The sequence below is a fragment of the Dasypus novemcinctus genome, chromosome 25 (assembly GCF_030445035.2).
Source record: "Dasypus novemcinctus isolate mDasNov1 chromosome 25, mDasNov1.1.hap2, whole genome shotgun sequence".
Taxonomy (NCBI): Eukaryota; Metazoa; Chordata; class Mammalia; order Cingulata; family Dasypodidae; genus Dasypus; species Dasypus novemcinctus.
The window spans coordinates 10,152,656-10,295,140 of record NC_080697.1 but is presented as its reverse complement, the minus strand read 5'-3'; the positions used below and the strand labels follow the sequence as shown (position 1 = coordinate 10,295,140).

At 51.9% G+C, this 142,485-nt stretch overlaps 1 protein-coding gene across 1 annotated transcript; it reads left to right on the top strand.

Annotated features, from left to right (window-relative positions):
• The first annotated feature begins 61,387 nt into the window (after positions 1–61,387).
• LOC101425147 (ral guanine nucleotide dissociation stimulator-like) lies at positions 61,388–129,669 on the top strand. The gene is made up of 17 exons (XM_071211865.1): positions 61,388–61,456; positions 118,332–118,442; positions 119,049–119,242; positions 120,584–120,777; positions 121,092–121,891; positions 122,199–122,417; positions 122,701–122,801; positions 123,287–123,371; positions 124,472–124,555; positions 125,000–125,086; positions 125,489–125,521; positions 125,859–125,974; positions 126,129–126,227; positions 126,546–126,741; positions 126,935–127,150; positions 128,461–128,575; positions 129,072–129,669. The coding sequence occupies exons 1-17, from the start codon at positions 61,388–61,390 to the stop codon at positions 129,245–129,247; spliced, it is 2,895 nt and encodes a 964-aa protein (XP_071067966.1). The 3' UTR covers positions 129,248–129,669.
• The last annotated feature ends 12,816 nt before the right edge of the window (positions 129,670–142,485 follow it).

Here is a 142,485-nt window from a genome sequence, read left to right as displayed (position 1 = left end):
GTCATCAGCTGGTACTTGGTAGTGATCCCTCGGTGCCAGGGAGGATCATCCCCTAGGGACCACGACAGAGCCCCCCCCCCCCCCCCGGCCAGGAACCCAGTACCCCCCCAGCTGTTGTTTTTAATTGTTTCCACTATGAGTATATCCAAACATTTCCATGCACCCTGGACACATGCCCTGTATAACTCCCTGTCAACCATATGTCCCCTGTCAATAACATCCCATACCAGTATTCCTCCGCTGCCATTGTTGAACCACTCTGTGATCCAAAACTTCCTGAAAAGTGAAGCCCAATATAATGTCAGGTTCCTTTAATAGTAAAATGGAATATAGCGATGAGTTTAAAGGTTAGATATAGAATATATATTGATTTGGAAAAATTCTACATCCTATCTTTTTCTTTTCTTTTTTCCCTAATTATTGAGCTTCTCTTTACAAGAGCCCTAGATCACAGTAATTCATATATACAATATACAGTTCTCCCACATATCCATTATAAAACCTTTTCCCTTCCACAGCGATAATCTTTCAACTTATTCATATCATATTTACTGAAACTGATGTAGAGAAATTGAGACAATAGCTTTCAAACAAGGTGACATTTGTGTTTACATTGTGGTTTATACTTTAGGCTATACAGTTTTCTAAATTTTTTAGTTATCCTATGTTTTACATTATGGTTTACATTATTAGTCTGTCGTCCCCTGTATGTTTTTGGTGTAATATTACATGTTTTATATCCATCCTTGTGTACTCTTGTGAAACACTTCTTTTACCCTCACGTTTACTTTGGTTCCATCTATTCAATACCTATTTCCCCCTCCCCTTGGGGCCCACAGTGACAGTCAATCTTCTTTTCTTGAGGAGCCATGTTCAGAGATACTTGCAACAGTGTTGAGGGCTTGACTTGCTCAACTGCCCTAATGCCCTGGGAGCCACCCTTTCTCTTGAGAGATACAGTTCCCTCTATTTGATGGCATTAGTCCTCCCCAGGATGTGGGTCTACCTTCACTCTCATTATATGGGTCTCTACCCAGTGGTATAACCCACTCTGGCAAAATGAGCATTCACATATTCCCTAGGAGTCTGTCCTGCGTCAGATTATCCCCTTTGAGTATCTTAATCAGGTAACTTTCCTAATTATGTTTTGAAACGATTTTCTCAGCATTATACTCTCAACCAACACCTGACAATCTCCTATGTTTGTGTGTTGCCCACCCTCCCCCCAATTTCTTGGGCAATATTACCCATCCTCCCATCCCTAGCCCCCCTCAAACCCACAAAGCCCCACCCAAAGGTAACCCTATGCCCCCATTTTATCCCTTCCTTGTACACATACTTACCTCCAGCTTATCATAGATTTCACCCATGTAGGTGTCAGCTTACATCCTTCCTCTACCCCCCGATTTCCTGTAAGCCTATCTTCCAGTCTCTAGCTCTCTGAGGCAGCTTGCTTATTTCATATCATTGAGGTCATGTAGTATTTGTCCTTCAATGCCTGGGTTGCTTCACTCAACATAAGGTTCTCAAGATTCATCCATGTTATCACGTGTGTTTGTAGTGTATTTGTTCTTTTTTTTTTTTTTTTTAAAGATTTATTTTATTTAATTCCCCCCCCCTCCCCTGGTTGTTTGTTCTCGGTGTCTATTTTGCTGCGTCTTGTTTCTTGTTTCTTTGTCCACTTCTGTTGTCGTCAGTGGCACGGGAAGTGTGGGCGGCGCCATTCCTCGGCAGGCTGCACTTTCTTTTCACGCTGGGCGGCTTTTCCTCACGGGCGCACTCCTTGCGCGTGGGGCTCCCCCACGCGGGGGACACCCCTGCGTGGCAGGGCACTCCTTGCGCGCATCAGCGCTGCGCATGGGCCAGCTCCACACGGGTCAAGGAGGCCCGGGGTTTGAACCGCGGACCTCCCATATGGTAGACGGACGCCCTAACCACTGGGCCAAAGTCCGTTTCCCTGTGTTTGTTCTTAAAGCTGAGTAGTATTCCATTGCATGTATATACCACATTTTATTGATCCACTCATCTGTTGATGGGCATTTGGGTTGATTCCAACTTTTGGCGATAGTGAACAATGAATACTGCTGTGAACACTGACGTGCATATATTGGTTTGTGTCCCTGCCTTCAGTTCTGTTGGGTATATACCCAGCAGTGGAATTTTTGGATGTACTTTTTATTTTAAATTCCTGACCACAAACCTCAAATGATCATTCAGGACAACACGATTTCCCTGGTGAGGTTACTTTTTCTTTATAAAATGGTTATTTCATATCCCCTCTGTCCTCACACCTCCCATGGCCCCTCTCCACTTTGTGGGCCACCATGACCTTGCTGAACACTTCGATGAAAAAAACAAAAGCTCACCTGCCCACCTCGAAGTCACCAAACCAGCGTTTTCTGTCCCTCGCCCCTGCCACCTCGCTCCCCACTCCTTTCAAAGGACAATCCGGGAAGCAGATTTGGCTCAATTGATAGAGCATTCTCCTATCACATGGGTGGTCCAGGGTTCAAACCCAGGGCCTCCTGACCCATGTGGTGAGCTGGCCCACGCGCAGTGCTGGTGCGCAGGGGTGACCCCATGTAGGGGTGCCCCATGCTCAATCAGTGTGTCCTTCAACAAGAGCTGCCCTGCGTGAAAAAAATGCACGCAGGAGTGGCGCTGCACACACGGAGAGCCAATGCAGCAAGATGACGCAACAAAAAAGAGATGCAGTTTCCCAGTGCCACCGGATAATGCAAGCAGATGCAGATGAGCACACAGCGAATGGACACAGAGAGCAGACAATGCGGGGGGGGGGGGGGCGGCGGGTGGGGAAGGGGAGAGACATAAATAAAACATAATTCTTTACAAAACAAAAAAACAAAAAAAACTTCTTGCGGGGAAGCAGATGTGGCTCAAGATATTGGGCTCCATCTACCATATGGGGGTGGGTCCCGGGTTTGATTCCCAGGGCCTTCTGGCAAAGGTGAGCTGGCCTGGGCCGCGAGCTGATGCAACAAGATGATGCAACAAAAAAGAGGCATGGAAGAAAGACAATGAGAGATGCAGTAAACCAAGGAGCTGAGGTGGCTCAAGTGACTGAATGCCTCACTCCCAGGTTCAGTTCCTGGTGCCTCCTAGAGAAGACGAGCAAGACATCAAGCTGATGCAACAAGATGATGCAACAAGAGACACAAGGAAGAAAACATAATGAGAGACACAACAAAGCAGGGAGCGGAGGTGGCTCAAATGATTAGGTGCTTCCCTCTGACGTGCGAAGTCCTGGGTTTGGTTGCACAATGAGCAAACACAGCGAGCACAAACAAGAGGGATATGGATAAATAAATAAATCTTTCTTTAAAAAAACCTTCTTGATCATGCAAAGCTGCAAGCATACCCAAAAGTAAAAAGTACTTCCTTCTCGACAGCATTTTATTCCTGGGCCTTATGGTTCTTGGTCTCTCTGTCATGGTCTCCCTCTGACGGAGGTGCTCCTTCTCCGTTGTGCCTCCTCAATGTCCTTTTCCTGCTCCTCCTCCTCTGGTCACCCTCTAAACGTGGGTGTGACCTGGGCATGGTCTTTGGCGTTCTCTAGTTACATTTCCTGCCGGGGATTGCAACCAGTTCCACGGCTTTAGATGCCACACACATCCTGAGGACTCCCACGGCGCGACACGACTCTCTCCAAGGCTCCAGATGCCTCTGTCTCCACTGACACGGCCACCAGGCCTCTCAACCTAACAGTCCAAAGCCGTCCTTTCCGCCCCAAACCTCCCCCACCCAATCCTCTCTAAATCGGGGGATGGCACCGCACCACTCTGTTCCTCTGGCCAAAAACCTGAGGATCATGCTGGATTTCTTTATTTCCTTTATCCTCCACATCCCAAACATCATTAGACCCCGAATTTATTTTGAACCCGTTCCCTTTTTCCTGCTCCACCATAACTGCCTTAATCCAGCCCTTCTCTACCTCTGGTTTTGGTGCCTTCAGCAGCCTCCTAACTAGTCTCTCCAGAGGGGTCTAAGTAATATATGTATATATTTTTTAAAGATTTATTTTATATTTATTTCTCTCCCCTTCCCCCCTAGTTGTCTGCTCTCTGTGTCCATGCGCTGTGTGTTCTTCTGTGTTGGCTTGCATTATCCAGCGGCACTGGGAAGCTGTGTCTTTTTTTGTTGTGTCCTCTTGCTGCATCAGTTCTCCATGTGTGCGGCGCCACTCCTGGGCAGGCTGCACTTTTTTCATGCAGGGCAGCTCTCCTTTGCAGGGTGCACTCCTTGCATGTGGGGGATCCCTATGTGGGGACGCCCCGGCGTGGCACGGCACTCCTTGAGCGTATCAGCACTGCACATGGGCCAGCTCACCACACAGGTCAGGAGGCCCTGGGGCTTGAACCCTGGACCCTCCATATGGTAGACAGATGCTCTATCAATTGAGCCATATCCGCTTCCCCTAAGTAATATTTTAAAAATATAGATCACTCATTCTCTGGCTTAAAATCCTGTCCTGTCTTCAGACTGCACTTAGGATAAAGGCCGTGCCTTTTTTCCATGCCTACACAGCTTTCTATGACTTGCCTGCAGTGTCGACGAGCTCAGCTCACCTGCCAGCCTGAGCATTGCAGCCCAGGGTGTGCCTGGCTCCTCCCCCTCCACAGGACAGCTCCCTTCCTGCCCCAGGGCCCGGGCCCCCTGGCCCCCTGGATGCTCTTCCTCTGGGTTTTCATGGGGCTGGCTGGCTTTGGGCTGCACTGCCTCCCCTATTGCCCCCCTCAAACTACTCTGTGATATCATCCTCTTTATTTCTTTCTATCACTTTCCACCACTCAGATTTTCTCATGTATTGTCCTCCCACTAGAATGGAGATTCCAGCAGGGCCAGTGCCTCATCTGTGTCCCCAGGATCTAGGACAGTGCCTGAAACAGCAGCGATTCAATAAATGGTTGTTGAATAAGTAAGCAGTGGGATGAATGGATTTTAAGAAGATGAATGCAGCCGCGTAGGAAAAGATCCGAGGGATAAAACCAAACGGATGCATTTTTCCTCTTGGGAGCACCCTGGGGTTGAGAGGTGGGGCCCCAAGTTGCCTTTGCCTTGATCTATTATACTTGGAAACTATTTTCAGCTAGGAACCCCTATTGACATATTGCTTGTGAAAGTGAAAATAAACACCTGCGAGGTGTTTTGTAGTTTGGGAAGGGTTATGCCAAGAAGTGAGATTTACTATTTCTCTTTCTACCCGCCTTAGAGCAGAACCCACCCAGCCTACCAGAGCAGGTTAAAAAATCCAAAACAAAGCAAAACCAGCCTTTTAGCACCAAAATAGAGGTGAAAAATAAGACAGCTGGCTGCCTGGGTGTCCTGATCCCTGGGAGGCCTGGCCCCTGGCCCCTGGCCGCTGGCCGCTGGCCCTGGCCTCACGCTCCAGGCAGCCCGGCCCGTTTCTAGGAGTTCTGCGGGACTCGGAGCCTCCGAAGACCCAGGCTGTTTCCAGATGCATTAGCAGCCCGGCGACTGCAGAGTCCCCGGATGGGCACAAACGGCATGACTTTGCCAGCAAAGAGGAAGCTGCAGGGTGGTCCGTGGGAAATTCCTTTGTCAACCGAAGGCTGGTCCTAGAAGCCCCTGCAAGCCAAACCGGGAACTCCACAGTCTTTGCCCCCTGAGATGATTTTACACATCCCTCCAGATTTTCACAGCCCACATCTTCTGCCGTCACCAGATGCTTCAGGAAACACACGAGCAGTAAATCAAATCAGCCTCGTGGAGTGTCCCCTCACTTAATGGCACATGTGTGTTTTATCAAAAATGGCCACGAGGTGGTTGACTTTTAAATGAATCTCATTTCCCCTTTGACTTTTATTCTAACATCGGGAATGCGTTCTTCTGGAAGAAAATTATAGGCCATTTAGACATGATTTTTTAAAGATCATACTTGAGGATATAGAAAAGCTTAACCTATTGCATACAGAAAAAAGAGAGCCATTGGATAAAATTTTAATAAGATTTGCATGTGAACAATGCTATACTATCAAATGGAAGACTAATCGTGAGCTGTCGTATTTAAATAAGTCATACACATGCACCAAAAAGAACAGAAACAGTGCTTTTTGCACAGGAGAAGGAAGCCTGGTCCAGCACCTCTGCCTCCTCTTATCCCGCAATGAGCCCCAACAGGCCCTTAAATGCCAGGAATGCTGCTAAACCACCTACTGACATTTTCATGCTTTATTCATCTGTTGATTCCTGACCCATTTTTCCAGTTGCCCTGGGTGCTTTATTATGACAATAGCAGCTCAGAAAGACGTGACTGCTCTCAGGCTGGCTTGGCCATCTATTCACCCAACATGCATTTCCCGGACACCTACGATAGACTGTTCCCTAAGATCCTGGCGCGCAGAACAGGCCTGGCCTCCAGGAGCTTCTAGTCCTGTAGGGATGCCGGGCGTTAGACAAATAATCACGCAACTATGTATGGAAGAAAGCAAAAAGGAGGTCAGAGGAGCATTTGGCAGGTGGGTGGGACTGACCCAGTGTACAAAGTTGGAAAAGTTTGAACCAAGGAAGAAAGTTGTGCTCTGAGGTTTAAAAGATGCTGCGTGAGTTTATCGACGTGGTCGGTTCCTCGATGGCTCCTGATGGAGGGTTTTCTAAGTTCCAGGCTATGGTGGCATGGGATGAACGAACCAGCCCAACTCCCCGTCTTTGCGGGGACAAGGACAGGTCATAAGGGAGCCTGGGAAGGGGAAAGGATCAGGAGAGGGCGGATGAAGAGGTCAGCAGAGGGAGAGGGCAGCTGTGATGGACCCAGCATGGCACCCTCGAGGGCCAGCCGGAGGCTGTGCGGCCGGAGCCCCGAGAGGCAGGGAGAGGGCCGAGGGCGTGGATGCCGGACTGGGAGACAGGAGTCGAGCACCTGCGACCAGGACGCCGATACCGCAATCGCTGCAACGCTCCAGCGCTGGCCTTTCCACCCCCAAACCCAGCCCTTTGGTTTTTGTCCGTGGATGTCAGGTCGCTTGTCGGGCTGGATGAAGGGCTGGCTGATCGCCGTCAGGAATGATCAGCCGGATAGGGTTTTGCCTTCCCATGTGCATGGCTACCAGATGGCAGCAGCCTTAGCAAACCAGCTGCAACAAGATGCAATCAAAGGCCACCCAAATTCCACAGATTTTTGTGTGTTTTTTTTTTTTTCTTTGAGAAGATCTTTTACCTGATTTAACAATGTCACCAACTCTGCGACCATGAGGAAGTTATACAGTCGCTCTGGACCTCAGCCACTTTGGTGTAATATGGGGATAACACTATATCAGTTTTGGGGTGTTGTGATGATTCAACTGTGAAAATGACTAAGGAATGGCCACATCTCAGGACTCTGAGCTCAGGAGGCAGGCATCGCAATACTGCTTCCTTTCATTTACTCCTTATTCGATTTGGACTTTGTTAAGTGAATCTGTTAAGTGAGGGATGTCTGTTCTCAAATTACAGTAACCGCTGCTTTCCGGGGCAAGGCGTTATTAGCAAGACTTCCTTTTGCCATGGGAAGAAACAGCCAGGGAGACGTTGCAGAGGGTCCTCTGAGCTGCTGGGTGGAGACTCCATTCTCTAACAAAGAAGCAAGAATGATAAAATCCAGGCCTTTGTCTTCCCTCTTTCCCAGGGACCAAAATCATGTGTGAAAGCACACCACCGAGCAAGCCAGAACTTCAAACCCAGGGCTTCTGAGCGCTCGTCTCAAGACAAAATAATTGCACACAGACATTGCTTTTGATCACGCTGTAACACCAATTTATTACTCTGCTTCCTCGCAACCCCAAAGAAAGCCCTAATCACAGAGCACAGACCCAAGTTTAAGATGCTGAGTGTGTAGGAGTGTGTCTCCTTATGTATGTATTTATACGAGGGGGGTTAGGGAAAAGTGGTTTACAAATGTGTAGTTCCTCTTCCCAGAGCCCTCGATGTGGCTCCTGGCAGTTGCATCTGAATGGCTCGGTTGAACACTGGAGGCAGAAGACAAAATTCTTCATGTGGTTTGCTCGAGGCCAGACAGTTCTCCCATTCTGTTCTTTTATTATGATCACGATTACTTCAATACCTACCCCCGATGGCGTTTCTTTGGGTCCCAGTCTGTTTTTAATGAAAACCAGACTAAAACCAAAGTGCGGTTGTGTTTGAAATCTTCCGCTTTTTTCCTGAAATAATAGGTTAAAGAATTTTATTTGTCTTGTGAGTTTCTGAGGTTTCCTCAGAAATTCTCTGACCCAAGTCCTTGGAGACAGCTGTCTTTTGGGGAACAGGGAAGTGGTACTTAGACTATCGCTATCAAATGCAGATTCCTGGGCTCTACCCCAGTGTACTGAATCTGAAGCTCCACGATGGGACCCAGGAGCCTGTATATTTAGCAAAAATCACAAGTGATTCTTGTGAAAGCTGAAGTTTGAGAACAGGGTATGGATGGAAAAATCCCATCGACCAATATTTCTTTTGAGCTATAATACACATACCCAAAATTCTGCCATCTTAAAGTGTCTAATTCAGCGGTTTTCCGTATATTCACAAGTTTTTGCACCGTCTTTACCACCCCCAAAGGAAGCTCTGGTTCGAGGATTTTGGGAAGATGATGGAGTAGGAAGTCGAACTGGCAGGAACAACTGCTGAATTGGCAAGAACAGTCTGAATCAACTGTTTTGAAACTCTAGGGTCTAGTGGAGAACTCTGTAGCACCCAAGGAAGAGCTGGAGGAAGAGGCTGGTAAATTGTGGTAAATAGCGATAAACTTCCCCCTCTGTGCAGGGCAGCTGAGCGGGGACTGCAGGCCTGGCCCTGGAGCAGATTGCTGGGGCCAGCGTGGGATAAGAGACCTGGGCCTCCCAAATCTAGGGCGTGTCTGATTACTGCTCACTGCTTTCGATTGGCTGCTTCAGGTCACTGGGGGCCGGCTCCAAGGGCAGCGACCGTTCTAATCCCCCACGGGCAAAAGTGGCCCAGGAGCCTTGAAGAGTACACAAGGTGGCTTGGGGCTAAGTACCCCTCAAAAGTATGTTCTTAAAGTTAAGCCATTCCTGTGGGATGAACCCTGGTAAACAGGACCTTTTGATCAGGTCACTTCAGATAAGGTATGGCCCAATTCAACAGGAGGGCTCTTGGTCCTATCCTGGAGTCCTTTCTAAGCAGAATGAAATTCGGGCATAGAGAGAAAGTCACAGAGGAAGAAGCTGGAGGCCGAAAGTGTGTGGGACCCAGACAAGAAGGGAGAGGCTGCCATGGGACGGAGGCGCCCGGGACCAAGGATCACCAGCAGCCAGCCCCAGAACTCCATGTTTCTGGAAGAAAACATGGCCTTGGTGATGCCTTGCTGTGGACTTCTCCTAACCTCAAGACCATAAGCCAATAAGTTTTCATTGTTTAAGCCATTTGCCTTAGCAATGAGGAAAGCTCAAACAGTCCCCTTCCATGAAAACATGGAAAATGTTAAAGGACGGTAGAAACTGTGGGAGTACCAAATCTAGAAAACAGGGCTTCAAGGGTTGTAGAAGGTCCTGGTGCCCTTGCTGACCCTCACCCCGCCCCCCTCCCCAGCATAATGCAGACTCAGCCTGGACTCCCTCTGTGGGACCCTGGCCCTGTTCTGGCGGGAACAAAGTAACCCTGTGGGCACACTGGACTGCCGGTGTGTCGGTGCCAGTCGACTGGGAGGCTATCTGAAGGACTGACCTAGGCTAGCCCACCCAGAATCTGCTCCCCAGGAGGAAGCAGCTTAGGACAGTGGAAGCAAGTGTAAGGAACATTTACGTTAAAGCAGTCTGGGTCAAAGGTTTATCTGCTTTAAGTCAAACAATGGAGCCATACAGGAGGGGGAGAAGTTTTTCATACAAAGTAGAGGGGGCATTTGAATCCAGGTAAACCAGGGAATTCCTAAAGCCACCAGCAAGCACAAGCCCAGGACAAGAAACAGGCTTGGAAAAGGTAGGGAAGACCCTGCCCTTGGATTCAGGGAACTCTGAAGGAGAGTACCAGCCAGCGCAGAGCCCATTTGCAAAGACTGTAAAAGGTGCTTTTGCTTTGGTTTGTTTGGTTTTGTTAGCTACTGGCATTCAAGGACATCACTGTCAAAACAGGAGCTGGATACACATTAAAGAAACAGATGGCTCAGCAACTAAATCCCAGAGTTAACATTTAAACATATTAAAATGTGCAGTGTGCAAAAAAAGATTACAAGACAAACAAAGAAACAGGAAATGATGATCCATCCAAATGAATAAGATAAAAATCCAGAAAACATCAATGAAAGGATCAAACCGTGGAAATACTGGAAAATATATATATATTTTTAAATCCTCACTATGCTGAAGGTGGTTAAGAAGAACACAGAGAAAAACCTAAAGAATGCCAGGAAAACAATGAATGAACAACATGAGAATATCAATAAAGAGAACCAAACAGAAATATTGGAGTTAAAGACCACAAAAACTGAAGTGAAAAATTCCCTAGAGGGTTTCAAAAGCAGATTGGAGCTGGCAGAAGAAAGAATTCATGAACTCAAAGACAAGATCATTGAAAATAATCAGGCTGAGGAACTGAAAGAAAAAAGAATTTTTAAAAAGTGAAATTAGCCTGTGATACACGTGGGACACCATCAAGCACATGAATATACACATTAAGGGAGTCCAAAAAAGAGAAGAAATAAAGAAAGGGGCAGAAGGAATATTCAAGCAGACAGTGGCTGAAAACTTCCCAAACTTATTAAAGATGTGAATATGCACACTCAAGAATATCAAGTAATCCCAAACAGGATAAACTTGAACTACTTCCAGACATAGAGTAGTCAAACTGGCAAATGCCAAGGGCAAGAAGAGAGGTCTGAAAGCTGGAAGAGAAAAGCAACATGTTGTTTAGAAAGGAATACCAATGAGATTAAGTGCTGTTTTCTCATCAGAAGCAATGGAAGCAAGAAGATGGTGGCATTAAGTACTGTAAGAGCTAGAAGAAAACAATTACCAACCATTACTTTTATGTCTGGCAAGACTGTCTTTCAAAAATGGGGGAGAGATAAGACATTTCCAGATAAACAAAAGCTGGGGAAGTTTGTCACTCTGGAGCTGCCCTCCAAGAAATGTTAAAGGCAGTTCTTCAGATTGAAAGGAAAGGACACTAGAGACTGGATTGGAGTGGCATAAAGAAATAAAGCCCTCTAGTAAATGTAACCATATGGGTAAATATAAATGCCGGTACAATTTTATTGTCTTTTTTGGTATGTAATGCCACTTCTTACGTCTTAACATTTCAAAAATGAATAAAAAGTAATAATAAATCTATGATTTGGGAAATACAACATAAAAAGATATAATTTGTAACAAGTACAAAAAAAGGTGGTGCAAGAGAGGAATAGCAACATTGTATGTGAATGACAATGAAGTTAAGTTAGTAAAAATCAAACATGGTTGTTATATATTTAGGATATCCAATTTAAGACCACAGTAGGCACAAAGAAAAATATATGAAAACTATATATACAAGGAAGGAGATGTGGCTTAACTGATAGAGCATCCATCTACCTTATATGGGATGTCCAGGGTTTGGTACTTAGGGCCTCCTGGCCCATGTGATGAGCTGGCCCATGCACAGTGCTGCTGTGCACAAGGAGTACCATGCCACACAGGGGTGCTCCCTGCATACGGGTGCCCCACATGCAAGGAGTGCACCCCGCAGGAGAGCCACCCTGCATGAAAAATGCAGCCAGCAAGATGACAACAAACAGAGACACAGATTCCCGGTGCCACCTGACAAAAATGCAAGTGGACGCAGAAGAACACACAGCAAATGGACATAGAGAGCAGACAATGGGGGGGGGGGGGGAGGGAAGAGAAATAAATAAAAATAAATCTTTAAAAAAACTATTTACAGAAAGAAATCAGAAGGGACTCAAAATGGGACAATAGAAAAACTCAAATAAATATGACAGTAGGCATTAATGGAAGAACTAAGGAACAAAAACCATATAAGACTTACAAAGACCATATATCAATATGGCAGAAAAAGTCCTGCATTATCAGTAGTTACTTTAAGTGTAAATGGATCAAACTCTCCAGTCAAAAGGCAGAGATTGGCACAATGGATAAAAAAGCATGACCCAACTATATGCTGTTTACAAGAGACTCATCTTAAATTCAGACACAAGTAGTTTAAAAGTAAAAGGATGGAAAAATATGCAAATAGTAACCAAATAGTAACCAAAAGAAGACTCTACTAATATCGGATAAATAGACTTTAAGTCAAATATTATTGAGGGACAAAGAAGGTCACCATACTGATAGAGGTGTCAATTCAACAGGAATATAAAACAATTATAAATTTATATGCTTATATGCACCTAATGGCAAAGCCCCAAAATATCTGAAGTGAATACTGGCAGATTTGAAGGGAAAAATGGACAGTTATTTATATTTGTGTGTGTATTATATTGTATTATATTTTAAAAAATATATATATATATATTTAGGTACTGGGAGCCAGGGATTGAACCCAGGACCCCATATGTGGGAAGCCAGTGCTCAACCCCTGAGCCACATCAGCTCCCCTGAGTTGGTTTTTTCATTTGTTTGGCTTGTTGTGTTTTGTTTTTTAGGAGGCACTAGGAACCGAACCCAGGACCTCCCATGTGGGAAGCAGGCACCCAACTGCTTTAGCCACATCCACTCTTCCAGTTCTATATTAATAGTAGGTGATATCAATATACCACTTTCAATAATGGATAGACCATCTAGACAGAAGATCAACAAGGAAATAGAACATTTGAATCATACTCTTCTAAATCAAGTAGGCTTAACAGACAAATATAGAACACTTCACCCAACAACAACTGAATACACATTCGAATCAAGTCTACATGAATCATTCTCCAGGGGGTACCAGTTGGTAGGTCCCAAAACAATTTTCAATAAAGTAAAAACTATTAAAAGCATACAATGTATCTTTACTGGCTACAGTGGAATGAAGCTAGAAATCAATAACAGAGGGATAATTAGAAAATTCATAAGTATATGCAAATTGAAAACATACTTTTAAAAAACCAATGTGTCAAGAAGAAATCATAGGGAAGCGGATGTGGCTCAAGTGATAGAGCTTCTGCCTACCATATGGGAGGACCTGGGTTCAATCCCTGAGGCCTCCTGGTGAAAGAGAAGAGAAAGCATGCCTGCATGGCAAGCCAGTGCCTGAGTGAGTGCCCACATGGTTAGCCAGTGCCCCATTCAAGTGAGTCACATAGTAAGATGATGACACATCAAAAGAGAAACAAGGGGATAGTCAAGATGAAGCACAGCAGAAACCAGGAACTGAGGTGGCACAATTGACAGGGAACCTCTCTCCCCATCAGAGGTCTCCAGGATTGAATCCCCACGAATCCTAGAGGAAAGAAAATGAGAAGAGAAGACAACACAGACAGTAAGAACAGCAGGGCAGGAAGAGGGGAAGGGGGAAATGAATGAATGAATGAATGAATGAATAAATAAATCTTAAAAAAAGAAGAAGAAATCACAAGGGGAATTAGGAAATATCTTGAGGTGAATAAAAATTAAAACATAACTTACCAAAACTTATGAGGAAAAAAAGAAACAAAAAAATAAAAAATTCATGGAATGCAGCAAAGACAGCACTGAGAGGAAAATTTATAGCTCTAAATGCTTACATTAAAAAAATTAGAAAGACCTCAAATCAGAGACCTAACCACACAATTGAGAACTAGAAAAAGAAGAGCAAACTAAATGCAATGCCAGCAGAAGGAATATAACAAAGATTAGAGTGGAGGTAAATGATATAGAGAATTTTTAAAAAATCAGTAGAGATGATCAATGATACCAAAAACTGGTTCTTTGGAAAGATCAATAAAATTGATAAATCCTGACAAAGGATTTTCATTGAAAAAAGGAAGGCACAAATAACTAAAATCAGAAATGGAAGGAGGTGGGTATTATTAGTGACCCCACAGAAATAAAATGAATTATAAGAGGATGCTATGAATAATTGTGTACCAACGAATTAGGTAACTTAGATGAAATGTACAAAGTCCTAGAAACACACAAACTACCTACACTGACTCAATCTAAGCCCTCTCTTGATATAGATGTGGAGCGGACACAACCATTCCAAGGTCCACAGGATGGAGGAATAGAATATGGATTAGAGTGGACTTACGGATATTCTATTCATGAACTATTGAGATTAGTAATAGAAGGAAATGTGGCATTGGTGTGGAGAAAGTGGCCATGGTGGCTGCTGGGGGTAGGGAGTGGGAGGAAGAGATGAGATGTGGGGGCATTTTCGGGGGTTAGAGTTGTCCTGGGTGGTGCTGCAGGGATAGTTACCGGACATTGTATGTCCTCCCATGGCCCACTCAGTGGAATGTGGGAGAGTGTGGGCTATGATGTGGACCATTGACCATGAGGTGCAGTGGTGCTCAGAGATGTATTCACCAAATGCAAAGAATATCTCATGATGATGGAGGAGATTGTTGTTATAGGGGGAGAAGCGGGGTGAGGGGGGTGGGGGATATATGGGGACCTCATATTTTTTGAATGTAATATTAAAAAAATAAAGACAAAAAAAAAAGTAAAAAAAAAAAAAAGAAAGGATCTCAAGAGACCAATAATAAGTAAAGAGATTGAATCAGTCATCAAAAACCTCCCAACAAAGAAAAGCCCAGGACCAGATGGCTTCACCAATGAATTTTTCTTTTCTTTTTTCTGTTGTTTTTTTTTTTTTAACCAGAGAATTGTATCAAACATTCCAAGGAGAATTAACACCAATCCTGCTCAGATGCTTCCAAAAAACTGAAGAGAAGAGAATACTTACTAACTCTCTTATGAGGTCAACATCACCTTAATACCAAAGCCAGATGAAGATACCACAAAAAAAGAAAAAGGCAGACCAATATCCCTTATGAATATAGATAAAAAAATCTTCTACAAAATACTTGCAAATCTAACCCAAGAGCACATTAAAAGAATTATACATCATGATTGAGTAGGATTCATCCCAGGATGCAAGGATGGTTCAACATAACAACATGACATTATAAAATAAATGAATGTAATAAGCCATGTTAACAGAGCAAAAGGAAAAAAACCATATGGTCACCTCAATTGATCTAGCACCCTTATTGATAGAAACATTTAGGAAACTAGGAATAGAAGGAAACTTCCTCAACATTGTAAAGGGCATATGTGAAAAACCTATTGCTAATGCCATATTCAGTAGTGAAAGCTTTCCTTCTAGGATCAGGGACAAGACAAGGATGTCCACTGTTACTATTATTATTCACCATTATACTGGAAGTTCTAGAAAGAACAATTAGGCATGAAAAAGAAATTGAAAGCATCCAAATTGTAAAAAAATAACAAAATTTTCCCTATTTGCAGACAATATAATCCTATATATAGAAAATTTCTAAAAATCTACAGCAAAACTGGGATGCAGATGTGGCTCAAGAGATTGGGCTCCCATCTACCATATAGGAGGTTGAGGGTTCACTCCCCTGGGCTTCCTGATGAAGGTAAGCTGGTCCACGTGGTGTGCTGGCCTGTGCGGTGTGCTGGCTTGCACAGAAATGCTGGTCCATGCAGATAGGGGACACAGCAAGACGATACAACAAAAAGAGACAGAGGAGAGACAATAAAAGGTGCAGCAGACCAGGGAGCTGAGGTGGGTAGGAGATTGAGCAACTCTCTCCCACTCCAGAAGGTCCCAGGATCAGTTTCCAGTGCCACCCAAAGAGAAGACAAGCAGACACAGAAGAATGCACAGTGAGTGGACACAGAGAGCAGACAACAAGCACAAAACAACAAAGGAGGGGGGGAAGAATAAATAAATCTTTTTAAAAAAACCTACAGCAAAGCTATTAGAGCTAATAAATGAATTCAGTAAAGTGGTGGAGTACAAGATCAACACACAAAAAGTAATTAGTAGTGTTTCTATTAACAATGAACAATCTGAAGAGGAAATTAAGGAAAAAAGTTCCATTTACAATAGCAACTAAAAGAATCAGGTTATAGGAACCAAGGATGTAAAGGCCTTATACATGGAAAACAATAAAACATGGCTAAAATAAATCAAAGAAGACCTAAATAAATGGAAGGACATTCCATGCTCATAGATTGGAAAACTAAATATATTATCAAGATATCAATTCTGCCCAAAGAATTACAGTTTAAATGCAATCCCAATGAAAATTTCAATAGCCTTCTTTGCAGAAATGGAAAAGTCAATCACCAAATTTATATGGAAGTATAAGGAGCCCCAAATAGCCAAAACCACCTTAAAAAAGAACAAAGTTATAGGGCTCACACTTCATGATTTAAACTTTTTGCAAAGCAACAGTGGTCAAAACAGCATGGTACTTGCACAAATGACAAACTTATAGATCAATGGGATCAAACTGAGAATTCAGAAATAGACGCTCACATCTATGGCCAGTTGATTTTCCACAAGGATGCCCAGCCACTCAATTTGGAAAGAATAGTCTCTTAAATGATGCTGGGAAAACTGGATATCCATATGCAACAGAATGAAGGTGGACCCCTACCTCACACCATATACAAAAATGAACTTGGTTCAAAGACCTAACTATAAGAAACAGGACTACAAAACTCAAAGAAAACATAGGAAAGCATCTTCAGGAACTTGTGTTAGGCAGTGTCTTTTTTGACTTTATACCCAAAGCACGAACAACAAAAGGAAAAAAATAGATAACTGGGACCACATCAAAATTAAAAAATTTTGTGCATCAAAGGACTTCATCATGAAAGTAAACAATCTACAGAATAGGATTAAGTGAAAATTTAATATCAGATTCAAACAATCATCAGGATGTTGCACCCCAGGGAGGATCTCAATTTCCCTATAAGTGGCATGGACATAGGGCCCATTGGAGGGGGTTGAGGTTCAGGTTCAGAGAAAAGGGGAGCTGCAATGCTAGGGAAAGTGAGGCAGAAGCCCATTTGCATGGACAAAGATGACAGTGCAGCCAAATGGATGGGGGTGTGACTTGAAGCTACCAATGTCCCCAGTGTACACCTTTGACCATGAGACTCACTTCCGACCCCTCTGGGCTAAGCTAAGGCTGCAGAAGTCCTGCCTGATTTGGCACGCAGAGTGGGGTCTGGGAGCATCAGTGAGCCCCACTTTGGCTGACCAGGTGCAAGACCTACTACTTGCCTTGGCTGTCCTTGATGGTGTTTTCAAACTGGGCTGTGCTTTCTCATCATCTGGAGGTCTTATTCAACTATAGATCACTGGGTACCCCCTCAGAAATCCTGACTCAGGTGGTTTGCGGTGGAGCCTAAGAACCTGCATTTTGTATTTCTAACAACAGAAACGTTGAAGCAATGATGCTGGACCAGTGACCACACTTTGAGAACTGTTTAGTGGGATGCTCTTATCTCCATCATCACAAACCATTCTTTGAGAACAGGGTAACTGCCAGCTTCAGGGGAGCTTGCCAACTACCTCTCCAGGCTCGTAGGGGCCACAGCTCAATCTCTTTTTCCTGGCAAGGGTTATACCTGCTCCTTCCCTGCTAGTCTCAACTTTCTCTGAAATGACTGAAGTCCCCAAGGAAGAAGTGGCCACTCCCCACTTTGAGCAGTGGGAAGGGGCTGGGGTCGTCCTTTGCTTTGTTGTTCCTGGTGCCTCCATGTGCAGGGACGGCCACGGGCCACGGGGAGTCTGGACCCTGATTCCCAGGGCTCTGCGGAAGGTGCACGGGTAAGAGCTCAGTTACCAGCAGAGCAGAGATGATTCCCCCTAGGTCCCCAAAGCAGCCCCCTTAAGTGAAAGAGCCAAGTTCTAGATGCATCGCAGCCTATGAACTGGACCCATTTCTGCCCTGTGAGAGTCTCAGGTTCCCCAATGACCAAGAAGGTCATCTGGAGGCTGCCCCAGATGTCCCCTAAGACCCTCTTCCAGTTCTAAGTTCTTGACTCTGAGGAAGAAGACGGGTCAGAAGAAAGAGAAGGCTCTGATAGCAGGGCTTGCTGGGAAGGGGTGGAGCAGGAGGTGAGGTCCGCTGCCCTAAGCTGGGCCTGGAAATGCAGGGCGAGTCACAGGGCATGACGGGGGACACAATGGGGAGCCAGGAGAAGGCGATAACGGGAGTCATGTGGTCACACTGTCGGCAACAAGGCTGGTGCCAGCAGTGGGGCTGCGGCTGGGGCCACAGTGGCTGCCCGGTGGTGCCATTTGGCCTCAGGCCCAGGGGGAAGGGGACGGGGGGCTGCCCCGTGGCTCTGTGGAGGCTCTGGAGAACTGGAGGCACCCCAAAGACAGGAACCAGGACCCCCACCTTCTGTAGCTCACGGCACAGTGCAGGACACACGGGGGGTGCCCAGCAGCAGCCCCACCAGAGAGGAAATGAGCTGATCTAACCCCAACTTTGGAAGGGAGAGAAGAGGACTGCCCTGTGGCTACTGCTCAGGCCCTCCGTGGCTTCGCTGTGTCTGTGGCCATGCGGACCAGGGTGACTCGCCCTGTGGCTGTGGCAGCAGCAGGGGGACGGAGTCATCGGGCCCATGTCTCCATCCTCTTCTCAGAGCACAGAAGGCAGAGGAGCTTTCACAGGTTTCCCTTCTCAAGATTCCAAGGGAACAGGAGAGAAAACCCAAACCAGCCCACGCCGGGCAAGGGCACACCACGGTGACATGGGGAGCCCGCGCTGCAGCCCATGCCGAGTAAGGGCACACCGCGGTGACACGGGGAGCCCCTGCTGCAGCCCACGCCGGGCAAGGGCAAACCATGGTGACATGGGGAGCCCATGCTGCAGCCCACGCCGGGCAAGGGCACACCACGGTGACATGGGGAGCCCGCACTGCAGCCCATGCCGGGTAAGGGCACACCGCGGTGACACGGGGAGCCCCTGCTGCAGCCCACGCCGGGCAAGGGCAAACCACGGTGACATGGGGAGCCCGTGCTGCAGCCCTGACACTGGACGAGAGCAGAGAGGAGCAGACCTCTGGCGAGGGCTTCCTGAGGGCAGCCAGCGCTCCAGCTGGACCTCCAAGGAAGGGCGACTTGGGGTGAGTTAGGCAGAAGTGGGGTGTTGTGGCTATGCCCTGGGCCGAGGGAGATGAGCCCGGAGGGGCCCGCCGAGGTGTCCCCGAGAGCCGAGCAGGGCCCTCCAGATAGCACCGCTCAACTAGGGGGATTTGCTGAAGGGGCCGGTGCCCGGCGCAGGGGGTGACACGGTCGGCTTGGCTTTCAGACAGTCCCCTGCGCTGGCCGGAGGAGGGGCAGGTGTGCAGGAGGGAGCGAGCCCGTGGAGATGAGTCAGGAGGCTGCGGGCGGCAGCCAGGAAGAAACCAGAGCTGGCCTGCGTCGCCCTCTTCCCAAACCCAGGACGTCCTGGGTCTCTTCCCCCAGGGGTGGCCAGCCCAGGCGGCTTTCCTCCCAGCCGCAGTGTGGGTGCTGGGTAGACTTTCTCCTTGGGCCCTCTCTCGCGTGTTTGTTTTCAGAAGAACTTCTCTGGGGGTCCCCAGACTCTTCCAGCCCCCAAAGGTGGGCTCCCCGATGAAGGAATTCCAAACAGGAGGTCAAGCCGTCAGCAGGAACCCCCTCCTCTGAGGCTGGGCGCGGGCAGGGAGGTGCCACGACCTCGACATGTAGCAGGGGCTCAGCCGGGGGTCCTGGGCTGCCTGCTGAAGGGTCTGGTGGTGGGGTGGTGGGCTGCCACCCGGCTTCCTGGGGGTGGCCGAGCCGGGGGGCTGCTCCAGGGCGCGGGGCCACCTTTGGCTCTTGGGAAAGGAGGGAGGGCTGGGGGAAGCAGAGGCCAGGGGAGCTCCCAGCCCCGCTCCCAGCCCCGCTCCCAGCGGGGGCGGGCGGGGGCGGCCTGGGGAGGCTATGAGAGGACACCCAACTCCCTGGAATCGACGGGAATGGGAACGCAGGGCAGAGGTCACCTCGAAGTAAAGTGGAAAAAGCCCTCTGTGCGAAGGGACTTGAAGTAGGTGAAGACATCTGCCCTTCCGGAGGCTCCAGAGCCCAGACGTTAGCAGTTAAAATTCCTGTGGGGCCCAATAATGAGCACTTGGAGCAGCCTGTCGGGCCGGAGGGGAGGAGCTGGCGGGAAGAGGGGGGGCCCCTGATGTCCTCCTTCGCGCCCCGGGACCCCGGGCTTGCCCTGCCAGGGGGGCACCAGGCACAAGCTGGGTGCCGTGGGGCGTGCACCCTGGGCCCAGGGCCCCCCACCCTTGACTGAATCGAGACCCCGGATCCACCCCCACCCCGGCCTGAGCCGGGGAGCTCGTTAGCTGCAGGGCCGGCTGCTCTCAGATTTATGGCCTCGAGCCCCCTCCGCCCAGGGCCGGCCCCCTTTGATCTGCGCCCAGGGCCGGGGGCAGAGGACGCCCGGGTCCTAATTGGCTGAGCCTGTCCAGAACCCCAGCCCCCTCCCCCCCCCCAGCCTGGCACCTGCTGGGGGGACATCCCCTTCCGGCAGACCCCGCAGGCCCCACCCGGCAGGAGGGAGTCAGCGGAGCCAAGGGCACCCCTCCCCTCCCCCCCCCTGCACCCCTGCCCGGTCTTGACCCAACTCTGACCCTGGTCTCTGGGCACCGGCCCCTCTGACCTCACCCCAGCCAGGCGTGCCTGCCCTGCTGGGGTGGCGGGCAAGCAGGCCGCAGGGATCCTGTCCTGAGCGCAGGAGGGAAAGACAGAGAAACCAGCTTCCGAGGCCTGCGACAGGCGCGGCCCAGGGCGTTGCCATCCACCCCTGCGGCTTGTTTTCTGCTGCGGGAGGAGGGCGGGGTGTAGGAGGTACTGTGGGGTGCTTAGGGACGGAGGAGGGAAGTAGGGACACAAGGGAAAAGGCGAGAGAGAGGAGGGGCAGGGGAGAAGGGAGAGGGGGAGGCAGGGGCGTGGGGGGGAAGGGGCCCGGCGGGGGCCCTGGAGCGGGACAGGCCTGAGTCCTGCTGTGGCCACACCCAGCCGCGGAGCCCTGGACTCCCCTCCACGGGGCCCCTCACTCCCCCTGGGCTTAGGCGAGAACGAGCTGGTGTCTCTCTTGCGTGATACCAGGAGACTGAACAAAATGATGAAAATACGCATTTCTTCTAGAATGCCACTGGCTCTCACGCCTACCTCCTGGGCTTCGGAGGGGGAAGGCCGAGGAAGGAGAGGGAGCTGCAGCCAGGATGGGCTCCCGCCCTCAGGGAAAGTGGGGGAGGGCAGGCACCCACCCTGCTGTCATCCTGTGGGAGGTATGACTTATATTTTATGTTTTATTTCTCTCCCCCCCTTTCCCCCATCGTCTGCTCTCTGTGTCCATTCGCTGTGTGTTCTTCTGGGTCTACTTGTGTTCTTTGTCAGGGGCACCAGGAATCTGTGTCTCTTGGTTGCATCATCTCGCTGCATCGGCTCTCCGTGTGCGTGGTGCCACTCCTGGGCAGGCTGCGCTTTCTTTCGCGCTGGGCGGCTCTCCATACGGGGCACGCTCCTTGTGCGCGGGGCTCCCCTATGCGGGGACACCCCTGCGTGGCACGGCACTCCTTGCACGCATCAGCACTGCACGTGGGCCAGCTCACCACACCAGTCAGGAGGCCCTGGGTTTGAACCCTGGACCTCCCATGTGGTAGGCAGACGCTCTATCCGTTGAGCCAAATCTGCTTCCCGAGGGTATGACTTTGTTCTTCAGGAAGATGGATGAGACTTCTCCCGATAGAGAGCACAGGGGAGGGATCAAAGCCGCGGGACCCGGGCAGGCAGCGCTGGAAAAACACAGCAAGGCTCGAGCACGTCCACCTGTAGGGCCTCTTGAAGGCCCACTGTTTTAGGATGCTCTGGTACAGGAGTTCTTCAAATTCTCACTCCATCGCTTATTTCTTTGAAGCCCTGGGCGCTTGAAGAGTTCCCGGGGTGAGAAAGCGTGCCTGCCGGCCAAGGTTCTGTGTTGCTTCCCTGACCGTATTTCCCCAACCGGAAGAGCTCCCTCCCACCCCACTGCACTCAAGAGTAATTTCCGGGTAGTCAAACTCATCCACTTTAATGCATAGTTTGATAAGTTCTGCCGACTGGAAATCATCAAATACCCCCCACCAAATCAGATAGTGAATATTTTCATCACCCCATAAAATTCATTCATGCCCCTTGCAAATAACCCCCAACACCCACTTCCGACCTCGGGCAACCGCTGAACTGCCCCCTGCGGCTCCAGCTCTGCCTTCCCAGAGTTCACACACACGGAGTCCTGGAGCACGTGGGCCCCGTGTCTGTCTGCTCCGCTCGGCGGCTAGAGTTTAGCACGATGATTTTGAGAGTCAGCCAAGCTGCCGACTGCGTTCACGGACTGTTCTTTTTTCCTGCATCGTTTGGACGTGCCATCGGTTATCCATTTGCCAGTCGATGAATGGTTTTCTTCCCAACTCTTGGAGATTATGAAGAGAGCAGAGGGAGGGAGGGGTGTGCATCACACCTAGGGGCCCTTTCCACCCTCCCCCACACTGCCCAGAGTGGGCACTGCCCAAAGCCTGCCCCCACGGCAGGCAGCAGCCACGGCCACAGGGCTCGGCTGCGGGATTCGGCGGCAGGACTCAGTCGTGGGACCGCAGAGCAGGGCAGAGCTGGAACCTGAGGGCTGGGGTCGGAAGAGAGCTTCCAGCCCCAGTTAACAAGAGCGTCCCTGGTTTGCGAGCCTACTGTGTGCTAGCATCTGTCTTCACTAAAACCACTCCAGGGAAGGGTACTGGTCCCACTCAGGCTGAGAAAACCCACTCATCAAGCTCAGGTAACTTGCTCAAAGTCACAAAAAGCAATTAGGTGACAAGTGGGGACCATTCTGCCGCTAAAGCCTCCCCCTCCCCAGGCTGCTTCTGGGGGGGGGGGGAGGTGGGCTTCTCCTGGGACCCCATGCGGTCAAAGGCCACGAGACTTCCTGGCTGGGGAAGCAGTTGGTAAGGGCCCTGCCCAGAGTGCCTGGGGGTCACTGCATAGCGGTTTGGGGCTGTCTCCCCAAATGGCCTGAAGGGAGGGGGAGCTCTTCTGTCCCCTGAGGGGGAGGGAGGCACCTGCCCAAGGCACTGGGTGTCTAAGGAGCATTGGTGGTGGTTGGGGGGGGCAGCTATGGAGGGACCAGGGTGCTCTCTGGAGCACAGAGAAAGGCCCCAGGCAGATCTGGGGGCCCCCTGTCCCAGGCCGAGGAGGGGGAGCGGACCTGCAGGGAGTCTGGGAGCAAGACCTCTGGGAGGGGGCTGGGGACTCCCCGAGGCAGGGCGGGGACAGCTGCTTCTCCTGGAGTTCCTGCTCCTTCCCCTGCTTTTCCACAATACGTCGAGGGCCCAGAGCCAGAGCGCAGGGAGACGCCCTGGCCTGCGGTGGGCTTGTTTCCTCCCCCCCCACCCCCACCCCCCGGTCTGGCCTCAGTTTCCCCGTCCGTAAAACGATGCGGCTGGACAAGAGGACTGTAAGGCGCTGCCAGATTTGGTTCTAGGTCTTCACGGAAGAAGCAGTGCCTGGAGGGGGCCCGGAGCGCGAGGCCGCCCCCTCGGTGCACCCGGACCCCTCTCGACCTTCCCCGGGAAGGGGCTTCTCCAGGCGCTCCCCTCTTGCCGCGCTCCTCGGCCCCCGGGACAGGGCGGCCCAGAGGCGGGTGGCGGTGAGCCCGGGAGAGGCAGCCGGGGCGGCTCCGGCGAAACCAGGTCCGCCTGCGCTTTCCTGCCCGTGACCCCAGCGAAACCCGGAGCCTCAGCCCGGGGCCACTGGCTCAGCGCCGCGGCTTTACGACCCGGGCGGGACGGAGCAGCGAGTGCGCTCAGCCGCCTCCCCCGCCGCCCCCGCCGCCCCCGCCGCCCCCGCCGCGCCCCGCCGCCCCCGCCGCCCCCGCCGCCTCCCGCGCCCCGCCGCGCCCCGCCGCCTCCCGCGCCTCCGCCTGCTGTGCGGCCGCGGTTACCAGGCAGAGGCGGGCGCCGAGGGCGGAGCCGGCTCTCCCCACCCCCGCGCTCCCAGGACCCGCCTCGGAGCCGGGGACACCCCCGAGCCCGCCGCGCCCCGTTTTCTGCAGGTTCCCGTGGGAGTCCTGGAACATTTTGACTTCCTAGAAGGTGGCACCCCCTCCCGCCCAAGTCCCCCCCAGTCTCGGAGGCTCATTCTCCTTTGCGGCACCTCCCGCGCTCCCCGGTCCCGCAGGCCAGCCGCCCCGCAAGGACAGAGGCCTGGGGCGCCGAGCTTGGTCGGCCTCCTGGCCCCGAAATGCCCCCCGGCTGGGCCCGCGGCTGCCCCCCGGCCGCTCAGGCCACCTCCTGCCTGGGACCCGCTCCGCCAGGTGTCTCGCGGCTCTGCCCAGGGACGCCAAATCCTCCGCGGCGTCCAGGAAGCCTTCCCCCGAGCTGCCCCGCCGCCACCGGCCGCTCCGGACGTGACGGTCCCTCGGTCAGGACTGGGGAGGAGCCTCCGGGGCACTGAGCGCTCAGGTGAGGGGTGGGGTCGTGGAACGCAGCGGGACCGCTGCACCCGGAGGCCCAGGTGGCGGCCACCGGGCGGCCGGAGGGTGGGAGCCGAGCCCGCAGGGGCCCAGCTCCCACGCTTCTGCTCTCCCGGGGCTGCCAGACCGCTGTGTCCTCACCCTGACCGCCTGGGTGCTGGTGGCCTCCCTGCGTCTTCTGCACTCAACTCCTATCCTGGGAAATGTCCCTCTTAGGAGTCCCTCCCCAGCGAGGTGGAAGAGCTTCACGGTATCTTTTTTTAATTATTTCCCATGTTTTATTTTTTAAATACTTTTTAAAATGAAAGTTAATAGATCACGAAGAACGTTATATTAAAAAATATTAAAAAATATAAAAAAACATAAAAAACATAAGAGGTTCCCATATACCCCACTCCCTACCCCCCCACCCCATCATTTTTGTAAATTGTATTTTTTGAAGATATATACATCACACAAAAAATGTTACATTAAAAAATATAAGAGGTTCTGAAATACCCCCCGCCCCCCACCCCACTCCTCCCACACCAACAACCTCCCCTATCATTGTGGCACACTCATCGCACTCGGTGAGCACATTTGGGAGCATTGCTGCACCACGTGGATAATAGTTTACCCTGTAGTTCACACTCTTCCCCTCATCCATTCAGTGGGTTCTGGCAGGATATATAAAGTCCAGCATCTGACCCTGCAATATCATTCAGGACAACTCCAAATCCTGAAAATACCCCCACATCACATCTCTTCTTCCCTCTCCCATCAGCAGCTACCATGGCCACTTTCTTCACATCAATGCTACAATTTCTTCTATTACTAGTCACAATAGTTCTATAGTAGAATATCAGTAAGTGCACTCTAATCCATATTTTATTCCTCCATCCTGTGGACCCTGGGATGGTGATGTCCACTCCACCTCTAGATCAAGAGGGGGCTTAGCTATTTTAATAACTTACTTTTTTGTGTCGCGTGCAATGAAGATCCCTGACACCTGACCTCCCCGCCCCCCAGGAAGACTCACAGGCAGAGGGCAATGGGGAAAGGCGTCCCAGCCACAGCGACGCTCATTAACCCTTCGAACCCCAGCACGTCCACATACGTCCACACCCAGCACCTTGTGGACAACTTGTGGAACCAATTCATATTTGAGTTGTCCGGAGGCCTCCAGATTCCCCAGGACTATAGGTTGCCCTTTTCTGTGATTTTTAAATGAATCGACCTGAGTCCCTGTTACACATCAAGTGGAGACCCCAATATGTCTCACCTCCCAATTACCCACAGGAAGTCTTGGGGACAGATTTATTTAGTCACGTCTCTTCTGGCTCCAGTTTTCTTCTGCTCTAAGAGCCTTCGCTCCCCTACCCACTTGTGTGCCACGTCACCCTCTCCAGACACCACCTGGCCTCCCTAAGTACCCCCAACCCCAGGCTCTGCTTGGCAAATTCACTGGAATTGGGAGCAAGAAAGGGTGGGGGTTGGGTGGGAGTGGAGAAAGAAGCATTTGGAAATCAGTTTCTGTCTTTGTCTTCCTCCTCCCCCTTGACCCGACAAGCTCTTTCAGCTGCGGCTAAATTGCATACTAGAAAAAAGGAGAAAAAGAAAGAAAATTTTTAAAAACAGAAAAAGAAAAAAATTTTTTTTTTAAAAAGGACACCCTACTGGTGAATTAGAGGGAGAGCACCATGAAGTTTAGTGATGTGTTTTTAAGAACTAATGTTAGATGTAGGAAGGTTAAAAGTTGAAGTGCACCTACTCTTGACCTAACAATTCTGCCTGTGTGAATGTGTCCTCTAAATACATGACACACGTTAAAAATAATCTGTGTACAAGACAATTCACCATACCATTCTTTGTATGAGTGAACAAATGGAAAAAATCACTATTCATTAATAGATTGGTTAAGCAAATGCTAGTACATTCATTTGATGGAACCCTACGTAGTCATCAACCAAGAAGGCAGGGCTAGAGTGATATGGAGCAGGCCTAAAGTATGTTAAATGATAACAAAATACAAAAAGAAAAAAGTATGTTAAATGAAAAGGTGAATGTTGTTAAAAGGAGAAATTTTAAATTGTGTATGTTACTAGAATAAAAGTAAACAACACAGGGCTGTACCACACAGTGAACCCTATTGTAAAAGATGGACTACAGTTCACAGTAAAATTATAAAAATGTGCTTTCAGGAATTGTAACAAAAGTACCACACTAAGGCAAGATGTTAATAATGGGGGTGGGATATATGGGAACTCTGTATTTTATGCATGATTTTTCTGTAAACCTACAACTTCTCTAATGAAAAAGGAAAGGAAAAACCCAAGACGCAGGCTATTATGCAATCATTTATGTAAAAAGTGTGTGTGTGTGTGTGCATAGGTGCACATCTTGTATGATGCATAAAATGTCTCTCTGGAAGGATACACAAAATATGGGGCAGGGCCTGCTCCTCTGGGAAGGCTCATAGTGCAGCAGGAATAACTGTCGCATTTTGTACAATTTGTCTATATCTACCCATTCAAAAATAAAAATAATTGACTCTTTTAAAGCATGTTGGAATCATGAAAACATAAATACATGAATAAATAAGATGCTTAGAGCAGAGCCTGGCATATAATCACCACCAGCTCTTTTAGCCATCCGTATGCTCCTCCCCCAAGGCTAACTTAGCCTCTCTGTGCGGCCGCTGCACTGCGTATGTGCCTCCATTCCCGTGGTTTTATTATTGTGTAATGATTGCCTATTTCCATGCTTGTCTGTCCAACTAGACTAAATGCTTCTCCAGGGTAGGAAGAGTATTTTTCAGCTTTATGTCCTCTGCACCTAACACAGGCCCCTGCTTGTAGGAGGTTCTCAAGAGATTGTCGAAGGAGTGAATGAATGTTTTAGAGGGAAAAATTAAGTTGTTTTAAAAAAAACTTTTTAAGAGATACTGAGGATTGAACCCGAGACTTTGTACGTGGGAGGCAGGTGCTCAACCACTGAGCTAGCTCTGCTCCTGAAAAATAAAACCTTATGCTCTAGAAGCTCATAGTCTAATAATAGGACATGAGTCCCACACGAAGCATCTTGGTGAATAAAGACTGCATATAACAATAACCCTGTGAACGCAAATACGGAGGGAGAAAGAAAGGGTGGTGAATGCAGAGAAGAGATTGCAGGTGGAGGAGGGGTGCTAAATCCTGCCAAGGGACAGGAGGCAGCAAAGAGCACGGCTTGTCCAGCCCCGGTGAAGCCTGAGGCTGCAGCAGAGAGAATATGTACAACGAGGTGGGAAAAGCAGGGGGAAGCTAGGCTGGGCAAGTCGGCAGCTCTAGGCTCAATTCACCCACCTCCCCCGTGAGCGAGAGCCGGGCTGGAAGGTGGCTTACCCGTCCTGCCATAGCCCCAGGTTTTCGTCCCAGAGCCCTGGGAGGGAGTGCGAATGCCACTAGCCGTCTGCTTCTCTGGGCCAGCTCTCAGGGACGGAGCTGGGTAGCAGCCCCCTGGCCCCGTGGGAACTGGGTTTTCCATGTCATCTAGAAGCTCCTGAATGGGCTCTTCCAGGCTGTGTGCACCCTTCCTGTCCTTGCCTTAAAAACTGGCCTGTCTGCTTGGAGAGGTCATGAGCTGAATGGCTAACTTGGACAGGAACTAAGCTCTGACTTGACCATGCCAGGTCTTGGGCCTGGAAGGAAGGTAGCTCAGAACTCAGGGATACCAGGCAACCTCTCCAACAACTATCCATGACCACTCCAACACTTAGTGGCTTTAGAACAACCACCATTTTATTACTGACCACGGTTTTGTGGGCTGACTGGGTGCAGCCGAGCGGAGCTTCTGCTCTGGCTTGGGGGCGGGGGCATTCAGATGAGGGCTGGAGCTGTGCCAACTGGAGGCTCAGCCGAAATGCTGAGTCAGCTGGGCCTCTCTCTCCACGCGACCTCTTGTATGAGTCAGCCTTCTCCAAAGAGATTTATTATAAGGAACCGGCTCATGTGAGTGCGGGGGCCGGCAAGTCTGAATTTGCAGGGCAGCTGGAGACAGGAAATTCCAACAAGAGTAATGTTCATGTCTTGGACCCTAATTTCTTAGGGGAAAGAGCAGCCCAGAAACTCAGGGAGAAGGGGAGGGTATAGACTTGGAGCCCAATTCCTCCTGTGGCCCCAGCCTTTGCATTTTAATCCTCCACCTACCCGGATCAGGGCCACCCACATGATGGAGGGCAATCTCCTTTACTTAAAGCCAACTGACTGTGGGTGCTAATCTCATCTATGAATTGGGACAGCAACATCTAGGCCAGTATTTGACCCCAACAATTGGGCACCATAGCCTAGCTAAGCTGGCATAAAAAATGAACCATCACACTTTGAATTAATAGTGAATTAAGGACAAATAAACAGTTCACCCTTTGTCAACTTGGCACCCATACACAACTCCTTAAACTATACTTAAACTCAAAAAAAAAAACACACAAAACACACACACACACAAATAACAAAGTCATACTTTCACTTAACATGATACAACTATCCTGTGTACAACCAAAAACTCGCTAATCCTTGGGAAGCGGATGTGGCGCAACTGATAGAGCATCTGCCTACCACATGGGAGGTCCGGTAACCCAGGGCCTTCTGGCCCATGCGGTGCTGCCACGTGCAAGGAGTGCCATGCCATGCAGGGGTGTTCCCCACATAGGGGAGCCCCATGCGCAAGGATTGCGCCCCACAAGGAGAGTCGCCCTGCGCAAATAAAGTGCAGCCCGCCCAGGAGCGGCGCCCCACACACAGAGAGCTGATGTACCAAGAGGACGCAACAAAAAGAGACACAGATTTCCCGTGCCACTAAGAATGCAAGCGGACACAGAAGAAGACACAGCGAATGGACACAAGAGAGCAGACAATGGTGTGGGTGGGTGGGAAAGGGAGAGAAATAAATAAAATAAATCTTTAACAAAAAACCAAAACAACTCACTAATCCTTTCCCAGAGGAGGGTGAGTGGTTTTTCCATGATGTTCAATTCCCTTGATAATCTGTAACTTAAAAATTATGATGTAAAGTTAATACAACTTATGTTGTATAATAAGGATAAGAGGGAGGAAAACAAAGATATATATGTATATATCCATATATACACATATATAGATATACGTACAAACACGCATATTCATAAAAAATATGGAGGAAATAAAAAAATTACAGTCCTTATTTCTGCAACTGATCACATGGTCAGAGCTGGTATGTATCACTACCTTCTTTCATTATCCATTCCATATTTCCTTTGCCCTCAGCAGGGAACTCAGGTGGCTGTGTTTTTTTGCCAACTGAGGTGACCCAAACTCTCATTCTTGAAGGCTCTTGGCCATTGGTAGTCCTGCCTACTAATTGGATAGCTGCAGTTTTCTATTGACTTTAATCACAGGGCATGGTGGTATTCAGAGACGCCCTGGGAAGCAGACTTGGCCCAGTGGTTAGGGCGTCCGTCTACCACATGGGAGGTCCACGGTTCAAACCCCGGGCCTCCTGGACCCGTGTGGAGCTGGCCCATGCACAGTGCTGATGCGCGCAAGGAGTGCCCTGCCACACAGGGGTGTCCCCGCGTAGGGGAGCCCCACGCGCAAGGAGTGCACCCTGTAAGGAGAGCCGCCCAGCGTGAAAGAAAGCTCAGCCTGCCCAGGAATGGCACCGCACACACGGAGAGCTGATGGAACAAGATGACGCAACAAAAAGAAACACAGATTCCCAGTGCCGCAGATAAGGATAGAAGCAGTCACAGAGGAACACACAGTGAGTGGATATAGAAAGCAGACAACTGTGTGTGTGTGTGTGGGGGGGGGGAATGGGAGAGAAATAAATAAAAAATAAATCTTAAAAAAAAAAAAAGAGACGCCCTAAGGGATCTCCTGTATTACAGGCAGTCTTCTTTACCTCCATTGTGTAGTGCCAGTCCCGTTCCCCTTGATAATCAGGACCAATCACGATGGCCAGGAGAGCAATTCCTTTCTGTATTAGTCAGCCAAAGGGGTGCTAATGCAAAACACCAGAAATCTGCTGGCTGTTATAAACGGTATTTATTTGGGGTAGGAGCTTACAGATACGAGGCCATAAGCATAAGTTACTTCCCTCACCAAAGTCTATTTCCACGTGTTGGAGCAAGATGCCTGCCGACATCTGCGAGGGTTCAGGCTTCCTGGGTTCCTCCCTTCCAGGGTCTTGCTTCTCTCTGGGTTCAGGGTTCCCCTCTTCCCAGCACTTGCTTTTTCCTGGGCTCAGGGTTCCTCTCTTCCTGGGGCTGGTTTCTCTTTCCTCTGGGAGCTTACTTCCCAGGGCTCCAGCTTAAGGCTTCGGCATCAAATTCCAACACCAAAACTCCAACATCAAAAACCCCTCCAACTTGGTCTTTTTCCATGTCTTTTATCTGTGAGTCCTCACCCACCAAGGGGTGGAGACTCAACACTCTAATGATGTGGCCCAATCAAAGCCCTAATCATAACTTAATCACACCCAGGTACAGACCAGATTACAAACATAATCCAATATCTATTTTTGCATATCACACTGCCGCACCTTCTTTGCCTGTTGATTCAGAGGCACGAGGAGCGGTGGCTGTAGCCAGGTTGGACTTGGTGAAGGAAAGTCCATGTTGCTGAGCCCCCACGTAACCCCCATCCCTGCTACCATGGCCACTTTGTTCATGAGCCCATTGGGCAATGCCAGGGGAAAGAGGCTGACGGTTCACCGAAAGGGTCATCCTATCCTCTTGATTATTAAAGCTCTTCCCTGCTGAAGTCACCCTCTAGTGAGCTTTCACATGGGACACAGATATCCTTGTTTTTTGTCCTTTCAGAAAGGTCTCTCCACATACCTCTTCCCCAGACCTTCTTGTTGCCAATTTTCCAATTGTGTTCCTTCCAAATCCCTGAATATCCAGCCAAACCACTGGCCACAGCCAATTATTCCATTTGCAATCACACATTTAGCCATTTCTCCTTCCAAGCAAAATGAACAACCAGGTGCACTGGTCAAAATTCTGCCCACTGGGAGAGCTTCCCTCGCCACTGTCCTTCAGGGATGTCCCGGAAGGGGCTGCAGTGCTGCAGCTGTCCACTTTCAGGTGGTACCTGCTTATCACTCAGAACTGTCTGTAAACCAGGCTCCGGTTTTCTCTTCCTCAGTTACGTGAACATAAGGAACGCCCCAAGAAGCCGTAACTGTGGGCTGGGAAAAAGAAGGTAATGTTGCAGGGGTGGTGACCGTGGGCACTTGGGCCACTTCCTCATGTAACTTTCTTGTGCCTTCAGGGCCTGCTCAAGCCCTATCTCGTATGTCCCACTTCCACTTTACGATGGAGTGCTGCTGTGCATGCCCAACTTTATGGCTTGGTGGGTCCCATAACACCCCGCGTATGAGAGGCAACTCAGTTCTCGCGGTAACTCAGTGGCCCACGGTTAAATGTGCGGTCTCTAGTAAAACGCAGTATAGGTCAAAAGTTGGTTTTCAGGAGGAGAGTAGTTATCTGCAGAGGATGGCAGGGCTTTCTCCTAAATCCTAAGGGTCTATGCTGTGCTTTGAGGGGTCTGCCAACAGCTCCAGATAGCATCTCTCTGTGTCACTGGCACTTCCAACACCAACAGATCTCCTGGGCCGCATGGCCTAAGTGGCAGAACAGCTTGCACAGCAGAGTTTGGCCTGTTGCAGGACATTCTCAAAACTAGCAGTCTTTTGGATCACTTGGTCTGGTATTTTGAGTCTTTTGTGGATCCCAGAAAATTATGTTTTAAATTGGTCTATTGAGTTGGATTCAGTTGAGGGTCTTTGGTTGGATTGCTTCCGGAAGGCAGAGCCTGGGTCTTGGTCCTCTTGCTGGAGTCCTTCATATAAACAGGAGAGAGGAGGCCACAGAAACAGAGAGAAACACCCAGAAGCTGAGCTAGAAGTTCCCGGGGGGCCAGAAGCTGGAATCAATGGAACCCAGAAGTGGAGAGGAGTCCCTGAAGCCAGAGGCTGAAAGCAACGAGGCCTGGAGGAGAAGGGAGAGACAAGCTTGTGCTGCCACATGCTGACCGCCCACAGCTGAAGCTTGGAGAGAAAGCATCTCCTGCTGATACCTCGATTTGGACACTTTCATGGCCTCAGAATTATAAGTTTCTAAGTTAATAAATCCCCATTTTAAAAGCCAACTCATTTATGGTACATTGCCTTGGTAGTCTTTATTTTTTAAAGATTTATTTATTCCTCCACCCCCCTCATTGTTTGCACTCGCTGTCTGCTCTCTGCGACTGTTCATTGTGTGCTCTCTGTGTCTGTTCGCCTACTTTTCAGGAGGCACTGGGAACCAAACCCAAGACCTCCATGCGGGAAGGAGGTGCACAATTGCTTGAGCTACCGCTGCTCGCTGCTTGTATCTCTCACTATGTCTTCTCATGGCGTCATCTCACTGTGTCAGCTTGCTCTCTGTGTCCATTCAATGTGTGTTCACCTGTGTCCGCTTGTATTCTCGTCAGCAGCACTGGGAATCTGTGCCTCTTTTTTTTGTTGTGTCATCTTGCTGCGTCAGCTCTCCGTGTGTGCGGCGCCATTCCTGGGCAGGCTGGACTTTTTTTCGCACTGGGCGGCTCTCCTTACGGGGTGCACTCCTTGCACATTGAGTTCCCCTACGCGGGGGACACCCCTGCACGGCAGGGCAGTCCTTACGCATGTCAGCACTGCGCATGGGCCAGCTCATCACATGGGTCAGGAGGCCTTGGGTTTGAACCTGGACCTCCCATGTGGTAGGTGAACACTTGATCTGTTGAGCCAATCCACTTCCCCCTTGGTAGCCTTTAGCAAACTAAAACACTTGGTAAATGAGCCAGAGAAGGGAGGATTATTCTAATGCCTTGAAATCTAATGGAATTCATCTGGCTGGATTTTGGAGTTCAGGACCTGAACCATCTTTTTTTTCCTTCCAATTTCTCTCTTCTGGAATGTGAATGTCTATCCTATGCCTCTCCCATCATTGTAGTTCAGAAGCAGATAACTTGTCTTATAGTTTCCCAGGTCCACAGAAGAATTCTGTCCCACAGTGGGTCATACTGAGGGTCATGTTCACACGTAATTTAGATGAGTCATAAGATAAGATTGTGGACTTAGAGGTGATGCTGAATAACTTAAGACTTTGGGAGATGTTAGAATGGGATGAACATATTTTGCACATAGGAAGGACATGGATTTTGGGAGGCCAGAGGATTGTTATGGATCAGATTTTGTCCCCCCAAAAGGCATGTACAAGCTCTGTCCATGGTAGGTTGGATTATGTACCCCCTCAAAGGACCTGGTCTCAATCTTAATCCATGTTCCTGTGGGTGTGGATTTTTTAGAAATAGGACTTTTGGAAGATGTTCCTGTTAGTTCAAGTGTGGTCGACCAGATGAAGGTGGGCCTTAATCCATATTATTAGACATCCTTCTAAAGGGAAAAAATTGGAAGCCAGAGGTGAGAGAAAGCCAAAGGGGGAAACCTGAAGCAGGAAGTCAGCGGAAAATGGAAGAGCAGACATAAGGAGAGAGAGCGAGCCACGGGATGGGGGGCAGAGCTGCAAGCCAAGGACCCCAAGGATTGTGGCCAGCCACCAACCAAATGTTACAGACTTTGGGGGAAAAGCATAGCCTTGTCAAAACCTTGATTTTGGACTTCTAATCTCTGAAACGGTGAGCCGATAAATGCTTGTTGTTGAAGCCAGCCCATTGTGTGGCAAATTTGTCATAGCAGCTCTGGCAAACTGAGACGCCCCCAGTCTCATGAATGTGATGCTATTTGGAAATAGGATCTTTGACTATGCTTGTTTTACTTGGTTAGCCTGCTGAAATGCAATCAACCAGAAATGCGTTGGCTTTTACAGTGGGGATTTCTTAAATAGCAAGCTTGCAATTCTGAAGTCATGAAAACGTCCAGATCAAGGCATCATCAGGCCATGCTTCCTCCTTGAAGCCTGACTGCTGACAATCCTGCACTCCTCTGGCACACGGCAGGACACATGGCAGTGTCTGCTGGTCTCTCCTTTCTCTTCTGGGTTTTGTTGCTTTAGGCTTCTGGCTTTGGGGGCTTTTTTCTCCTCCTTTTTTATATTTATATTCATCCTGTTTATAAAGGTCTCCAGTAAGAGGATTAAGGCCCACACCGAGTCATGCCTTAATTGAAGTAATCTAATCGAAAGGTCCTTAAGTGAAGTAATCTAATCAAAAGCCCCACCCATGATAGGTTCACACCCACAGGAATGGACCTGCTTTAAGAATGTGATTTTCTGGGAAACGGACTTGGCCCAGTGGTTAGGGCGTCCGTCTACCACATGGGAGGTCCGCGGTTCAAACCCCGGGCCTCCATGACCGTGTGGAGCTGGCCATGCGCAGTGCTGATGTGCGCAAGGAGTGCCACACTACGCAGGGGTGTCCCCCGCGTAGGGGAGCCCCACGCGCAAGGAGTGCGCCCCGTAAGGAGAGATGCCCAGCGCGAAAGAAAGTGCAGCCTGCCCAGGAATGGTGCCGCACACACGGAGAGCTGACACAACAAGATGACGCAACAAAAAGAAACACAGATTCCCGTGCCACTGACAACAACAGAAGCGGACAAAGAAACAAGATGCAGCAAATAGACACAGAGAACAGACAACTGGGTGGGGGGGAGGGGAGAGAAATAAATAAATCTTAAAAAAAAGAAAGAACGTGATTTTCTGGGGTGCAGACAGTCTCAAACCACCGCAAGGCTCTTAGTTAAGATATGGCCAAAAGCTGGTGCAGCTCAGTGGTTGAGCCCCCCTGCTTCCCATGTATGAGGTCCCGAGTTCAATCCCCAGTACCTCCTAGAAAAAAAAAGTCATTGTCAAAAACCAGGAGAGAGGCATGGGACAGATTCTGCCCTACAGACTTAAGGGGAAGCACGGCCCTGCATCACCCTGAGTTTGGACTTTAGGCACTCAGAACTTCGAAACAGTAAACCTCTTGTTTTAAGCCACTCAGTTTGGGGTAGTTGATTCTAGCAGGCTTAAGGAGCTGGGACCCCTTTCCATGCGGTCTCTTCAGCAGGGAAGCGAGACACCCCTTGGGGTGACTCAGGGCTCTCAAAAGTGAACATTCTGAGGGAAAGGAAGTGGGCTACAAGCTAGACCCGGGACCGGCACGCTGTCCTTTCTGAGCCTTCTGATGATTAGTGAGTGTCACCGGCCAGCAGGTAGGAGGCAGGTGCACTGGGGCCATTTGGAGACCAGCTACCACAGCACCACAGGGTTAGAGGTGGCAGCCGAGGCACCAGGGAGGTGACACGTCCTGGTCTCAAGGTGCTCAAGCCAGGCTGAGGGCATCCTGGGCTGGGGCTGACCTCAGCTCTAACATGGCAGGGGCCAAATCTAGACAGATACCCTTATGTCCAGCTCCCCCCCGCCAGCCTCCGCTCAGGGCCTTGGGCCCACTGTCCCCTGCGTGGAAGCCCCTTGGTGAGCCATTTCAGCACGAGGGCACAGCAGTGGGGGCCTGGGCACGGCAAGGCAAAGCGCCCCTCATACACCCACTCACCCCTGGATGGCTCTCCCTGGCGCCCAAGGCACCTCACACTCAGTGCCTTGGCAACGAAACTGAGGCCCTCTCCCAAAATCTGTGCACCCTTCACTCTTTCCTCTCTTAGAGAATGCCCCCAGCCCTCCCCCACCTCTTTTCTGAGGCTCGACCCAGAGGTGGAGGTTCAAGGTCATTTGTTGTTCTAGGGAAGAGGGCCCAGGGGCTCCAAGGTGAACCTCTGGCCTCTGGCAGAAAAATCACGTTTAATCTCGGAAAGTGCTCTTGCTCAGTAATAAAATGTGGGTGGTAACTATGTCTGGCTTACGATTATCTCCTGATGAGCAAACTGCATAAATTACATGGAATAATTTTTTAAAAAGTGGTGCATTATACACAAGGGAGGGACAGTGATTTGAGGCAGGGGCTTATGACCTCTGTTGACTTACCTGTCTAGCACCCCTTTCCCACTTCTTCTGATAGAGGAAGTCACCAATTCATGACTCTCTTCTAAACCTGACTCAGTTCTCCTCTTCCCAGAAGCCTGCTCAAATCAGCGCCTCTCGAGGTACATAGAGTTGAGGTCATCTTCCCTTGTACCAGTTAGTCTGTGATAGTGAAGGTGTTCAGGTGGTTTCTGGAACTTCCATGGTTCTTCTACGGAGCACAGGAGCGAGGAGGAGCTGGAGCGAGGAGGAGCTGGAGCAAGGCGAGCCTTCTCCTGTCCCCCCCTCCCCCCGGCTCTGCACTGAGCGGGTGTGCCTGGGAGCCTGCTGGGGGAGACGTGCGTGCATAGGGACTGAGCAGAAATACCGGCTCTTCTGGCAGGGAGGCCAGCTCAGAGACAAGTCCCTGCAGGGCTGAGATGAGGGGCCCCGCCCAGAGCCAGAGCCCGGGCGTCCGCAGCGCCCTCTGCTCTGTGTGGGCAGGGTGGCCTTGGGCTGGGACCCTTCCCTCATGGGTCAGCTCTGTCCCTTCAGCCAAGGGGGCTGGTCCTGCCATTTCTGCCTCCTAGCACAGGCCCCGGCTCCTTGTCAGAGCTCAGTGATGAGTGTGGAAGGAAGGAAGGAATGAGTGAATGAATGGATGAGCTGGATGCAGCTGGCGGCCTGGTCAGAGGCCCACCCCTCCTCCAAGCAGCCCGGGAAGGAAGCAGGGCAGCCCTCTGCCGTCTGGGGCTGCATGACTTGCAAGTGCTGGCCCCAGTCCTCCTTCCGGGCTCTCACCCTGCCGTGGGCCTTTGTATGTCGGGGTGCCCCTGCCTGGGGACTCTCCTCCACCTCCCTCCATGCGGCTCATCCTTCCCCAGGAAGCCCTCCCTGGCCGCCCTCCCCCCACTTGCTCACACTGGGTAGGAGGCCCCTCCAGGTGCCCCACGGCACCCATCTGGCGTTTACGGGGATCCTGTCACCCAGTTTTATGAAGGCCAGTGGCTGTGGTTGTCACTGTAGATTGTGAGTCCCTGCAGGGGGGGCATGCCTGCTTCTTTTATGCGTTTACCCCTAGTGCCTTGTCTCCCTTTGTTCATTCGTCCACCAGACATGCCTTGGACACCTGCTTCATGCCAGGCACGGTTCTAGACTCTGAGCACACGGCGAGGAACGTGATAGAGAAGTTCCCTGATAGGGGGCGGGAGGGGGAGAAACAAGCAGGTGAACTCGAAACAGATAACGTGGAGTGCTCTACACAGAGCACGCCAGGGCCATGGAGCGGAGAGCGCCTGGGTGGGGCGGGGGCGTCCGCTTTCCGTTGAGTGATCCGAGGATGCCTCTAGAAGGAGCTGATGTCTGAGTGACAAGCCAGGATCAGGGAGAGAATATCCCAAGCAGAGGGAAGAGCTGGAGTACTCCCCGGGGTGGCAGTAGCCCCCCCACACCCCCTCCCACGCTGGAACAAGCGATGAAGGCCAGCGAAGGGGCCAGCGAGGCAGGTGGCAGTCCTCCTTTGGCTGGACTTGCAGGCCGTGGGAAGGAAAACTTTTGGAGCACATTCGGGCTGTTGTGGGTAGGGGACAGGACTTGTGAGGCTCTGACAGTCGTCTAGAGGAGACGTGGTGATGGCTTGGGCCAAGGGGCAGCAGTGAAGATGGAGACGAGGGTGGGATTTGGGGACTGAGTGTCTGGGGCTTGGCAAGGAACCTCCCGTGGCTCCGAGAAAGAGGAACCGAGAATGCCTTCCAGGCTTCAGCATCGAGAGCCTTATCTGGTGCCCTCTATCAAGGTGGGAAGGGCCAGCGTGGGGTGGGGACGGAACTCAAAAGCTGGCCTGACCCAAGCTAATGCTGAAATGCCTGGTAGACATCCAGGTGGAGGTGGCAGTAGACGTGAGTCTCCTGCTGCGGGGAGCGGGCAGAGCTGCAGGAAGCGTCTGCGAGTAGACGGTGCTTAAAGCTGGAGTGAGGCCATGGGAGTGGAGAGCGTCACCCAGCGTGCCCGCCACGGTGTTTAGAGGTCCGTCAAAGGCAAGGAGACCACGAAGGAGCAGAGCGAGTGAGGAGAGAGGCAGGGAGGCGGCTGTTGCTGCAGCTGAGAGTTGAGGACATTTTAATGAGGAGGCACAGCCCGCCGGCCAGCGCCATGCAATGTCCCTTCAGCCCCAGGGGGCTGGTGGGCAAGACGACGCAGAGGTCAGCCCTGGCTGCCACAGCGCGAAGGTGATGGAGATGTGGACAAGGCCAGTTTGGGGGGGGGGTAATGGAAACCCCACTGGGTGTGTACAGTGAGGGTGGGCGTGCAGGAGGGAAAGCAGCCTGTCTAGAGAGCTGCCTAAAGACCCTTCACGGTGAGGGAGAGTGGAGGGTTTGAGCAGCGGCTGCTGGAAGAGGAGGGGTAGCCAGGGGGAAGGTTTTCGTTGCTTTGTTTTAAATTTAAAAGAGCTGGAGCTCCAAGAGCAATTAGAGATGCTGTTGAGAAGGATCCAACAGAGAGGGGGGAAATTATGATAAAGAAGAGAAGAGAATTTCGCAGCCAAGATCTTGATAAGGCACTTAGGGGTGGGGCAGCGAGAGGCTATCTCCTGTAGGAGGTGGAAAGGTCGAGGCTAGGGGCACTGGGGCAGGCAGGCTTGGGGCTGGGCAGTGGGGAGAGGACTATTACCCATATTTTCTATTTTCTCAGTGTAAGACAAGACAAAATGACACACTGAGGGCCAGGGGGCACTGCAGGATAGAGGAGGGTAGAGGGGAGCACTAGGGAGCTCGAGTGAGGAAGCACTATCAGGCACCCTTCTAGAATTCTGCTCCTTGAAGTGCTCGGGCTGCGCGGCTGTGTGTTCCTCTCCAGCCACGGTGGGCGGCGGGGGTGCAGGCAAGGAAGAGGCAGATAGTTACAACACCTGCGCCTTAGCCACCCAGAGCTCAGGCCTGGCAGGAGGATCAACCTGTCCTGTGGAAATAAACCTGCTCCGACTCCAGGTCAAGGTTTCCCAGCCTTTTGGGCTCACGGCAGCAGTGCCCTGCCCATCCCCCGATGGCCCCGGGGCCCCAAGAGCAGCCAGACTCTGGCCTGTCCAGCACGTAAGAAACACACCCCGAGGTACCACCTGGGGGTGGGATAGAGCCGTGAGGTAGCTGCACGGATGGCTCCGCCCGCGTGCTCCCCCCTCTTCACCTGCCCCTAGAGCAGGACCTGCGGTGACCGCCCCTCCCTGCTGGGCCCGGAACACCAAGATGACACACAGCCCGGCCCAGACGTGCGCGGAAGGAGAACCGACTACCCGGGGGCCCCACCCAGCCACCAAGAGCGCCTCGCAAGGGCTTTCACTGGGGTGCCAGGCGCCCACTTGCCTCCAGAGAAAGGGTGCCTTCTTGCCTCGTGCCAGTGACCGTCCACCCCGCACCGACGATGGTTGTTTCCATGTGTTCTCACCCACCTGGGCCACGGCGCAGCAGAGCAGCATTGCCAGGTCCCACCGAGTCAACGAAGGAAGGCACGCATCGAAGCAACCAGCCAGCCGCCTGGCGAGGAGGCCCCCCCCCCGCCTCAGGCTCACCAGACCACCCACCCCGCCTGTCTCTCTGCAGAAGAGAAGAGAATTTCGCAGCCAAGACCTTGATAGACACTTAGGGGTGGGGCAGCGAGAGGCTATCTCCTGTAGGAGGTGGAAAGGTCGAGGCTAGGGGCACTGGGGCAGGCAGGCTTGGGGCTGGGCAGTGGGGCGAGGACTATTACCCGTATGTCATAAGGCCGGCGGTCCAGCCCGCGTGACAGTGAGCAGCTTGGGGCACCGCCAAGGCTCTCCAGGTTGGAAGAAAGTTCCTCCTGAGAGGGGAGGCCAGGAAGCCTTCTCCTTGAACCCACAGCAGGGCCTGGGGTTGATTCGGTCCTGGACGCTGAGGTGGGCACAGCTCAGCCTGCTCCTCTCATGGGGGGGGCGAGTGGCCCCCGGCTCCTTACCAGCAGCAGCGAGCCTCGACGACAGACCCAGGGGGCCCCACGCGCCTGCGGGGCAGGGAAGCCACCCAGCCAGGGGTCAGCCTGCGAGGTGACGCCGAGGAGGGTCTGTGGCTTCCAGTGGGGCCCCCGGTTCTGGGACCTGCCCACAAGGCGCCGGCCCTGCTCCCACCTTCTTGGTCCCCGGGCTCCTCCTCAATGCCCTGGCCAGCTAGGCGAGGGGCGGAAACTCCAGCTGCGTTTCTGGAGGAAGTCCGAGGAGCCAGCCCCAGCGAATACCTGCTGAGCCCCTCCCGAGGGGGCCGGGAGAAAGCGGTGCAGATGAGGGGTGCTTGTGAGGTTAACAAAGCCACGGGACGGGGAGCTCAATGGATAGGGCGTCTGCCTACCACATGGGAGGTCCACGGTTCAAACCCAGGGCCTCCTGACCCGTGTGGAGCTGGCCCATGTGCAGTGCTGATGCGCGCAAGGAGTGCTATGCCACGCAGGGGTGTCCCTGCGTAGGGGAGCCCCACGCACAAGGAGTGTGCCCCCTAAGGAGAGCCGACCAGCACGAAAGAAAGCGCAGCCTGCCCGGGAGTGGCACCGCACACACAGAGAGCTGACACAGCAAGATGACGCAGCAAAAAGAGACACAGATTCCTGGTGCCGCTGACAAGAATCCAAGGGGACACAGAAGAACACACAGCGAATGGACACAGAGAGCAGACAAGGGGGGCCGGAGGGGAAGAGAAATAAATAAAAATAAATAAATCTTTAAAAACAAAGCCACAGTCGGCCGGAGCTGCTGGGCAAAGAGCTGCCTTCCAGGGGACTGTGGGGGTGACCCCACCCCAAATGAGAGGCTGGGAGAGGAGCCTGCCCTGCAGAGCCTGGTCTGTGAAAATGCCACCTTGAGAGCAGTTTCTAGAACAAGCAGGCAGTGTCCCCAAAGCAGCCCCAAAGAGGAGCCCAGGGGACCCCACTAATGACCTCTGATGACTTTGGGGCCTTATCGCGAGCATGACTGTGCGTGTCACAGAACGACTGCCCGTGGGACTCGACAGTAGCTGCACTGCCTGTTTCCCTCTCCCGTGTGAGTGTCTGCGTGCTTGTGTGCTCGTGCACCTGCTAGGCCCCGGTGGGCTCACTGCCGGGCTCACCTGACTTCGCCCGAGCCTGGGAGAACGGCCGGCATCATCAGAGGAGCCTGCCCCCCACTGCTGGTGGGGGAGTCCAGCCTGGGCCCGCCTCCCAGGCCACCCCCACATCCTGGGCTCTCCCAGTCCACTGCCCCAACCCCGCCACCCTCCCCCCAGGTTCCACCTGGGGCCTCCCACCTCCGGCTGGACGAGCCCCCGGCCTCGAGTGCCCCCCTTGCCTCGTGGTGCCGCGGGAGGGAGCTGAGGTGGCGGCCTGCACCTGGAGGTGGTGCTCATGACCTTTACCCTTCACCACCTGGTGCCCTTACCTGCCCAGCTCTTATCGCCCTGACCCACTTGATTATCAGGCTCCCACGAGCTAAGTGATCCGGCCAAGGCCTGCCGGGCCCAACACCCTGAGGTCAGGGTGCTGTCCTCGCCGGGCCCAGCCCTCCAGAGGCCCTGCGCAGGCCTGCCACCTGCCCGAGCCCGCCCGGAGCAGACCCGGCTCCACGCCGCCGGCCTCTGCCCGGCCCTGGGGCCCTCTGCCCTCCCATGTCAGACAAACCCGTGGGAATCACCCTGGTCCCTCACACGTGTACGAGGGAGCTCAGTGCCCCCAGAAGCCTCTGAGGGGCTGGGGACGGAGCAGGGGACGCAGGCTGACCGCCATTCTCCTGGACACCGGGCGTTTCCTGGATGCCAAGAAACCCTTCTTCAAACCTGCCCTTCCCGGTCCCACAGGGCCCGAGAGCCTTGACCAGCTGCCCTTGCAGCTGCTGGCGTGGGCTTCCTACAGGCAAGTGCCATCTGGACCCTTCCGAGGTGCTTGTGCTCTCCAGCTGGGTCCCCGTGGCTGGACGGGAGGGCAAGCCCTTCCTGTAGCTGGCCGCGGCCGGGAGGGGTCCCCAGGGCGAGGGCCACAGCCTGGAGATCTGCTCGCTGTCCTCGTCACGTTCTTCCAGGGCCCTCTGGACCCACCCACGCCTGGCCTGACGTGAACGCCGCGGCCGCTGCGCCCCGCCACGCCGACTGCACGCCGTATCGCCACGGGCCCCACGAAGCCACAGGGGCGGGCTGTTGGCCGCCTCCATCTCCTCCCCAGTGGCCGCAGCGTCCAGGTCCCGCCTCGTCCTGCCCCGAGCAGAGCCAGGAAATGGTGACCGAACGCACTGCCGGCACAGCCTGGCCCCCCGAGGGCAGCCCGCCCGTTCTATCTGGGGTGGCGGAAAAGTCCTGGTGACGGTTGGTGGCGCTGGTGACACCGCATTGTGTCGTTCACACCTGGCCAGCGGTTAAAATGGGAGATGTACTGCTGTACCTATGTTACTACCACCACGACAAAAAATTTTGTTTTCTTTTCAAAGTACCGGGGCTGGGGCTCGAACCCAGGACCTCTTCTGTGGGAAGCCGGTGCTCAACCACTGAGCCACCATTGGCTCCCCTGAGTTGGCTTTTTCGTTTGTTGTTTTTATTTTTTTTAAAGAGGCACCAAGGAGCAAACCCAGGGCCCCCCATGCGGGAAGTAGGTGCCCAGGCGCTTGAGCCACATCCGCTCCCTCCAGAATTTTTTAAAAAGAGCATTTTGCCCGGTCCGCTTGCTGGTGGGGGAACTAACTTGCTCGTGGATGTTCCCTGAGGGCTGGGGGCAGCGTCTGTCTTGCTCGCTGCCGTGTCCGAGTTCATGTGTGATTGTTGAATGACTAAACAAACTCAGGTCCCAGCTAATCCCATGCTGCCGCCCTCCCAAGGGGTACATCCAAGATGCGAGACCCAGCTCACAGATGTGGGTGGGTGGGAGCACATCTGCACTTTCACAAGCCCCCTGGGAGTTGTCCGGGTGGGCAAAGACTCCTTTTCAGGAAATGAAGGGGCACTGACCATGAGCCCCTGGGCAGTAACCAATTCCCTTGGACCGAACCCCGGGGGCTGTGGGCTCCGAGCTGGCAGCGCCCGGCCCGCCTCCCCAGGGTGGCGTGGGAACGTGGCCGTGAGCCCCTGCCCTGGGTCAGGCGGGGCAGGAGGCGGGAGGGGCCTCCTTGGCCCCCTGGTGGCCCCTGCGGGCACCCCCGGGTGCACCTGGCCTCATGTGAGCCACAGGGCGCTTCTCCTAAATCATCGTCACGTTGTCACTCCCTCCCAGGGTTTCAGAATTCACCTTCTGGTGGCCGAGGGGCTGGCGGGCACCCCCTTCCCAGGAGCAGAGGCGGGTGGGTGGCTGGGGTCCCGGCCCCCGAGGCCCCCTAAGGGCAGTACCTGCCCCTCCAGACATGGGGCTCCGGGAGCCGCAGGCCCCTCTTTTTTTTTTTTTTAATTTATTTCTGTCCCCTTCCCCCTTGTTGTCTGCTCTCTGTGTCCATTCGCTGTGTGTTCTTCTGTGTCTGCTTGCATTCTTGTCAGTGACACCGGGAATCTGTGTTTCTTTTGGTTGCGTCATCTTGTTGTGTCAGCTCTCCGTGTGTGCGGTGCCACTCCAGGACAGGCTGCACTTTCTTTTGCACTGGGCGGCTCTCCTTACGGGGCGCACTCCTTGCACGTGGGGCTCCCCTACATGGGGGACACCCCTGCGGGCATGGCACTCCCCACATGCATCAGCACTGCGCATGGGCCAGCTCACCACGGGTCAGGAGGCCCTGAATTTGAACCCTGGCCCTCCCATGTGGTAGGCTCACGCTCTATCCACTGAGCCAAATCCGCTTTCCAGCAGGCCCCTCTTAATTGCCTCCGAACCTTTGGGAGAAGGGTCTTGACACCTTGGTGACAATGACCGAGGGGCCAAGGGCGTGCCCAGGCCTGAGGACGGAGCTCCGGAGAGGCAGCCCTGGCAGGGACAGTCCACGACCCAGGAAACCTGCCCCTCCCGCCTGCCGGCACCCTCGGGAGGGCAGGGCGCTCTCAGGGCTCCCACGCAGGCTCTGTGGGGTTGGATTCCCTAAAAACAGGTCTTGCGCCATCGGGCCTGCGCGCTGTTTCCTTCTCCCCTCCGTGTCCCCGTTCTGCTGGGGCAGGGAGCTCCGGGTTCAAGTCCCGCGCTGGCCCCTCCTGGGCCCTGAGCCTGACGTCTGTGAAATGGCTCTAAATCCCCCCTGCTCTGGTAAGGTGACGAGGGTTACCCGAGAAGGTGCTGGCACAAACACCTGGTGCCTCGGAGGAGTTCTGTGCCTGCGAGTCCCACTCCCCACCCCACCCCCTGAGCCCTGCGCCCTGAGAGCTGCCCACCTTGCCTGGCACAGAGCTCTCCTCCCCGCCCCTGGCCTCGTCAGGGACCCCTGAGGCGGTAGGCGTTGTTCACTAGGGGTGGGTCACACCTGTCCCGCTGGCCTGGAGCCGGTCACCTGCCCCCGTGGTCTGCTGACCCTTGCTCACGGGTGAGGTCCACAAGCAGCAGCCACCCCACACAGCTGGTTTCTGGCAAAGCCAAACGGGACGCGTGCCCTCCCCTCGGGGTTTCTCCTGGCCGTGGTACTGGGCCCCGCGCTGGCACTGCGCCCTGCACAGCCCAGCCCTGCCAGGGGGGCTTTACTGGCCCCACTGGGGGCTCAGCGGAGCCCCCCGCCTTGTGTAGGCCCCTCAGAAAACCCATCTCACCGTGGGCCCTGCGCGTCGGAGGCTCCTCCCGGCCGCCATGGCCCTCGGGGAAACGCCCGGCCTCCGCCTGGGCCGCCGCGGTGGGCAGTCCGCTCTCGGCCCCCGGAGCCAGGCCCAGCCGGCGGCAGGAAGATCCTGGTTGGACTGGATTTCCAGAGCACCCCGACTTGGACCGGACCTGGAGAAGGGCTGGGGGAAGAAGGCATTCCTTGGGCTCTGGCTGCCCCCAAAATTTCAGAAGCAAAATGCTCCCGGCTCCTGTCTACGTAAGGAAAGCTGCCCGAGTCAGATCTGAGGCCCCCCTGCTGGTGGACGGGGCCGAAGGCTGCAGGGTTTCCAGCAAGCGGAGCCAGCCCGGGTGAGAAGGCCTTCCCCGGGCAGCTGCTGGCCGCGGCCCTGGCACAAAGGGCACGTCCTTAGAGCAGTGCGGACGATGAGGTCACTGCAGCCCTCATCCTTGTGATGGCAACAGCCGCTTTGGCCGCGCAGTGCATCTGCTGCCAGCCACGGCTCTTGCGGCCTCTTCCCCAAAGGGGCTACTGTCAGGCGTGACCCCAGGGAGGGGTCCCTGGCTGCAGCCTTCTCTCGCCCTTTGCCCCCTTCGCCCTTCAAAGGGCAGCTTCTTCCAGGAACGCCTGCCCATCGTGGCAGCTTGAACCGTTCAAGGACAGCTACCCCGGTGAGCTGCTCCAGCGGGGGCCCAGCCACACGGGGGGGACTTTCGAGATGGCTCCAGCCCCAGCCACCCCCCGACAGCACAAAGGGCAGGAGCCGTGCCACGCTGAGCCCACCAACTCCCAGAACTGTGAGGGAGCACGATAGAGAGTGGCGTCGTCCTAAGCAGTTGAGTTTTGGGGTGTCTGGTTAAAGAGCACCCCTGAACAGTGTAATGGGCAGCCCTTGCTTTTCAGGCCATCTCTGCTCCACCCAACTTACCTTCTGAGCTTCTGAAGCTTCATAGGGGAAACGGTTATGGCTCAATGGATAGAGCGTCCGCCTACCTTATGGAGGATCCAGGGTTCAAACCCTGGGCCTCCTTGTCCTGTGTGGAGCTGGCCCATGCACAGTGCTGATACGTGCAAGGAGTGCCGTGCCACACAGGGGTGTTCCCCGCGTAGGGGAGCCCCACGGGCAAGGAGTGCGCCCCGTAAGGACAGCTGCCCAGCACGAAAAAAGTTCAGCCTGTGCAGGAGTAAGTAACTTTTCCAGGGCTGCATGGTTAGGAAGAGGCAGGGCTAGGATTGGAACCCAGGAAGCCTGGCCCTGGGAGACACGGTGCTGTGCAGCCTCTGAGGAAGGGGTTAACCTTGGTTTAGGGGTGCTGGGGTGTCTCAGCCCCTTCCCTTCGGAGAACTGGTCTGAAGAGACCCAGTGCCAGATGTGATGACGTCAGAGGAAGCCCTAGTGCTGAGATGTGCCGGGGGAGGGGCACTCTGGGCAGCCAAAGGTCACACCCTGGGGCACCAGGCTGTGGGGTGACAGCAGGAGGGAAGGAAACACCAGGATAAGAGGAGCCAGAGCGAAGCAGGGAAGCAGATTTGGCTCAACGGACAGAGCATCCGCCTACCACATGGGAGGTCCAGGGTTCAAACCCAGGGCCTCCTGACCCGTGTGGAGCTGGCCCATGTGCAGGGCTGCCGCACACAAGGAGTGCCCTGCCACGCAGGAGTGTCCCCCGTGTAGGGGAGCCCCACGTGTAAGGAGTGCGTCCCATACTGAGAGCCACCACACGCAGCCCAAGAACGGTGCTACACACATGGAGAGCTGACACAGCAAGATGACACAACAAAAAGACACAGACTCCTGGGGCCACTGACAAGAATGCAAGCAGACACAGAAGAACACACAGCGAATGGATACAGAAAGCAGACAACTGGGGGGAGAGGGGGGAAGGGAAATAAATAAAAAATAAATCTTTAAAAAAACAAAAACAAAACATACCAGGACAGTAACGACCATCTGGCGCACCCAGGCTGGGTCAGCCACGCAGGTGGAAGTGGGCGCAGGGCCTCGGGCGTGGCGACTGGCTCTTCAATTACTGGCCCTGGCACCCTCATCTCCAAAGTGGCAGTAAATCGGGCAGCCTGCCACCGAGGGAATGGACTCCGAGCTCTGGGGCCACAGTGCGTGCTGCAACGAAGCTTTCGGGTAAGCACGGGGTTTATTCTTTTATGCTTCCTTAACATTTTAAAAGTGTTTTGGAGGGACATCTATTTAAAGGGAATAAGGTGCTTCTTCACCTTCTTAAGCAGAGAGGCTCGACGTCACTGAACTCTCCCAGTGACTCAGGGCTATCAGCTCTGAACATCCATGTCCATCCAGAGCCGCCAAAGGACACAGGGCTTGGAGGGCACTGGCGGGTCGGGTGGGTGTCGGGGTGACACTGAATGGCCGCGGGCCGCTGGCCTTTGGAGTCCTGCCTCTCGAGGCTGCTGGATGTGTCCTCTTGGGGCTGCTGGGATGCTGCTGAAGCAGCTTATCGACCTTGGACTTGCTTCTAACCTGGGGGGGGGCGGGGTCTGACGCGCCAGGGGTCTGCACTGGCTAGAAAGGCTCATCCACCCAGGGATTCCGGGCGCGTGGAACCTGGGGCTTCACGCGGGGTGACGCTCAGGGGCCTGGTGCCTCCGTCTTGGCAGCGGCGCCTTCTGGGATTTCAGCCGCTCCAGGTGGGAGGTGCTGCTGTAGGTGACCACCTGTGGTCCTGTCTCTCTTTCTCAAAACTCAGGTGTGTTTCTCTTCCTTCTTGCAGTTGGTGCTGATTGTCCTTTGCGATAATAGCCTCCGCCTAGAGCTCCCCCTTCCTCTGACCCCCTCCCCACGTGCCGAGCATGTACTCAGGGCCCTGTGTGCCCAGCACTGAGCGGGGCCGGCCGTGGCCGGCCGAGCCGTGGCCCTGCCTTCCGGGGGCTCACGGTCTGGCTGAGGAGGCGAGATGGGGGCACGGGACCCATTAAGGAAGGGACGGGAAGGGGAGGGCCCAGCTGAAGGGGCCTGGGGCGGCAGGAGGGGAGTGCAATGGGCGGGCAGGAGGGAAGCCTGCGGGTGCACCAGCTAACACCTAGCCACACCTGGGTTCCCCAAAATGCCAGCAGGTATGGGATGTGGTCACCCCACCACACCAGGATCCCCAGAGAGAAGCAAGGCGAGTGGTAGGTCAGAAGCAAGTGGGGCGTCCCCAGGATTGGCCGAAGGGGGCTGTGGGTCAGGCCTCCAAGAGACTGGAATTGGGGGTGGGTGGGACGAGCAGCCAGAAGGCGCCCAGGGGAGGGGGCCCAGCTGGGCGAGCCCTCCGGGAAGGCAGCTTTGGGGAAGGGGTGGTGGCAGTGACGGCAGGTCCCCAAGCTCCTCCCACCTCCCTTGAAGCGCACGAGGGCAGAGCTCACGCCAGGTGGGTCCAAACTCACCGCAGCTCGGCTCCAGCCTGCGGAGCTGGCACTTAGCCGGTGCAATGTAAACAGCAGGCTGGGAGCGTCTCGCCAGGTCTGCCAGACCCTGGCTTCCAGCAGCATGCACTGAGGAAGCACTCCCTCCCACCCCTGGGCACACACCGCGGCCAAAGCCAGGCTTCTTCTCAAACCGACACGCGGCGGGCAGCAAGCATGGGCCCTGGCGGGGGTGGGAGGCCACCCGAGACCAAGCGACCTGCTTGGAGGGCAGAGGTGTGCCAGGAAGGATGGCACCCAGAGGCCTCAAAGAAGGTTCTGGAAGGAATCAGGAGGGTCCTGGGCTGCCCTGACGTGCTGGAACTCCCGCAGTCGCTGCGCTCTCCACACCCCCGAGGCCCGCGCCCGCTGGCTCCAGGCTCTCCTGCTTGAGGATCTCGGCCAACGCGCCAGGCTGGCAGGACGGTGGGTCCCAGGCCCCAGGCCCGGGCAGCTGGACTGCGTGCCCACCCTGCACCCGGCGCCCACTTGCACTTCCGGTGGAGCCTCGAGGCAGGCGGCTGCAGCTCGACGTTGCTCACCTGAGGCTGCCCGGGCCCCGAGCAGCCCCTGCCCAAGGCGGCGGCTGCTGGGTAGCCCAGCGCACAGCCATCGCCGCTCTCAGGCCCCAGGTGACCTGCAGAGGCCGCTGGGGCCAGGGGACCCAACTCACACTGTCCAGAGGCTCCTGGGCTCCGGGGGAGCCGCCAAGCAGGGTGGGCCCCGCATCCCTCGTCGTTGTCCCTCCACTGCACCCCTCCTCCCCCTGCCTGGGCGCCCTGCCTCCTTCCGCCTCCTGCCCGCCCGACGCCAAAGAGGAGTGTTCACGGCGACATGGAGGACATGGAAATGGGACAGGAGCGGGGAGGGGAGGGCAAGAATGAGGACTTAGCTCAGAGGGGGTGGGACCCCAGGGCCCAGAGAAGGGCCCCTGGTAAGGCCGGGCCAGGGGGCCCTGCAGCGCCCCACTGAGCATCTGGGACGTTTCCTGGGGGTTGTTGCTTCTGAATCGAAAGTGGGCGGGGGGAAGCGGATGTAGCTTTGTGGTTGAGTGCCTGCTTCCCAAGTAGGAGGTCCTGGGTTCATCCCCCTACCTCATAAAAAGCAAAACAAAAGTGGGGGTGGCATCTGGACTTGCAGAGGCATTTGGTGATGTGCCAAAGAGATCCGGAAGTCACAAGCGAAATGTGGCTTGCCCTTCTCAAGCTTGAGAGTTCACAATTTGCAACATAAGCTTAATATTTTGAAAATAGATGTATTATGGAACCTATAAGGCAAAATCCCCGTGCCCTTTAAAGCTGACACAGGAGACTTCCTTTCCGTTTGTGCTGTGACGGGCTGCTTCTGAGTGGGCCGCTAGACCCGCGGGGGGCGTTGCCTCTGCCAGCCCTGGGCAGGCACGGAGATGCCGGAGGAGCCCTGGGAGCAGGTGGAGGGCTAGCGAGAGCTCCAGGAGGGCAGGGGGCTGCTCCAATGGAAGAGAAGGGGCAGGCGGCAGCCCTGGGTCGATGAAGAGGTGAGCAGATGAGGTCTCTGGGAGGCGGGGGACCTGCCGGCTCGGGGATCCCAGCTCTGCAGAGGGTGAGCATTGAGCCCCCTTCTTTGTAGACTCCCCCCGAGTCTCCCTCACCCGGCCGGGGGCCCGCTTGGCACCACATCCCAACCTTCTCCAGTTACAGTTACTCGTGCACGCTGGGAGCTCTTTCCCAGAAAAACCCTACCCTGGCATGGAGGCCGGAGCCCCCAGTCCATCCTCTAAGAAAAGGAAGAGAAAAACCATGCCAATTTGAGGATACTGCAGGAGGAAGACAATGCCCTGGAAAATTTGACAGGGGAATCTTCGGTGAATGTGGCATCAACCCTCATGGGACGACGAGGGCTGGGCGCCGGTCACTCTGTACTGAGAAGTGGGCTGCGCACCAAGGACACACCACAGCACGTGGACAGATCAACCTCACGGGAAATGAAGGAATGAAACTCAATGCTGAGGGGGGGAGCGGATATGGCTCAAGCGGTTGGGCTCCCGTCTACCAGATAGGAGGTCCAGGGTTCAATTCCCAGGGCCTCCTGGTGAAAGGCAAGCTGGCCTCCACCGTGAGCTGGCCCACATGGAGTGCTGGTTCGTGCAGGACAGCTGGCACAGCAAGTGCAAAAGAAAATAAAGAGACACAGAGGAGAGACAATGGGAGAAGCAGCTGACTGGGGAGCTGAGGTGGCGCAAGAGACTGAGCGCCTCTTTCCCGTTTCAGAAGATTCCAGGATTGCTTCCTGGGTCTGCCTAAAGAGAAGATGAGAAAAACACACAGAGGGCAGACAGTGAATGCAAAACAACGGGGGGGAGTGGGGGGAGGCAGAGAAATAAATAAATAAAATAAATAAAATTCTGAGGGGGAGGAAAGAGCAGCCAACAGGGGATCAGGGCACCAAGCTTGCTGTGCGCACCAAGGTAAGCCACTGCCCCTCTCTGGGCCTTAGGTTCCCCTGGTGTAGTCAGTGGTGTGGAGCTATGGGCCACGCAGTCTTCAAGTGCAAGGAGTGGGCCCTGCTCTCCTCCACCTCCCAGTTCTGGAGCCAGCAGGTGCTGAATGCACGAAGGAGCCAGGGGACCTGCAGAGCACCGACGGGCCCCAGGACCTTGTTTTCCTAGTGACCCCTCCTGCCCCACAGTCCTCAGCACCCGGGGCCTCTTCAACGTCCACCCGCCAGCACTCGGGCAGGGAGCAGCGTTATCCAAACAAGGCAGCCGAGGAAGACACTTTAACCAACCCCGGGGCTCCTTCCTTGAACTTGCAGGAGCCCCCACCCGAGGCCTCGACCAGTCTGCAAGCCCTGCTGTGGTTCACTGTTACGAGGACAGCGTTGGATGCGGCCCAGGTGGCCTGGGTGGTCCAGGGGCAGGTGTCCAGTCCAAAGGGTGCAAAGTTTGATCTTGAGTGCGTCGGAATGCTGCCACGATCATATCGCTGTAAAATAAACGGACAGAGAATTAATGAGATCCTAGTGTCATTCGAGATTTCTTTGCTTTTTTTTCTGAGTTTTGAAAAATCTTGAGGGAAGAGGATTTGGCTTAACATATAGAGCATCCACCCACCCTGTGGAGGGTCCAGGGTTCGAACCCCAGGCCTCCTTGACCTGTGTGGAGCTGGCCCGTGCGCAGTGCTGGTGCTCACAAGGAGTGCCCTGCCACACAGGGGTGTCCCCCGCGTAGGGGAGCCCCACATGCAAGGAGTGCGCCCTGCAAAGAGAGCCACCCAGCGCAAAAAAAAGCACAGCCTGCCCAGGAGTGGCACTGCACACATGGAGAGCTGACGCAGCAAGATGACGCAACAAAAAGAGACACAGATTCCTAGTGCCACTGACAAGAATACAAGCGGACACAGAAGAACACGCAGCAAATGGACACAGAGCAGACAATGGGCGGGGGAGGGGAAAGAAATAAAAATAAGTCTTTAAAAAAGAAAAATCTTGAGGAGGAATTGGGATTCCTTTTGAGTAAAGAGTTTCAAACGAGGAATACACAGTCTTCTGTCTTAGCTGGGGTTTAGTAATTGAACTCACTGGCGGCCAGTCTCGGGCACACGACGTCCATTGTGTAGTGTAATTTGCTGTGTACTCGCCTCACTTTCTGGTTTATTCTACACACATCCTGTACTCAGAGTGAGGTGTGCCATCCCCCAGGGCGCAGCCCGTTTTCAGGGGTGGTGACGGGAGCCGCACAGGGTCCTGAAGGTAACGAGGGGGGCCCTGCCTGGCACGGCTCCTCCTTGGGCTCGTTCTCTGCTTCCGTCAAGTGTTGGAAACCGGGGCCCTGTGCCTCACTGCATTCGTTGCCCAGTCCTGGAGCCCTGGCGCCTGGTACCGTGCCACTGGGATCGGACCCGCCTGCTGTTGAAGGCCATGAGTGGACAGCAGGGTGTTCCTGGTCAAGCAGGCACTTGTCTGGGCTGGACCCAAAAGGGAGGCTTGGGGTGGCCTGGTTACATTTCTGTTTCTGAGGATCCCATTTTAAAATGCAGCACTGGGGAAGTGGCTGTGGCTCAATCAATTGGGCTCCCGTCTACCATTGGGTTCATGTTCCAGGGCCTCCTTGTGAACGCAGGCTCACCTGTGCCCACGGAGAGCTGACGGCCGGCGCCTGCAGAGAGCTGGCACAGCAAGATGACGCAACAAAGGGAGACAAGCAGACACAGAAGAACACACAGTGAATGGACTCAGAGAGCAGACAGCAAGCAAGCAGCGAGGGGGGGTGGGATAAAAAAAAATGCAGCACTGGCTTTTCCACCACAGGCTTGCCACCAGAACACAGGTGGCGTGAAAACCGTCACCAAACCCAAAGCCAAAATGGGGAAGGAAAAGACTCATACCCACACTCTCCTCGTTGGACATGTAGGTTCGGGCAAGTCCACACTATTGGACACCTGATCTACAAAGGTGGTGGAATCAATGAATGAACCATCGGGAAATGAGAGAAGGAGGTTGCAGAGATGGGAAAGTGCTCCTTCCAGGAGGCCTGCGTCTTGGATAAACTGAAAGCTGAACTGAGTGTGGCATCACCACCAATACATTCCTGGAGAAATCTGAGACCATCAGTTATGTGCCATCACTGATGCCGCAGGGGACACAGACTTTATAAAAAATATGATCAGAGGCATGTATCAGGCTGGCTGAGCTGTCCTGGCTGTGGCTGCTGGTGTTGGTGAATTTGAAGCTGGGATCTCCAAGAATGGGCAGACCCATGAGCATGACCTTCTGGCTTAGACACTGGGTGTGGAATGACAAACTGTTCGGTTGACCAAGTGGACTCCACTGAGCCACCCTACAGCCAGAAGAGAAAGGAAACCGCGAAGCAAGTCAGCACCTACATTAAGAAAGTTGGCTACAACCCTCATAGAGTAGCATTTGTGCCAATTTCTGGCTGGAATGGTGACACCGTGCTGGCGCCAAGTGCTAACAGGAATGGAGAGTCACTCATAAGGACGGCAACATCAGGGGAATCACATGGCTTGAAGCTCTGGACAGCATCCTGCCACCTACTACCTGTTCAGCTGACAAACTTTGTGCCTGCTCTTCCAGGATGTCTACAAAATTGTTGGTACCAGCACTGTCAACTGGGGGCTGAGGAGACCAGTGTTCTCAAACCAGGCATGGAAGTGACCTTTGCTCCAGCCAGCATTATAATTGAAGTTAAGTCTGTTGGAATGCACCATGAAGCTTTGAATGAAGCTCCTTCGGGAGACAACACAGATTTCAGTGTCATGAACATCATGACAACGTGGCTGCTGACAGCAAAATGACCCATCAAAGAAGCAACTGGCCTCATTGCTCAAGTGATTATCATGAACCATCTAGGCCAAATCAGTACTGGCCATGCACCTGTGCTGGGTTGTCACCCAGCTCACACTGCTTGCACGTTTGCTGAGCTGAAGAAGATTGATCACTGTTCTTCTAAGAAGCTGGAAGATGGCCCCAAACTCCTGAAATCTGGTGCCGATGCCATCACTGATGTGGTTCCTAGCAAGCCCATGTATGTTGAGAGCTTCTCCACACTCCCTTGGGTCGTTTTGCTGTTTCTGATGAGGCAGAGAGTTGCTGTGGGTGTCATCAAGGCAGTGCACAAGAAGGATGTTGGAGCGGGTCAGGTCACCAAGCCTGCCCAGAGAGCTCAGAAGGCTGAATGAATATTATCCATTGCATCTGCGGCTCCAGTCTTGGTGGAAGGTCTCAGAACCATTTGTCTCAGTTGGTCATTTACATTTAATAATAAAAAGTAGTTTATGACAACAGTGTATTAAACATCTTCAGAAGGAAAGGAATGTTTTATACACCATTGTTTCTTTTGTGTGGCAGTTCTAAATTATTAGTTTTTAAAATAAGTCCTTTTAAATGAAAACAACTTGGCCAAAAATCTGTCACAGAACTCTGAGACCTGTTGAAACAAAGTGTAATGGACAAGGAAAAGCAACGCTGTTGTTGAATGAGGAGATAGTGAGAGAACTTCCACTCATTGCGTTAAATAATTCATTAGTCTAGGCAAACAAAAACGTTTAAAAATGCTATTTCATTCCCATTTGCCTGTCATTTTCTAGCACAAGGACATAAGCAGAGTTAACAGGTATTTGAGCTGGTAGCACCCTTAGAATTCTCATCGACCCCTTCATTTTAAAGATGGAGAAATTGTAGCCCAGATAATACGATTAAACCCAGTTCAACAAACAGTGAGCATCTACGATGTGGCAAGTAAACTCAAGTAGGGTGTGATGTTGGGGACTGATGGATGGGGTATTATTTTAGATAGGGTATCCAGGAAAAGTCTCTCAGATAAGGTGACTTTTGAGCAAGGCCCTGAAGGAAGTGAGGAAATGAGCCATGTGATGTCTGGGGGAGCGTGTTCATGGGAATGGCACGTGCAAAGATCCTAAGGCCAGAGGATGCCTGAGTGTTCAAGAAGCGATAGGCGGCCAGCGTGGCTAGAGCATGGTGCACCAAGGACAGGGGGTGGTGGAGGTAGGAGCTGAGGGCAGGGAGGCAGCAGAGGGGCAGTGTGGGGAGGATCTGATCCTGTGAGACCAACCAGAAGGACTTGAGGTTGCTCTTTAATCTTCTTAAAATGTTTCTTGTTATTTTGGGACTTGACATTTAGTTCTGAGTGAGACCGGAAGCTTTTAGAGGGTTTTAAGCAGAGACTTCCCATGATCTGAATTAGAAATTGATTCTGATGACTACATGGTGGGACCAGGGAGATGAGGAAGAGGCCCTTGGTTAATTCAGACCAAAGATGACAGCCGATAAGAGAAGAGGTGGTGAGAAGGTCAAGTCTAGGTACGTTTTATTATTATTTTTTGTCTTTATTCATTTTTTTATATTACATTAAAAAAATATGAGGTCCCCATATACCCCCCACCCTCCTCACCCCACTCCTCCCGCCATAGTAACATTCTCCTCCATCATCATGAGACATTCATTGCATTTGGTGAATACATCTCTGAGCACTGCTGCACCTCATGGTCACTGGTCCACATCATAGCCCACACTCTCCCACGTTCCATCCAGTGGGCCACGGGAGGACCTACAATGTCCGGTAATTGTCCCTGCAGCACCACCCAGGACAACTCCAAGTCCCAAAAATGCCTCCACATCTCATCTCTTCCTCCCATTCCCCACACCCAGCAGCCACCATGGCCAGTTTCTCCACACCAATGCCACATTTTCTTCGATTACTAATCACAATAGTTCATGAATAGAATATCCGTAAATCCACTCTAATTCATATTCTATTCCTCCATCCTGTGGACCTTGGAATGGTTGTGTACACTTCACATCTATATCAAGAGAGGGAACTTAGATTCCACATGGATGCTGGATGCAATCCTCCTGCTTTCAGTTGTAGGCACTCTTGGCTCCATGGTGTGGTGGCTGACCTTCTTCAACTCCATGTAAGCTGAGTGGGATAAGTCCAATAAACCAGAGTGTAGGAGCTGAAGTCTGTTGAGGCTCAGGACCTCACTCTCATATGGTCAGTCCAGAGATTCAGATCCCCTGGGTATATATTAAACCCCAGCACCAACTACAATTCTGGTAAAGTAACAGGAAAGGCTTGTGAAAAGAGATTGCATCTGAGTCCAGCTCTATCACACAGAATCACCAAGGAGGAACTTGCCCCAGGTCATACATAATTAGGAAATGATCACTGGGATTAGGCCATGGGGCCACTGATTCCCTGGCAAGATAACTACTATTAGGCTAGTTTTACAGATGCAGAAGTGGAAGTTCAGAAAGACAAAGGATCTGCCTAAGCCCACACTGCTGGAAAGTGGCTGTTTCGGCATTACATGTGTAAGACTCCAAAACCCCCTTTGCCAAGGCCAGGATATCACTGTTGGCCACATGTTCTCATCAATCTCAGCTAAAACTTCTGAGTTTTCCAGAAGCCACATGGCAGGCGCTATGGCAAAGGTTTGAATGTAGAAGCAAATGGGAGAATCCAATCGTATTCTATTAACTCAGACATAGGGATTTGCAAAAATGTAAGGCAATGCCATCATTTTTACTAAATTTTTTTTTGTTTTTTATTGTCTTTTTTTTAAGATAAATAGATCACACAAAAATTGTTTTACTAAATTTTTATTGTGGAAAATCTCATTATTTTTCATGAAAATATTTTGTTACTTAAGAGAAGCTTGTTGTTGTTGTTGTTCTTTTTTAGGAGGTACCGGGGATTGAACCCAGGACCTCATCCATGGGAAGCAAGTGTTCAACCACTGAGCTACACTGCTCCCTACTGTTATTTTAAGTGACAATAAATTTTTATCAGTTTAGTTTTTAATATAGTACAAATTGATAGATAGAACCCGCATAAATGTACTGGGCTCTCAATAATTTCACAAGTGTAAAGGATGTAAAGGGACAGGACGTTTGGTCTGGCTGGAGGGGCGCACCCTCAGGAGCCTCAGGGACTGCTGTTCTTATCCAGAGCGGCCCAGTGAAGTGTTCCTCTTCAGTCACAAAGTGGTCTGACCGCAAGCTGGAAGGAGAAAAATCTCCTCCACCGGTGGCAGAGGCCCACCTGGGACTCAAGGTCAAGGTCAAGACCATGTTGTCTGTCGGCCATGTTGCGGCTCGCCTTCTCCTCTTTCCCTGTGCTAACCTGCCTCAGCTGCCCCCTCAGAGAGTCCACGCTCTTATTCTTAAGGGGGCGCTGAGGGGTGATGGTCATTCCTCTATGGTGACTTCCTGCCGCTTAGGGCGGTAGACCCTGCCTGACAGGGCGTAAACGTCAGGCTATTCTGTTGTGGTTGAGGGAAGAAAGGTCTGGCACCCTGGTTGGAACTGAATAAAAGCCCCGCATAACTAATAAGGCGTTGATTCTGTAAGAAATAAACTTAATTAGAATTTCCAAGTGAGGAATCAAGGCTGCTGAGACCCAAGGTGACATTCGACCACAGTGCCACATGAGGGCGCCCTTGCCAGTCCTCAGGTTTCTTGTGGCTCTGACCTAGGAATTACCAATATAGATGATGGTTTATTAACAATATTTTTTAAAAAGAATTTATTTAGGGTCTTGTCAATGATGCAACTTTTTTTTTAAAGCCTCTTTTATGTCTCTGTAGCCCAAAGCATCTTCCAATAAACACATGCTGCCTGCTTGTTCATGAAGCCGCTCTGGAGATGGAGAGGCATTTGGGGGGTGACACCAGCGCTGGCCTCCCAGGAGCCCTCGCAGCGACGGAGGTCACTGCACGGAAGCACTGCTGCACGGGCCATGCCCAGTTAGAGCTGAGCTTGGGGCACAATTGCTCGTTCTTGGCTTTTGTCTCCCCATCCCTGCGCTTGCCAATGCCTGAGACTGGTTCCTCAGCACCAGGCAGACCCTAGTCCTTAGGGGCGGCGATGGGCAGGGCAGCAGAACGAGGAGGAGCCCCGGCCGGGGTCGGGGTCGGGTACCCCCCAAGGCCTCCTGGAGTGCCCTTGGCCAGCATGGGTCCTGTTGCTGTGGAAATCTCTTCTCTCCTGCTTTGACAGGTGTATGAGTCAGTCAAAGGGGCGCTCATGCAAAATACCAGAAATGGGCTGGTTTTTATAAGGGGTATTTATTTGGCATAGGAGCTTACAGATACCAGGCCATAAAGCATAAGTTACCTCCCCTGTCAAAGTCTATTTGGAGCAAGATGGCTGCTGACGTCTGCGAGGGCTCAGGCTTCCTACGTCCCTGGGACTTGCTTTACTCTGGCTTCAAGGTTCCTTCCTTCCTGGGGCTGGCTTCTCTTTCCTCTGGGTGCTGAGTCTTAGCATCAAACTCCAACATCAGAAACCCCCAACTCTGTCCTTTGCCATGCTTTTTATCTGTGAGTCCCCACCCCTAAATCATAACTGAATCATGCCCGGGTACAGATAGATTACAAGCATAACCCAATATTTCTTTTTGGAGTCATCAATTATATCAAACTGGTACAATGGGGAAGGGAATGGCGGCTTTTACTAGGGAGGGAGCATCACCTTAGGCTGCAGAAGGATGTCTCTGGGAGCTGGTGAGGAGGAGCTCCTGGAGGATAGAGCAGGTGGCTGGACAAGGATTAGGGGACAGTCACAAGGGTTCAGGCAAGAGACGAGGAAAGCCGTCCCAGGACAGAGACAGGAATGGAGGGCAGGGGGCAGCTAAGTGGGACATTTCAGAGGGGGACTTGGTCACTGCTTAGATGAAGGCTGGAAGGGCTTCAGGCAGGAATGGTCCCTGGGGTGTCTGGAGGGGAGGCGGCAGCATGTCCTCTGAGCTGGATGTCACTGTCCTCCTGGCTCCAGCACCTCTGAGGTCGCCCAGCTTTTGGGGGTGCTGCAGGCTTTGTCTGTGATTCCCATGTGGTCTCGGTGGTTCTGGCTGCTTCTTCGCAGCCAGGCTCAGTAGGATGGGCACATGCTCCCAGAAACAGGGTACCACTCACTGTGGCCAGTGATTCATTGAACGTAGGCAGGCAAATGTATTTATAGGAACTATTTCACTCTTATTTATAAGTCATTTTCCAACACAAAAAAATAAGCCCAGGGGTGAGATATTAGAGCTGGCAGGACCCTCAGAATTCCAGGCCAACCTCCTCATTTCAAAGGCGGAGAAATTGTAGCCCAGATAATCTAATTCACCACAATGAGACTTAGGGTAGGGTTAAATTCAAGAAAGCCTAGAGACTGATGGATGGGGCGTTGTCCTAGGGTGTTTGGGAAAGTTTCTAACGAGGTCCCTCATTGGCAAGAGTCGGGGCTGGAGGGAGACAGCAGAGCTCCTTTTCTAAAGGAAGTTTGTGCCCTGACTCCTATGCCAGGCAGACGTAACTGGATGGATTTGCTCATTTTTCTAGGACCACAAGATCTGGTTACATTCTGGGAGAAATCGTATTTCCATATATGCAGAGGGTGGAAAAAAAAAGTACTATCAGATGAAATTATCCATGAAATATTTCAAAAGAAAATTTCACAGAGCTGAAGGACACATTTCCACATTGGACGGGCCCATTCCAATATAATGAGTGGAAATGAACCCAAGTCAGGGTGAAATTTCACAACGCTGGGGACAAAGAAAGACTTAAAAGCTGAGGGGGTTGGGAGGGGAAGAGAGAGAGAGAGAGCGAGAGAGCAAGAAAGAGGAATCCTATCACATATAAAGGAAGCAGATCAAAATGGCTTCATATTTCTCCTAGCAATGTTGATTTTTTTTTAAGGCAGTGGAGGAGTACTTTCAAAATTCTAAAGGGAAATGATTGATTTCCACCCTGGAATTCTGTATCCAGCCACATTATCAATCAACTGGAAAAGGAGAATAAAGACTTTCCCAATGCATCCTTTCTCAGGAAGCTACTGGGGGATATGCTCCCCCCAAATATGGGGGTAAAACAAGAAAGGAAGAAGGCAAGGGCGAGCTAGTTCAGGAGAGAGGTGGCGTGTGCAAGGGCTTGGGATAGAATAAGATGATTTTAGGGAGTAAAGGAAATGCCAGTGGGCCCCTACGCCCTACGGGGTCTCGCTGGAGCTGAGCCGGCCAGGGGCTGCGTCGCAGTGATGTGTGGGGAAGGTTTTTGTGCGCAGGGTGCCCAAAAGGATGGCCGGGCCCGAGACGGGGTGCCGGGAGGTGCCCAGAGTCCCTGGCAAGGGGGAAGAGTGAGTGGGAGTGGTTGAGGCTGGTTCAGGTCCATCTCCTGAGGTGGGCACAGGTCCTGACCCCCAGAGCTCACAACTGTGACACCTGGACGAAGCGGGCGGGGGCCAGAGAAGGCTGTTGGCTGGACAGCCGCCCGTGTCGGCCTCGCCGCCTGCTGCGTGGACGCTCCCTGCACAATTTCCTAGGGGTCCATCGACATCTACAGCCAACCTGCTCCTTCTGACCGTAAAGGGAGCCCAGGGAGAGGGGCGCACGCTGTCCCTAAGGCTGGGTGACGCGCAGCCGGCTCACTGGTGGGGGGACACCAGGCACCTGTCCTCCTGGAAATGCGCTCAAATTTGAGGAGAAACACGTCCTCAGGAAGGAAACAGACACGAGTTTGAATCTGTAAGGACCCCCCGGCCTCAGGGAGGAGGGCGGCCCGCAGAGGCTCCCACCCAGCTCCGTCCCGCCCAGCCCCGTGTCCCCTCAGGTAAGCAGGCCCCAGCGTGAGGTAAATCGAGCGCGTGGCCGCCCCGGGGCGCTGTTGCTGAAGGCTCGGGCGCCCAAACCACGGGGCAAGGGTTTTCCGGGAACAGTGTGGCTTCAAGTGGGGGACGCAGGCCTCCCCAGCCCCGGGGGAGCCCCCCAGCTCCTTGTCCCGCGGCGATGGCCGTGCTCCTCGCGTGCCCTCCAAGGCGGCCCCTGTGGGATCTCTCGCGCAGGGATCTTTTCTGGAACCCGCTAGAAGCTGCCGACCGTCACAGGGGCGGAGGGCGGGGAAGGCGGGGAAGGCGGGGCTGGGCGGGGGCGCGGGCACAGCCCGAGAGCGAAACATCCCTCGTTCCTGAGGAGAGCGGGCATTGCTGGGTGGGCGTGTCGCCCCAGCAGCCTGTGATTGCCTCAAGGTTTTCCTCAGGAAAACGGAAACTCGAGATTGCTGATACCACACGCACGCTCACGTGCAGTTGCGTAACACAGCTTTGAGGTAAAAGAAGCGTTTCTGACCAACGAAGATATTATAAAAGTATTGTACAAGCGGCCCAGTCGCTAAGCCGAAATCGACGGTCGCTAAGCCGAAATCGGCGTTTGTGGAGAAGAGCGGCCGCCCGTGCAGGGGCTTCCGGCGCCGCGGGGGTCTCCGCGCTGGGCCGAGCAGCCGCGGGCGAGAGGGGCTGCCTCAGGGGGACTGTGTGCGAGGCAGGCCGGGGAAGCGCCAGGCCCGGCCCCCGCGGCCCCTCACAGCCCTTCCGGGGCGCGGAGGCCAGAGGGCCCGGGCCGGAGGCAGGGGAGAGGCGCGCCATGGCGCCTGTCGTGGGCGGCGGGCACGCAGGGCCCCACTTCCGGCGACGGCCGGAAGGAGAACCAAGGGTGCCAACGCAGCTCAGGGGTACCGGGGCCTCCCTCCTCGAGGCTCAGTCCCCCAGATTCGGGCCGTCAGGCCGATACTGAACCGTAAAAACAGGGGCCACACACGCCCCCACGCAAGCACGCAGGGAGGCCCTCTCTGGTTTGCGGGGTCCCCCAGGAGCCCGAGGGGGTGTGCTTGCCCCACAGAGCCAGGGCGCGCAGGGGTGGGCCCAGCCCTACCAGGTTGGCAGGGGGTAACCAGGGCAGTTTGGGGTAATCTCCAGCTGTCCCGAGGTACTGAGTCCCTGCCGGGAGGCTGGGTCCCAGGCCGGGTGCCCGAGAGGGGGCAGGCTCTCTCTTCATCCCCAAATAGCGTAGGAATGCTTTCTTCCTGTGTGGTGGGGTGAGAAAGGCTGGGAAGCGCCAGCTTGGTTCTCTAGGCCTGTACCTGAGGACGACTGAGAATGGAACGGGATCTGAAACGGATGTGGAAGCACTTTGCAAACTGTCGAGTGCTGCTCCCACGCCGGTGGCCCCGCTGTGTGCTGGCCAGTACATGTTTTTGTGCCTCTAGGGGACAGTCCATTCTAAAGAGGAATGGACACAAATCTGAATTTGCTCAATATCCTTCAAGTCAACCATAAAGCCTACACTTTTGGGATCATCCAGCAAGTTGGAACCCACACCGTAGCCTGCGGGTGTCAGTACTGCGGGGTGCCCTCAAATTCCTTGGCTGGCTGCCACCCCTCCCAGCAGAATCAGAGCAGCCAAGCAAAGCCTTCGCACTGGGGGGGAGCAGACGGGGCAGAAGAGGGTGGGTACCCTATTGGCGGTGCTACTAAGTGCTGCCTCAGTTTACCGGGACAAGCCTGAACGAGTTGGGATGTAGGAAAGACCTCATGCATGCTGGAGACGCCTAGAGCTGGCCTGGTCATAAGAGGCGTGTCACATTGCCACATTTGAGAGCTGGGACAGATGCAGAGGGACACCAAGGCACAGCAGGTGGGACCTGCCGTAGAGGGAACTCCGGGAGAGACAGTATATTGTGGAAACAATCCACTGAAGGGGTGGGCCATCAGGCAGCCCTCATCACAAGTTAAGGGCTCAGCCCCCCAGGACTCGTCCGCTTCAACACAGCCTCAGGGCCCAGGGCTCCCAGCCCCAGCACTCCAACCTGCCGGCTGGAGGCTGGGAGGCTCCCTCACTCCCTGGGGCTCCGTAATCCACAGGAAAGACCCAAGGACTCAGGAGAGTGCTGGACGTAGGAGTACACGTAGTTCTACTCAGAAGAGGGCCCAAAGAATGGGGTATATGGAAACCTCTTGTATTTTTAATGTAATATTTTTTGTGATCTATGTATCTTAAAAAAAGGCAATTAAATTTTAAAAACTTAAAAAGAAGAAAAAGAAGCCTTTAGAATAAAGGAATCTTGGTCAAGAGGGGAAAAAAATGAAGGCATGCAAAGAAAGGGAGGTAGGGGGGCCCCAAACGCCGAACGCCCGAGTCCTCTCCCCGTGGTGTCGGCACGGTCACTGCCGGGGCACACGGGGGTGTACCAGCATCAGGGCCGCTCAGCCGGGTCCAGCGTTTTTGTGGGGCTTCGTTACCGGGATGCGACTGAACCCTTCTCCAGCCCCTCCCCCACGAGGGCAAAGCGGGTCCCCTAATCACAGCCGTGCCAGCCCCCACCCTGAGTCTAGGGGAATGGGGGGGAGGGGACCCTGAATAACGGGAACAAGGACAGGAACTGAGCCCCACGGTGACCTCGGGCAGCTCTTTTCCGGGAACAGAGGCAGGTCCCGCCCCCGGGGAGTCCCTGGGTTTAAAAGCTCTCAGGGTGATTACACCAAATAGCATCGACTGTGCCCCTCGGATGGATTGTAGGCTTTATTAATATTTCAAATCAGGGGCTTAGATACTTGTGCACTAAAGCTCATGGCAGTATTATTTGCAATAGTGAAAAGGTAGAAACAATCCAAATGTCTATCAACAGATGAACGGATAAACAAAATGCCGTGTAGACATACAATGGGATGCTGTTTAGCCACATGAAGAAATGAATTTCTGATTGTAATAGTCAGCCAAAGGCGTGCTGTTACAAAATATGAAATCTGTTGGCTTTTATAAAGGGTATTTATTTGGGGGTAGATGTGTACACTTATCAGGCCATAAAGCTTAACTTACTTCCTACCCCAAAGTCTGTTGCCACGTGTTGGAGCAAGATGGCTGCCGACATCTGCAAGGGTTCAGGCCTCATGTTCCTCTTTTTTTTTTTTACTTTTTACTTATTCCTCCGCCCCCAGTGTCTGCTCTCTATGTCCATTTACTGTGTGTTCTGCATCCACTTGCATTATCAGGTGACACTGGGAAACTGCATCTCTTTTTTGTTGCATCATTTTGCTGCGTCAGCTCTCTGTGTGTGCAGTGCCACTCCTGGGCAGGCTGTACTTTTTTCACATGGGGCAGCTCTCCTTGTGGGGCGCACTCATTGTGCATGGTGCACCCCTACACGGGGGCACTCCTTGCATGTGGCAGCACTGCGCATGGGCCAGCTCATCACATAGGGCAGGAGGCCCTGGGGATTGAACCCTGTTCCCTGCATATGGTAGGCAGACACTCTATCAGTTGAGCCACGTCTGCTTCCCCCTCATCTTCCTCTTAACGCTCCATGGTCCTAGTTTCTTCCAATATCAGCTGTGGGCTGGGAGAAGTCTCGTCTCTCTCCTGGGGCTCGTTTCTCCCCAGGCTCAGCTGCTTTGCTCGCTCCACAAGGCCAGCTGTAAACCATCAGGCGAGCGGCTGTCTCTCTTCCCAGGGCCTCTGCTGTGTCTAAGGGAGCCTTCTCTCCTTCCTCACCTATCTGCTTCTCTGTGTGCTTATTTCCCAGGGCTCTAGTATTCAAAAATCCCAACTAACTCCTCTGCCCTTTAGTTTTCTCTGTGAACTCCCACCCACCAAGGCGGCAGGAACTCGATGTCCCACTGACCCCAAACACAATCAAGTAAACGTGAAACTTCTGAATCCCACACAATCTAATATGCCCAGAGGAACAGACCAGTTCACAAATATAATCCAATATCTATTTTTGGAATTCATAAGCAATTCCAAACTGCCATACTGATACATGCTACAACACAGACAAACCTTGAAATCATTATGCTAAATGAAATAAACCCGACACAAAAGGAAAAAACAAAAGCTCCTTGGGTGGTTCTGAGGCAGCTTCTGACCTGCAGCCTTCAGCTGAGCCACACCCTAGACTATTGGCTCTTAATCTTTAGGGCACAGCGGGCCCTTTTAAGAACGGGATAATAGATAAGACCCCTTCCCCTCCGTAGTGCATGTGGACACAAAGCCCGACCTGCTATCTACTATATTAAAGAGTTCACAGCCTCCTTGAACTCATCCAGGGTTAAGAAGAGCAAAACTAGACAGAACTCTTCTAGAGGAAAAAGCACCATGAATCAGCTGAGTCAACAAGTCCTTGGAAGAAATAGACAATTTAAAAGGTCTTGGGGGAGCAGAGGTGGCACAGGGGTTGAGCACCTGCTTCCCCCATGAGAGGTCCCAGCTTCAGTTCCCGGCCCCAGCACCTAAAAAAAACAAACAAAAAATGTTGGTGACCTCAACTTTAATTTAAAAATTAAAATTTATATTGAAGTTAATCTTGTTGGAATTCTATCTCATTCTAGGAGAAATGTCTCCACCAGGGACAGGACATACCGGAGGTCGGGTTCCTTGAGCCCCACTTCCTGGGCGACATTCTAAGGGGCAATAAGAATTTCTTTCACCAGAGTAAATTCAACAAGGCTTTTCAGAGGAAAAAAAGTAAAGAAGAAAAAAGAAAAGTAGCCCAGGCTGTGTTTTTCCCATTACACCATAAATGCCCAATTAGGCAGCTCTTTAGTTCTTTAATGACTATGATTAAATTGTTGAGTGATAATAAAGGGTGCAATTTAAAAAGAAAATTAGAGTTCCGGGACCCGGCACTGTGCTGAAGGGGAGCGGAGGAAAAGAACTTTGTATTCTGGTCGGGGAAAAGGGACCCAGACAGGCAGTGGCTGGAAACAGGCCATCGGGGAGGGAGGGACAGAGCTGTCCCCGCGGCGGGGCGCCCTGGTCGGCTCCCGGCTGCTCTTCAAGGTCAGGAAGGTGGTCGGCTGGAGAGGAAGTCGCTTGAGCGAGTCCTTAGTTTCCTATCCCAGCGGTAAGAGGGCGAGCGGATCCCCAAAGGTCTTTCCAGCTCTAAATTCCATGACCGGCCAGGAATAACTGAAGCAAAGGCCCCGAGCTGGAGCACATTCATTTGGGGGTCCTTTTAGGGGATTGCAGGGAAAAGGCTAAGACTCCTAGAACACCGGGCTTGAGAGACTGACCTTGGTGCTGTGGGCTGTGAGAGCCATGGCGGGATCTAGAGGAGGGAGGTGGTAACACGATGAATCCTAGCCGCTGGAGACGGTGAGTGTAGCAGTTTGGTATAAATGAATTCCAAAAGTGGATATTGGATCATGTTTGTAAACTGGTCTGTTCCTCTGGGCATATTCCCTTGTATTAAATTCAGAGGTTTCTCTTACTTAATGAAACGATGATTAAGGCTTTGATTGCACCACTTCAGTAGGACTCAGAGAAAACACATGGCAGAGGAGAGACTAGGACTATTTTTTGGTGCTGGAGACCCAGGAATTAGACACACAGGAGAAGAACACAGAGGACTAGAGACGGCTCCATAGACATGGCAGAGGCCCTGGGAAGAGAGAGCCTGATAGTCTAGAGCTGACCTTGTGGAGAGAGCAGAGCAGCTGAACCTGGAGAGAATTGAGCCCCGGGAGAGAGACAAGCCTTATGCCAGCCTACAGCTGAGATGGGAAGAAGCTGGGAGCACTGAGCCTTAAGAGGAAGGAGGAAGCCTGAACTCTTAGCGGACGTCGGCAGCCGTCTTGCTCCAGCTCGTGGCAACAGACTTTGGTGAGGGAAGTCACTTATGCTTTATGGTCTGGTAATCATAAGCTTCTACCCCAAATAAATACCCTTTATAAAAACCAACCAATTTCTGTGTTTTGCATCAGCAGCCCTTTGACCAACTGATACAGTGAGGAAGGGAGAGGAATCTGGGTGTGAGTGGCGTGCCATGTCTTCTGACCATCCCTCTCCCCAGATTCACCACCCCTGCTCGGTGCCACGGGTTCCCCGAGCACTGCGTCGAGGGACCCCCTTGCCAGAGGCAGGCACCAGCAGCGGATCAGAGGAGGGGAAGGGAAGGAGATGGGGGCATTACCAGTCCTTGGGTGCTTCATCATCCCTTGTCAGTGCTCTTTATCTTGGGTTACCAGAAAAATACGGGATGCCCAGGTAAATATGAATTTCCGATAAACAACCAATTTTTAAAAAGTGTCAATGTATGTCGAGGCTTTAAGTATAGCCCTAAGCTTAAATATTTATACTCAAGACGTATTCGCCGTTCATGGGAATTTCAAACTACCTGGGTGTTCTGTATTTTTATTTGCTGAGTCTGGTAAACCTGGCTCATCTTTTAATCCTGCCCATGTGCTGTGACAGCCCTGCATTAAACGTTTTCAGCAGAACGCTTTAGCGGGGTTTTGTTTCCTGCAGGTCCCAACCCCTCAAGCTTCCCGCCTTCCCCCTGAGGTTCTCAGTTGCAGCAGCCTCTCCCTGAGGCAGCCCCTGAGCCCCAGGGCCCTGGCCGGCAGCCTGCACCCCTTCTCCTGCACCGCACCCTGCAATGCACACTGCAGGCAGGGCCGCTTATCTGCACCAAGGGCACCCCCACTGCAGACACGGGGCCCCCGGCGGGCTGCGGCTGAGGGCGGCAGCAGTCGTGACAGGGACGCTGGGTGGCCCTGGGGCACCTGGCCCGAGCAGCGCAGGGGTGCTGGGCATCAGGCTCTGCCCCTTCCTGGCAGGTGGCCCTGGCCCTGCCCAGCCCCAGTTCTGTTGCAACCAACCTGAAGGGTATCGGGAATGAAAGGCAAGAGAGAAAGGATCAGGGGATCTGCAAGTCAATGCCCACAGACAAGTGTATTTCTACTCCGCTACCTTTTATAGAGCAAGCGTGCGTGCTAAGAAGCACGCACAGATTTATTGTTGTTATCTTATGGTTAGAAACAGGGATGGGCAGCTTATCTTTTATTTTTTTTTAAAGATTTATTTATTTCTCTCCCCTTCCCCCCCACCCCCGTTGTCAGTTTTCTGTGTCCATTTGCTGAGTGTTCTTGTCCGCTTCTGTTGTTATCAGTGGTATGGGAATCTGTGTTTCTTTTTGTTGCATCATCTTTCTGTGTCAGCTCTGTGTGTGTGCAGCACCATTCCTGAGCAGGCTGCGCTTTCTTTCGCACTGGGTGGCTCTCCTTACAGGGCGCACTCCTTGTGCGTGGGGCTTCCCTGCACGGGGACACCCCTGTGTGGCACAGCACTCCTTGCGCACATCAGCACTGAGCATGGGCCTGCTCCACACGGGTCAGGGAGGCCCGGGGTTTGAACCACAGACCTCCCATGTGGTAGGTCTAACCTACCACTGGTCTAACCTAACCACTGGGCCAAGTCCGCTTCCCCTGTTTATCTTTTAACTATTCAAAAGTGACTTTTTTGTTTCTACTAAACTGGCCTGTTGACCAAGGTAGTCTCAACAAAGGACATTCTTTTCTTGTTCTGCCTCCTAGGTTACATCACGTCTTATTTTCTTCAGCCAACAAGGCATTACTTCCTTCAAGCTCCATCCAGAACTTGGGGACCACTTGCTCCCCAGGGTGCAGGGTGGGGGATGGAGGGCATCACGTTTGTAAGCTCTTTCGGCCTGTGGAAGGCACTCCCCAATGAGGAACTTGTCAGTGGAGTTATTTGTCCGTCTGCGTCCCCTGCGAGCCTGGGAGCCCCTGGGGGTGAGGCCGGGCTGTCCCCATTTCCAGGCACTGTGGCTGCTTGGTGAGCTTGTGAGCAAGAGCTCTGGATCCCGGCCCTTGGAGGCCCCAGGCAGGACCCAAAGTTCAAGGGCGTAAGGGACAGAGGGCGCGGGAGCATTTGTTTTTCTTTGCATGCATCCACTACCGTCCTTCCCTGTCTACCCTACCTTCCAGCTCCTTTTTGGGGTGTGGTCCAGCTTTGCTGGTGCTTAAGTAGGGGCTCTATCTATTGCAGGGTCCAGCTGGAGGTGGGGCAGCAGTGGGCTTTTCTGGAGCTGCTCGACCTCTGGCCAGTCGCCCCAAGGCCCACCTGTAGCCCTAACACCTGCCGTTTCTGGAGGGTGGTGGTTTCTCCTCCAGAGCCACCACCTGGCCCATCCCAGCCCCATCTGGAGCCTCCTGGCTACTCACCACTTTTGGGGTACACTGGGCCAGCAGCCCAGGGATTTTGAGGAGGATTGTGGAAGGGTGTTTGGGAAGCCCGGAAGGGCAGCTCAGGAACCCTACCCGCAGGTGGCAGAGGGGCCTCTGAGGACCCCGGGCCTGCAGCTGGGGCCAGCTGACCCCCGGTCTGCCATCGGGCTGGGTGTCGGCCCCGTCCCAGCCTTCCTGGCACAGGCCTCTTCCGGGCTTTGCAAAATAAACACAATCAGCAGAGCCTGCGCACCTGGCGGACTCAGGCCCGCTCTGGTCCCCGTGTCCCCACCTCGTGCTGACAAGCACGGGGAGCCCGGGCAGGCTGGGCGGAGGCCCTCAGCTGGGAATTCCAGCTGCCAGCAGCAGGGGCACCTCTGCGGAGACCTTGCAGCTCCCAGGGCTGGTCCCCCGGCCGTGAGGACCCATCCCCGGAGGCCAGGTGCTAGGTGGACGGAGGTGGCCAGCTGGGACCAGGGAGCCCGAGGAGCACTGGCGGAGGCGGCGCAGCGTCACCCCAAGGGGCTGAGCATCGTCGAGAAGAAGCATTTAAATGACTGCCCCAGGTGAAGTCTCTCGAAGGCACTCGGGGAGCTTTGCTCTTCTTTCTCTTCCATGGATGGAGGCTTGTTAGGAAGATTCGGTCGACATCGTGCAAACCTTGGCTGCTCCCCCTGCAGGTCTGAGCTGGGATGTAGGTAAGTGCGGGCCCCTGGAGCCGCCTGAGACAGTGTTTCAATGAAGTCATGACCTACCAAATCCTGCAGGCACCGGAGGAAAGCAAGGATTTTTCCCCCAGCTCATCTGCATCATTTTATTTATGTATTTTATCAGAGCAGTTGCAGGTTTATAGAAAAATCAGGCAGAAAATACAGAATTCCCATATACCACCCCCCTTATAATTTTCCCTGTTAACACTTTGCATTGGTGTGGTGTCTTTGTATAATCGATGAAATATTATTACAATTATTGTCCTAACTATAGTCCACAGTTGTTTCTTTCATCCTGGTAACATATACACAACCTAAAAATTTCCCATTTTAACCATTTTCAAATATATAATTCAGTGGTATTAAATAATACTCATGATATTGTGCCACCATCACCACCATCCATTATTAAAACTTTCCATCACTTCAGATAGAAATTCTGTGCCAAATGAGCACTAATTACCCATCCCCACCCCAATCACTGCCCCTGACTCTATGACTTTGCATATTTTAATTATTTTGTGTAAGTGAGGTCATATGATATATGTCCTTTTGTGTCCAGCTTATTTCACTCAACAATATGTCTTTAAGGTTCATCCAAGCTGTTTCTCGTGCCAGAACGTCATTCCTTTTTAGAGCTGTGTAATATTTCATTGTATGGATAGACCCATTTTGACTGTCCATTCACCTGCTGATGGACGTTTGGGTGAAACCATGGATGTTGTGAGGACACTTTTGGGGTTGACATTCAGGGCAACATACTTTAACATTTGTTACAAAGCAGACATGGGCCGTGGCATACAGATTTTCTGAGGTTCCCTGTTTGGTAGTTTTCAGCAACAAGCCATCTCACTGTGGCCACACGTCAGAGGCAGGGGCCGTGGGCTTGCGGCAAGGTTTCCGTGGGCCACGGCTCTGGGGATGAGGGTCTCCGGGTGGCTACGGCTGTGCTAGAGAGCTGGAGGGGGATCCACTGGCCTTGGCGGAAACAGCTGCCTGCCACCCCCAGGCCCTCCCTGGAGGCACCCATTTGGGCGTGCGGCAGCCCCTCCGAGAGACCCAGGATGCAGCCGCCTGAGCCGTGGTTTAGGCAGGGGTCCTGGGGGTCCTTGTGCGTGTCTCGGCCTCCCCGGAGTCATGAGCTCTCCCAGCCAGCAGTGCTCCTCCTCCCAGCCGCCCTGCTCTCTCGCTTCGGGGGTGCCACCCCTTCTTTGCCCTGCTCTGCCCTGGGGTGCTGACAGCTGTGGACCATCCTGGTGCCCAGACTTTCTGGCGTCCAGTTGGGTTGGGCCAACGGGAGGAGAGGGCAGGAGAGAGGGCTAGGTATTTATCCCCTCCCTTCACACACGCACACTCACACTCACACACTCTCCCTCCTTGCCCCAGCTCAGCTCCCGACAAGTGACGCAGGCTCCACGTTCCCGCAGGCACCGCTGCCCTGGGGCCTGGGACTGCTCGTGCTCCCCCAGGGGTCGCTCCTGGAATGCCTCAACTTCCCCTTTGCCTCCCTTAGCGCAGCCCATGCCTCTGACCATGGTCCTGCCACTGATTCTTCTACTTTTTAAATGATATCCTTTTTAAATTCAGTTATGATGAAATGCTTAATTTTTTTTTTTAAGATTTATTTTATTTCTCCCCCCCCCATTCCCCCCGTTGTCTGTTCTCCATGTCCATTCACTGTGTGTTCTTCTGTGTCTGCTTGTATTCTCATTAGGAGGCTCCGGGAACCACTCCTGGGGCCTTCTGGAGTGGGAGAGAGGCGATTACTCTCTTGTGCCACCTCCACTCCCTATTCTGCTACATCTTCTTATTGTCTTCCTCTATGTCTCTTGTTACGTCATCTTGCTGCACCAGCTCTCCACATCAGCCAGCATCCTGCATAGGGCAGCTTTTCCGCACTGGGTGGCATTCCTGCATGGGCTGGCACTCCGCATGGGCCAGCTTGCCCTCACCAGGAGGCCCTGGGCATTGAACTCTGCACCTCCTATATGGTAGACAGGACCCCAGATGGTTGTGCCACATCTGCTTCCCCAGTGATTCTTTGCGAGGAAGGAACTCAGCCTCAGGGAGCATCTCACTGCTCACCTGGCACACCGGTGCTCGTCGGTGCTCCCGGGCAAGCCCCGGCTAAAGACCAGGTCCCTGCTGTGCACGACGATGCTTTCTGTTGCATTTCTCAGTCTCCCCTGCAGCCCCCTCCCCGCCCCACTCCGCAGAGTGGTTTATAGACGTCTGATGGCCTGAGAAGGTCTGGAAGTCGCTGCCTCTGGCTGGGTTTTTCTGACCCCGCGGTCCCTTCCCTGTAATTCTAGGACCTTCAAGCCACTGGATGCCTGGGCAAAACCACTGCCGCCTTCCTGGGGACAGACCCTTGGGCCTCTCCTGGAGCCGGGAGATGTGGCACCAACTCGACTCCCCCGGGACCACCACAGCAACTACCACACTGGGGGCAAATTTGGGTTGCATGTGGCCCCGGCTGGGGTGAACTGGGACCCAGAACGGCCTGGGAGGCTTGTACCAGGAGTCCCTGCAAGCCAGGAGCTGAGAGTTCGCTTGTTTGACGCGACTCGAGGCCCAGTTCTCAAACGTCACGTCCCCGGAGAGGCTCCTTTTCTCAGCAGAGGTAACTACGGACCATGCTCCCTTGGCGTTTGGGCCATGTCAGGCTGTGTGGGTGATTCACCTGATGGTCCCCACCCTTCCTCCCTCCCCAGCCCCCAGCAAGACCCGGTGCTCCTCAGAGTCCGAGACTGTGTCTCATTAACTGCTCAGGAAGAGCTGAACGGAAGAAGGCGTGAATGAATGAATAGTTCCCACTTACTAGGCTGAAAACTTAGACCACGGATAGGCTGGACCAGGGAAGTCCACGTTTTCTAGACGTTCACTGAGTACGTTTTACAAAACGTCACCCACATTTGATCTGCCCTTGGTCAAGGCCAAGAATCCACACAGTCACTTTCATTTGCCTTTCTCAAAAAGCAGTTGGAACCAGAAACATCCTAGGATTTTCAATAGTTAAAAAACTTGCTGGGAAGCGGATAGAGCGTCTGCCTACCACATGGGAGGTCCAGGGTTCAAACCCCGGGCCTCCTGACACGTGTGGTGAGCTGGCCCACGTGCAGTGCTGATGCGCAAAAGGCATGCCGTGCCACACAGGGGCGCCCCCCACACAAGGAGTGCACCCCACAAAGAGAGCCGCCCCACGTGAGAAAAGTGCAGCCCACCCAGGAATGGAGCCGCACGCACAAAGAGCTGACACAGCAAGATGATGCAACAAAAAAGAGACGCAGTTTCCTGGTGCCACCGAGGGTGCAAATGGGCACAGAAAAGCACACAGCGTGTTGACACAGAGAGCAGACAGCGGGGGGTGGGAGGGAAGGGGAGAGAAATAAATAAAATAAATCTATTAAAAAAAAGAAAACTCGCTGCCTTCGCGGACTTCTCCTTTGATGAGGTTATGTCAGTACGTGGAAGAAGCCCTTGATGTCAGGTCAGGAGACCTCGGCTCAAATCCATGCCCTCTCGAGCTGGGCAACCTCAGTCATTTGCTGAAGCTCTCTGACCTTCAGTCTCAACCTTTGCAAGAGGAACTGAAGACAGTATGGGTACAGAAAACCCCCGGCTGGCAAGCAGGCCCTGCCGAGGCGTCTCTGCCAGGGCAGGGGTCTGGCCGAGGGAGCCCGAGGGGCTGCCCACCCCGGGGAAGCTGCATTTGTCCAGGGTGGTGCGATCACTTGGAGCGGGGCCTCAGGAGCGTGTGTGACAAACCGTAGGGGTGTTTGGTTCGGCTTTCGAGTTCCTGGGTGGAGAGGGCAAAGGGGATGAGCACTGGAGCTGGTTTGGGTTGAGAGGCAGAGAGGGAAGGAAGGAGGCGCTGCTCTAGAGAGAATTTGGGGGAAAGAATACAGCAAGCTTTTCCAAGGACAGAATAACCTCCCTTCCTCAGTGAGACCTCCCCTGTGCACCCGAGCAATGGAGATGTGATTGAAGGAACACAGTCATCAACTGAGTCACAAAGCAAATGACAGCAAGGCTGTCCAAAAAGGCCCAGTCTCATTGGATGATCCAGGGCTGGGCCGATTTGCAAATGGTATACCAGACAACCGGCGGCTCTGAACTCTCCCTTCTGTGCTCAACTTTTCTCCTCTCTGGAGTGTGGCTGCAGGACCAGGCCAGGGCTTGGAGCACTCTGTGTCACCCAGACTTCTTATCCGAGGAGAGCCTGCTCCTGCTCTCAGGTACGGGGTCAAACCGGAACATGCCTGCTTTTATGCCCCTGTCTGAGTATATGGGTCATGAAACTTGCTACAAATAGAAAAGGAGGCAGTTTCAGTAAAAAGGCGAGCTAAGCCAAAGTTATTACACCTTCCTAGCTCTGGGGGAGGAGCTAATGAAGAAATGTCACATTCTCAGGAAGAACTCAAAAACACGAGTTCTCACTAGTTCAGTAAGCCAGGTTATTCGTTATCTGGGCTATAGAAAAATGGTTAATAGTATAGATTTAATTTTCACAGGACTTTGGGAAAGTGTCCTTACATTTGAATTAAAATAAACGGTATTTGCTGTCCTGGAAATGGCTTGTCCCCGGCCAGGTAGTGAAGTCACACGGGGAAGGGCCAGCACAGAGGGCTTGTTCCCCAGCCTCACAACTTCCTGTACTCCCCTTTGAGCCAGAGAAGGGCACAGTCCTACCACCGGCTATTTTAACACTGGCTTAAGATTTCTGTTCATCTGAGCCATCCCTTCCCTGAAACTTCTGACCACTTAAGGAAGTGAGAGAGGCTGGAGCGGTGGGAGGAGAAGAGAACCAGTGTTTATTGAAGGTCGCTCATGTGGCGGTGAAGGTCACTCATGCGGCGGGCACAGGGCACGCTCCACGTGTTGCCTCGGAAGATGGTGGATCGTCTGCTGGCAGGTGCAGGGCTCTGCGTGTGGACAAGTCGAGGCCCGATGGTTTATGCTATGTGTGCTCTAATAACTTAGGCTACCAGTTTCCTGGGTGCTCAGAGAGGACACGAGACTCGGACTCAGAGACAAGGATTTTATGGCCCACGTCACAGTCAGCAGCATGAGCCTCGTGGCTGCTCTGGGTCCCCTTTACCCTGGACTCCGCGGTCGCGTGGAGGGGTGCAGGCGCGTGCTGGGCATGCAGTGGCTTTGCTTCCCAGCTGAGGAACCCCGGGTTTTAAAGATGGGCTGCAAGGGCTGCTCAGACTCTGTCCTGGAGGGAGGCAGTATCTTCGTTGGATGGGATGGGGAACAAGCTTCGCTCTGCTCCAGAGGGAGACTCTGTATCTCTAAGGGTGTTTGCTTCGCAAGCATCCCTGAACAGACAGTCTGGACCCAAATCTGCATGTGCTTCTGCTCGGAAGATGTGCAGAAACGCGATCGGTGGAGAATCATCTGCCAGTGCGATGTACGTGTATTCGGTCATACTTGTTCATTTCTTTGCTCAAATCTTTGTGATTGTTCTGAGCTTGGCTTAACAGTATCTGATGGAGAAATGTCAAAATCTCTCACCATGATGGTGAATTTGTTCATTTCTCCCTGGGGTTCACTCATTTTTGCTTTTTGTTTTCTTTTAGTTTCTCGTTGCTGCCATGACAAGTAACCACGTGCTTGATGGCTTCAAACAACAGAACTTCAGGGAAGCAGATGTGGCTCAAGCAACTGGGCTCCCGTCTATCATATAGGAAGTCCAGGGTTCAATATCCAGGGCCTCCTGGAGAAGGCAAATTGGCCTGTGTGGTGAGCCACCATGTGGCCCAGTGGAGCGCTGCCCCGCGCAGGAGTGCTGCCCTGTGCAGGAGTGCTGGTCAATGCAGGAGTGCTGGCCCCATGCAGGAGTGCTGCCCCGCGCAGGAGCACTGGCCCACGCAGGAGCGCTGGCCCACGCAGGAGCGCTGCCCCGCGCAGGAGCACTGCCCCGTGCAGGGGTGCTGCCCCGTGCAAGAATGCTGCCCTGTGCAGGAGTGCTGGTCAATGCAGGAGTGCTGGCCCCATGCAGGAGTGCTGCCCCGCGCAGGAGCACTGGCCCACGCAGAAGTGCTGGCCCACGCAGGAGTGCTGCCCCGCGCAGGAGCGCTGCCCCGTGCAGGAGCGCTGCCCCGTGCAGGAGTGCTGGCCCACACACAGGAGTGCTGCCCTGTGCAGGAGTGCTGGTCAATGCAGGAGTGCTGGCCCCATGCAGGAGTGCTGCCCCGCGCAGGAGCGCTGGCCCACGCAGGAGTGCTGGCCCACGCAGGAGTGCTGCCCCGTGCAGGAGTGCTGGCCCACGCGGAGAGCTGGCACAGCAAGATGACACAACAAAAAGAGACACAGAGAGATAACAAGAGACACAGCAGACCAGGGAGCTGAGGTTGCACAAGAGAAAGATCGCCTCTCTCCCACTCCAGAAGGTCCCAGGATTGGCTCCTGGAGCTGCCTAATGAGAACACAAGCAGACACAGAAGAACGCACAGCGAATGGACACAGAGAGCAGGCAATGGTGGGAAGGGGGAGAAACAAATAAATAACAAAAAATCTTTAAAACAAAACAAAAAAGAACTGAACTTCATTCTCTTGCAGCTCAGGAGTCCGGAAGTCTGAGGTCGAGGTGTGGGCAGGGCTGGCGCTTGCTCTGACATCCAGGGGACGACCCGTTCTTTGCCTCTCTAGCTTCCGGTGGCCACTGACCCTCCTCAACGTGTGACCTCGTCATCGTGGGCTCCCCCCTTGTGCTGTGCAGCCACCCTTCTCCCTGCCGCCTGCCTCTCTCCTATACCTGATAGGACACCTGCCACCGGGCTCCGGGCTCCAGGACAGCCTCCTCCCGAGGCCCTTCACGGCAGCACATCTGCAAAGACCCTTTTCCAAGTCCAGCCACGGCACAGGTTCTGGGATCAGGTCGTGGACATATCTTTTTGGGGATCACCAATCAATCCATTACACTATTTTGAGGCTATTTTAATAGGTGGTTTAGAGTAAATTTATCTTTCTGGTGAATAGAATATTTGGCCATTACATAGTGATCCTCTTTATCCCTAGTAATGGCTTTGTCTTTGTGCTAGTCAGCTTAAGGGGTGCTGATGCAAAGTACCAGAAATCGGTTGGCTTTTATAAAGGGTATTTATTTGGGGTAGGACCTTACAGTCACAAGGCCATAAAGTGACTTACCAAAGTCTGTTGCCATGTGTTGGAGCAAGATGTCTGCTGACGTCTGCGAGGGTTCAGGCTTCCTCTTCCTTTTAAGGCTCTGTGGTCCCAGCTTCTTCTGATCTCAGCTGGAGGCTGGGATAAGGCTCATCTCTCTCCTGGGGTTTGTTTCTCTCCAGGCTCAGCTACTCTGCTCTCGCCACAAGGTCAGCTATAGACTATCAGGCTCTCTCTTCCCAGGGCCTCTGCTGTGTCTATGGAGCCGTCTCTATTCCTCTGTGTTCTTCTCCTGTGTGATTACTTCCTGGGGCTCCAGCATAAAAAAACCTCCTGGGAATTGGATTTGGCTCTACTGATAGAGCACCCACCTACCACATGGGATGAGCTGGACCCATGTGATGAGCTGGACCACATGCAGTGCTGATGTGCTCAAGGAGTGCCACGCCACACAGGGTGTCCCTCACACAAGGAGTGCTGCCCTGTGCAAAAAAGTGCAGCCTGCCCAGGAGTGGTGCTGCACACACGGAAAGCTGATGCAGCAAGATGACACAACAAAAAAGGAGACAGACATTCCCGGTGCTGCTGACAAGAATACAAGCAGACAGAGAAGAATACACAACAATTGGACACAGAGAGCAGACAACTGGGGGGGGGGGGAGGGGAGGGGAAGGAGAGAAATAAATAAAAATTTTAAAAAATTTAAAAAAAACAATGAATATATTATTTTGAAAAAAAACAATAACTCCTACTCCCTTCTTTGCCATTTGTTTTTTCTGTGAGTCCTACTGACATGGCCCAATCAAAAGCCCCAATCTCAATTTAATCAAGTAAACGTGAAACCTCTGAATGCAATACAATCTAATATGCCCAGAGGAACAGACCAGTTTACAAACATAATCCAATATCTATTTTTGGAATTCATAGATAACACCAAACTGTTATGGTCTTCAAAATCTATTTTGTCTGATGTCAATTTCCTTTTGATTACTATCTGCTTGATCTGTCTCTTCCTATATTCTTTGATTTTCAGCTTTTTCATGCCCTTATGTTCTAGGTGTTCCCATGGAAAGAGCACATAGCTGAATTTTTATCCAAGCTGATCATTTCAATCTTCTAACTGGGAAATTAAGAATAATTAAATTTATAGTGCTTTGTGATTTATTGGGACTTGTTTTTAACCATGTAACTTTGTGCTATGTGTCCCATTGCTCTATTTTTCTTTTTTTTTCTCCCTCCTGTCTTACCTGGGCTAGGTTCTTTAGATATGTTAAACAGATTAGAAAGAAAATGCCAAAAGAGGATCAGAGTAAAGGGAAATAAGTTATAATGTTCATTAAGAAGATGAAACTGGGAAGCAGATGTGGCTCAAGGGATTGAGCTCCTGCCTACCATATGGGAGGTCCTGGTTTGGTTCCCGGTGTCTCCTAAAGAAGACAGCAAGCTGGCATGACAGGCAGGTGTGGCAAGCTGACACAACAAGAGACACGAGAAGAAAAATATAATGAGAGATACCACAAAGCAGGGAATGGAGGTGGCTCAAGCAATTAGGCGACTCCCTCTCATATCAGAGGTCCTGGGATTGGTTCCTGGTGCCTCCTAAAGAAACAAGGAAGACGAACAGACACAGCAAGTGCAAACAAGGAGGGCATGGGGAGAAAAAAGCTAATAAAATAAATCTTTAAAAAAAAAAGAAAATGAAAGCTATGCTTATTCAAATAAGGCTGAATGGCTGTTTTTCACTTGGTCCACCAAAATAAGTGTCATTCGCAACAGTTTTCATTTGCTTATTTGCTACTCATTTTTAGTAAAATAAGAAAGAGAAAAGAAGAGAGAAAAAAGAAAACCGTTCTATGCAGCCAGCCGGGCAACAAATATTCCGTGAGCGCTGACTTTGCGGAAAGCTCTGCGTGGCTCAGGGCCTCGAGCAAGCAAAGTTTCTGCTCTCGTGACGTGACGGGGCAGGGAAGGCAGGCAGAAAGTGCACAGACAAGCTGAATTCCCGCTTGTGGAAAGTACCAGGAGTCATTAAAGAGAGCAGCATTTAGAGAGAGGGACAGGGGCTTCAGAGCGGGGAGGCGGGCGGCCCTGGGAGCGTCCAGAGCGAGAAGGAAAGCTGGACCCGGGGGGCAGGTTGCAGGCAGGGCTGGGGGGAAGGGGCAGGAGGGGGAGAGGGGGCAGAGCGGGAGGAGATGAGAAGGCGAGGTGGGCTCCAAACCTCTAAGGGGCTCAGGACCGTGGGAAGACGTTGGAATCAGCGGCCTGATGTGACCTGAGTTTTTATTCTAACTTTACCTTCTGTAGATGGGATTTTGGGGCCTCAGAGAGGGTGAGCCCCTCAACCCGGATTGCTGGGGCTCTCCCAACGCTAGCCCTGGCAGTCCCCAGCCTGGGAGACCCCTGATCCCGAGCACTCAGGCAGTAGGTCACCCTGTGTGCAGCCAGTCTGGCTCTTGGCCACATTTGGGCTTTCAAGAAACAGCACTTTTACAACTGCAAACAGAATTGCATCCATCATCCATGTAGAATCTAAGTCCCCTCTTGATACAGAGGTGGAGTGGACATCACCATCCCAGGGTCCACAGGCTGGAGGAATAGAGTATGGACTAGAGGGGACTTACTGATATTCTACTATGGAACTTTTGTGATTAGTAATGGAAGAAATTGTAGCACTGATGTGGAGAAAGTGGCCACAGTAGCTGCTGAGGGTAGGGAGAGAGAAGAGATATGATGTGGGGGCAATGAATGTGCCACGATGATGAAAGAGGTTGTTGATGTGGGAGCAGTGGGGTAAGGGGGGTGGGGGGTATATGGGGACCCCATATTTTTTTAATGTAACATTTTTTAAAAATAAAGGAAAAAAAAAAAGAAACAGCACTTTCTGCTCAGTCCCCCAGCCTAATTTGGCCTTCAGCCCCTTCCATGCTCCTCCACAGGGCAGCGCTGGGACCCCCAGCCCTTCTGCGTCACAGGGAACCCTCACTTGACACTAGAACGCAGCGCAAGCCCCCCAGTCGGCATGGTCGGGGCGGGTCGCTGCTGTTCAAGGCGGGTAGTCCCTCCGGTGACCTCTGCAGTAGCTGCAGGTGAAGCCCCCTTTCTTGGCACCCCGACTGCCAGGGCCTTGGCTCTGGGCACCTTCTGGGGCATCTCCCCGGAGCCCTGGCTGGGCCCCTCCTACCCGGCACCTCAAATGCACTGCCTCTCCCAGGCTGGGAAAATCCCACCTCTGACCCCACTGCTGGGTCCAGGTCCTCTTCCTCCCCCTCCAGAGCACCTGCCGAAAGTTGCCTCTGATTTGGGTTTTTATAGATGCATTAGCACCCTCAGGCTGCTGTACGGCCCGCCTGTCACTCCAGGAGCGTCGGTTTATCACGCTCATCCACCTGCTTGGAAAGTGAAATGGGCTTGAGGGCAGGGATGTGAATCAAAGAAGGAAACGCAGAGAACTTTTTAATACATTTCTCTGCTGCAAGCACAAGTAAAAAGACAGGTGTAGAAGCGACGGCACACCCCAGCAAGGAGGGGGTGGCCCGGGTGAGCTGGCGGCAGTGGAGGTGGAGGGGCGGGCACTTGTCAGGTGTGTTTTGGAATCTGTCTAAACTGGGAAGGAGGGGCACGTGCCCATACACCGGGCAAGGGCCCGCAGCAGGTGTTGCCTTCCTGCCTGGAGACGGAAAGCTCTGGAAGGGTGAGAAGTTGGGCAGTCTGTCTGGGGGATTGCTCTGTCGTGAGAGAGCAGCTTTATGTTCCCAGAGACCCAAGGGGGCTGGTTATACATACTTACTTTTTGCAATGTCATGGCTGACACACACGCTGCAAGGTAGTGAACAATCTGTACTTTTCCCCCAAATGTGCTTAAACCTCTTAAAAGCATTCAGGTAATGAACACAATTTTAGTTATAAGTTACACTGAGAAAAAATGTTTAATACATTTTAAGACAGCTAGAGCAATGGGACAAACTCAATAACTTTTTCTCTCTGCTATTGGGTCTTAGCATTTGATTCTTCAATGTGTCCTGAGCCATAAGATGCTGGTTTTCTAGAAAGAAAGGAGAGAAAGAGAAGAAAAAAAGGCTACCAGAGAATTTCATCCCCCTACCCTCCACAAAAAAAATAAATAAATAAAAGGAGGGGTGCATAAAAATATTTGGATATTTTCATAGTGTTACAGTTGGGAATGGTGGCTGGGGGAGTGCTGAGTTTCTGGCCAGGGAAGCTCTGTCACATTCCCTAATAGAACAGCAACAATCTTACAAGTGCAATGGCTAAGACCAATAAGGAAGGATGGTCCAACAATGAGCCCTTGATGCTAATGATGATGCTTGTTGGCGGCCTGTGGGCCTGAAATAAGAACTAGGCCTAGAACTGTAGGGTGCCTAAGAGTTACCTCCTGAGAGCCTCCATGTTGCTCAAATGTGGCCAGTCTCGAAGCCAAACTCAGCATGTAAATGCATTGCCTTCCCCCCAGCATGGGACATGACTCCTGGGGTTGAGCCTCCCTGGCACTAAGGGATTACTACCAAGTACCAGCTGATGATGTGGCTGGGGAATGACCTTGAATAAAAGGGTCAACTCAGACCAGCAGAATATGTCAGCCTACATGTAATATCAGGAGTTAAAAATGCTTTTTGACCCTGAATAAAAGGGCAAAATGGAAAGGACAAATGAGTTTATATGGCTATGAGTCTCCAAAAAAGAGCTGGGAGGTCATCAGAGGGGTTGCGCTTATGCACACCTCAGCAGTGTCCCAGAGACAGCTGAAGTAGATACAACCCCAGGTATTGGTTCTTCTGAGGGCTACAGAGACCCACAGGTTCTATGGTCATGGCAGATGGACTTCAGTACCATGTCAGTTGGCCCTATTTTGTTTGTGGTCCTGAGTGTGATGGAGTTGGACTCAGGTGTGATCTTTGTTTACAAACCTCTCATGGTACTTTTACTGGACTTATGGTTTGTGCTGGGGTTTAGTGTATACTCAGGGGACCTGAATCTCTGGACTCTCCATGTGATAGCCAGGCCCTGAGCCTCAACAGACTAGCAACTCCTACCCTCTGGTTTATTGGACTTACCCCAGCCAACTAACAGGGAGGTGAAGATGGTCAATCACTACACCAGGGAGCCAAGAGTGCCTACAACTGAAAGCAGGAGAATTGCACCCATCATCCAAGTGGAATCCAAGCACCCCCTTGATACTGAGGTGGAGTGGACATAACCATCCCAGGGTCCACAGAATGGAGGAATATAGATTAGAGTGGACTTACTGATACTCTATTCTGGAACTAATGTGATTAGTAATGGAAGTAAATGTAGCACTGAGATGGAAAAAGTGGCCATGGTAGCTGCTGAGGGTAGGAATGAGAAGAAGAGATGTGATGTGGGGGCATTTTCAGGACTTGGAGGTGTCCTGGGTGGTACTACAGGGACAGTTACTGGACATTGTATGTCCTCCCATGGCCCACTGGGTGGACTCGGGGAGAGTGTAAACTGTAATGTGGACCATTGACCAGGTGGTGCAGCAGTGCTCAGAGATGTATTCACCAAGTGCAATGAAAGTCTCATGATGATGGAGGAGTTGTGGTTATGGGAGGAGTGGGGGGAGGGGGGTGGGAGGTATATACGGACCTCATATTTTTTTAATGTAACATTAAAAATGAATGAATGAATGCATTTTTTAAAAAGATGGCAAAAAATAAAATAAAAACTAAAAAATTTTTTAAAAAAGGAAAGAAATAAAGATGAAAAAAGAAAAGAAAAGAAAAAAGACTCCAGTAACACAAACGAAAAGAAAACCCGAGGTCCCCTGCAACGTGCCTGCTCTCTGAGGGTCATTGGAAATCGCAGATGGGCTTGGGTTCTGTTCCTTCTTTGAAAGCATCTGGTGGAGGAGTGGGCGGGATTGTCAGGGCAAAACTGAGAAGTGGAGAATGAAGTCAAAGCAGAGTTGAGGGGAAATTCGGGGAAGCCGCAGGGTGCAGGGGACACGTGCTGGAGGGAGGGCTGAGAAACCCGGAAGCACGCAGTTGGAGGCGCAGCCTCTGTCAACTACCTCCTGCTGATGGCGACTGTGCAACCCAGGCTGGCTTTTTTTTTCTTTTTTAAGCAAAGCCCTGTTTTCATGGAGCTAGAATCTTAAAAAACAGAGGGCTCACCTGCCCACCCCTTGCAGGAATTTTCCTCTGCAGGCCCCCTGGGGGGTGGGGTGTCTGTTTACACTGAGCTGTAATCCCGCAGTGTCAGGACACAGTGTGGATGTCGCTGGAAAGAGAAGTCCTCTGAGTGAGGTCACAGGCCTGCGGCATCCATGTCACCTTGCCACCCCCCCCACCCAGAAGTGAGCAGCCCGGACTTCAACAGAAACGTCAGGGGCACAGCTTGGAGGGGCCGGGGCCGACGCAGCGTTCCCCCAGCCCAGGGTGTCCACTCCGCTGAGGCAGAGCTGCATCCTGGGATCCTGCCCCAGGGGCGCACACCTGGGCCTCCGTCCCTCCTGTCCCCCTGCCACCACTTCTGCTCTGAAGGGGCTTCCGCCATGCCATGCAGCCCTGGGGTGAAGATGGGGAGCCATTGCTCACCCCAGCTTCTCGACTTGAGCTCACTTGTTTTTTTAAAGATTGATTGATTGATTGATTTTAACCCCCTTCACCTCCCCCGCCCTGCTGTTTTTTGCTTTCTGTATCCATTCACTGTGTGATCTTCTGTATCTATTTCTCTTTTTGTCTTCTCATCTTTTCTCCTCTAAGCTTCACCAACTCAATCCTGGGGACCTCTGATGTGGAGAGAGGTTCCCTGTCAATTGCACCACCTCAGTTCCTGGTTTCTGCTGTACTTCACCTTGACTCTCCCCTTTCTCTTTTGTTGCATCATCATCTTGCTGCGGGACTCACTTGCACGGGCACTAGCTCACCACGCGAGTACTCTCGCCGCGTGGGCACTCAGCTCGCCACATGGGCACTGGCTCGCCGCGCAGGCACGCTCTCTCTTCTTTTTCACCAGGAGGCCCCAGGGATCAAACCCAGGTCCTCCCATATCCCTTGAGCCACATCCACTCCCCTCGATCTCACTTTTTACTCTACCTTTCTCTGGGCTGAAATGGGTGGGCTTTCTTAGCCTTTCCTTTTGTCATCGCCTCCTTTTTAGCCCAGAACAGCAAATCTCATGGCTGAGCCATGACTCTGGCAGAAGGGTTTTTTCTACCCAACGGGAGAACAAGTGTGAGCCGACAGTGCTGGGCTTGTAATGATGGGGACGGGCAGCGAGGTCATAGTAGCTAACGGGACATGAGATCATCGTGTGCTAAGCAGTGTCCTCGGGCTTTATCTGTATTGCTCACTGTACCCTCTCACTCTGAGGTGGCTGTTATTATTTCCATTTACAGGTGAGGAAACCCAGGCAAAGAGAGGGTAAGTGATTTCTCCAAGGTTAGACAGCTGCTAACTAGTGGAGCTGGAGCTTTTGTACATGCCACAAAATTTTGAAGACTACAAAAGGGTATGGAGTGAATTAAAAATTAAGTCTCCTTGCTCCCTATTCCCTGGCCACTCAGTCCCCCTCTCCAAAGGCAACCTTCTCCTCCACCAAACCAGTTTCCTACATATCCTTCAAGATGTATAAGAAACTATGTATTGGTTATCATAATCACACATTATTTTGCAAAAAACATTTTAATAACTGGCTGCATACTTTACATACTGTTCTATATTTGACTTTTTTCACTTAATAGATCTTGAAGATTTATTCATTTCAGTACATGTAAAGGTGCATTTTCCTTTTTAATGGCTATATAGAATTCCATTCATATCATATTATATTTGACCACGTCTCTATTGGTTGGAATTTAGGTCTTCCTTTCTTCCTTCCTTCTTTCCTTCCTTCCTCTCCCTCCTCCTCCCCTATCCTTTCTTTTTTTTTAAAGATTTATTTATTTATTTATTTCTCTTCCCCTGCCCCACCCCAGTTGTCTGTTGTCTGTGTCCGTTTTGCTGCATGTTCTTCTTTCGTCCGCTTCTGTTGTTGACAGCGGCATGGGAATCTGTGTCGCTTTTTGTTATGTCATCTTTCTGCGTCAGCTCTCCTTGTGTGCAGTGCCATTCTTGGGCAGGCTGCACTTTCTTTTGTGCTGGGCGGCTCTCCTTCTGGGGTGCACTCCTTGGACGTAGGGCTCCCCTATGCGGGGGACACCCCTGTGTGACAGGGCACTCCTTGTGCGCATCAGCACTGCGCATGGGCCAGCCGCACACGGGTCAGGGAGGCCTGGGGTTTGAACCACAGACCTCCCATGTGGTAGACGGATGCCCTAACCACTGGGCCAAGTCTGACGCCCTAACCACTGGGCCAAGTCTGACGCCCTTTTTTCTTTTCTCTTTCTCAGTATGTGGCATGCTTTCTAGTCTGCCCAAGGCATTCCTATGCATTGGAGAGATGAAGATTGTTCTAGAAGGAATACAAAAAGCAAAAAAGCCTTAATATTCACGTTTGAGGTTCAAAATAAGATTTTTAAGGCTCTGTTGATATCTCATTGATGTGTGATAAACTGCCCGTAATTAAAGTGCTCACTCTGATGAGTTTCAACATACATGTACTTGTGTGAAATGATCAATGCAATGAAGACAACAAACATATCCCTCATCACCTGTTCCCATCTGCCATAACTCGGTCCCCAGGCCACCACTGATCTGCTCTCTGTCCCTAATTTGCATTTTCTAGAATTTTATGTAAGAGGAATCATACAGTAGCCACACATTTTCTCGTCTTGTTTCTTTTTGCCTGCAGAGTTATTTTGAGATTCATCCACATTGTTGCACGAATCAGTAGTTCGTTCTCTTTTATTGCTGAGTAATATTCTACTGTGTGAATACACCACGATTGTTGATCTGCTTACCTGCTGGGGATGTTAGGGCTGTTTCCAATTTGGGCTGTTACAAATAAAGCTGCTATGAACCTTTGGACACAAGTCTTTGTGTGGACATAAGCTTTCATTTCTCTTAGGAACATGCCTAGGAAAAGAATAGCTGGGTTGGATGGTAGGCTTATGTTGACATTTTTAAGAAACTTCCCAACTGCTTGACAAAGTGGTTGTGCCCATTTTATACTCCCACCAGCAGGTATGAGAGTGCCAGTTGCCCTACATCTTCACTAACATTTAACAGGGCCAGTGTTTGTAATGTGAGCCATTCTAGTGGGTGTATGGGGTTGTTCATTCCGGTTGTACTTTTACTTCCTAATGATCTGATATTCAAAAAAAGATTTGCCAGCAAAACGTTACCCAAGCTACCCAAGACATTACCCTTGGGAAGAGGATTTTCTGAATTCCTTTATACCTAAGCAATATACCATAGTTAAGACATGGACTTGGCTTATGCATAATGAAATAGCTGCAAGGATATTCATTGTATCATTGTTTGTAATAGCGAAAAAAAGGAAAGGAAAGGAAAGGAGAAGAGAGGAGAGGAAAGGAGAAAGAGGAAAGGAAGGAATAGGAAAGGGAAGCGGACTTGGCCTAATGGATAGTGCGTCCACCTAGCACATGGGAGGTCCACGGTTCAAACCCCAGGCCTCCTTGACCCGTGTGCAGCTGGCCCATGCAGTGCTGATGCGCACAAGGAGTGCCCTGCCACACAGGGGTGTCCCCTGCATAGGGGAGCCCCATGCACAAGGAGTGCTCCCCGTAAGGAGAGCCGCCCAGCACGAAAGAAAGTGCAGCCTGCCCAGGAATGGTGCCGCACACACAGAGAACGGACGCAGCAAGATGATGCAACAAAAAGAAACACAGATTCCCATGCTGCTGACAACAACAGAAGCGGACAAAGAAGACGCAGCAAATAGACACAGAGAACAGATAACCGGGGTCGGGGGGGAAGGGGAGAGAAATAAATAACAAGAAATCTTTTTAAAAAAAAGAGAGAGAAAAGAAAAAAGTACATTAATATTTTTCCAAAATATCACCGCAGGTTCCCATTTATATGGTGAGTAAGCTCCTTACCCCAGGCTCGTCTCCCTTCACACTCTAAAGGCAAACAGACAAGAGGTCATCTGGGTGGAGACACACACAAACGAAAGGCAGAAAGACTTCTGGAGCCTCAGTTTACCTTGTCTAGAACGTGGCTGAGAGCGGGGGCAAATGTGTTCTCCCGGCTGGGAAGTGTTTGGTGCTCACTGTCAAGGTCACGAGGGCTGTTGACTCTGGGACAGTTAGGGGGACCATGATGCATATTTTCCAGAAGTAACCCAAAGGCTCTAGATCGTACCAGAAGTGGCGAGGAACCAACCGTGTGTCCGTCAGGGTTCGACCAGAGTAACAGAAGCAGTGGCAGATATGCCTTCGGGGATCTGCTGCAGGGATCTGGCCTTTGTGATGGTGGCCGCTGGCGAGGCAAGCTGGAAACCTGTGGGGCTGGCCCTCAGGAGGCCGTGGACCGGGGTAGAGGCTGGAACATGTCCACGGTGGAATTTCTTCTCCTTCGGGGAAGCCACGGCTCTGCGTTTCAGGCCTCTCAGCCTAGGGTGAACTCTGAGTTAAAGTCAAATGCAACGAATGTCCCGTGATGATGAAAGAGGTTGTTGATTTGGGAGGAGTGGGGTGAGGGCGGTGGGGGGTATGTGGGGACCTCATATATTTTTTGAATGTAACATTTTTAAAAAAATAGAGAGAAAATATTGTAACAAATGTAAAAGAATAATGATAATAAAATAAAAAAACAGAGGCAGTACCTGTGAGCTGGCAGCACACCCGCAGACACCCTGCACGGCCAGCCCTGGATTAACGTGTGAGCGGGTAACCGGGCGCTGTTATGCCGTCGAGTGGACACATAAAAAGCCTCAGAAGCAGGTTCTGGCCCCCGCCTGAGCTGGCCGTGGGGTCCCGACAAGTCAGGCGGGTCAGGAGGTGAGGAGGCAGCGGGGCCGAGGGCTCTGCTCCACCCCGGCACGGGTGAAGGGAGGACCCCCAGCCCCGATGCGCCCCCTCCGCCAGGCTGCACACCCCGGGCGCCCGGGGGCCTCGGAAGCCAGGAAGACCCGAGTGGGCGCTGCGAGCCTTCAGACACCCCGCAGCCACGCGCTCTCGTTTTCTGCTGAGAAAGGCCACCCAGATGAACGAAATGGCCAAGACCAGCCAGGAAGGGGGCGAAGGCTCCCGCCTGCAAGGCGGAGAAAGGGATCGGAAGACGGAGAGGAAGAAACGAAGGGGCAGAAAAGCCTGCTGGGGAAGGAAAGGCAAACAGACCTTCCAGCCTCAGAGCTGGGACCCCAGAGCTCCCAGTCCACCCCCTCATTGCACAGATGGGGAAACTGAGGCCCCACGAAGGGGGCAGACTGACTCCAGGCCACTCTGAGTTAGGGTGGAAGCCTCTTGGGGCAGGGCCTGGCCCACCGCTGCCCCCACCCAGCAGCCCCCGGGAGCCGAGCCACGCCGGCCACCTGGCTCGCCTCCTGCCCTGGAATGCTGAACCCCACGGCCTTCGGGGGACTGAACACGCATGTCGCTGATCTAGACGGTTGGTTGAGCACCCGGGGGTTGGGGTGGTGCGTGAGAACAAGTCCAGGCACGGCCTTGGCCCTGAACACGCCTCCCACCCCTCTGCAGCAGCCACGGGTCACGCTCCAACCCCACCGTCCCTGCCAAGGGCACCGGCACATTCTCGTCCCCGACACGCACAGGGTTCGGGGCAGGTGTCCCGTCGGAGGTGGGCTGGGGGATTTTACAAACGGTGAAGCCGAGGACAGGCCCGCTGGACGCCCCGTCCCTAATTCTCGGGCCAGTGGGCTCTTGCGTTGTTTCGCACTCACTTCCAGGTGACTCTGGCAGGGCAGCCTGGCAGGTGGACGGTGCCGTCACAGTGCCCGGTGCTCCGATGAGGCGGAGTGGCCAGAGGGAGGGGAGGCCTGGGCGGGCTCGGGCGGGCAGCGCTTATCAGCCACCAAGCTCGTCCACGAGGGGAGGCGCCTCTGGGTGGTTCTGAGGTGCCCTGCTTCAAGAAAAGACAGAAATACCCGGGGCCTCTGCGCGAACTGCCATCCGGGCCAGCTCCGGGGCTGCGCAGGGTCCTGGCCGTGCCTGGTCCAAACCCCGTCCTGGCTGCTCTGCGGGCGTGTCCCAGCCGAGGTGGCGGGAGAATCGCTGCTCAGCACCGCACCCTTCCGGGAGGGGGAAAGTGACGCTGGGAGCCGATGGCCACTCCTGGGGTCAGCAGAGCCTGTGGTTCTAAACGGGAAGTGGTTGTGGCTCACCCGATAGAGTGTCCGCTTACCACATGGGAGGCCCAGTGTTCAAACCCCGGGCCTCCTGACCCGTGTGGAGCTGGCCCACGCGCAGTGCTGATGTGCGCAAGGAGTGCTGTGCCACCCAGGGGTGTCCCCCACATAGGGGAGCCCCATGTGCAAGGAGTGCGCCCCGTAAGGAGAGCCGCCCCGTGTGAACAAAGTACAGCCTGCCCAGGAGTGGCGCCGCACACACGGAGAGCTGACGCAACAACAAAAAAAGAGATGCAGTTTCCCAGTGCCGCTGGATAAGGCAAGCAGACACAGAAGAACACACAGTGAATGGACACAGAGAGCAGACAACGGGGGTGTGTGTGGGGGAGAAAAATAAATAAGTAAATCTTCAAAAAAATAAAATAAAATAAACGGAGATTGCCGGCGCCGATGCCATAGCTGGGCGGAATCGAGCCTGCAGAGCCCCACGAGAGTCCTCTTAGGAGCTGCAGAGCCGTTTGCTGCGGTTCAGGCCCGATGACCTGGCCTGCCCACCCACAGGCCTAAAAAAAGATTTACAAACACATCCCGCCCCTCAAGGAGGAGAGTCTAGCCAAGGTAGGAAGGTAAACCCTTCCGGGTTGCTGGGGGCCGGCAGCGGGCATGGACCCCGGCCGCACCAGGGAGGCCACGAGTGCGGCGGCAGCGCAGGCCTGGAAAGCCTCCGGAGCCGGGAGGAAGGGAGACGCCAGTGGGCCGGGCTGGGGCGGGCAGCTGGCCGGGTCTTCTGCATTTCTCGAGTTGGCAGAGCCCTCAGCACTGGCCAAGACTTCCAGCGAGACAGGGCTGGAAGCTGGCGGGAAGGCTGGATCAAGACAGGCCCCGGCTTCCCGGGAAGGGGCCGTCCCCATCAGGTCCTGCAGGAACCCCTCCCTCTCTGCTCCTCCCAAGTGCCCATCCAGAGGCCGACCGGGGCTGTCCCCCCATTGTGCTCATTGACGCTGGTCGCATCCCACAGCTGAAGTTCAAGGCAAAGCCACACCGGTGTGAGGAGCAGTTTCAAGTTGTTTGAAAAGAGTAGGCTGACTGTGAGGTGAGAAGCTACCAGGGAGCTCTTGAGGTTTCCTGCCAAAGGCCCTTTCCTCGGCTGCTACAAAGAAGGTTTCCTGGAAATAAGGCTTCTCTGTTTAATTATTTGAGTAGCCTACTCTCTTGGCTCCTCTGAAATAAAGCCCGTCCCAGGAGGTCTACTGCACCAGTCCTGCTCACCCAACACCCACCCTGGCCATTGACTGGAAAGGATTTTCACCTGCACGTGGGGCGAGTCCCACTCCAGGAGCGGCCTTTGAGCCTCTCCTGAGCTCACGGCTCGGCGGGTGCCTCCTGTAACAGCTCCTGCCCAATCTCGCGGCTCTTCGCAGCCCTGCTTCATTTCGTGAAGGTTATGGGTTCTATCTGCTCCTAGTTTTGCTGAACATTGACACTTTGTTCAGCCTTCTTGTTGCTCTTGTATGATTTAAAGAAGAAAGATGCTGAATCTATGCCTCCATGTTCATTCCAGAAGTTCTTAAGGTTAAAGTGTAATTCCATGAGCCGAAGTAGTGATTTTAACCAAGTGCATGGAAAGTAAATTTCCCACGGTGATAATTACATAGTACTTTTCATCTTCAAAGCACTTGGCCAGCGCTTACCACTTACTTCTTCCGGTACCGTGGTGCAATTAAAGAGAGAAGCCACATATTTAATTTGGATAGGAGAGGTAATTACCAATATCAGCAGACAAGAAATACCTTGAGGGAATGAAGATGAATAATTAAATCCTGGTCGAAATATTCCAAGGCACGATTGCCTTCTGCTTTCATCAGAGGGAAAGAAATTAAAGCTTCATCAGGAAGCACCACGTATTTCCCATTTATAGGTGAAGAAACTGAGCGGCAGGGAAGCTGTTTGTACAGGCAAACACTGATGAGTCAATAATCTAAGCTGAAGTTAACGTGGGAAATATGCAAGTCCACAGTATTAAGTATTGGGAAAATCCTAAATCAACTTTCCTCCTCTGTTAAAAAATCTGTTGATGGCAGCTGTTTTAGTGCCCAAGAGTGACCGTTCCACCTATTTGGAACCATCGTCCATAGTGGTACATGACAATAGAGAAGGCTTATGTTAGTGATTCGCCAACATTTTGGTCTCAGAACCGCCTTACACTCTTAAAATTTATAGAAGGTATCAAAGGGCATTTCTATATCTGGGTGTATTTACTTGACTAGAAATTAAGATAGAGTGTATAAAATTATTTATGAATTCATTTAAAAATAAGAAGAATAAACCCATTATATTTGAACAGGGGTAACATTTTTAATGAAAAACAATTTTTCCAAAATTAAAAATGGTCGTGAAGAGTGACATTACTGTATATTTTGCAAATCTCTTTAAGTACCTAGCTTTAAATGTCTGCTTCTGCATTCAATCTGTTTCATATGTTATTTTGGTTAAAATATAAGAAAATCCAGCTTCACACAGATATGCAGTTGGAAAAGGCAAGTGTACTTTAATAGCCTTTTCTGAAAATTGAGGATATTCTTCTTTGATTCTACACCAAAACTTTACCAGTGGTAATTCCTTAAAGATCGGTTGCAATGTGGGATCTGAAACTGTATCAATGAACTTTATATACTCTTACAATTTTAATGTAAAAATTGTATCTAGGTTACCATGCTAATGAAAGAACTTATTAATGTGGGGGCTGTGGAGAGTGGGGTCTATGGGAACCTCTTATATTTCATAATGTAACATTTTGTGTGATCTATGTATCTTTTTAAAAAAAAATGTAATAAAAAAATGAAAAAAATTCTATCTTGGCCTGTCCTGCAGTTTGATTGGGTATTTCACCTATGCATAATTTTATAACATCATGCAGTAGACACTTGGAAAATATTGGTTCACCGAGTTATGCAGATATTCTGAATGTTGATACATTTCATTATGTAACATTGAAAAAAATCACATTTTTTATTTTACCTCCAATCTCATCAGAAAAAATTTTTAATTATTGGGAATCTATTAAGCTCACAGTGGTAGACACAAGCCTTCCAAAATTTTAATTTTTTCTTAAAAGTTCTAATTCTATCATTGGCAACAGATACATCAGTTGTTTTCCTTGAAGGGATGGGCTCACTTCATTCATTTTTGAGAAAATGACTGCCAGATGGCCATGTCAGAATATTAACATTTGTCTGTCACTCTTTCAAGCAAAAATGACACTCTATTTTAAAAAGCAGCTAGTTCAGTTTATAGTTCTAACAACTGCAGAAATGCTTTTCCTAGAGATAATCCTTATACTTCAGTGTGTAACAGAAGTGCTTTGTATTTTCTATTTGTTAAAGTATTAAAAAGACGTGTTTCCAGAAAACAAAAGAAAACAAACAAAAAAAGAGATGTGTTTCCATGGGTCAAGATAATAAAATTAATAAGCTTTTTGTTCATCAAGAACATTCTTAAACTAAACTAACATTCTCCAACTCCTTGTTTGTGGTCATGAAGAATTTAATGGTTCTTGGTACAATTTGTCTGTCGCAGTTTGCCGGGGCTGCTGTGACAAATATCACACAATCCCAAAAGGCGGCTTGACAGGCATGCCTTCTCCTGGGGTCTCCGGTGTTCTGGTGCTGGCCAGTCGTGCCTACCGGGCTCCTCTGCTCGCACCTTTGCCCCTGCCACGGCAATCAGCTTCATTCTCTGGCTCCGCTGACGTCCGGCTTCTGCTGACTACCTGCACCTGAATTTCATCCACCTTATCAGGACAGTCAGATGAATTAAGGCCCACACTGACTCAATTTGGCCTCCTCATCGTCAAAGATTCTATTTAGATATGCACAATGAGTCCACAATGAGTCAGCACCTTAATTTAGAATGACGTCTTCAAGGGCCCATTTACAAATGGGCTCACACCCACAGGAACACAGATGAAGGCTCAACACATCTTTGTGGGGCACAGGATTCAATTCCCAACAGTGACACCGTCTTGATGTGTGCTAGGATGCCAACAGTTTAACCCATCATTGTTTATGCACCATCAGCACAAATGCCAAATCAGTGGAAAAGGCAAATAGTATGTCATTGTGAAAATAGTGTTGAACTCATGGCCCATCTGAAAAGATCTTGGGGACCCCTAAGGGTCTGTGGACCACACTTGGAGAACCTCTGGCTTAGATCATTTCACTGCTTGAATACTGAGCCCAGTCTATACCTAAGAAAATGCCATCTGAACGTAGCCTTGAGTAGCTTATTAGAGAGTCAAAGTGAGAGTGACAGAAGCAAAGATAGATAGTGGCTGATTAGATAGATAGATAGATAGATAGATAGATAGATAGATAGATAGATAGATAGATAGATAGATAGATAGATAGACAAACAGATAGAGAGGCAGATCGAACTCAGTCTGGGTTGGGTGGCTTGACATGCTCTGTATCAAACCAGCACCTCCCTCTAGCTAGTACCTACCTCTCTCCCTGACTTTATAATCCTGCTTCTTGTAAAAACAGTTTACCCTCAGTGCTCTGCTTACCCTGCTTTGTTGAACCCAGTCTTGTAAACCTCAACGGAGACCCCCAATTGCCAAATCCAACATTTTCCATACTGGGTGCTCTCTAGGCATCTGACGTTAGAGACTACTCCCTCCCTTTTGTTCTAAATTAATTTTATTTTGTCAAATTGATGCATGCTGTGGTGGTTTGAAGCTGTGTGTACCCCAGAAACACATGTTCTTTGAGTTAATCCATTCCCGTGGGTGTGGCCCCATTTTAAGCAGGACCTTCTGATGAGGCTCCTCCAGCTGTTCAGCACCTACAGTCGGGATGAGTCTGAATCCTCTTAATGTTACTGGGGTTCTTTATATGAGAATATAAATTCAGTAAAGAGAGAGGAAGCCGTGAAGGCAAGAAGCTGAAATCAGGAAAGGGGCAAAAGAAGGGAGAGACCAGCAGAGGCCACCGTGCGTCTCGCTGTACGGCCGAGGAGCCAAGGATCACTGGCATCTGGTCTTTGGGAAGAAGCACCGCCTTGATAATGCCCTGATTTGGATATTCTGTAATATGTTCCCACTGCTCCAGGCCAACGCATTTCACAGTATCTGCTTTGAGCAGCCCAGGAAACGAAACACATGCATACGTTTTTTTTTTTTTATTGACTTTGTAATAATATTACATTAAAAATATATATGTGAGGTCCCATTCAACCCCACCCCCCCACCCCCTCTCTCCCCCCCCAACAACACTCGTTCCCATCATCATGACACATCCATTGGATTTGGCAAGTACATCTTTGGGCACCTCTGCACCTCATAGACAATGGTCCACATCATGGCCCATACTCTCCTCCATTCCATCCAGTGGGCCCTGTGAGGATCCACGATGCCCGGTGATCACCCCCGAGGCGCCATCCAGGGCAGCTCCACGTCCCAAATACGCCCCCACCTCTCATCTCTTCCTGCCCTTCCCCATACCCATCGTCCACCATGTCCACTTTTCCCAATCCAATGCCACCTCTTCTATGTGGACATTGGATTGGTTGTGTCCATTGCACCTCTATGTCAAGAGGAGGCTCAGATTCCACATGGATGCTGGATGCAATCCTCCCATTTTCAGTTGTAATCACTCTAGGCTCCATGGTGTGGTGATTGTCCTTCTTCAACTCCATCTTAGCTGAGTGTGGTAAGTCCAATAAATCAGATTGTAGGTGCTGGAGTCTGTTGAGGCTCAGGACCTGGCTATCACATTGTCAGTCCAGAGATTCAAATCCCCTAACTATATCTTAAACCCCAACGTTAACTGCACCTCCAGCATTAAAGTAGAACAGGCTCGTAATAAAATCCAGTGGTTCCTTCCCCACCCTTCTTCCTTCAATCTCCCTCCCCCGTCCCTGGTCCCTTCCTTCCTTCCTTGGTTTCTCTCTGTAGAAGCAACCACTTTTGCTGTTTATGGCCACTCATTCTTCCCATCGCTGTGTGGACATCCCTTTGCACTGCGTTGCTGCAGCTCCTGCCCTCAGGAAGCAGAGTCTAGATTTTCATCCCTTGCAGCTGGGCTTAGCCTTGCGGCTTCTTTTGGCCAATTGAACTTTAGCAAATGTAAAGCAAGCACTTGAAAAGTACTTGTGGGTTGTTCTTGCTCATTCATGCTGTCTCGGGAACCCTGCAGCGACTACATGAAGGCCTGGGCCAGTTTGCTGGATGATGAGAGACACGTGGCTAAGTTATTGCTTTCACCCCCTGCTGACACGGAACCCGCCCACACACGCACCAGACAGGGAGGAGAGTACATTTTATACCATCAAGCCTCTGCTAAGTTTGTCAGCCAACCACAGATATCAGCTGAGCTGGCCTAGATCAGAAGAAATGAGCAGGTTATCCACTGAATTACGCAATATAACAATGTTCTTTGATGCTGAGTTTTGTGTGGTTTGTTACACAGCCAATGCTAACTGATACAATGCTTTAGCTGTTTTTTTGGGGGGAAGCATATATACATTTCTGTATTTTAAAATAGTAGACATATATGCTATATTTTCATTAATAAATTTTTAAAAATCTATAGGCTTCGTATTATGGTAGATGATTTAACACTTTTTTATTTTTAAGATTTATTTATTTATTCCTCCTCCCTTCCCGTTGTCTACTCTCTGTGTCCATTCTGTGTGTTCTTCCGTGTCCACTAGCATTCTCATCAGGCGGCACTGGGGATCTGTGCCTCTTTTTGTTGTGTCATCTTGCTGTGTCAGCTCTGTGTGTGTGTGGCACTGCTCCTGGGCAGGCTGCAGTTTCACATGGGGTGGCTCTCCTTGCACAGGGGCCACTCCTTGCATGAGTGGCACACTTACACGGGGCATCCCTGCGTGGGCCAGCATTCCTTGCGTGCAGCAGCACTGCACATGGGCCAGCTCACTACATGAGCCAGGAGGCCCTGGGTATCCAACCCTTGGACCTCCTATATGGCAGGCAGATGCTCTTATTTGTTGAGCCACATCCACTTCCCTAGCATTCCTGCACTGTCAGCCATTCTCCTTCCCCTCCCTTGCCTTCCCAAAACACATTTCAGGGAAATGGACTTGGCCCAATGGATAGGGCGTCTGTCTACCACATGGGAGGTCCGCGGTTCAAACCCTGGGCCTCCTTGACCCGTGTGGAGTTGGCCCATGCACAGTGCTGATGCGCACAAGGAGTGCCCTGCCACGCAGGGGTGTCCCCCGCATGGGGGAGCCCCACGTGCAAGGAGTGCGCCCCGTAAGGAGAGCCGCCCAGCACAAAAGAAAGTGCAGCCTGCCCAGGAATGGTGCTGCACACATAGAGAGCTGACACAACAAGATGATGCAACCAAAAGAAACACAGATTCCCGGTGCTGCTGATAAGGATAGAAGTGGTCACAGAAGAACACATAATGAATGGACACAGAGAGCAGACAACTGGGGCGGGGGGGGGGGGGGGGGGGAAGGGGAGAGAAATAAATGAAAAATAAATCTTAAAAAAAAATACGTTTCAATGTTTTGTGAAATCAATTTTCAGTGTCAACTGGATTATGCCTATGTAATTAATAGTCACAGCCAAATGTTGTGTTATATTTGGATTACATTTCTTTTCTAACTTTTTGTTTTTCTTGAATTTATAATAATTTCCTTGTACACTCATTTGCTTAAGCTTTTTTAAATTATTTATTGATTTTTTAAAATTACATTAAAAAAACATGAGGTCCCATTCAACCCCACCGCCCCCACCCCCACTCCCCCCACAGCAACACTCTCTCCCATCATCATGACACATCCATTGCACCTGGTAAGTACATCTCTGAGCATCACTGCACCCCATAGTCAATGGTCCACATCATAGCCCACACTCTCCCACGTTCCATCCAGTGGTGCTTAAGCTTTTTTTGTGCTTCTTCCTTGCTAACTCTTGCCATTATTTCCCAATGCCATTTACCACAAATTTCCTGTGAGTCTGGTGCATCAGGTATAGAAGGCAACCAGACTGGAGTGCTGGGGTTCAAAAAGAAAAGAAGACACCATTTTGAAGGCTATTATCATTTTTGCCTTCTGCAATTGCAACAGGGTTTTGTTTTTGCTTTAATTTTTTAATTTTTTTTTTCTTTGTTTAGTTAGTTTTTTGTTTCTGTTTTGTTTTGCTTTTTTTTGGTAACAGGTTTTTAGTCTGATGAAACTCCTTGAGGATGACAGTGCAAGAGTGCAAAATCCTCAACTACCTTAATAGGAAGCCAATAGATAATGTGAAAAATCAATTAATGAAAATACGCAAAAATGATGACAGGCCCCTGAGTGACAGTGCTCAGGCCTGGCCTGGCTGCCGTCTGCATCTGAGGCACAGTTCCCTCCTGGATGTCCCTTTAGACCCCTCACCCTCACTTTAGGCTCAGCTCACCTGGGCTGGATCTCTGGTCTTCCATCTCCAGCTCTTCTTCTTTCATGGCTTACTCCATTTTGGTGGCGCACATCCTCTAGTGGCTTACTGAGAAAAGAAATATAGGAAATACTATTCACCCCCTTTGACTGTTTGTGCACTGCTTTTTTTTTTGGCTTGTCATTTGTGCTCATCGTTTTTTCTTCTTGGGAGGCACCAGAACTGAACCCAGGACCTCTCATGTGAGAGGAGTGCTCTCAACAGCTTGACCCGCAGCCACTCCCTGCTAATTTATTTTTGTTCATTGTCTGCTTTTTGTTTGCTCTTTGTCTTGCTCATTGTTTTGTTTGTTGTTGTTGTTTAAGATCTATTTTTAAATTTATCCCCCCCCCTTGTTGTTTGCACTCGCTGTCTGCTCTCTGTTAGTCTTCTTTGTTTTTCAGGAGGCACTGGAAACTGAATCCGGGACCTACCATGTGAGAGGCAGGTGTTCAACTGCTTGAGCCACATCCGCTCCCTTGGAAATACATTTTTTGAGACTTGTCTTGAAATATATTTATTCTATTCCTCCCATATTTGGCTGATAGTCTGGCTATATGTAGAATCATAAACTGGAAATCATTTTTTTCCTCTGAGTTTTGAGGAAAACCTCTATTGTGTTCTAGTTCCTAGGGTTGTAGTTGAGAAGTCCAGGACTATTTGATTCTGGTCCTTTTATACGGCCTGATTTTCCTCCTTCTCCCTGGAAACCTGTAGACTCTTCTCTTTGTCTCCATTGTCTTGAAATTTCATTCTCCTGTGCCTTTACATGGACCTGTTTTAGTCCAGCGAGATCATCATTTCCGTAGCTCTTTTGGTTTCAAAAACTCATTCCTATAGTTTTGGGAACTGTTATTGTATCGATGACTATTTCCTCTTTCTTTCAGTAATTTCTATTTCTTCTTCTTATTATTTTTTTTTTACCAGGAGTTCCCAGGAATTGAACCTGGGTCCCCCACATGGTAAACGGGGCCTTAATTGCTTGAGCCACAGTCACTTCCCAGAAATTTCTATTTAGATATTGGATAACCTGGACTTTCTTCTAATTTTCTTACTTTTTCTTTCTTATTTTACATATCTTAGTCTTTTTGCTGTTTTCTGGGAGATTTTCTCAACTTTATTTTCCAAACTTCTATTGAGTATTTCCTTTCTGCTCTCATGTTTTTAATTTCCAAAAACTTTTTTTCCTGTGAATGCCTATTATTACAGCGACTGTTCTTGTTTTGGGAAACATACAATGTCTTGTGCGGATCTTTTCTTTCTGACTTTTGACGTTTTCTTTGCTTTCACGGTTTCTATCTTCTCACATTCCTATTTCTTGATTGTTTGGCTTCTCTCTTTGGTGGCTTCCTTAGAGGTCTGGTATTTCTCTGTTATTTGTTCCAGATTAAGAGAAATCAGAGGCTGATGGTAAACTAAGCCTGTTGGTGGGTTTTGCCAACTTTGAGATTCAATATTGGTTGATCTGGGTGAGTATCTCTGGGTCTGTCTTCTTGGGCTAGTCAAGGGGTGGATCTGGATTTTGGGGGCCTTGAAGCTTATACCAGTTGAGGGGGATACTTTACAAAATATAATTCAAAATCACAATTTCATAATTAAGTATGAGTGTAGATATTTATTTAGAATGAGATAAAAATCAAGATTTATAGATTTTTAAAAGCTGACAATTAGAAACATCACAAAATATGGGAAATATAATATTTTGACTGCTTGACACACAACTATTTTACTTTTTCCTTCATTTTGGGTTTTTAAAATTTAGTTTTTCGTCTAGCATGGTTAATCAAATTTGTTTTGCATCAGTCGGTTTTAGAAAAGGTTTTTGCCAACTTCATAACTCATTGGTAAGAGCATGTATATTTTCAGTATTGTCAAATTTGGGAAAACTCCATCATGAAAGTAGATCTGAGTTTGCCTACAAATTGGTAGGATGGGGAGATTGAGGGGTGACTGGTAACCGGTACAGGGTTTATTGGGGGGATGATTAAAATATTCTAAAATTGCTGGTACTGATGGTTGCGCAACTATGTAAATACTAAAATCCATTGAATAATACACTTTCGATGGGTGAATTATTTCATACAATAAAGCTGTTACCAAAAAATAATAATCCCCTATCAGGTTAATATGTTTCAAAGCTGTAAGACTTGGAAGGATTCTGCACAGCCTCTGCTTCTGAATATTTGAAATATGATTCTGAATATTTCAAAGCTTGTTTCACCTCCACGATCTGCACACTCCCGGTGCCAGGTGCTGGAGAACACGTGCCTGTGGCGACAGGCTCTGTGCCCTGCTCCTCCAGTGGAGCGAGCCAGTGGGAAGTGAGTGCCTTCCGGGGCGCCAGCCCCAAGACAGGGAAAGGCTCATGAATGTATCCCACTAAACCCAAAACACGGAACCTCCATTCCACTTCTCCTTATTCGAATGCCTCAACGAACCCCACGGCCCCTCCAACTTCCCCTGGCACGAGAGGAAGTATTACGGGGGGAGCTGAGATGAAAAGAGCCAGTGGGCTGAGCAGGGAGGTCAGAGTATCTTACTTTTTACAAAGTATGCAAAAAAATACTTGGTATTTGTTTATGTTGTCTTCTCCCCTCCCTCCCCCCCTCCCCGGCTCCTGCCTTGCTGTTTTTGCTGTCTGTGTTGTCAGTGTTGTCTTCTCTTCTCCTCAAGGATTCACCGGGATTCGATCCTGGGGACCTCTGATGTGGAGAGAGGTTCCCTGTCAATTGTGCCACCCCAGTTCCTGGTCTCTGCTGCACTTCGCCTTGACTCTCCCCTTGTCTCTCTCTTTTTATTTTATTTATTTCTCCCCCCCCCCATGTCTGCTCTCTTGGGTCCATTCACTGCGTGTTCTTCTGTGTCCACTTGCATTCTAGGCAGCTCTGGGAATCTGTGTCTCTTTTTTTGTTGCGTCATCTTGCTGCGTCAGCACTCCGTGCTTGCGGTGCCACAACTGGGGAGGCTGTGCTTTTTCGCGTGGGGCGGCTCTCCTTGCAGGGCGCACTCCTTGTGCATGGGGCTCCCCTACGCGGGGGACACCCCTGCGTGGCACGGCACTCCTTGCGCACAGCAGCACTGCGCATGGGCCAGCTCATCACATGGGTCAGGAGGCCCGGGGTGTAGAACCCTGGACCTCCTACATGGTAGGCGGATGCGCTATCAGCTGAGCCACATCCGCTTCACCCTTGACTCTCTTTTGAGGCATCGTCTTGCTGCGTGACTCACTTGCGAGGGCACTGGCTCACCACACGGGCACTCACACAGGCACTGGCTTCAGCTTCCCGTGTTGTTTGTTTTGAAACACACAGCAAGGAGCTTTCCCAGGCCCAAGCAAGTGGAGGGGCCGAAGCTTGTTCACTTCAAAATCCACCTCTGACCAGTCTGCCTTGTGGAAAAAACTGATCCAGGGCCCAGCCTGCGGCTGAGAGCCTGGCTGCTGAGTGCTAGAAGGGGCTGGGGGTCTGCAGCCCCCTGCACGCGGTCACTTCTATCCCCTCTGTAATCTAGTACTTACACCTTCAGCTGTGCATCCGATCCCGAAAATTTGCACGTTATCCACTCCGAAAAATAAACGGCGAGCTATTTGCTACGGGAAGGGAAAGCCAGCTGGGGTGCAGAGAAGGGAAAGAAATGTGGGGATCTAAATGCCCCTGAAGAGTCTGCAGCCGGTCCTCGAGTCCTAGCGCCCCCACCTCCCCCAGTCCTGCAGGTGTCTGACTCCGGGCTTCCTGGCTATTTAACCCCTCATCCTCTGGAGGGCTCTGGGCAAGAATGCAAAGGGCTCCCAGGTACAGTGTCTAAACGCTTAAATAAAAGAGGGCCCGCCCACCTTGATGAATGCACCTTCCTCATCCTCAGGAGGCCTCGTTCCAGGGCAGAACTCTCTGAGTTTTAAACTTTTATGCTTAAACTCTCTGAGTTTTATGCCAGAGTGTGGCAGCAGTGGGGAGCCGGCCTCGGCCCTCGGGCTCACTGGCCTCGGCCCTCGGGCTCACTGGCCTCGGCCCTCGGGCTCACTGGCCTCGGCCCTTGGGCTCGCTGGGTCTTCACTTCCCAGGCTGAGCCCGGCTACCTCACCTGTGGGATACCTCCTTCTGCGTACCAGGTCTCTTCACCCCCCTCCCCTGCCGGCTGCAATAGGAGCGCCCAGGGGTGGCCCCGGAGGCCCCAGAAGCAGGCCCAGGGCTGTGGGGACTGGAAACCCGGGTCCCTGAAGGTGGCCAGCCGCACCCCCTGCTTTGTGGGGAGGTGAGTGCTCCAAATGGGGTCCTCTGAGGCCGAGCACTCAGGGCAGGGACCCCAGGAGCCTGATCTAAGCCCAGAGCTGCTTTGGGGACCGCGTCTCTGTCTTAAGGCACCGTCGCTTTAGGATTTGGCGCTCAGGGGTCCAATAGTTCATCAGCAACTGGTCCACATGCTTTCCAGCTTCCAATGTTTTGCTCCCGTTGATCTCTTCTAGTCTCCCCGTTCTCGTGAGCTGTGGCTTATTTTTTAATCCTTTTACCCTGGTTCAAGTGGGTTTTCAGGAGAGAGCACCGCGGGAAGTGGAGGCTCGCGCCGCCGTCCTCCCCTCGCTTCTGATTGGGCTCTCCCTCCCCTACGTGGTCTTTAATTTTCTGGTAAATCCTGCCAGTACCCCGCCCAGGCTCCTGTCCCTCCACACGCCCCTTCCAGGTGGGTGCCTCCTGGTATGTGGACTTGCTCCTCTTCTCCACGCACTGTCACCCAGAACCATCCATGTCCAGTGAGTCACTCTTCCCTCACTCACCTGAGCGCCCTCTGCCTACCAGGTCTCTGCCCAAAGGTCCTGTTGGTTTCCAAAACTGAACCCCAAACCTCTTCAGTCTGCTAATGGCGAATCCAAAATTCTTAGTGCGATTTCAAGCTCTAGGACCTCCGGCAATATAAAAGCCGCAGCTTAACAAAACAAAACTTGAAGGTTCGTTATTTAAATTTGTATAATGTTGATATGGTTCTTATTGAAAGTCAACATGAATAAACATGTGACAAAAATAATAGTTCTTGGAAATTAAAAACCCAAAAGCAGACATGAAAAACTCAATAGAAAAAAAAGGTGAGAAAATCTCCCGGAGAGCAAAGCAAAAAGACAAACGTATGTAAAATGAAAGAGAAAGAGAGGGAAGGATGGAGGGATGAGGGCGGAAGGAGGAGGAGGGAGGGAGGGGGAGCAATTTAAACCCAGCTGCATCTTGGTTTCTATGGACAGCAGGGTCTGGACTGGGGCAGGCCTGTCCTCCATAACCTGATATTAAAATAGTTTTAGGGGAAACGGACTTTGGCCCAGTGGTTAGGGCGTCCGTCTACCATATGGGAGGTCCGCGGTTCAAACCCCGGGCCTCCTTGACCCGTGTGGAGCTGGCCATGCGCAGCGCTGATGCGCGCAAGGAGTGCCCTGCCACGCAAGGGTGTCCCCGGCGTGGGGGAGCCCCACGCGCAAGGAGTGCGCCCGTGAGGAAAAGCCGCCCAGCATGAAAAGAAAGAGCAGCCTGCCCAGGAATGGCGCCGCCCACACTTCCCGTGCCGCTGACGACAACAGAAACGGACAAAGAAACAAGACGCAGCAAAAAGACACCAAGAACAGACAACCAGGGGAGGGGGGGAATTAAATAAATAAATAAATCTTTAAAAAAAAAAAAAAGTTTTAATTGCTTAGTTGACAAAAGTGCCCGGCAGTTTTAAAGTGAAAATGAAGCCCAAAACTAAAGGAGGATTAAGGTTGACAAATGATTCATTACGTAGATGACTTTTCCTTACTTTTCCAGTAGAATGGTCCTGCATCTTGGACTCTTCATTTTGGTGAGGGTCTCTTCACTTGCTGGGCACAAACCAGATCTAGGCTGGTTGTGAACTGAGCCAGCTTCTGTGAGCTTTTTTCACCCATGTTAATTAAATTCCTGAGGGGAGCCTCCTTATAATGGGAAGCAAATTTTCTTCTTACTGCTGCTGTTGTGGATTTGAGTTTAGCTAACCAGAGAATGCAGTTTCTTCCTACAACATTTGCCATCTTTGATCACAGGGACTGAAACAAAAACTAATATGAAAAATTTATTAGGAGGGAGTGGACGTGGCTCAAGCAATTGGGCTCCCGCCTACCATATAGAAGATCCACGGTTTGATTCCTGGGGGCCTCCTGGTGAAAGGCAAGCTGGCCCACAGGGTGAGCTGGCCCACGTGGAAAGCTGGCCCATGCAGAGTGCTGACATGTGTGGGGTACTGGCCCACGCACGAGTGCTGGCCTATGCAGAGAGCTGGCATGGCAAGATGATGCAACAAAGAGACACAGAGGAGAGACAATAAGAGACACAGTAGACCAGGATGCTGAGGTGGTGCAAGAGATTGAGCACCTCTCTCCCACTCCTGAAGGTCCCAGGATCAGTTCCTGGAGCCACCTAAGGAGAAGACAAGTGGACACAGAAGAACACACAGAGAATGGACACAGAAAGCAGACAATGGGGGGTGGGTAGAATAAATAAATAAAATAAATCTCTAAAAAAAAATGTATTAGGGGACTTCCAGAAAGATGGCAAACTAGAAAGACACAGGCCTTTCTTCTCTCCCAGAAAAATAGCTAGAGGACAGGTAGAAACAGCCTGGAAAAAAATCTTCTAGAGTTTAGGCCACCAGAGGAAGGCTAGACCTTGCCCAGAAGAGAGAAAGACAAAGCAAAAGAATCACAAGGGAAGAACCATGAGTTAAAAGCCATGGCTGCTACTGCCACCTCCCCACACTCCCCACCCCACTAAAGACACTTTTAAACTCTCAGGCCTCTGGTCTGGAGGCTATGGACAAAGGGGGCCCCAGGGACCCACCTCCCCAGGAAAGGTGAGAGAGAGGGACACAGCCTAAGGCTGACTTGTTTTGACCCACAAATTTAGTCTGCTGTGTCCCAGGAGCCCTTCCAGGCCAGGTGGGGCTGAACCATTGCTTGCCTTGGAAACTGTCAAGGCACTAAGGACATACGACCCTCCCAATCTCCCTCTCTACTAACTGGTACTGGTTTTTGAGGATGCCGACGAGCATGGAATTATTTCCCACCCGGAAAAAGGGAGGTGGCTGCCAGCCGAAGGCTGGAGAACTGTCTCTGAGAAAGTTTTAATTATGAGGCTCTTCGTCTCCAGGCAGGATCCCCTACCACACTCACCTGGTTGGTGTTGCACCAAACATACTCCAAATAGGTGTTGAACTGAGAGGGCTGGCAAAACTCACCATCTGCTGGCAGACCAAGGAAGTGCATGTGAGTAAATAAGTAAGAGAGGCTTTCCTGGCCTTTATAGCCTCCCTCTCCACGGCCCTAGGAAGCAGGCCTGCAACCCATTACTGGAACCAGGGCCCAGTTATAAGCAACTAACATGGACAATACTAAAGACTGAGGTTGAAAGAAGAATCAAAGAACAGCAGTAACACACAGCCTTCTACTACTAAATCCCTACAAAAGAGAGAGAAACTGAGCATCAGAGTAAACTCACCATCATAATCAGACGCCTAGACAGCAACAAAAAATTATGAGTCATACTAAGAAAACGGAAGACATGGCCTAAGAACAGGAATATATCAAATATATAAAGGAATAGAGAGATGCAGAATTTGAGACAACTAATTAATGAGATGCATAGAAATTTCCAAAATCAAATTAATGAGTTGAAAGACAATATGGGTAAAGAGATGAATGTCATCAAGAAGACATTAAGCAAGCACAAAGAAGAATTTGAAAACATAAATAGAAAAGTAACAGAGCTCATGGGAATAAAAGGCACAATAGGTGAGATAAAAAACACATTAGAGGCATACAACAGCAGCCTCAAAATGATAGAAGAAAGAATAAGTGATACCAAAGACAGAGCAGCTGAAACTGAAGAGAAAAAAGAACACAGAGAGAAAAGAATGAAAAAAATTGAGCAGGGGCTCGAGGAGTTGAGTGACCACATGAAACGCAATGAAGTACATGGCACGGGAGCTCCAGAAGGAGGAGAGACGGGAAAAGGGGCAGAAAGAGTATTTGAGGAAATAATGGCTGAACATTTCCCAACTATCATGAAAGAAATGAACTTAGATGTCCAAGAAGTGCAACATGCCTCAATCAGAATAAATCTGAAAAGACCTACTCCAAGACACATACTGCTCAGAATATCAAACGTCAAAGATAAAGAGAAAATTCTCAGAGCAGCAAGGAAGGAGAAATCCATCACGTACAAGGGAAGCTCTATAAGACTTAATGTGAATTTCTCATCAGAATCCATGGAGGCAAGAAGACAGAGGTATGATACAATTAGGATACTGAAAGATAAAAACTGCCAACTGAGAATTCTTTATCCAGCAAAATTGTGATTCAAATATGAAGATGGGTATATTAGTCAGGGTTCTCTAAGGAAACAGAGTCAACAAGAGATATCTGTCAATAGTATGTGATTCTATAAGAGTCTCTCATGCAGCCATGGGGATGCACAGGTCCAGGTTCTGCAGGCAGGCTGCAACCAGGGGCTGCAATGAAAGTCCAATGAAGGTTCTTGATGAGTTCTGGGAGATGCTGGTTGTCCAAAGTCGAGCTGGGAAATTCTCTCTCAATGCTGGAATCACTTCCGCTTTTGAGGCATTCAACTGATTGGGTTAAATGTCACTCATTGCTGATGGTAATCTCCCTGATTGATGTCACTGTAATCAGCTATCTATGATTTACCACTGCAATAAAGTCAATGGTGACTAAAGTCCATAAATGCCCTTGTATTACAGTTAGCCCAGTGCTTGCTTGAACAAACAACTAGGCACAATTACCTGGCCAAGTTGACACAATAGTCTAACCATCACAGCAATATAAAATATTTCAAAAACAAACAGAAACTAAGAGAGTTTGTAAAAAAAAAAAAAAAAAAAAGGATCCACCTTTGGAGGAAATATCAAAGGAAGCCTTAGAGCCTGAAAGAAAAGGACAAGAGAGGGAGGCTTGGAGAAGAATATAGAAGAATATCACAAAGGAGAACCAAAAGAATAAAAAAGACAAACCAAAATAAGATATGACATATGAAAACCAAAGAATAAAATGGTGGAAGCAAATAATGCATTTACAGTAGTATCATTGAATATGAATGGATTAAACTCCACAATCAAAAGATATAGGCTGGATTGTGGGAAGATGGTGATGGGCTCACAGGCAAAGCTGAATGCTCTCACAAAAACAATGGAGAAAAAGCCAAAAGCTGCCTGAGGGACCTGCTTTGGGGATCATCAGACCAGGACAGTCCTATACAACTCCCAGAAAGGTGAGGGATGGAGAGACGAAGAAGCCAAAATGAGAAATGTGAATTACCAAGCCCCCGTGGTGGGTGAGAAGGACTCCCTTCCCCACCCCCAAGATATTAAGCTGGGGTAAAACCCCTGGCTCACTACAGCTGATGGAAAGGGGAACAGATATCTTCCTCTCTGTCAGCAGTTTCAAGGGAAAAGGGAGGAGAGGTTAGGGTGCTTTTCTTCAGTGAATTCAGCCAGCAGAGCCCACTTTAAACCTCTGATCTGGAGATTCAACACAGGAACACAGGAAAGCTGAGACTGAAACACCTCCTTGGAATGGCGTGCTGATGAATGCCATCTGCTGGCCTGTCTGGAAGTTGCATGGACAAAAACTATTCTGCAAAGTCTCTGTATCCAACCCACAGGAGAAAATCTAGTGAGTCACTGGCCTGATTTTGAAAACTTAAAATGGGCATTTTAAAGACTGAAAATAAGTTGAACCAAACATCAAAGAAGATCTGTGAGGGAAAAAAAGCAATATGAAGAAAGAGAAATTAGCTATCAAAGAAAATTCACCAATATATTCAGATGCCTAGATATCAGCAAAAAATTACAAACCACACTAGGAAACAGGAAGAGATGGCCCAGACAAAAGCCAAACCAAATGTCCTAAAGAGATACAGAATTTAATACAATTAATCAGCAATATTCACACAGTTGTCCTAAATCACTTCAAAGAATTTAAAGAAAATGTAACTAAAGAAATAAAGGATATTCACAAGACACTGAGAAAGCATAAAGAACAATCTGAAAGACTGCAAAGAAAGGCAACAGATCTTATGGGAAGGAAAGACATGATGGATGAGATTAAAATATATTAGAGGCACATAAGAGCAGATTTGAATTACTTGAAGACAGATTTAGTGATTTTGAAGATAGAACATCTGAACTAGAAAAGACAGGAGAAGAGAAAGGAAAAAATGGAACAGAGTCCAGGGAATTGAATGACAATGTGAAACCCACAAACATTAGCATTATCGGTGTCCCAGAAGGAAAAGAGAATGGAAAAGGAGCAGAAAGAACATTTGAGGAAATAATGACTGAAAACTTCTCAACCCTTGTGAAGGACATAAATAACAATATCTCAGCAGGACAAAGCTCCCCAAATAGAATAAATCTGAATAGACCTACCTCAAGTCATCTACTTTTCAGAATGACAAATAGCAGAGATAAAGAGAGGATTCTGAAAGCATCAAGAGAAAAGCAAAGCATCACATACAAGGGAAACTCGGTAAGATTAAGTACGGACCTCTCATCAGAAACCACGGAGGACAGAAGAAAGTGGTATGATGTACTTAAGGTACTGAAAGAGAAAAACTGCCAGCCAAGAATTCTATATCAGGCAAAGCTGCCCTTCAAAAATGAGGGTGAGTTCCAAGTCTTCACAGATGAACAAAAACTGATAGAATATGTTACCAAAAAACCAGATTGGCAAGAGATACTAAAGGGGGTGCTTCCGCCTGAAAGGGAAAAACAAGGGTGAGAGATTTGGAGAAGAATTTAGAAATGAAGATTATAAGGAAGGTAAACTAAAGGATAAGAAAACAGATAATAAAATGGTAAGACAACAGAGAGCTGAAGGACAAAATGAATGAAGTAAGTAATGCCTTTTACAGTAATAACACTGAATGTTAATGGATTGAGCTCCCCATTCAAAAGACATAGACTCATAGAATGGATAAACAAATATGAGCCATTTATATGATGTCTACAAGAGACCCACCTCAGATGTAAGGACACAACCAGGTTAAAAGTGAAAGGTTAGACAAAAGTATTCCATGCAAATAGTAACAAAAAAAGAATGGGAGTAGACCAGATAAACATAAAACAACATTGTAGTATATGAACAATAATTGCTAAGTGCAAATGGTAAATCGTTACTGTAATCAGTATTCTGTAATTTTTTCCATACAAAATAAACACTTGCTTTTATTTTTATTTTTTAAAGATTTATTTATTTATTTAATTCCCCCCTCCCTCCCCCCGGTTGTCTGTTCTCTGTGTCTATTTGCTGCGTCTTGTTTCTTTGTCTGCTTCTGTTGTCGTCAGCGGCATGGGAAGTGTGGGCGGCGCCATTCCTGGGCAGGCTGCACTTTCTTTCGCACTGGGCGGCTCTCCTCACGGGCACACTCCTTGCGCGTGGGGATCCCCTACGCGGGGGACACCCCTGCGTGGCAGGGCAACTCCTTGTGCGCATCAGCACCACGCATGGGCCAGCTCCACACGGGTCAAGGAGGCCCGGGGTTTGAACCGCTGACCTCCCATGTGGTAGACGGACGCCCTAACCACTGGGCCAAGTCCGTTTCCCATAAATACTTGCTTTTAATTGAGGACTGGAGAAAAGATATATTTTTGTATACTTCATTTTCCTTTAACCCTTTCTCTTTTTTTTTGGTCTTTATTTATTTTTTTAATATTACATTAAAAAAATATGAGGTCCCCATATACCCCCCACCCCCCTCACCCCACTCCTCCCCCCATAACAACAATCTCCTCCATCATCATGAGACATTCATTGCATTTGGTGAATGCATCTCAGAGCACTGCTGCACCTCATGGTCAATGGTCCACATCATAGTCCACACTCTACCACGTTCCACCCAGTGAGCCATGGGAGGACATACAATGTCCAGTAACTGTCCCTACAGCATTACCCAGGACAACTCCAAGTCCTGAAAATGCCTCCACATCTCATCTCTTCCTCCCATTCCCTACCCCCAGCAGCCACCGTGGCCACTTCCTCCACACCAATGCCACATTTTCTTCGATTACTAATCATAATAGTTCATGAATAGATTATCAATAAGTCCACTCTAATCCATACTCTATTCCTCCATACTGTGGACCTTGGAATAGTTGTGTCCACTCCACATCTATATCAAGAGGGGGCTTAGATTCCACATTGATGCTGGATGCAATTCTCCAGCTTTCAGTTGCAGGCACTCTTGGCTCTCTGGTGTGGTGGCTGACCTTCTTCACCTCCATTTAGGTGAGTGGGGTAAGTCCAATAAACCAGAGTGTAGGGGTTGCAAGTCTGTTGAGGCTCAGGGCCTGGCTATCACATGGTCAGTACAGAGATTCAGGTCCCCTGGGTATACATTAAACTCCAGCACCAACTACAGTTCCGGTAAAAGTAACAGGAGAGGCTTGTGGACAAAGATCACATCTGAGTCCAGCTCCGTCACACAGAAGCACAAACGCCAAAGAAGGGCCAACTGACATGGCACTGAACTCCATCTGCCATGACCCTAGAACCTGTGGGTCTCTGTAGCCCTCCAAGGAACCAATACCTGAGGTTGTATCTACTTTATCTGTCTCCGGGACTCTGCACAGGTTTGCATAAGGGCGACCCCTCTGATAACCCCTCGGCTCTTTTTGGAGACTCATAGCCATATAAACTCATTTGTCCTTTCCATTTCCCCCTTGATTCAGGTCAAAAGGCATTTTTAACTCCTGGTATTATATGTAGACTGAGATATTCTGCTGGTCCAAGTTGACCCTTTATTCAAGGTCATGTCCTTGAGCCACCTGGAGGGCTCCACAGGCAGGCTTCCTTCAGACAAATTTTGCCTCACATCACCATTTCAAAACTCTATAGGGGCTTCTTCCTCCATCCTACCTTAGTTTCCCTCAAACTGTTTGGTCTAGTTTTTTCTTCCTGAATCAGAAGTTTATCCTGTCTCTGATCGGAGATGATTGACCTTTAGCTAAAATCTGGACATCCAAAGTTACAGATGCACCACCCTTGTAGACCATGCAGTTCTTGTAGGGTCTTCTCAGTGTAAACCGCACATCTTCCAGGTCAAACACCTGCCTCTTTCACGTTTTCTCACTGCCTCGTTTATTTGTATGCTTATCTCTAACTGGCACAACTAGCCAAGACCAATTTGGATTACAATGGCACTTTGGGGAGTTTTGGCATGAGTGGGATCTTTCATTTGAGAGGTACTTGAGAACAAAAATTAGGGATACTGTGAGGTTATTGTTTGTCCTGATTGTCTAAAAGAGACATCTCCTGTTTAACAAAGGACAGACATTGCCTGCTTCATTTCTATACTTCCGGGATTAATAATTGCTGGCTTTAAAAATCACCATTTCATAATATTGCCAAGGGCCCAAGGAATGTCACTCTCTTCTACATATGTATATGTCAAAGTCTGTTTTTATATTTCCAAATTTTCTTCCATCTTCCTGCAGAGAGCATATAATTAGACTTTTATAATGATAATTACATATTAATAAAAAGTTGACTCTCTTATTCTTTTCTTTTCCCCTGTTTTGTGAAACGTTAGAGACAAACTGATACAAAAAAATCGTTAAACTGTTTCACAAGCTCTCGAGGAATATCTACTCCAGATAATCAGTCAAAATTATCAGAGGAAAAAACGGAAAGTTATTTAAATGTGCTTCCCCCTGGAAAGCATATTTCCAAAATATGTAACCTTTGTTACCATGGTTACAAGATAAGAAAAGGATTTAATTTCAAGATAAGACTTTTTGCATGATTCAGAGTTTATAGAAATTATTTGAGCATATAAAACTAATGGTAGTCTAGTATTTTGGTTTGTCTAAGACCTGGATTACACTACTCATTCAAACTTCTTAAATTCTGTACATTGGTTTTAAAGTTAAATAAATTACCATTGTTTCCATAACATGTTTAAAATTAAAAATTCTGTGAGGGAAACGGATGTGGCTCAACCAACCGGGCTCCCGTCTGCTATATGGGAGGTCCAGGGTTCGATGCCCAGGGCCTCCTGGTGAGGGCAAGCTGGCCCATGCGGAGTGCTGGCCCACACTGGAATGCAGCCGCACGCAGGAGGGCCCCCTGCAGGTGAATGCGGCCCAGCGCAGGAAAGCTACCCCGCGTGGGAGTGCCAGCTGATGCTGAGAGCTGGCGCAGCAAGATGACACAAGAGACACAGAGGAGAGAAAATAAGATGACATAGCAGAACAAATTGCTGAAGAGGCACAAGAGAGTAATCGCCTCTCTCCCACTCCGGAAGGTGCCAGGATCGGTTCCCGAAGCCACCTAATGAGAATTCAAGCAGACACAGAAGAACACACAGCAAGTGGACACAGAGAACAGACAACAGGGGGAATGGCGAGGGGGGAGAAATAAAGAAATTTTTAAAATAAATAAATAAATTTTAAAAATTACATGAATAAACCTATATTAAAATAAATATTATAATAATAATAGATGTCTTTTTATAAAAGTCTTAAAATTCAATAAAGGTATAGACTATATCAGTTAAATAGTGATTTTCAAATCTTTAACTAACTCTAAAAACTTAGATCTACTTAAATAATCTTGAGTGCCTGGAGAGTCTCTTAAAGAAAAGATACAAACACTGGTAACTAAATAGAATTTTAGTAATAAAATATGCAAATGTACTTGGATGATATATATGTGTTCATGTGTATATTTATGTATTATTTTTGCCTCATCAAAATTGTTAAAATGATATGAATTAACTGCTATAGAGAAAAAACAGCTAATTAGCTTTTGGGTTTTTTTTTTTTGTATGGAGGAAAGAAAAATTGGTTAATTGGTTTAAGATATTAATTAATGTAAATGATGAGCTATATAAAGTAAAATAATTCCAGAGGAATACGAATAGGTGTACAAGATCATGGATATAAATTTCTATGCCTTTTTAAAGAAAGTTGTTAATGTTCATTCAGATTGTAAATTTAATGATTTACATTGTTTTATTTAATATACTGATGTTAGCTTTTGCTAAAAGCTTTATATTATTATCTACTTCTATGTTTATACATCTACATGTGCCTAAATACTTATAATTAAGGTATGTTGATAAATCCCTCATTATAAATTATTATATGAATAATGTACCACATAAGTAAAACTAGAATTTCAATATTTTAAAAAGTAAAAAGAAATCCAAATTCTTGAAAACTAAGTATAAAGAAACTTTAAGTAAACTCTCAAATGATTTTTTTTTTTTTTTAGTTTGTAAAATCCATACTCCCAAAGTTATTAAAGCTTACAATTGCATTAAGAGTTTGGGGAGGGAAGTGGATTTGGCTCAATGGAGAGAGCATCTGCCTACCACATGGGAGGTTCAGGGTTCAAACCCAGGGCCTCCTGACCTGTGTGATGAGCTGGCCCACGCGCAGTGCTGCCGTGCGCAAGGAGTGCGGTGCCATGCAGGGGTGTGTCCCACCTAGGGGTGTCCCGTGCGTAAGGAGTGCTCCCTGTAAGGAGAGCAGCCCAGCGCGAAAACAGTGCAGCCTGCCCAGGAGTGATGCTGTACACACAGAGAGCTGACGCAGCAAGATGATGCAACAAAAAGAGACACAGATTCCCGGTGCCGCTGACAAGAATACAAGCGGACACACAAGAACACACAGCGAATGGACACAGAGAGCAGACAAAGGGGCAGGGAAAGGGAGAGAAATTTTAAAAATAAATAAATAAATCTTTACCAAGAAAAAAGTTTGGGGAACTCTGTTTATGTCTGTCCTTCCCCATGGCCTAATCCACAAACCCTCAGTTTTGCTAGGTTTCTCGATCTTCCTCCTTTCCCAAATCCAATAAATCACCATGCCCTCTTTTTAATCTCACCTTTCTCAGGCACATCTTCTCCTTTATAGTCTCACAGCCCCTGAAGTGATTTAACCTGTCTTGTTCACAGCACGGCAACAGTCTTTTCATTCATCGTCCTTAGGCCAATCTTATCCCTTTGAAGTGCCTTCCTCACTGTGACCAAAGTCGTCTTTCCAGAAATAAAATAAACCGGGGAGCAGATGTGGCTCACGCAGCTAAGCACCACCTCCCATGTGGGAGGTCCCAGCTCAGTGCCCCGTGCCTCCTAGAGAGAAACAAAAACAAACAAGCAAGCAAATGAAAAGACCAACTGAGGGGAGTTGATGTGGCTCAGTGGCTGAGCCCTGGCTTCCTACATACGAGGTCCCAGGTTCAGTCTCCGGTCCCAGTACCTAAAAAAAAATTCTTTTGACCTCTACTAATGAACTACGCTAAAAAGCAGGATTCAAAGTTCCAGGTTTCTCTTATTCTGTTAGGTTTCTTTCAGATGTAAAATGAATTCATTAAATGCTATCCATATTAAATTACAAGAAATAATTCTACTGAACCACAGGCTTTGAACAGGTAACTAAATATTTTTATAAAGATGGCTGTGATTTATGAAATCCAGTCATGTGTTTAGCATTGTTATCCTATGTGATTAAAAGGCAAACATTTCCACAGAACCATGAAGCATGCCACGCCAGACTAAAAAATTCTACAGACATCAAGATTTTATATGAAAGAACCATTTCAGAAGATTATATGGATTTTTTTCCTTCCCAAAAGATGAAATGAAGATCTGTTTTAAATATTTATTTCAAACATTAAAGGAAAGCCACTGAGTTCTATTTCATTAAGAAGATTTTTTCAGCCCAAAAAAAGTTTGCCTCGCAATTGGGGGAAATCAGACTAAACTGAATGTTTGATCAAAAAACGTCGGGTGCCTCACAACGGATGAGACAGTCTAACGAGGAGCTGAATTGGGATCTGAATTGATTTTTCATTATCCTTTCATTTCTTGGAAGTTGTTTGAGTTTGCTGAAGGCTGCCAAGGCAATATACCGGAAATGGTTTGGCTTGTACAATGGGGATTGATTGGTTTAAAACCTTACAGTTCTGAAGCCAAGAAAAATGTCCAGATCAGGGCTTCATCAGGCCGTGCTTTTCTCCCTGAGGACCAGCTGCTGTTGCCTCATGATTCTCTCTTCAGGCAAGGCCCACGGGAGGCCCCTGGTGGTGTCGGCATATTCACTCCGTTTATAAAGCACTCCAGTAAGAGGATTAAGACACACCCCAGGCTGCTCCTTACTGGAGTAATCTAATCAAATGCCCCTGAATTGAAACTAATCTAATCAAAAGGTTGACAATAGAAGAAATCACCAGTGAAGTCAGTCAATCTTTTGAGACAAAGAAATATGAGAACACAACTTATCAAAACGTAGGGGACAGCGCAAAAGCAATCTTGGGAGGGAACGTTAGAGCCTTCAATGCCGACGTGAAAGAACAAGAAAGAGGTAAACGCAAAGATTGAACTGAGCGCCTAGAGAAACTAGGAGAAGAGCAAGCCAATCCCAAAACAAGCAGGAGGAAAGAAAAAAAGAAAGATGAGAGCAGAAATAAACGAAATTGAGAACAACCACCACAAACAATAGAGCAAATCAACAAAACCCAAAGCTGGTCCTTTGAGACAAACCCCTAGCCAGAGTAACCAAAAACAAATGAGAGAAGATGCAAATCATTGGAATCAGAATTGAATGAAAGAGGGGACGTTGTGATTGACCCCACAGAAATGAAAAGGATCGCAAGAGGATATTAAGAGAAGCTGCATGCCAACGAAGTAGACAACCTGGATGAAATGGACAAATTCCTAGAAAAGCACAGACCACCTACACTGACGCTATGAGAAACAGAGTATCTTAACAGACTGTCACAGTGAAAGAGATTGAATCCATCATCCCAAATCTCCCGGCCAAGAAGAGTCCAGGGCCAGATGGCTTCACAGGTGAATTGTACCAAGCATTTAGAAAAGAATGAATGCCAATCCTGTTTAGACTCTTCCCAAAAATTGAAGAGGAGGGAAAATGACCCAAGACAGTTGATGAAGCCAACGTCAGCCTAATACCAAAGCCAGGTGAAGATACCACAAGGAAAGAAAATTAGAGACCAATCTCTCTAAGGAACATCAACACAAAAACTCTCGACAAAATACTTGCCAATAGAATCCAAGAGCATATCAAAAGACTTATACATCACGGCCAAGTGGGATTTATTCCTGTGACTGCACGTCTGGTTCAACATAAGGAAATCAATCCAAGAGGAAAAACACATCACCCTCTCAATCGATGTGGAAAAGGCATTTGACAAAATCCAGCGTCCTTCTTCAGATACAAACTTCAAACAATAGGAATAGAAGGAAAATTCCTGAACATGATAATGGGTGTAGGTGGAAAACCCGCAGCCGTGATGTGCTCATGGACTGGAAGAATAAATATCATGAAGATGTCAATCTTTCCCAAACCAATTTATAGATTCAATGCAGTACTGACCAAAATTCCAACAGCCATTTTACAGAATCAAAAAAGGCCATTACCAAATTCATTTGGAAGGGAAAGTGCATCCAAATAGGCAAAAGCATTCTGAACAAGAAGAGCGACATGGGAGGTATTTCACTGCCTGGGCTTCAAAGGTATTACAAAGCTACAGTGGTCAAAACAGGAAGGTAGCGGCATCGAGATAGACACATCTATCGGTGGAATACAACAGAAAAACACCCTCACCTCTACTGTCAACTGGTTTTTGACAAACCTACCAAGGCCGTGCTAACAGGACATAATGGGTTCTTTGATGAATGGTGCTGGGGGAACTGGATGTCTATAACCAAAAGAATGAAAGAGGACCCTATCTTACTCCCTACACAAGAATCAACTGAAAGTGGATCAAAGACCTAGATAGAAAGCAGATACAAAAGACCTAGAAGAAAATAGAGGGAAGCATCTTCAAGACCTTGTAGTAGGTGATGGTTTCTGTGACCTTATACCCAAAGCGCAGGCCACAAGACAAAAAAAAAGATAAAAGGGACGTCCGCAAAATTAAACCCTTGTGCACCTCACAGGCCTTTGTCAAAAGGGTGAAAAGGCAGGTGACTCAATAGAGGAAGATATTTGGAAATCACATGTCTGGTAAAGGTCTAATATCCAGGATCTATAATGAGACGTTTACATCTCAACAATAAAAGGAGAAACAATCCAATTTAAAAATGAGCAACAGACTTGAGTACACGTTTGTCCAAAGAAGAAATACAAATGGCAAAAAACCACATGGAAAAAATGCTCAAGATCTCTTCTGATTAGAGCAATGCAAATCAAAACCCACAAGGACTTATCATTTCACACCTATCAGAATGGCCACTATTCCCAAAGACAGAACTCCACGTGCTGGAGAGGCTGTGGAGAGATAGGAACACTTCTTCCCGCTTGGCTGGAGGCAATGCAGGACGGTCCAGCCACTGTGGAGGACTGTTTGGCAGTCCCTCAAGAAGTTGAAAACAGACTTGCCATGTGACCCTGCAGTACCACCACTGGGTCTATAGCCAGAAGAACCGAGAGCAGTGACACGAACAGACATCTGCACGTCAATTTTCACAGAGGCATTGTTCATGATTGCCAGAAGCTGGAAACAACACAGGTGTCCATCGATGGATGAGTGGACAAACAAGCTGGTGAATTCATTCGAGGAAAAGTTAGGCAGCAGTAAGAAGACATGAATTGTAAAGAAGAAGACAATGCGAATGACCCTGGAGGAGATTCTTTTAAGTGAAGTAGGCCAGACGTAAAAGGGCCAATGCCACAGGATTGTGTTATGATGAACCAAATAGACTGTGTAACATACTGTACGATAAACAACAATTTTACGTAGCCAGTCCATTTAATTGAGAGTTGTACAGTTTTATTCAATTGTGCTTGCTTTTTCCTTTTTAAACGATTGCTTCTATCTGCAATTCTTAAGTGGACAAGATAGAGTTAGAAATAATCAAGGCAATGGGAAGCCTCTGGCAGGATTGGTGGCACAGCCGCCATGTCTGACTTTGGTCTCCTTTCCACCTCATCACTGGCCAGACGGAGACAGCAGCCCAGGAGCGCAAGTGGGTCTCCTCAGACCACACGGCCCCCCAGCCCTGTGTGGAGTGGACTCGGGGCTCCGTCCGTCCCCTTCCTGCTTCTCCTGTGTCTGAGTGTGGGCATTCGCTCGGTGTGAAACCAGACTCCGGGACTCACAGACGTGATGCTGTCCCGGGAAGCCGATGCTAGAATGGATCCCACTGTGTGGTGAGGAGACTGGGGGTGGGCCCCAGTGACTAGCCTGGGCTCCCCAGAATGGAAAGGATGGAGCAGCAGGCTCTGAACCCAAAGCGGGGGCCCGAGCCACCCGCGGCCTTCCCAGGGAGCTGTGGGGGAGACGTCTTGGCAGAACGCCATCCAGGGAACAAGGCGATCCAGGAGGGGATGGACAGACAGCCGTGCAGAGGGACTTCGGCGGGGTTCTGACAGTTGAAGGGCCCAGAGGAAATGACCTCAGGAGGTGACCTCACTTCCTCGGTGACAGAACTTGGAATCCTGGTAACCAGGCACCCAGATTCCACAGGCAGCCCCTTCCCAGCTCACTTGGTAGGAGACGCTCGAGAGAGCAACATGTTCCCCTGCTGCGTTGTGCGACCCCGAGGCTCCAGCCTCAACCAAACTGGAAATGCATCCCCTTGCCATCGCTTCCGACATTGGCTCAGGCCTCAGTCATGGAGCCGCTGGCCATCGGCACCCAGGAGGCACCCAGAGGTGACACGGGGTGGTCCAGGGGAGCTGGTTGAGTACAGGCCACTGCTGTGCTCCTCCTGGGCAGCCCCACATCCATCCTCTTCCCAGGCTGTGGGGGTGTGGACAGGGGGACCACTGCGGGCAGGAGCGGCTGTCAGGGTTGGGGACCCAGAGGGCCTTCCCTGTCCCCTGCCAGGTCACGGGCAGGGGTGGGAAGAGGCAGCTTGGGGACATCCATGTGGACCATGTCTATCCTGAGCCTCGAGCTCCCCTGTACTCTCCACCGGGCTCGGAGGAAGGCAGAGCCCACCTGAGCCTGCCCTGGGCCCTGGCCTGATGGAGGGCCAGCTTCCCCTGCGGGGGAGGACAGGCCCCTTGCTGACGCCCCTCGGCCCGGCCGCCGGGCACTGTGTTAGCAGAGCTCCACGCAGGTGGTCGGCGAGGAGCTGGATGAGGGGCTGGTCTACACCGGCTCTCTGAGGAAGGTGCTGGCCCATCTGGGCCCCGGCCAGGGCCGGCGCTGGGTCCAGGTGAGAGCAGGCGCCAATGGGGGGCCCGAGGCAGCCAGGGAGCACCCCGGGGCTGTGTTCCACCTTGAACCCCCCTGCACGCTCTTCAGGGCTTTCCCACCCTAGTGGCCCCATATCCTGCTTCCCAAGGAACCTGGGACCCCCCCCAGCCCCCCAGCACACTGCCACTGCACAGACGGGAGAAGGTCACTGCACACGTGCAGAGGCGGGGACAGGGTCTTTAGCGCAGGATTCCCGTCAGGGCCGGCTGGAGGGTGGCCAACGGCACCCCCTTGTTCCTCTGGCCCCGGGACAGTGCAGTCCTGAAGGTGGTCTCCTGGCCAGGAGGGTCTGCAGTTCCCCAGGGTCTGCTCAGCCCCTCGGCCCTGCAGGGGCCTTTCTCCCCCAAGGACCCTCCAGGCACCCATCCTTTCAGGCCAGGGGCCTCGCCTTGCAGGTGTCGGCTCCCCTGCGGTCAGTGGGAAGGCCGAGGACCTTTCTCCACTAGGGCCTGCACGGCCCCTCACAGGACGTCACTCAGGGCTCGGGGCAGCAGGTGGCCCTGGCCATGCCCGGCTGGGTCCAGGCGCTGCGTCTGACCACACTGCCCCCTCTGTCCCACCCCAGAGGAAGAACGAGGGGGCCCCCGCGAGGGGGGAGAGCCGCGCCGTCCGCACGGTCCAGGCAGGCCGCTGGGAGGCCCTGGCGGAGCACCTGGTGCCCGCCTGGCAGGAGGGCGACCTCGACTACATCCACACCTTCCTGGGGACCTACCGCGTGTTCGCCTCCACCAAGCAGGTCCTGGACCGGCTGTTCCACCGGTGAGCACCCGCCCCACCAACCCCCTGGGCTGTTGCGCCCCCACGCGCTGGGCGTCTCAGAAACACCACTGCCCCCGCTGGCCTCAGTTTCCTCCTTGGGAAGGGGGCGCCCTGAGGACCAGCCCCCAGGGCTGGTTGTAGGACAGACTGGGAGGGTCCGTGGGAAGGGCTGCCCGAGTCTGACTCCTGGACAGGGCGGCTGGAGGTGCCGGGCTGCTCCCGGGCAGGACTTCCCTCTGCCCAGGGGAGAGGCTCTCGGCCTCGCCCCCTTCGCATCCAGTTTTCTCATTTCTCAGGGAGGTCTGCGAGCCCTTTCGGGCCTCCGACCTCGGTGTGGTCAGAGCAGGGATCCCTGTGGGCTGCCAGAGGGCTCCAGGCCCACCCCGGGTCTGAGGAGGTGCCACTGGGGGCTCCCCCTTCCCCTGGTAGCCGGCATGTGTCTACTCGGTGCACGCGCTCCCTTCGGCACCTGGCTCCATGCAGCGGACACGGCAGACCAAAGCTGCTGCCTTCTGGGTGCCTTTGGAGGGGGGGCCGCCGGCAATAGACCGACCCATCTTCAGCAGGGGGGACACTCAGCCAGCAGCTGTGACAGGCTCATGGTCTCCCCTAGGTATGGAGGTGACCTCGGTGGGAGGGGCGAGCCTCGAGGACGCCTTGACGTGAAAACATAGGTGCACCTTGGGTGAGGGCGAGGGGCTCTCGTGCCCAGACCCCATCGTGGGGAGTCGGGTGGTGGGTGACCGGTTAGGACTGGGCGGGGCCTGGGGCCACGTGTCCTCCGTCTCCTGGAAGGCTGAGTCCAGAGGGCTTCCCCCTCCCCTTGCCAAGGAGTAAGGAAGCAGAGGTGGGGTCCTGGGGCACTGTCTGCACAGGTGGCCTGGGGGCTCATTCCCCAGAGAAGCCCACCTGTCCTCCGCCCTCTCCCAGCCCCCAGACCCCTAATACCACCTCACACAGACCCCCGACGGAAGGTGGTGAGCGGCCTGCTGCCAATCTGCTGGGGGCCTCAGTCCTGTCTGCCTCCTGCAGGGGTGGCGGGGGGAGGGGGTGGGCAGTGTCCATGGGAGGGGGAGACACACACGACACCAGGCGGAAGATGAGGCAGCTCCTCGGGCAGACGCTCCTGGGTGGGGCCATGAGGGCCTGGGGCAGGAGGACAGGCCCTGGCCCCTCCGCACTCACCCGGTGCTGAAGCTCCTACTGTGTGTCAGCACTGCGCTGTGGCCAGGCCAGAGCCCTTGCTGTCCTCATGGACTTTGTGTGGAGCGGGAGGGTCCCTGGGGGCAGCGTGGAAGGCAAGGCCGGCGTTTGACCGTGCTGGCCCCCCCCTGCCCTCAGCACCCTCTGCGCCCTGCTGGGCACCTGGATGGGCCAGTACTGGGAGGACTTCCTGCAGCCTCCGGACTCTCCCTGCCTCCAGCTGCTGGCGGCCCACGCCCAGGAGCACCCGCCGAGCTCTGGCCCGCAGTGCCGTGTCACGCTTCTGCTTGCGCAGATGAGACACCCGGAGCCCACAGAAGCAGAGCTGGAGGGTGAGGGGGCCTCGGGGTGGGGACACGTGAGCTTGTGGGCCGGGGGCAGGGATTGCACCGCAGAGGCAGGAGCCAGCAGAGGCTGCCCTCGGGCTGCGAGCAAGACGGAGCCCCAGACATGTCTCCTGGGAGCCTGCAGCAGGGAGCACTTTCCTGGGCAGGATCTTCCCCTCGAGGGAGTGGGATCTTCTGTTTTGGAATGACACTTGGAGCCATTCATGGTGGGGAAACTGCCTCTTGTTCAGCTCCTGTGTCAGCTCCAGAGCCACCGATGCCTCCAGTGCGACCACCAGTGCCAGTTCCATCCCCTGCAGTTGACACAGGTCCGGAGCCAGAGTCGGCTCCATTACCACCCAGACTGCCAGCTGGCGAGATGGCGCCAGCACCTGCCGTGCAAATAAAGCCTGATGCATTCCGCGCCATGGCGCCAGCTCCTGAGCTGCAGGTGGCTCCAGCACCACCACCGCTGCCCCCTGCAGAGATGGGGCCTGTGCCCTCCCTGGAGCTCGACCATCTGACCCGGTCAGCCGGAGCACCTGCTGAGGAGCCGCGGGCAGCTGCAGCACCATCAGGAGCAGGACCTGCAGAGCCGGAGGCACATCCAGCTCCACCTGCCTCGCCGCCGCACCACGGATCGGCACTGCCCGCTCTCGAGGGAGAGCCTGCTCCTCCAGCAGCAGAAGCGCTGGCTTGCGAGCTGGAAGGTGCCTCGGGGCCACCTCCACTGCCACCTGTGGAGGGAGCGCCAGTGCCCCCTGCGCAGGCAGAGCCGGCCCCATCTGCAGGGGCAGCCCCATCCGCACCACCAGCTGGCAAGGGGGAGGCGGTCCCACCGCCACCTCTGGTGCTGCCTGCACAGGTCGCTCCAGTGCCCACTCTGGAGCTCCAGCCGGTTCAGGCACCTTCAGGAGCAGCGGCTTTCGAGGGGGAGGTTTGTCTGGCAGCAGCACCTGAGCCACAGCCAGAGCTCAGCTCAGCAGCAGGGCGGGCTGCCCCCCCACAGCCTTCCTGCCCCTGGCCCGGGCCCTGCGGGGACGGTCTGCGTGAGCAGAAGCCTGAGCTCCTGTCTTTCCCTCCCGAGCTGGTGGCAGAGCAGCTGTCGCTCATGGATGCGGTGAGCAGCTGGGCTCGGCAGGGTGGAGCTGGGGGGGACCTTCCTCCCAGGACCTGCCACCCCAGCCTTCCCCACCTTGATCTCGAATTCTGGGATCTGGGTCCAAACCCTGCTCCCCTGCTGGCCTTGTTCCCTGGGCAAGTTTCTTGAGTCCAAGTCCACACTTGGGTCTCTGGAGAGGAGACCTAGGACACTAGCTGTCCCTTGCACATGCACTGCTGTGACGATGACCCCAGCCAGGGTCCTGAGGGCCTGCGGGATCTGAGCTGGGGGCGGGTGTGGTTGGCTGACTTGCCCTCCTCCCCAGGAGCTGTTCAAGAAGGTGGTGCCCCACCACTGCCTGGGCTCCATCTGGTCCCAGCGCCACCAGAAGGGCAAGGAGCACGTGGCGCCGACCGTGCGCGCCATCATCAGCCAGGTCAACCGCGTGGCCAACTGTGTCATGGCCACCTGCCTCGGGGACCCCAGCATGAAGGCCGCAGACAAGGCCAGGGTGGTGGAGCACTGGATTGAGGTGCCAGGGTGCGTGCCGGGGCCCTCTCTGGACTCCTGGAGCCCCCTGCGCTCTGGTGGGCTCTCGGCCTCCAGGCCCTGCCCTGCCTGGAGCACAGCCCTCCTCCCTCCTCACGTCTTCCCCAGGCTCTTCCCTCAGATGGAGCGTGGGGGTCCCGCTCTGGGGCCCCGGCTCGCCCTCAGGGGCTCCGTGGGGGTCTCTCATCCAGAGGGGGAGGTCAGCCGAGAGGGCTGGCACAGGAGCAGGGCACGCTCAGACCACCCCTCACGGCCCATTCTTTCTCCCTCCCCAGGAGTGCCGAACCCTCCGCAACTTCTCCTCAGGCCACGCCATCCTCTCTGCTCTCGAAAGTCACATGACTGGCCATCAGAGGAAGACATGGGGGGAAGTTTCCAGGTGGGCAGGCTTCTCTCCAGGGGACGCTGGGGGGGGACCAGGGGCCCCGCGGGAGGCTGGGCATCGCCCTGCAGGGTGTCTGGAGGCAGCGGGATCCGGGCAGGGGCCGGGTGGGCTGGGGCGCCAGGTCTCGCCAGGACCTGAGGTCAGCTGTTGGGCGTCACCACTGGTGCCAGCCGCGGTCAGGCACGGAGTCAAGCCAGATGAGCACGTCCAGGGTGTGCTGGTCAGCAGCCCGCTCTGTCCAGGGGACAGCTCCCATGTCAACAGCAGCTGCTCGTCAACTAGGAGTGGGGGTCCCCGCGGCGCCCACCTGAGAGCTCAGCTCCCAAGCCCATGCTGTCCTGCAGTGCTCAGAGCTGCCCAGTTTCAGCACCACCCACCCAGGCAGTCCGGGTCCCAGGACCCGGCTACGACCAAGTGGGTTGTGCCCTGGACGCTCCCACCCACTCCCACCTTTCTCCTTCCTTCTTGCCCTCCCCCAGGGACAGCTTCCGCCTCTTTCAGACACTGTCTGGGATTGTCTCCACTGAGATCAACGCCTCCCTGGGCAGCGAGCTGATCTCCCAGGTGAAGAGCAGGCAGGGGGGCCAGGGCTCAGGAGGGGGGCTTGTGAGTGTTTCCCTGGGTGTTTCTTTGCAAACATCCTCTCTGGCCTCTTCTGGAGGAAGATGAAGAGGGCTCTGCCTGGTTCGTGGGCAGGTGGGGGGCTGCCGGGCCATAGGCCAGGGTTAGTGCTCGGACGCGGTCGGGGGGGCTGGCATGTTCCAGGAGATGATGAACCGGCAGGATGAGAAGTCTCCATCCACGTGGGGGTCTCAGAACTGCGCCTCGTTTCGAATGGCTTGTGTCAGAGAGCTAGGAGAAGTCTTTGGGAGACGGGAAACCACGGCGGGTCCTTTCTGACTGAAACTAGAAGCTTCCACCTAGAAGACGCAGCACAACTTCGGCGTCCAGTACTGCAAGGACATGTGGTCCCAGCCGTGCAGCTGGAGGACGGGGTGCCCCTGCAGGCAGAACATGCCGAGTGGACCCCCGGGAGGAGGCGCCTGTGTGCGGGCCTCAGGCGGCCTTTGGGTTTTCGGTCCTGTGGGCTGGGGCAGGCAGGATCTGCTCAACTAGGCTTCCCGGGACAGCCATCCTCCAGCTCCACGGCTGGGACGACACGAGGCCCCTCGCACATCCACGCTCAGAGGCCGGGAGAAGCGGACAGCTGTTGGCAGTGGTGGGCTGTGGGGCGATGTCAGAGCAGACGAAGCCTCCGGCCAGAGGGAGCCGCCCGTCCTCGGCTCCTCGAGCGCATCCTTCCTTGGGCCTCCGGCTGAATGGAAGCATGAGCATCCAGCGGCGCCGCCCTCACGGCCAGCTGGCGGGGTTGACGGGAGAAAAGGAACGTGGCCGAGCGTTCCCGGGACTCCGAGTGGGAGGGCGGGATGGCCAGAGCGTCTGTGCCGCTGATGTGCACCCTCGAGGCCTCTGGACTCCCGAGAAGGGGTCAGGTATTTGTGGTCACGTCGCAGATGTCCACCCAGGCCCAGGGAGGCCAGGCCGCTTGCACCGGGCCCCCAGGGCACCTCAGGCACGTGGTGGCAGCAGATTTCCACCTGCCCACTTGGTCCAGGGGTCCAAGGCCCCAGGGACACTGACCCTGAGCCGCTCGATCCTGACAGGACGGGAACCCCGAGTTTGCCACCCTGGACATGAACCCCAAGAGAGCCCGGAAGCAGCAGGAGCAGCAGCAGGAGGGGTTGGGGGTGGCTCCTGCCAGGGGCCCAGGGCGGGTGGCCTCCAAGTCAGGGTGGGGCCCTCCTCCCAGCCATCCCTCCTGGGCCTCTGAGCCCGAGCAGCCTCCCTTCCATGTCTGTTCCCCTGGAAGCTTGAGGGCCGGGAGCCGAGGGAATCCTCGGGGACTAGTGGCAGCAAGTCAGAGCAAGAGCCTGGAAGAGCCGAGGCTGGGGGACTGGGTAGGGCGGGGTGTGGGCTTGGGATGGAAGAAACGCCGGTGCTGGGAGGGGACTGCAGGGGAGTTTGGGGTCCTTGGAGGCCGGGCGGAGGTCTTCGGGGTGACAACTGAGTGCCCGAGCGCGTGCTGGGGTGATGCTGGGTGGTCCTAGGAGTCTGAGGCTGTGGGGTGGTCAGGGCGGGGTGTCGGGGGCCCCCGAGCACCTGCACTCATCCCCACCCACTCCACACCACAGGGTGCCATCCAGGGCACTGTCCCATGGCTGGAGACATTCCTCACTCGGTTTTTGATAATAGACTCTGTCCTGCACAAGTTTCCGGATGTGAGTGAGCCGGGGGGCCTGGGCCACATGGGAAAGGGTCCCTGAGGCTTGGGAGGAGAGGCCGGCCCGAGCCCCGAGCCCTGAGCAGTGGGCACACTGCGTCTCCCGAGAGCCTCCCGGGCGCCCTGGAACTGGGTGCCGTGGACTTGGCGCAGCAGAGTGAGCGCAGGCTGGTCCCGGGGCATCTCTCCACTGTGGTCAGAGGCTGGGCTGGGCGGGCCCTGGGGCTCCCCTGGTGGGCCCCACTCCTGCGCCCACAAGCCTGCCTGGGTCCTTGCCTGGTCTGGGCTACCCTGTGCCCGTGGAACCCGCAGTTGTGCCGCGTGACAAGGGCTCAGGGGTGATGGGCACGGCAATGGCTGGGGGCCCCCTGGTGACGGATGTGACCTCTCTGCCTTCCAGGGGACCATGGTGAATTTTGAGAAGAGGAGGAAGGTGAGCAGCTGCAGCCAGCAGTGCGGGGGTGGGAATGGGGGTGGGGGCTGGACAATGAGAGCCTCCAGGCAGGGCACCCCCGGGCTGCAAGCAGCTTCCTGGAAGACTGCTGGGGAGTTGGAGGAGAAAAGACAGAGCCGACCCCTCCCTCGGGGGGGTAGGGGTTCACCTGGTGGAAGGTCGACTTCCTGGAGGAGGCCCTGTGTGAACTGAGCCCTGAGGGCAGGTAGAGCCCGGGAGGCAGGGGAGGGCTGGGGAACCCAGGGGCCCCTGGCCCCGGCTCACCGGGCAAGCCCACCCAGGCCTCGGCAGTGCCTCCTCCTCCGTCTGACCCTAGGAAGAGCAGCTGGTGGCCGAGCTGCAGAAGCTGCAGGCGCGCTGCGACCGCCTTGTGCCCGACGGGCGCTTCAGGGCCTGGTTTGAGGCCGTGGAGCAGCTCGGCCAGGAGGACAGGTGAGGCCAGGGGGGCATCAGGTCCCAGTGGGGGCGGGAGCACCCTGGTGGCTCCTGGGCCCGCGTAGGCCCTGCTGCCCGAGGAGGCTGGGGCACGCGGACACCAACTGCTGTGCGGACCCCAGGAGCCTGACAGCCGCCACCTGTCCTGTAGCCTCCTCCTGTCTCGTGAGAGGGAGCCACCACCCAAGGCGGCTAGTGAGAGCTTCCAGGCCCAACAGCCCCCAGAAGGCAGCGAGCCTTGGAGCGGAGAGTGAGTTCCCCCTGCAGGGCAGGCGAGGGTGGGCTCAGGGGAGCTCCAGGCTGAGCGTGGGCTGAGGGGGGCTGCCTGCCACTGAGCACCGGGATCCCAGCTCCACTCCCGACCAGCCCTGGGGCTGGGAGAGTCGCCCCCTCCCTGGGCCTGTTTCCTCCTCTGGGCAATGGGGTGGTGCTGCATGAGCTCTGGGGCAGTCGGAACCCCCTGGCTCCTCTTGATGGACCTAGGGCTTAACCGTGTGCAGATTTAGCAGGGCAGAGGTGGGCAGGCATGCCAGGGGAGGCCCCCAAGGTAAGCCAAGCCTCCATCCAGCTGCCAGGGCCCCGACGCTGAGTCCAGCGGCAGCAGCAGCACCGCCCACTCCAGCGTCCAGCTCCAGGGTGGCCGTGACCTGGGCGGTGGGGATGCCACGGATTCTCCTCACCCTCACGTGGCTGGCTCCTCCGGCTCTGCGGTGGAAATCCACCTGGACCACGTCCCGGAGGCCCAGGACAGCCAGGACGCAAAGGTGACTGCCCAGCCCTGCTCCTTAGGGCCCTCGAGCTCCCGCTGCCCCTCCTGTGCTGCTGGGCCCTCCCCGTGTCCACCAGGGGTGGAGTCTCGTTGACTCGTCCAGTCCTTCTAGAGCCTCCCGGAGCTTCTCGAGCAGCCTGGGCTGCCCCGAGGCTCCCGGCCTTCAGCTGACCTCCTGTCCCCCACAGCCGGGGCAGCCGACCTGCGCATCGTCTCGGATCGGCTCCACCATCACGTCAGCGTCGGGAGGAACGTCCTCTTCCTCCTCTATCCAAGCCAGGGCCACCCGGACCAGCCGAAAGCGCCATGACCCACGGCCGCGCTACAAACGGCACGTGGGCGACTGCTGCTTTGTCTGTGTCACCCTGGCCGAGGACAGCGGCCACAAGTTCCAGAGCATCTTGGTAAGCCGGACGAGTGGCCGCCCCCCGGGCCACGGTGGCTCAGGCAGTAGGCACCTGAGCGGTGCCGTGGTCCCTGCCTGCCGCCCTGGAGCAGACTTGCCAGTGGCTGGGGAAGGACAGACGGCCACGTCCAGGGGCAAGAAGAGCGTGTGTGAGACGGCAGCCAGGGCTCAGGACGGTGGACATAGGCAGGTCCGAGGAGGCGTGAGCTTGGCAGGCCAAGGAGCAGCCGCAAGGCCACGGCTGAAGGAGCAGGGGTCGGGAGAAGGGCTGGGGTCAGAGAGGCCTTGGGAGCCAGGTCCCATCAGGCCCTGGAGCTGCCGGACAGAGTGTGACTTTCTCAGGAGCCCCTGAAGGGTCAGAGCAGAGCAGGGACAGCAGGAGAGCTTTGGCCCCAGAGTGGACGGTGAGGCGGTGGGTGGAGGCACCGGCCAGTGAGGGGCTGCTGCCGTGACCCAGAGGGGAGGACGGGGTCTGCCGCAGAGCGGTGGCCGTGAATGTGTGAGCAGGGCCCAGATCCCGGATGGACGGGCAGATGGAGCCACCCCTGCTCCTCGGCCCAGAGGCTGCAGCCCTGCGGCAGTGCCCAGACAAACGGGCTGCACTTCTCTTGTGGCCAGGAGCTGACGTGCTTGTTCTAAGCTGTCACGGAGTGGCCCTTGGCCTGAGTCCTGCCTGCACCCGGGCCCTCGTGCTCAAGGCAGCTGTGGTCTAGACTTTGCTAAGCACAGCTGCCTCCTGGAGCCCAGGGCCTCCTGCGGGGCTGTAGGGTGTCTTCCAGCCTGCTCTCGGACAAACATCTGAGCTTGGACTGGATGTGTGTGTTCTGCCTGGGGTTCAGTGCTCGCGGAGGCCTCCTAGAGGGGCAGGGGCAGGGCAGGGGCCCTCCCCGAGGGCGAGCCGTCTCCTGTGATGGGGAGGGAGGAGGGACAGAGAGAGGCCCCGGGGTCACTCCACAGTCCCACCCTCTGCTGAGAGGCCACCCTTTGTCCCAGGGCTCTGGGAGACCCTAGCAGTTGTGCAGGCCGAGGAGCCAGGGGACGGGTTTCAGCCTGCAGGGCAGGGGATTTGGACCCTCCCTTGGAAACACCCTCCAGACAGAGGTGCAGGTTCTGGTAGGAGATGGGGTGAGGAATGACTGGAAAAGAGCCCTCACTCTGTGGAGTGTCCCCGGGGGAGCAAGAGAAGACAGGGAGGGCCCTGTCGACCCAACCCCGAGCAGAGGGGCCTCCTCGGGGTCTCTGGCAGCTGCGCCGTGGGGAGCCGGCTCCAGGACCCATGCCCTGAGGCCTGTCATTGACCCACCGCAGGTGACCAACCAAGACAGGGCTCCAGCCGTGATCTGCAAGGCCCTGGAAGAGCACGAGCTGGCTGGGGAGCAGGCCGCGGACTACCAGCTGGTGCAGATCCTCTCAGGAGATGGCAGTGAGTCGGGGCAAGTGGGGAGGGCGGGGGCGCAGGGGTGGGCGGGGACAGCACGGCCCTGGGCCGAAGGCATGAGGCCCTGCTCAGGAGGCCCGGTGTGGGGGTGCCCTCGGGGGGCTCGGCAGGCTGGTCCCGGGAGCGCTGGGCTCAGGGGCATGCGCTGGGCTGGAGAAGGCCAGTTTCAGCACCGCCATTCCCAGCAGGGAGGCAGCAGGGGCGCTTGGGGGACGAGGCGACTTCATGGCAGCTCCCCTCTGAGGCTGGCAGGTGGGAGTCAGAGTCGCTTTTGGAACAAGGGTCCCCCGCGTTCAGCTGTGCCTCTGCAGAGTCTTCCCTGGTCGTTCAGGGTGTCGTGCAGGCGGCTCCTCTGTGGTCCTGGAGTTGGACTGGGGAAGTCGGGTGCCCGGGCGAGGCCGGCTCTCGTGGGGACACAGAGGGTGAGGTTCGTCCGTTGCCCCGGAGCACGGCTGACCCCCCACTGCCCCTCCCCTGCCAGCGCTGCAGATCCCGGACGGCGCCAACGTGTATTACGCTATGGCGCCCTCGCCTGATTATCGGTTTCTTCTCCTGAGGAAGACGACGCCCCTGGATGCCGAGGTCAAGGAGAGGGCTCTCTCAGCCCTTCGCGGGAGTCAGCAGAAGGGACCCAGGTTCCGAAAGGGGAAACTGTAACTGGCCCCAGCAGCCCCCCAGCCTCAGGGCCCCCTTCCCTTCCGGGTCCACCTGGCCAAGTCGTTCTGCTGACCCCAACCACCGTGGGCCAGGCAGGGCAGGCGCTTCCCCAGGTTCCGAAAGGGGAAACTGTAACTGGCCCCAGCAGCCCCCCAGCCTCAGGGCCCCCTTCCCTTCCGGGTCCACCTGGCCAAGTCGTTCTGCTGACCCCAACCACCATGGGCCAGGCAGGGCAGGCGCTTCCCTCCCCAGCAACCAGTCTGGGCCACCCCCAGACTCCACTCACACCCCTGGGCCTGTCCCTCCCCTCGAAACACGGCTAGTCATAGGGAGGATCTTGAGAGATTGTCAAAGAACTCAACTGAGAATCAACAGCAACAAAGACTATCTATCTAAAGGGGAGGGGCAATACCTACCTTTGTCCTTAGTAGATGTTCAATGTGAAGGTTTTATTATTAAATTCTTGTTTCCATTATAGCCTGGGAGTTGAGTTTGGTTCTTGCATTTCCGTTGTTAATCGAAATGAGATACAGGCTCTCGCAGTGCTCAATCAAAGGAGAAATCCTGCAGAGCCATCCATGGATTTTAGAAGGGAGAAGCGACAAGAGCCAGCTGCCCCTCCCCGGGTTCCTGACGCCAACATGGGCATCCACAGCAGAGAGCGTTTCGGTGTTCCACCCCACGGGAGCCGAGAGCACCAGGAGGACCGTCGGGCTTAGACCATTCTCAAAGCCCATTTCCCGAGCCCGGGCAGGGCAGCGGCCGCCTTTCCACCACTTTGGAGGAAGAAGGAACCTTTCCCACTTCTTGCCTGAGGCTTTGCTTGCACACCAAATAGGAACTTGTCCTTTTCGAGGGCAAATGATAGGGTGACAGCAGCAGTAGGTAGGACAAGAAGGAGAACACAGCTGAGAATGTGGAATGGAAAGGGACAGAGGAGCAAACGAGGAGGATTCTTGGCCCCAGTGCAAGGGCAGGCAGACCCGGCCTCCTTAGTGCCCCTCAGGCCTCACGGTCCACGCTTGACCTTGGAGTGCCTGCTTTGCGATCCTCATCCCGGGCACCAGAATTCCTTTTTCCTAGGCGGGGACGGGGGTCTGAGCTGCAGCGTCCTGGGCTCCAGCTGGGCCTCCTTGGTGTCCACACCACCGCTTCCTGTGAACAAGTGCTTCCCCCTGCCGTGCCATTCCTTCCCCCGGAAAATCCCCACAGGCCCCGCCTCTGTGCGGGCTCCCTGGGGGCTCACCTTGCTGGCCAGGGCCTGCGGCAGCATGCAGGAGCTCTCGATGCCAAGACAAGAGCGCTCCTTCCTGGTGGCCAGAGACCCAGCGTGCCCTTTCCTGCGGGTCGAGGGGAAGGTGGGCCGAGCGGTCTGAGGTCCACACTCCCCGCCGTGTGGCCACTGCCTGGCCTCAGGAGGAGTTTGGCTCTGAGCGCTTCGAGCTGGCGGGACCCTGGGAGGGCTGCGTCCATCGGTCCACAACTCGGACATTGCTGATGTCATGGGGGTGTGGACAGGTCCTGTCGGGAGGGGGTGCAAGTCACGGCCTGCTGGGACCAACGACCACAGTCTTGCCCCGATTTCCCTCATGGCATGTTCGGTCGCTGAGCGGCTCCCTGTCCAGGTGGTGACAGGCCCCGTCCTGAGCTCCCCGTGGGCTCTAGCCTGGCTTCCCCATGACTGCTAGCTAAAGGGTGACGCCCTGGCTCAGCACAGAGCCCTGGAGCCTGCACCAGCCTCCCGCCTGCCCCAGGTGAGGGCCGAGAGGCCCCTTCCCTCTCAGTGATCAGGAAAGCCCAACACTCTCATCATCCACGTTCATCAGGAAATATTGGTCTCGAATGCACTTTCTCTGTCAATAAGAGAGTCTCGAGCTCCAGCGGTCACCGTGAGCTGCTGGTGCTGGATGCTCACCTCTAAAAGGGAAAGAGTCACTGATTGCCAGAGGGCTGCTGTGATACCAGTCATTGTCCCCCAACTCTCGTTCCGCCCTGGTAGTGGGGCTGGTTCCCTGGCTCCCTCACATCCTCTCCTACCCCACCTGGGGACAGGCTGGACATCCAGTTCAGGGGTCCCATCTGCAAACACAGGGGCCGGGAGGCCAAAGAGGAAGAGGAGGGGGCCGCCTGGCCTTGTCGTCAGCCACACTCCCCTGCCTGCCTCCAGGTGCCCTGCTCCTGGCTGTCCTCTGTGGGCGGCACCTGGGCCCCTTGACCGTGGGGAGGTGGCCAGATATCAGGTAGCCCCCCAACCCCCGCCCTCTTCACCCCCAGCTTCTCCAGGCTCTCCAAGCCTGCCAAGCCCATCAGCAGCATGGCCCCCCCACCCGGCAGTGTTCCAGGTGCCCCCAAGGTCCACAGGACCAGGGAAGCACTACGAGGGCTGGTGGCACTGTGTTGGCCGGTGCCTGCGAGCAGAGCCGTGGATGCATCACCCACGTGTGCCCTGCAGCGACCAGCAGGCATCCCTGCCCTGCGCACGGAGTCCCCCTGGTCGACCTAGTCGTCCAGGGACTGCGGGCGCATGCGCTCCCCGATCCTGTGGCGGGAGCAGAGCCCTGGAGCCGGCTGCTCACACCTGTGGGTCCCTGGGTGGAGCTTGGTCTTGCCAGAGACCCTCCCCGCCCATTCCTACCTGAGCACCAGAACAGAAGTGGAACCGGGCAGCAAGGAGGGAACATTCAGCAGCGTGGTGCTGCCCTGCTGACGGGAGCCACGTCACGCGGGGAGGCTGCCAGGCAGCGGCTGGTGCGATGAGTCCCGACCCCGGGGCGGCTAGGGGAGGACGTCCCTGTCTGGAGCCCAGGAGCAGGCCAGCAGTCGGGAGCCGCAGGCGAGGAGTGGCCAAGCCCGAGGCTGAGGGCAGTTTCCCTGATGAGAGCCCTGTCCTGTCCTCTCCTGGGGTGTGGGTGGTAGGCGTGCCAGCCATATGATGACACCCCATCCACACGAGGCGAGCTGGCCCGTGCTCTCTGAGCGCACGCTCACACACTTGATGTCTAGAGAGAGAGGGAGCGATTGGCCTGGGGCACAGCGCTGGGCAGAGTCCCGAGTGTAAGGAGGGGTTGCAGCCTCCAAGCCAGGGCTCCACACCCCCCAGCCCCACAGGGTTTCCTACCCAGGCAGAAACCTCCAGGGCTTGTCCCAGGGCCAGGAGCCAAGGGCAGCTTCGGACCACTTCCCCGGTGGAGTGCAGTCTGGGAAGATTCCTGGGCCAGGGCTTCTCCTAGAAGCAGGAGCTTCTGTTCCTCCCCTTCCTGCTCCAGGTCCCAAGGGACCTTCAGGCACTTCTCTATTTGAAAAGAGAAGGATGAACTCCAGGGCTGCCATTTCCTTGGGATCACTGCTTTGGGCCAATCGGTGCTCTCACCCACTCGACAGAAGGCGAGTGCGTCAGGCTGCTCACAACCACGCCAGCATTTCCAGTGAGTGGCACAGAATGAATGAGCGGACAGTCAAATGACGGTGCCACAAGATCCCTTGACCCCAAGGCAACAGGACACTCTCCCCTGGCTCCAAGTCCCCCACCGAGACCTCAAGACTCTTTTGGCAAAAGGGACTGAAGAAGGACAGTTCCAGCTGAGCACCGGTCTTTGCCAAAGCAAGCCCAAAGAAACGTTATTCAAACAAAGATCAGTCTTTGACCATCAATTGTCATGGGCCAGGCCACTCAGGGTGTCCCTGCCCCATGTGTAAGGAGATGCAAACCAAGAGCAGCCCCTGTCCTAGCTGCAGCGTCTGCAACTTGGGCTCTTCCTGTCTCAGCCAGAGAGCGATGGTGACAACTGGCTCTGCCTGCTGGACAGCGGCCTGGTTCGTGGATGCACCGAACCAGGGCATCCTTCCTTCAAGGAATGTCCCCTCCACCCAGGGCTTGAAGGACGGCATCAAGCATCACGTCACAATCAGGGCCAGACCCAGTTGCTCCCAGCGTTGAGATCCCAGCTCTCCGAGAGGGCCCTGCCAGGGCTTTTCTGGCTACTGCGCTGACAGCAGGGGGCAGGGCTTGTCCTGAGCTCTTCATTCGACCTGGGCACAAGCTTCTGCTGGTGGCGGCAGCCCCAGCCTTCAGTCCACGGAGTCAAGCATCTCCACCTCCACCTCGATCTCATTCCTGTCCAACGGCTTGAGCACCTCTCCCTCCTCTTCATCCTCCTCCTCCTCAGCCAGAGGCTGAAGTCTTTAGAGACCAAGGATCTCGGACATAGAGCCAGAAGCTGAAAACCAGGAAAAGCCAGAGAGGGAGAGAGAGAGAGAGAGAGAGAGAGAGAAGCCAGAAGCTGAAATCAGAGAAATCCTGAAGAGCTGAAAAGAAGGAAAGCACAGCAGCACCTTGCCATGTGACAGGGCAGCCAAGGATTGCTGGCAGTCAGCAGTCAGTCTGTGCAAAGAGAGCGTCACCTTGATGATGCCTTAATTTGGGCTTTCTTTCAGTCTCAAAACTAAAGTAATAAATTCTTATTGCTTAAGTCAACCCATTCCATTATATTTTCTTTGAACTGCCTGGGAAATTAAAGCAACACCTTCACCATTGCTTTTTATTTGCCATTTTAATGATGATAGCCATCTTAATGGGTGTAAAGAGGTATCTCATTATGGTTTTGATTTGCATTTTCCTAATGGCTAATGATGTTGAGCATCTTTTCATGGGTTTACTAAACATTTATATATCTTCATTGGAGAAATGTCTAATCAGATCTTTTTTTTTTTTAAGGGAGTCAACCCTGGACCTCATGCATGGGAAGCAGGTACTCAACCACTGAGCTACATCCACTCCCCAATGAGTTTTCTTCATTTGTTTGCTTTTAGAAGTACTGGGGATTAAACCTGAAACCTTGTACAAGGAAACAGATAGTCAACCACTTCAGCTACAGCCACTCCCCCAGACCCTTTTTTAATTGGGGTATTTGTCTTTATTATTGAGTGGCTAAGATTTATTTATGTGTTCCAGATACAAGTCCCTCATCAGATGCATAATTTGCAAATATTCTCTCCCAATCTCTGGGTTGTATTTTCTGTTCTTGATAATTTCCTTTGTTGCACAGAAGTTTTAATTTTGATGAAGTCCAATTTATGTATTTTTTTCTTTGGTTATTGGTGCTAGTGTCCTATCTTAGAAAGTTTTGCTTAACCTAAAGTCATGAAGATTTATACCTATGTTTCCTTCTAAGAATTTTATAGCATTAGCTCTTTTTTCAAGATTTTAGAGTGTATTCAAGCTTATTTCTTTAAAAAAATTTTTTTTTTCAGGTACCAGGATCTGGGATTGAACCCAGGACCTTGAATGCAGAGGCTGGTTCTCAACCACTGAGCCGTATCGCCTCTCTTGAGTTGGCGCCCCTGCCTGTTTGCTCATTGTTTTGCGCCTTGTCCGCTCGTTTATGTTTTTTTGCTCATTGTTTTTGCTCAAATGCTTATTGTGTTTGCTCATCTGCTTATTGTTGTTTTTTTGCTCATTGTTTGTTTTCTTTAGGATGCACCAGGAACCAAACCCAGGACCTCTCATATAGGAGGTGGGCGCTCAACTGCTTGAGCCACATCTGCTCCCTACTATTTTTAAAGAAATTTTAGATTACATAAATCTTACATAAAAATTATAGGGAGGGAATGGATGTGGCTCAAGTAGTTGAGCACACACCTCCTACACGAGAGGTCCTGATGTTGGAGATTTGGACCCGAAGGATACCGGGAATGAAAGAAAGAGAAAAAGGAGAAGGAAACAAAGAGAAAGCTGGAATCAGGGGGTCTGCGAGTAATAACTCCTCAGACAATTTTATTGTTTACAAGGGGCTCTCTATATACCCCAGTGTAGGTGAGAATAAGCAGGAATACGTAGCCTACATGCCAATAAGCATAAACACATAGTGTTCGTGACATCAAGCTGCAACATGTATTAACTATCAGCATTACCCATAGTCTAAGGAATTTAAAAAATCTTATCTCAAGGTACAAAGTCTAAGTGTTCTATTCACTACAAAAGGTATGTGCTCATCTTTTCTTTCAGCCTTTAACAGCTTCATTTCATTTGCTGGGAACTTTTAATTATCGCATTCCTTAGGTTGCATGCGTAGCCATGGAGACAGCACTAGCATGGAGACAGCACGTCTCTCCTTGAGAGGCCACTGTGTCTCAGTTTCCAACAGTCCTGGAGTTGGTTCCTGGTGCCTCCTAAAAAAGATGAGCAAGACGGTGACACAAAGGGCTGGCATGGCAAACTGACACAGCAAGATGTTGCAGTGTGATGATGCAACGAGGAGACACAATAAGAGACATAAAAAGAGGGAGCAGATGTAGCTCAAGCAATTGGGCGCCTCCCTCCCACATGGGAGGTCCTGGATTCAGTTCCCAGTAACTCCTAAAAAAAAAAAAAAAAAAAAGAGCACATACAGATAGCACACAACAAACAGACACAGAGAACAGACAGACAGTACAAACAATGAGGTGGGGGGGAATAAATAAATCTAAAAAAAAATAGGGCATTCCCATATACTTCACCCCCTCCCCCTCCCACACCTTTCCCCATTAACAACATTTTTCATTAGTGTGATACATTTGTTACAATTGATGGACACATATTGAAGCTTTGCTACTAACCATGGTCTATAGTTTACATTATGGTTTACACTTTGCACCATACAATTTTATAGGTTTTGACAAAATATCTAATGACCTGTATTTGTAGCATTGGCTCTTTTTTTTTTTTTAATCATTTTATTTATTCTCCCTCCCTGCCCTCCCCCCCCCCCCCCCATTGCACCTGTTGTCTGCTCTCTGTGTCCATTTGCTGTGTGTTCTGTGTCTGCTTGTATTCTCATTAGGCGGCTCCAGGAACCAATCCTGGAACCTTCCAGAATAGGAGAGAGGAAATTACTCTCTTATGCCACCTCAGTTCCCTGTTCTGCTACGTCTCTTATTTTCTCTCCTCTGTGTCTCTTGTTGTGTCATCTTGCTGTGCCAGCTCTCAGTCTTGGCCGGCACTCCTGCACGGGACAGCTTTCCCATGCTGGGCAGCGTTCTCACGCAGGTGGGCACTCCTGCACGGGGCGGCATTCTAGCATGGGCCAGCACTCCGTGTGGGCCAGCTTGCCCTCACTAGGAGGCCCTGGGGATCGAACGCTGGACCTCCTAAATGGTAGATGGGAGCCCAATTGGTTGAGCCACATCCGCTTCCCAACTCTTAAATTTAGGTCTTTGATCATTTTAAGTTTGTTTTTGTTTATGGTGTAAGATAGGGGTCCAACTTCATTTTTTTCCATGTGGATATACAATTGTCCCAGCACCATTTGTTGAAGATTACTCTCTCTCCATACGGGCCTTGGCACTCTTGTAGAAAATAGACTGGCCATTGTGGTGGCTTGGAGCTATGTTCTCCAGAAAAACATGTCTTAAACTTAACCCATTCCTGTAAGTGTTAACTCATTGCAAGGTGTGCCCCACATTAATTGAGATGGGTCTTCTTTTTTTTTTTTTTTATTCTTCATTAGAGAAGTTGTGGATTTACAGGACAATCACGCTTTGGTGTGGAACATCTGTTACAATTGATGATAACACATTTTTATAATTGCATTATTAATTAGAGTCCACGGTTTAACTCAGGTTCACTGTGTAGTTCCACGAATATTTAAAATTTTTATTGTTACCACAGTCTAACATCTCCCCTTATATATATATATATTCAGATATATATTTCAGTGCTGCTAATTGCATTCAGTGTTGTACTACCATCAGCACCATCATGACCTAAACATTTCCATCATTCCAAATGGAAACCCTGTACATTTTAAGCCTTAACTTCCAACTCCCTATCCTCGCCCTTCTAGATTCTGACTTAGAGTTTGCTTATTCTAGGTGTTTCAAATCAGTGTGATTATACAATATTTGTCCTTTCGGGTCTGGCTTATTTCATCCAACACAAGGTTTCCAAGGTTAATCCATGTTGTTGCATGTTTCAGGTCTTCATTCCTTTTTACAGCTGAATAACATTCCATTGTGTGTATAAACCACAGTTTATTTACCCATTCATTGGTTAATGGACATTTGGGTTGCTTCCATCTTTTGGCAATTGTGAATAATGCTTCTAAGAACATCAGTGTGCAAATACCTGTTCAGGTCCCTACTTTCAAATCTTTTGGATATATACCAAGCAGTGGGATTGCCAGTCAGTTGGTAGTTCTATAGTTAAGTTTCTGAGGAACCTGCCTTCTACAGCGGCTGTGCCATTTTAATTCCCACCAGCAATGAATGAGTGTTCTGTTTCTCCAGCCCAGCCATTCCAGCCCAGCTTCAAGGCTGCAAGCCACCTGGAGATCTCTTAAGCAATTCAATCATATCAAATCAGCATGCCCAGAACTTAATGACTTTTTGTCTCCCTCTCCTTCTTTGGTGTTCCTACCCCAGGTAATACCATACAATGAGTTGCTTAAGCTGGAAATCTGGGAGTCATCCATGACTCCTTCCTGTTTTGCTACCCCATCCCTTGTGTCACCAACCCTGGCAATCACACCTACTGAATAAATACATCTCAAGTCCAAGTATCCTTTCCATCTGTGCTGCCACTGCCATACACAGATTTCAGTGACAGGCTCCTGCCTCCAATATGCCCCCTCTAATCCACTCCACATACTACATCCAGAATAATCTTCCCAAAGTGTAAATCTGATTATACAGCTCTCTTGCTTAAAACCCTTTAATAATCCTTCTTTATACATAGGATAAAGTCCAACATAGTTTATGTTAAGAAATAATATTATTTAAAAAACTGAAAGGTATGACTCATACAAATAGAAACTTAACAAGTGTCAGATATTTTATTTGCTTTATTAATTAATGAGGGAACCAGTAAGATGATGTTACAAGTTCAAAAAAGAATTCAATGTACCATGCCTATTTATTTCAATCAGGAAAGCTGAAATGAACTTACAAATAGATGCAAAATTGGCTTTTTTCCGTAGTTGGTAGGAAAATTGAAGGACCCACACAGGTCAGAACTCATGTACAGGTGTATGGACAGAAATTTTGCTACCAGGTAGCTACAACTGTATTGTAAATAGCTCCAAAGATAAAGGCAAGCATGGAGACTCCAGGGAATCAGATACTCAGCTATCCCTTTTAGACAAAACACCCGGGAAGGTTTTTGGTCCATTCCAAAGTCTTTTCCAATTTTTCCCAACACTTCCCTTTCCCTACACCACCTTTTATGGATCTGGCCTACACTTTCATTCCTGAGCTCAGCTCTGTCTCTTCCAGTTCTCTTTGCATCCCCACTCCTCCTCAGCTATGCTAAACCTCTTTCAGATCAGAACTATGCTTGCTGCTTGTGGCAGTTTGATATTGTTTATGAATTCCAAAAATAGAGATTGGATTATGTTTGTAAACTGGTCTGTCCCTCCAGGCATATCAGATCATATTGGATTCAGAGTTTCACTTTTACTTGATTAAATTATGATTAGGGCTTTGATTGGGCCACATCAGTCGGGTGTTGAGTCCCCACTCCTTGGTAGGTGGGGACACACAGAGAAAAGATACGGCAAAGGACAGAGCTGGGGGTTCTAATGCTGGTGCCCAGGAAGTAAGCACACAGAGGAGAAGAGAGAAGGCTCACTCAGACACAGCAGAGGGCCCAGGAGGAGAGATGAGAGAGAAACAAGCCCTGGGAAGAAAGGAACCCAGGAAGCCTGGTCCCTGGCAGATGTCAGCAGCCAGCCTGCTCCAACACGTGGCAAGACCTTCCATCCCCTTTGCCAGGTAGATAATAGCTCTGCAATAAAAATGTGCTGAGGTAATGTGGAATGCATCAATACTTCCCTTCCATCTTGGTGAGGGAAGTAACTTACACTTTATGGGCTGGTAACTATAAGCTTCTCCACCAAATAAATACCCTTTATAAAAACCAACAGATTTCTGGTATTTCCCATCAGCACCCCTTTGGCTGACTAATACACTGCTGTAAAAAAGAAACCCTCGACTGTCCTTGGTTTAACACAGTGCAAGTTTGTTTCTTGTGTAACTGTCATTAACGTGTGGCTTTCTCCATCTGGTGCTCCAAGGACCCAGGCTCCCATCTGTGGCTCTGTCATTCCTCCATGCTTCTCTGTTTTCTGCAGTTGGGGAAAATGAGAGCCAAGAAGTTTCTCCATCCCTGTCCCGCACCTTCTTTTTTTTTTTTTTAAAGATTTATTTATTTATTTAATTCCCCCCCCCCTCCCCTGGTTGTCTGTTCTTGGTGTCTGTTTGCTGCGTCTTGTTTCTTTGTCCGCTTCTGTTGTCGTCAGCGGCACGGGAAGTGTGGGCGGCGCCATTCCTGGGCAGGCTGCTCTTTCTTTTCACGCTGGGCGGCTTTCCTCACGGGCGCACTCCTTGCGCGTGGGGCTCCCCCACGCGGGGGACACCCCTGCGTGGCACGGCACTCCCTGCGCGCATCAGCGCTGCACATGGCCAGCTCCACACGGGTCAAGGAGGCCCGGGGTATGAACCGCGGACCTCCCATGTGGTAGACGGACGCCCTAACCACTGGGCCAAAGTCCGTTTCCCTCCGCACCTTCTTAAAAGCCCTTGGGTGTGGATGTAGCACAAGTGGTTGAGTGCCTGCTTCCCAGGTACCAGGTCTTGGGTTTAATCCCTGGTACCTCCTGAAAACAAAAGCAAACGAAGGGACGCGGACTTGCCCAGTGGTTAGGGCATCTGTCTACCACATGGGAGGCCTGCGGTTCAAACCCCGGGCCTCCTTGACCCGTGTGGAGCTGGCCCATGCACAGTGCTGATGCGCGTAAGGAGTGCCGTGCCATGCAGGGGTGTCCCCGCGTAGGGGAGCCCCACGCGCAAGGAGTGCGCCCTGTAAGGAGAGCCGCCCAGCGCAAAAGAAAGTGCAGCCTGCCCAGGAATGCTGCTGCCCACACGGAGAGCTGACGCAACAAGATGTTGCAACAAAAAGAAACACAGACTCCCATGCCGCTGACAACAACAGAAGCGGACAAAGAACACGCAGCAAAAGACAGAGAGAACAGACAACTGGGGCTGGGAGGGGGGGAAGGGAGAGAAATAAACAAACAAACAAATAAATAAATCTTAAAAAAAAAAAAGCAAACAAAAAACCAGCTCTCATTGTAACGAAAAACCAATTCTCAGTGGTTGAGTGCCTGCTTCCCATGTACAAAGTCCTGGGTTCAATCCCCGGTACCTACTAAAAAAATAAAAACCCTGGCCCAGGGGCAATACATGCCACTTCTACTCACATTCATTGGTGATAATTCTTATAGAGTAGCACCTGATGAGGGGAGGGAGGGGGTGGCTAAGAAACATAGTCTCTAGCATGGCAGGCTGCCCATAATCACTCCCCTTTGCTTCTCTCTCTCTACATGTGACCCATCCTATCCCCTGCCTTGGCTCACTTTCTCTGCTCCCAGCCTTGTTTCCTTCTGCCGTCAGCTGAGGTGTCACTTCCTCCAGGAAACCTAGCCTTGGCTCTGCTCCTATAATGCCCTCTCTTCCCTATGATAGCAGCTATCATCTTTACCATATGGCTTGATGATCTTTTGCCCTCTGGACTGAAACTGCCCCAAGGGAAGGTGTAATATCTGTCTCGAGCATTCTTGCATCTCCATGGCAGGGTATATAATAGTTCCACAATAAAAATGTGCTGAGGTAATGTAGAATGGATTAACACACCATTTAAAAGAAAAAAAGGGGTCAATGACACTGTGCTAGTTTTTTTTAAAAGATTTATTTATTTATTTCTCTTTCCTCCCCCCCCCCCCAGTTGTCTGTTCTCTGTGTCCACTCATTGCGTGTTCTTCTTTGTCCGTTTCTGTTGTTGTCAGCAGCATGGGAATCTGTGTTTCCTTTTGTTGCGTCATCTTGCTGTGTCAGATCTCCATGTGCATGGCACCTTTCCTGGGCAGGCTGTACTTTCCTTCGCGCTGGGCGGCTCTCCTTATGGGGCGCACTCCTTGCGCGTGGGGCTCCCCCATGCGGGGGACACCCCTGCGTGGCAGGGCACTCCCTGCGTGCATCAGCACTGCGCATGGGCCAGCTCCACATGGGCCAAGGAGGCCCAGGGTTTGAACTGCGGACCTTCCATGTGGTAGACGGACGCCCTAACCACTGGGCCAAGTCCACCGCTGACACTATGCTAGTTAAAGAGCTTCACACTCACCCTAATTTCTTTAGTTGTGGATTTTTATAAGTTATTTCCCCTTAGAAACTTTTAGCAAATAATTGCTTTATTACTCACACAGCACAAAGAGTCCAAAAGAGCAGGAAAGCGATCCCATCATAGCAGGTCTCCTGGAGAGGCCACCTGCTCTGGCCAGGGTCCATGGATAGCCGCTCCTTGTGTTACGGATTCTATCTAGGTTCTTGGCTATGCTGCAGAAATGAATTTCAAGAGCATGCCAGGTGAGTAAGGTGAGTAATTTATTCAGGTAGGGAGAGAAGAGAAATGGGAGAAAATAACAGAGCAGGGGTCCCAGGTAGAGAGGAAGGGGGTGAAAAGGGATGAAGAGGGCTGATTTACACCCTACAATTCCCCATTATAGATTATAAATTCCCAGGTTTACTTGCATGGCCACGTGGCAGAGGAAAAATGGTGAAAATGATATGCAGAGGGCAGGATGGGTCCATAGGCAAAAAAAAAAAAAGCAGGGCAAGAGCCTGTGCTGCAGTTTGTGCCTGGCTTTTAAAGTGTTAATTATTCCCCTCCTTTGCTCCTGGCAGGGAAGGGGCTCCAGCTGTTTGCGCTTTGGGTTGATTACCCCGCCCATCAACCCCTTAGTGAGGATCCAGTGATATCGTTTCTAGGGAACGTCTGGCTTTTCATTGTTCTCAGGAAGAAGCCTTTGCTCTGTTCAGCAGCATCCTGGGGGTGGGGATCCTCCAGCAGCCGTCTTGGGGGTTTCTGATGTCCACGTCGACTCCCTGCCAGGTTCCAGATCCCCGTCTATTAATTCTCTACCTTATTTGCCTGCTTCACTTGTGCCCCATCCCCCACTTCGAGGTGGCGAGACCCATCTGTGCTGCCCCAGGGTGGGGTATTTAGACAACCCCAGGGGAAGTGGGCCCTGCCACTGAGTTTCCTGCTCTGTTCCCCTGCATTTAAGGCAGGGTCAGGTCACCCGTTAGACCTAATCTCTCCCCCGGCCTGTGGAATGGAAACATCTGGAAACATGTGCCCAAAAGCGAAAGGGAGGCAGGAGTAGGGGAGGGCTGGGAGAGGCGGCTAGGTGTCCCCCTCTTTGCTGGCC

Excerpts from the sequence above, each read along its gene's own strand:
- LOC101425147 (XM_071211865.1), top strand. The coding sequence starts at position 61,388 with ATGGCGCCTGTCGTGGGCGGCGGGCACGCAGGGCCCCACTTCCGGCGA. Across the intron at positions 125,522-125,858 it reads ATTTTGAGAAGAGGAGGAAG|GAAGAGCAGCTGGTGGCCGA; the intron begins GTGAGCAGCTGC and ends GTCTGACCCTAG. Across the intron at positions 125,975-126,128 it reads CAGCTCGGCCAGGAGGACAG|CCTCCTCCTGTCTCGTGAGA; the intron begins GTGAGGCCAGGG and ends CCTGTCCTGTAG.